Source organism: Motacilla alba, chromosome 5 (assembly GCF_015832195.1).
Source record: "Motacilla alba alba isolate MOTALB_02 chromosome 5, Motacilla_alba_V1.0_pri, whole genome shotgun sequence".
In the NCBI taxonomy this organism is placed as follows: domain Eukaryota; kingdom Metazoa; phylum Chordata; class Aves; order Passeriformes; family Motacillidae; genus Motacilla; species Motacilla alba.
In genome coordinates this window covers 10,785,612-10,928,913 of record NC_052020.1, presented here as the reverse complement: position 1 = coordinate 10,928,913, position 143,302 = coordinate 10,785,612, and the positions used below count along the sequence as shown (strand labels likewise).

General features: G+C 44.1%; 4 protein-coding genes across 14 annotated transcripts in view; all 4 read right to left on the bottom strand.

Annotated features, from left to right (window-relative positions):
* Positions 1 to 10,392, bottom strand: part of NRIP3 (nuclear receptor interacting protein 3) — a 16,048-nt gene extending 5,656 nt beyond the window's left edge. Inside the window, exons 1-4 of one of the 2 annotated variants that reach the window (XM_038139426.1) lie at positions 10,031 to 10,392; positions 3,503 to 3,679; positions 2,803 to 2,885; positions 135 to 274 (exon numbers count right to left, since the gene is read on the bottom strand). In XM_038139426.1, the coding sequence (XP_037995354.1) occupies positions 135 to 274; positions 2,803 to 2,885; positions 3,503 to 3,679; positions 10,031 to 10,357 (727 nt within the window). In that variant the 5' untranslated portion in view covers positions 10,358 to 10,392. The remainder of the gene's footprint in view (positions 1 to 134; positions 275 to 2,802; positions 2,886 to 3,502; positions 3,680 to 10,030) is intronic. The other variant, XM_038139425.1, reaches the window with a different exon arrangement.
* Positions 10,393 to 24,919: 14,527 nt separating this feature from the next.
* Positions 24,920 to 60,695, bottom strand: SCUBE2 (signal peptide, CUB domain and EGF like domain containing 2). Of its 3 annotated transcripts, none has more exons than XM_038139220.1 (22): positions 60,473 to 60,695; positions 58,010 to 58,132; positions 57,473 to 57,598; positions 54,554 to 54,688; positions 49,034 to 49,159; positions 48,536 to 48,652; positions 47,588 to 47,677; positions 46,332 to 46,448; positions 45,214 to 45,336; positions 43,572 to 43,688; positions 41,160 to 41,282; positions 40,573 to 40,689; positions 39,905 to 39,991; positions 39,074 to 39,178; positions 37,975 to 38,130; positions 37,450 to 37,653; positions 29,839 to 30,006; positions 28,478 to 28,639; positions 27,581 to 27,778; positions 26,845 to 26,997; positions 25,750 to 25,829; positions 24,920 to 25,107 (listed from the first exon to the last, which is right to left on the bottom strand). In XM_038139220.1, the coding sequence occupies exons 1-22, from the start codon at positions 60,573 to 60,575 to the stop codon at positions 24,955 to 24,957; spliced, it is 2,883 nt and encodes a 960-aa protein (XP_037995148.1). In that variant the 5' UTR covers positions 60,576 to 60,695; the 3' UTR covers positions 24,920 to 24,954. The 3 variants fall into 3 exon arrangements, with proteins under 3 accessions (XP_037995148.1, XP_037995149.1, XP_037995150.1); XM_038139221.1 differs by lacking the exon at positions 60,473 to 60,695 and adding an exon at positions 58,628 to 58,989; XM_038139222.1 differs by lacking the exons at positions 37,975 to 38,130; positions 39,074 to 39,178; positions 39,905 to 39,991; positions 40,573 to 40,689 and having other exon boundaries at positions 60,473 to 60,691.
* A 3,845-nt stretch (positions 60,696 to 64,540) lies between these two features.
* On the bottom strand, positions 64,541 to 130,484 carry DENND5A (DENN domain containing 5A). 7 transcript variants are annotated; one of them, XM_038137373.1, is made up of 26 exons: positions 130,278 to 130,316; positions 112,377 to 112,454; positions 111,246 to 111,317; positions 110,537 to 110,646; positions 109,383 to 110,043; positions 102,714 to 102,901; positions 93,470 to 93,787; positions 91,939 to 92,154; positions 90,802 to 91,036; positions 90,209 to 90,359; positions 89,471 to 89,564; positions 87,404 to 87,511; positions 86,358 to 86,489; positions 84,683 to 84,835; positions 83,746 to 83,850; positions 81,441 to 81,525; positions 80,008 to 80,092; positions 78,900 to 79,028; positions 76,538 to 76,659; positions 74,542 to 74,687; positions 73,389 to 73,507; positions 72,046 to 72,227; positions 71,184 to 71,266; positions 69,859 to 69,982; positions 68,870 to 69,038; positions 64,541 to 68,647 (listed from the first exon to the last, which is right to left on the bottom strand). In XM_038137373.1, exons 4-26 carry the CDS (start codon positions 110,537 to 110,539, stop codon positions 68,464 to 68,466), a joined length of 3,792 nt encoding a protein of 1,263 aa, XP_037993301.1. In that variant the 5' UTR covers positions 110,540 to 110,646; positions 111,246 to 111,317; positions 112,377 to 112,454; positions 130,278 to 130,316; the 3' UTR covers positions 64,541 to 68,463. The 7 variants fall into 7 exon arrangements, with proteins under 7 accessions (XP_037993301.1, XP_037993295.1, XP_037993297.1 ...); XM_038137367.1 differs by lacking the exon at positions 112,377 to 112,454 and having other exon boundaries at positions 130,278 to 130,484; XM_038137369.1 differs by lacking the exons at positions 83,746 to 83,850; positions 112,377 to 112,454 and having other exon boundaries at positions 130,278 to 130,484.
* A 5,843-nt stretch (positions 130,485 to 136,327) lies between these two features.
* The window catches only part of TMEM41B (transmembrane protein 41B), an 11,143-nt gene continuing 4,168 nt past the window's right edge, over positions 136,328 to 143,302 (bottom strand). For both annotated transcript variants that reach the window (XM_038138917.1, XM_038138918.1), the window contains 4 exons: positions 142,443 to 142,536; positions 141,508 to 141,612; positions 139,603 to 139,741; positions 136,328 to 139,139 (listed from right to left, as the gene is read on the bottom strand). In XM_038138917.1, coding sequence (XP_037994845.1) covers positions 138,970 to 139,139; positions 139,603 to 139,741; positions 141,508 to 141,612; positions 142,443 to 142,536 — 508 coding nt within the window. In that variant the 3' untranslated portion in view covers positions 136,328 to 138,969. The remainder of the gene's footprint in view (positions 139,140 to 139,602; positions 139,742 to 141,507; positions 141,613 to 142,442; positions 142,537 to 143,302) is intronic.

Sequence of the window (143,302 nt, the reverse complement as noted above, 5' to 3'; positions counted from 1 at the left end):
CCTTCCCTCCAGGGGCCAAACAAGAACTTACTCTATTTGAATTTTAAAATCTTCCTAAAGCTCTGTTTTTCCTGATGGGGTAAGAGGAAGCAGAGCCCAGCCAAGGGTGGAGGAGCAGAGGGTTGTGCACTCACCCACGACGAGGACAGCGCACTCCACGGGGACCGCTCCCACCGTGAGGGACAGACGCTCGATCTGCCCGATGGCTTTCACCTTGTTTGGCAAGGAAACCATCTCCTCTTCATCAGGGAGTGCTTTGAGGTGCTCCTTTAACCTGTGGGCATTGAAAACACTCCAAACATCAAATGGCCGTGGCTTGGCTGTTCCAGCAAGGAGCTCACAGTGTTTGGAGGGTGCTTACGCCTGAAGTGCTCTTAGCTTGCCCATTTGCCACGCTGTTGTTGGAGAGCTGCTTCCCTGGCAGGTTCTGTGTGGGTGCTCTGCAGGCAGCCAGCAGACCTCAGCATGACCCACAGTGCTGCCCAAGCACAGCTCTGTGCTGCATTTTGGGTTTTACCAGAGGAATCTTTTTCCCACGTTTTCCCGAGGCTTGGGGAATACAGAATTGCTTCTGATGCAGTGTGGGTGTAAGGAAGGGTCAGTTCACTCCAGCTTCCACGAGTGGAGCTGGCACTGTATCCCCATGGCATCATTGAAAGGCTGAGGTTGGAACAGACCTCTAGGGTCATCGAGTCCAGCTGTGTCCCCAGATGCCACCCCCGCACATATTTTGAACACTTTGAGGAGTGGTGATGCCACCACTTCACTGAGCAGCTTGTTCCGAGGCCTGACCACCCTTGCAAGGAAGAAATTTTTCCTCATACCCAAACTAAGCCTCACATGGCACAACCTGAAACCATTTCCTCTGGTCCTGTCACTCGTTACCTCGCTGAAGCCTCCTTCTGGGTAGCTGTGGAGAGTAATAAGGTACCCCCTGAGCCCCCTTTTCTCCATGCTAAACATGGGTGGCCCAATCCATGTTTGTTAGTTTGTTAGGTGCTGCTGCTGCTGGCTTTGTTCTGAGGAAATGGGGACAGATCAATCACATTCAGACCAAAGAAAAGAAAAAAGGATGGCAGAGATACCTCAGGTATAGTTTCTATCTACACCCTTTGAAGCACTCTGACAATACTAATTAAATATTTAGCTTCAGTTTCTCTTTTAAACTGAACTGGAATCTAATGGAAAGGCTGTTTGAGGTGCTGATCTCTCCCTCAGATAAAAGCCAGATCGTATTTCAGCTATTTGAGGAACCCTTCTGCTGAGCCGCATTGCAGCAGTGTGTGTGTGTCTGTCTGTCTGTCCATCCGTCCTGGGGGCCAGCCCCCTCAGAGGCTCCAGGACTGAGGTGGGCAGTGCCCACACCATTTAACACAGCTGCAAGGGCTGGGAGGGGTAGCAGGGAAAAGGAGCTGGTTCCTCTCTGCTGCTTTCTTGGAGTCTGGCCTTAAAAATCAGTGGGAACACATCAATCAGAAGTTCACGAGCTCCTTGGCTGCCTCCTGCACCTCCTACAGCTCCACAGGGGATTTCTCCTACTGGCAAGCTGTGAGCCTACTCCACTGCTTTCCTCAGGGTGAGGGGGAGAGAGTGACTGGCATCATGGCAAGACGCAAAATAAAATTGAAAAAGAAAGGAGGAATTGAGCCTGAGCATCAGAGACACAAGAGCTGCTTTGAGGCACCGGCTGCCCTGAGACCTGGGCAGCAGAAACAGGCTCTGACCACTCTTGAGTGCTCTTTGAAGGGCTGCTGCAGCAGAGCAGTGCTGCAAGAACTGCACTGGACACGTGTGACAAACACAGGGAGCAGGGGCACTGTCCCAGAGCATGGAATCCCTCCAAATGCCATCGTGTGGCCATCCTAAGCTTGCCTGAGCTGCTCCACAGCTGGTGACAAGGTTGTAGTAAGCACAGCCACCTTCCAGTCACTAAGCACTGTGCTGTGCAAAGTAATTAATGTTAGGAGAGAACAGGCACCATTCAATCAGGGCTGTGCAGTAGTGCTCAGTGAGCAGGGGTAATTTTCTTTTTTTTCATAATTATTGCAAGCTAGCCGCAGAAAGCAATGATCCATGGGAATAAAGCGCCAAAACCTCCTTGATATCCTGTGAGCTGATGCCTGGTCCTGTTCCTCAGAGATGACAGAGAGTTTTGTTGCAAATGGTTGTCATCCTGTGAGCTGATGCCTGGTCCTGTTCCTCAGAGATGACAGAGAGTTTTGCTGCAAATGGCTGTCAGTCACCTCTAATAATCCATAAATACTTTCCTTTTCCTTTAACCAGGAGAAATGTGTAACTGGGAGCAGCCTCAGACACCCAGTTCCGAAAGCATGCATGCACACAGCTCCTTTACATTGGAAAATGTAAATCCATTCCTGGGCCAGCAGGCTGGGGGCATGTCCAGCAGCCTGGTCCCTGCCCTGCCACGGGAGCCTGCAGAGCTGGGCTGGGCTCTGGGCTCTGGGCTCTGTGTCCCTGGGGACCCAGAAGGCTGGGGAAGGTTCAGCTGTTTCGTGAGGCACTGAGTGACAACCAGGCAGTGAAAAAACACTAATGCATCCACCCCGTGAAGGGATTCCCTCAGAGGTGGATAGGGTGGCACCCGATTCTATTCCACCTCCCTGCCATTTAAGACTGGGACGGGATTTGGTTGTAACAGGAGGGTCAGGGGCTTGCCCAGCCCTTCTAGAATGACTTCCACTGACACAGGCAGAGCCTCAGGACACTGGCAGAGCCTCAGGACACTGCCTGTGCTGCCGGGTGCCCTGTTCCTGCAGAACAGAAATGCAGCTGGATATTTACCCTAGCCTGTCCAGGCAGGCAGACGACATGAGGTTGTGCTGCGAGCCGGTGTCCACCACGGCCTTCAGCTCCTTCCCTGCACACTGCAAGAGCAAGAAGAGATGGGAAACGATGTGTGGGATGCAGGATGAGCACCAGAGTGTCCAGGAGCTCTGGTGCCCATGAACTCTCCTCATGCCAGCTCATGCCTGCTCCCCTGCACTCTTAGATGCACAGAGGGTCCTTCCTGGCTCATTTGCCCCTGCAGAGAGTAGATGGGGCAGCCCAGGCAGGAGGGAATGCTGTAGAGAGTGGGAAATACAAATGAGCATGGGGGGAAGGAGGAGAAATGTGAAATTGCCCCTGAGCAAAGGAAATAGTGATGGCAGTTGAGGAAAACAAGCAGGCTGTGAGCACGAGGGTTTCCCATGGATAATTATGGCCCAGCATTTCAGCATGCTTTCAGCCCCAGCTTAGCCATCCCCTCTGCCCTGATGTGTAAGGGAAGACACCCATCACACCACTTTTCTCTGTGATTCCCGGGTGGGCATCTCTGCCACAGCAGCCTGGAGCTGCAGAGGGATTGTATCCCCAGAGCTGTGACAGTCCTGTGGGAGCACAAGCCTGACTGGGAAACATGCAGAACAAGAGTACAGCCTGAGAGTGTGGGAAATCAAATCTGCAGCAAAAACCCCACAAAAGGCTGTGGAGGGACTATTACCTGGCAGCTCACCACTATGAGCTCTTCATCCTCAGTTTTCCCCGAGCTGCCCAGTTTGGTTTGGTTCAGCTTGTTGGTCTGTGATGAGAGATCCTTTGGAGCCCAGCTGCCTCGGCTGCCTCGGAACTTGGATAAATTTGTCTCCATCAGGCGCTTCTGCAGGATGTTATGTGGTTGCTTTAAGGGAGAACACACACAGAAGAGCAGGGTGAAGTCAGAGGAAAGCCACACAGTGGCCTGAGCTACCAAATTGCCTGTGGTGCCCATGGGCCAGCACTGCTGTCATGGGAAGTAGGTCCTTAATTCTCACTCTCCCTAATTCCCAGACTACAGCTGTTCTTCCTAGCTAGTTCTGGCTTACCTGTCTTTGACTAAAAAGAACTTTGTTTTGCAAAGGGAATAATACTTTCGAACTATTAACCTTTGAGACCTTGGAGGGATGCCTTTCTTTTACCAAACTCAAATTCAAGGTTTGATTGCATATAGGAATCCAAACAAGTCCTTTTCAATCTGGTGCTTTGACCACAACTGCCTTCATCTCTTGATGAAGGGAATTCTGTAGTGATGTGAAAAGTTAAGATGTAACAAATCACCTTTCCAATGATATTCACCACCTTAGTATGAAGAATGTCTAAAATTGCCCTCTGTGCCTCTTTCCCCTGTACTTTTATTGAGCTGCTAAGGGTGGCTAAATGGGACCAATCCCGAGTGCCATACCACAAGAAGAAAGGGAGAGGAAGGAAAGAGGTAAGCTCATCTGAGGCAGGTAGGTATTCTCCCAGAATTCCCAACACTTCTCTGTTTCTCTGTTATTTCCATTTGCTCTGGGAGAAGCATGTTGCCTCTCAAGATCTCCTCCAACCTCTTTCCCAAAAGCCTTTTGATGTTTAATGTTCATCGCAGATGGATGCACACACTCTGCTGGAGGTGAAATGACTCTGCCTGATTATCTGCTCATTTCTCTGCCTGGCTAATCTGCCCTCCCCATTAATGCCTTTCCTTCTGATTTTAATTTCTCCATGGTGAGACATTTTTACTGGCTTATCCCTGAATTTTTGCATTCATGTTAAACATGCCTGTGTGCCTGCAGAGACATCTGAACCGGCAAACCTCCTCATCCCAAGGGAATATCAGAGTCAGGATAACTTTGAAAACCTCAGAATACGGCTCCCCAAGTTGGCCAGTGCCCACCCGTGTGCGCAGCATGTTAAATAACACCACTTCCAGAAGCCTGATGCAACCTGGCATCATCCTAAAATAACTGCAGCCACGCTGGCGCTTCAGATCGCGCTGTGGGCAAGCAAGGGCAGCAGAGCTGGACCAGACTGATGGGCTGGGGCAGCTGCAGCAGCACCAGCGGTCACTGGGACATGTCAGCTCCTTGTATCCCCACTTTCCACCCTCCTGCTTGAAATAAAATCCCATGGCCATTTGGGGTTGCAGGTGCTGTGTCTGACCAACCCGCCACGGAGCACGTCCTGAGTCTAAGCAGTAACTCCTGATGGGGAGGAATCAGATCTGACATTGTGCTGCCTTCTCAGAGAGGCCAAACAGAAGAAAGCAGCATTGCTGAACTGCACTGAGGGCAGGCAGGCTGGCTGCACTGCTGCTGGGTCCTGTGTGGAGGGACAAGCAGATCAGTTTGGAAGCGAGGGCTCCCTGGTGTGAGGCAGAAGCTGGAGGTGCACAGTGAGCACTGTGATCACCTGCAGCCCCGTGATCACCTCCAGTGCTCCTCACCAGAGCAAAAATGCAGGCCAGGCCAGGGTTTTCTGAGAGTGGATGGGATGTCCTTTTCATTCTTTATGTTCGGCTGCAGCTCAGGAACACAGGTGGAACATTAATTCTTCACATCATTTGAAAACAACAAAAGGAAGGATAGGGGAGTGTAGAGGTAAATGATGAGGTTCACCCAGCTGGCCAGAAGACAGCCTGTCACACAGTGGTCACCTGGTGCCCAGCCCCACTCAGGCAGCACCAAGAGAAATTTCTGAATTCCATCATCCAGGACAGCCTGGGTGCTCTTCTGATCTGCCTGGCCTCAATCTCCAACACACTCCTCACTGCTATTTTAACTGTCATCTACCATTGAATTCAACCTATTTACTTTTTACTGCCAGTTCTCCTATGGAACGTTAATCAGTAGCATATATGGGCTTTCTCAAGCCCTGGTTTTTATGAGTCTCACATGGAATCCATCACCGAAAGGAAAAAATCCATCACAAGTTACCAGCACAAAAGGGATTGTCTTTTGTTGACACTTGCCCTTCTGGAAACCACAGCAAATCCTGCCTCTGGGGGGACAAATATTCCTTCTGTTGTGCTCCAATACAGCAATAATCTGGCAGGAGGGGGCTGAAAAGGTTCCCTGCAGCACCATCCTGTCTCAGGCTATTAATTAGTTTGCTTTAACTTGGATTTCCCTTGACTCTTGTGTGCACCAGAGTGAGGGATGTTAGTCACAGGGATGACTCAAGTGATGGATACGTACTTGGTAAATGGATAATGTGCCAGGGGACGTTTGCAAATGCACATTTTGCTGGCAAACTGCAAGCAGACCGTGTCTGGGAGGGAGGGAGAGGAGGAAAACCTCCTCCTCACAGCAGTGGGGAAGGCAGCTGTGCTCTCCCTCCAGTGTGGGCCTGGCAGTGTTTGAAGAAACCCAGATCACCTGGTACAATATTCCTTCATATTGCAAAAAACTGTTGAAAGTTTTATAAAAGTATAGAATGTCACATTTCATTGTGTCAGCAAGAAAAAAAAAGTGTTTCTCGTATCATTCAGCACTATATAAATACAAATCTGGATTTTTTTCATAAATGGGTCCTTTTCCAAGCCCAAGAATTGCAAAAAGCTATGATTCCCTAAAAATGTCACAGTGAAAACCAAAAGAAGCGAGTGGAGACACCATCTATTGCTGACCTTATTTACCATTGTCTGTCAAAAGCACAAATAATTCTGCCCAGCTTTGTTCCTCTGTGATTTGTAAGCCAGTGCACTGCTGCAGCTTGCAGTATTCATTCCTCTGGCAGGATTCCCTCTTTTGGCTTCTAGACCTGGGGATAACAAGATCCATCGACAATTTCACTGAGGTGGAGGTGAAAGTCAGGGAAGACAGCAGCTCCCCTCCTCCACAAACCCATCTCAGGAGATTTGCCCTTTCTTCTGTAGCTAGACTGTAGAGGGGGAGCGAAAAAAAGAGTTTTAATGCATCGACAGAGCTAATCCCAAGAAATAATCAATTTCTCTCTCTTCTTCCCTCCCTTCACCCAAACTCACATGTCCCTGACAGCATCCTGTGCTGTCAGCCCCTCTCTTAGGGTGATGAGGGGGGACAGAGCTACCCCCTGCCCCCCCTGTGTGCCCAGGCAGCAGCCAGCTCTCTGGGCAAGGCAGAGCACACGGCGTCAGAGCTTTCTGCATTTCAGGCAAGGCACTCCAGACTCTGGGCATGCACAGCAGGGCAGTGGGGACACCTGGATGTGCTGCAGATCAGCCAGTGCTGCCCCAGATATGGGAAGCTGGGGCTGGGGCCACGGGGCTCCCAGGGTTGTGCTGAGGGTGCCCAGGGGATGTCTGAGGGTATGATGGAAATGGGAAATGCCTTTGTTGCTATTGCTGCTTTTGTTACTATTTATAACTCTGCTTCCCAGGTTGTCAAATGATGCGGGACTGTTCCAGACAAAGCTGCTCCATACTGGTCTGATGGCTCTGGGGGCAAGGGACGAGTGTCAGGGCACCAGGACGAGCTGCAAGAGCCAGCACGCCCTGTCCAGGCTGGGAAGGGGGCCATGGTTACCCTGTCAGGAAGCCCCCATCCCAGCCAAAGACCATCTTATCCCAGTTTTTTGGGCTTCAGGAAAGAGGCTAATAGAAGGAAAAGGCATCAAAACAAAGGCATTTCTGTTCTCTACATCCAGCATAACATTTGATTAATTCAGTGTATGCTTTGCTATTGCTTGGTCTCATACTGAACAGAGGGGAATACACAGAGGAGCTGGAGTTCTGTCTGAGCCAGAGTAACTCACTGGGAATGATGACAGCATTGAAATGGATGATCACAAGAGGTATTTCTCAAACCTGCCCGTGCACAGCATCACCAGGAGAGCTGAGAGATGGCACACAGGCAGGGCATGCCAGCACACCCACCCTGGTGACCTGCTGCAGCTTCGCTGTGCTCAGTCCCCCCGCACCAGGAAGGGGATTTCTCCCCAGAACTGCAGTGCTTGCTGCCAGCCAGCTGCCACAGTGACAGACAGATCTGTTCTCACCACCTGTCGCCATCTCTGAGGAGCTGTTCCCTCGTCTCTGCTCCTGCCAAGGCTGTTGGAAAAGCCCCAGGGGAAACCCTGCATTAATAACGCTGGGCACGTCAGGAGCCCCTCCAGCACATCGCCACGGCTGCCACGCAGCTCCAGGCACAGGAACCTGCTGCTGGGTGGGGACATGAACCATTGTCCTCGAGGAAGCCATGCAAACACCTTGGGCCAAGGGCTCTGGTGCCCTGTGCCTCCTGATCCTGCAGCTCAGTCCCTCTGGGCACGGGCCTCTCAATTTGGGGCCATGCCAAAGGGAAGTCCCATATTCTGGAGGGTCTCAGCCTCACAGAAGCACAATCTCCCACTCCTCCTGGGGACAGCCCTTGTGACAGCCGGGCAGCCACGGCAGTGGGGACACACAGTGTGTCCTCTCAGCAGTGCCCTTTCCCAGCCTGGCCGTGTGAGGGGTGAGTGTGGCAGCGTCACTTCACTGCAACATGCCCCAGGGACACGTCTCTGAAATCACGGGCTCCTCTCTGTGGCTGTGGGAACAGTCCAGTGCCAGTGCTCTCACTCTGGGCACTCCCTGCACACCCCATGGGGCAGGAGGCTGTGGCCAAGGGCGCCCTGGCCGCATGTGCCATCACCCCCACTGTGGCGTGGGGACAAGGGGCATTTTGACGTGGGGTGGCCCAGACCAGCTGTGTTCTCACCCCAGCCCCAGCAGCCAGATGGGCATCTCACCTCTGCCTCATTGCACCTTCTTTATGTTCTTGGAGGGGACCGGGAGCTGTGGCCCTTCCCAGCGCTTTGGCACATCCCTGGAGAGAGCTCCCCATGCAGATCCTCCTTGCAGGGACTGTGGGTGCAGCAGGGATGGTGCTGCAGCCATGGCACAGGAGCAGGGAGGACACCTCAAGTGACATTTCTGTGTCCAAGGTGGTGTCAAGGAGCCCCTGCTCCGCCCCTGGTGCTGGTACAAAACCTGGTCCTCACTTGGCAGGGCAAGGGACTTCAGTGCTCAGTGCCCCTGGCTCCTGCTACCTGTTGATTCTCACCTGGGCAGAGCAGAACCCACGTCAGGGTCTCAGTCCTGCTCCCTGGGGGTCACAGAGTCACAAAATGTCACCTGACTGCTGAAAACATTAATAAAGCCATCTCTCCCTGAAAAGCATTTTAACTCCCTGCTGGAGAGCTGCAATTCAGTGGTGACCAGGAAAGCTCATTTTGAGGCTTTCCCTGGTCAGGAACTTCACTTCCTACAATAACAAAACCCTTGGGATATTAAAAAAAATCACCTCCACGTGCACTGCAGAGAAGAGCCAACTCACTCCACTTGTGTCAGGCAGGCAGAGCCAAGCCTAACCCAGCTGAGCAGGAAGGCTCTGACAAAACAAAACACTACAAATAAAAAGATTGACTTTGGTTTTGAATAAAGCCCATATCAAGCATTGGAAAAAAAAGCAAATATTGTTTTACAAGGTGCAAGATCTTTTTGACACTTGGGCAAAAAAAAGCTAAAGGAGCTTTCCCTGGTAGATATTTTTTTCTAAATTTTACTCCTTATGTCACAACTTTCGATGTTACATTGAAGTATCCTTTCCCAGCAGAGAAAGCTGAAACATTTGCACAGTGTTTAGAAATGCTCTCCAGCCCCCAGACATGTGAATAACACCGAGCACAGGATCACATAGATCACTGCATATGTAATATTTTAAACCTAAAACTATGTCTCTTAGGTTTAAGAAACCCCATATATGCATTAGCCTTTATTGGAGCATGATCTTGAGAGCTTTATATTTTGAAATACCAGTGACTATACTTCACTAAATCTTTATGATTTTGTGTTGTGTGTATCTGTAGATCACAGGCCACCATGTGTGTGTACATATGCATTGTATTAAGCCATTTTGACTTATTCTGACCCAGAAAGGAATTTTGTACTGCAAACAGAATGCCATTTTAATGCAAAAGTTTAAAAAATAATTTAAAAAAAAATTAAATGCTATTAAGTCTGGATGCCAGACATCTATTAACTAGAAGAAAACAGCCGTGTTTATAACTACCATCATATTTCTACTCCCTTCCATTTACATACTATAACTACCATCGTATTTCTACCCCCTTCCTTTTACATACTAGAAGTCCCATTTTTTACAATCAGTTCCCACACACAACCAACTTCTCCTAACAGAAAAACAGCGTGAAGAAAGACATAGGCACTGCCCTGCCAGCTCCTTAAGTCCCCATAAACACAACAGAGCCTTACGGTATCCTTCGACGTCCCCAGCTTCTTCAGCCCGTCCAGCGGGAGGAGATCTGCAGAATCCTTGTGGATGAACTGAACCGCCTGCTTCATCCTCCTCTGCTGGCGGAGAGACGCCGCTTCCCTTATCTCCACTTCTTTCCTGCTGGGCTCTGTCAGGATGCCCGAGTAGAACATCTCCGCAGCCGTGCGCGGAGCAGCGCGGGGGATGCGCGGCCGCCGCCGCTTTATAGCCCGGGCCCGGTGACGCGGGGAGCGCCAGGTACCGCGCCCGGGGGGCTGCGGGGGGAGCTGCGCCGCTCCGAGGGGACAGCACACGCGATAACACATCCCCGCCCTTCCCCGCCGCCGCCTCTCCGGCGGCAGGGCTGGTCGCGGCTCTCGCAGCCCTCGGGGACGGCAGAGAGCAGCGGAGCTGCCCGCAGGCACAGCGGCGCTGCCCTGCGTGCGGAGCTGCTGTCGCCGCAGGTGACCCTGACCGGCACCGTGTGCTCCTGGGGCCTGCCCTCTCCCCCGGGCTGGGGTGATGCGGCCCCACTGGCCATGGGGGGGTTGGTGCCTTGTGCCCGCGGTGCCCCTGGTCTCATCTCAGCATGGCCAGCAGCAGGCTGCATCATCGCTGTCCGCTCGAGTGCCCCAGAAAACTGTCACAAAAGTTGTCCCAGCCAAACTGGGGCACCTTAAATGTGGTTTTACGCAGGGTTTCTGCACCCATCAAATGTCCAGGTACAGCACAATCGCCAACACCCACACAACTGGTTGTTAATCAGAGCAAAACTTGGCAAAGCAGCTATGGCTTCACAGCTTTAGTGCTGCTTGCCTAATGACCCAGCTGTTGCTGTAGTTACCTCTGATCCCAGACAAAGCTGGGAGATGTGTTAGAGGATGCTGGCACTATCTTGGCTGTCTAGAGGTGTCCTTTATTCTTCATGGGCAGCTCTAGGCTTCTAAGGAGTAAAGTCCTTTTTTTTCTGGGGCCAGGCTGTCCTTTTACTTGTTTTACTTAAGCACGAACAAAGTCTCCAGTAAAATTCCTATACCGCTTTCCATTGCAGTGTACAACATGAACTAATACACATTAACAAAGACAGAGTTTCATGCTATGGAGACTGATTAAGGTAGTAGTTAGAGAAGGTAATTTTCTTATCAGGATTCATAGCACACTTGGGTTTCATTCACTGCAACAGCAAATGAGGGCAGCAGGTGCTTCCCTGAACTTTCTGCTTTCCAAGTAATTTGTTGCATGGAATAGGTGAAGAAAAAACGCAGCTCTGCCTCAGAGAGACAGTACAGATCTGTAAACACTCCACATGGGTTTGGTTCTTGTTAAACTGAGAGAGACCTTTGATGTGCTAGGCAAAGCACAAGAAAAGCAGAGCTTAGCCCAGGATTTATGCCAAGCCAGACTTCTAGGACACTTCCAGAGCTGGGACACTGATTCTCCTTTGCTCTCCCCCACCAACAGAGCCTGGGCTCACACTTTCTGCTCACCAAGGCACCACTGGCACCCTGCAGCTCCTGCTCCTGCCTGGGGAGTGGGGCTGGCACAGAGCAGGGTTGATGCCAGAACAGCAACCCCATGTGACTAAACTTACACATCTGAGTTCTGCAGCCAGGCCAGACCATGTATGTTCAGCCTTTTCTCATGTGACCTGGGAGAGAGGAGGGGGAAAAAAATCAGCTGATGAGTCAGAATGCCATAAAACCCAAGCACATTATTTCACAACCTCACATAAAGGCCACGACACATGAGCCAGCCCAGCTCAGTGAATGTGTCAGCCTGCAGAAGGATAACAGGGCTGACAGTCTGAAGGGGGACATAATTTTTATTCCCTATGCTGACTCAGCTCATTGCACGACAGGACCATTGTTCCACTCCAGCACACAGGGCCAGGAGGATAAAAGCACCTTATTTTTCACCTTGGGAGCTATTTGGCACTTTTCCAGCTGATTAAAGAAAGATATACGACTGCATCCACGCTCTCCTGAAGGCAAGGAGGAAGCAAAAGGGCTGACACTGAAAACAGGAGGCAATTTTTAGTATAAAAGCTCAGTGGAGTAGCAACACTCTGCCCAATGTATTAACAAATGCCCAGTCAGCTCTGGCTTGTTACAAAGAGTAAAGCTGCAAGCACAGGTGGAGCATGAGAAGCCCCCTCTCACTGCAGCTCCGAGGCTGCAGCCTCCGTTTCCATTCAGCACACGAGCATCTCGTCTGAGCCTTGCAATTTCACTTCTGCTGTATGTTACAAATGCACTTGGTGCCAACAGCTCTGAGGAAAATCTGCTCAATGCTCAAGAGTAACAAACGAGATAAAAGCCTAATTCCTCTCTTGGTTTTTAATCCTGAGAAAGAGAAAAGGGGAAGAAGCAGTAAATCATCGGCTCAAATGGTGCAGGATCCACACTGAAGGAGGGGCTCAGTTTGGACAGCTCAAACCCTGGGGTTAAGCTGGTTAAGTGGTTAAATCATTTGTTTGCCCAGATTAGCCGGTGGTATTTCTCTCCCTTCCCATACAATGTATCTAAATAGGGGCACATTTCAGAAGAATTCCCATCCTCTCACCGGAGACATGACCACTGTCCCTTTCTCAAGAAAAGCTGCAAGGGATAAACCCACTTCTCTTGCTCTTTGCTGCCTCCAGAGCAGCACGGAATGTTCTCCCTCACACCATATAAAATCAATTCCAGCATCAAAAAGAAGCTTCCCAGGGCTGTGCTGGAGAAAACCCCTCTAGCCTGGGTCTGGCCCTGCCCTGCAGGGCGGGCTGGCTGTGCAGAAAGCCGAGGTGCCAGGGCAGGGACAGGCACGGGCTGCAGGACAGCAGAGCCTGCTGGCTCTGCCAGCTGCCAGCAGAGCTGCAGGTGCGCGATGGGCTCTGTCCTGCGCCTGGGCATCCTCTCCAGAGCTTTTCTGCTGGCCCAGCGAAGCCCTCGGTGGCCAAACAGAGGGACACGGGGGCTTTTCCAGCGGCCCTTTGGGCAGCCGGGGACAGGGAAGGCAGCGCGGGTGCCCTCGGATGGAGGGGAGAGGAGAGGATGCACGACTTGGATTCACAGCCCCATCCCACCGCCCCTCCCGGTGCAGAGGAAAGCAGCAAAGCAGCAGCAGCAGGAAGTGGGTCGGCCCTTTTTTTCTTTTTTTTTTTTTTCCTTTTCTTTGATTTCACATCTTTTCCCTAAAAAGAAGTGATTTGTTAGTAGTTGCCATATCCTGAAGAAATGCAGAGATGCCCCAGAAAACTCTGAAGAAAGGATGGAGTGGTGTAATGTAATAGAAACAGAAGCAGGCAGTAGGTCTGAAAGGAATCATTTACTCAGCACAAAGAGAAAATTTTAGAGACTCCATTTCCAGAGAAAAGACCGTGAAAAGCTTAAGAAAATGAAACCACAATAATTGGTGTATTAAAATAAGCTCTCTGTCCATCAGTGCATTAGTAAGGGTCAGTTCTAGTATAATCAGGAAAATAACTGGAATAATTTGGAGACTACAAACCAGTCCTTTCTAAAAACGTTGGATACAAAAATCCAGAAATATTTACTGAGCTACTTAATTATCATTTGTAGCTAGGCAAAGACTATGGATAGAGCAGGGGAAATCCTCTAACATACAGAGATAGAGTCAGGTTGAGGTTCCTGAGCAATGTAGCCCATTTTGCCCAGTAGCTCCACACTCACCCTCTGTGTTTCCAGTGCTGACCAAGGGAAAGGACCCCCTGGTCTGGGATCTGGGCCCCATCACAGGCATTCCATGGACACAGCTATTCCCAGGGCATCTCTCTGTGTTTATCCTGGGTGCAATTCCAGCCTCCTTCCCCCCTGTGTGTGTTCTGTGCAGGGCCTGAGCTGGTGGCATCAAGCACGCAGCAGAGGCACAGATGACACTGGGAGAGGAATCAGACCTTGCACAGCTTCCCCCAGGAGACTGAAGTGAATTTATCTGTCTGGTTCTCTTCATACACAGAGGCAGCAGGTGAATGAGAGTTTCAGCAACACAAAAGCTGCACATGTCGAAACAAGAGATTAAAATGCCAAGTCTTGCAAGAGCTCCCTTACCTTCGTTTTCCCTTCTTTAAAGAGGCTGAAACGTGAGAAGGGCTGGTTCTCTTCAAAACAGGAGGAAATGGTGTGCATAGAGGGCAGGTGATTTTCTCCCCAGTATGTACCCACACCAGCCTCTGTTTATCATGTGCAACAGCAAAATTATTTCAGTGTAAAATTTTCAAAATTATTAATTTGAAGAAACATTAATACATGCTAGTTCTCACCCTCCCAGATGTATGCTAGAGTTGAACTGCAAATATTTATTTTGAAGTGGTCTACACATATATTCAAGGTGCCAACCATAACTACATCACTCAGACTTCCCAAACCTCAGGGGATTTCACTTCTCCTGCCCTGCAAAAGGCAGCTTGTGTGCTGGAGGCTTCCTCTGCTGCTGGGGCATTCCAAGCCATAAATTTTACATTCAGGTCATTAAATATATAGGAGGGATCTTGTTAAGGCTAAACCAGGGCGAGTCACTTCACACTACACAAACACAGTTCTCTCGCTCCTCTCTAAGTTTCCAGAAGCCTGACATCTGGAGAGCGAGGAGGAGCAAGGCAGGACACGCAGGAATGCCTCTGCTGCTCGGGATTCCTGAGCTCTGAAAGCCAGGGGGAAGAGGGCGCTGCTCTTCTTCCCAGCAGCTTCCATGGCAGTCCAGCAGGAGCTGCTAAGAAATAACCGGGAGCCTCTGGAGCAGCAGGGGCTGCTGGGCTGGGATCCTGGCTCTGAGGGGTAGGAGAGGGCAGGGAGACACAGCGGACACAGGCTCACCGCTGGCTTCTGCGGTGAAAGAGATCACAGTGGGAATCAGGCAATGGGGCTGGGGTTTCCTGGCTCATCCTAGAGCCACGAAGGCTGTTGTGGGATTGCTGCAGTCAGTGTCTCTCCCCAGACCCGGCTCAGAGCACCTGGACTAAGCAGAGCTTGAAAATGAGCTCTAAAAGCCAGAGGTGGGACCCAAGCATCCGAACAGCAACCACCCCACGGGCAGAATCTTGCTGAGCCTGCTCCTGTTTCCTTCTTGAAATAGTTCCCAGCTGTCCCTAACAGAGGGATTATGGGCTCCCCCCATCAGGGGAGCAGCAGGATGCTCTCAGTGTCGTTGCCACTGGACTGATGCCACCTAACGAGAGACGTGCAGAAACAGCCACTGCAGGAGCAGGAAGAACACCCAGCTTTCTCCAACAGAGAAGTTCCATTGTTTTCACCCATATTTTCCTTGTCCCATTAGTCATTTTTGCCCTTTCTTCTGCCTAAGGGACAAAGGCTGTGCGCAGCACTCAGGACAAAGCCCAGCCCAGTCAGTGATTGCTGGATACAAAGGAGTCCAGCCTTGGTCTAAATGCTCCAACACAACAATCCATTTCTATTCACCGACTCACTTAAGCACCTGCTTAAATGCTCTTGTGAATATGAAAATTTGTCCTTCCTTACAAAATTTCTCCCTCCCAGCATGGTGAAAAGTCACTCCTTAGTACATAAAATGTCAGTATGCACACCAAGTCATGTGCAGTAGGTATACATTTCCCTTGGATACTTGGGACATCTGTGCTTGCTTTTACATTGGTGTGGCTAATCAATCATAAGGCTGCTGGCCAAATTTTTCCTTGAGTCAACACTTTGAGCATTAGTGGAGATGCAGTGAGGATGCATGGTGCCCTCAGTGACAGCCCTGCCTAGCTGCAGACACAGAAGTCGTTCCCTAACCCAGTCCTGACTTGGCAGCAAGAAGTTTTAAACAATTACCCTTTGATTGTTGCAAGCGTGGAACACTGGTTGTCATTTTCACCCTTTTACTTTCTCCTCAAACCAACAAATTATCCCCAAAAACAACCGGTGCCATGAGCAGATGCCCACAATGGACCAGGAGAAGAACACACCTCAGTGATTTTCCTCTGGGATCCTGTTCGCCCAGGCGCTCGTATCCAAGGTTTTCTCTTCCATAACCCCATGTCTTCATCAGTGTGAAGTGCACACTGGCTCTGGGATAAAAGATGGGAGCTGTGGAGTGTGTGAGGCCACAGACTCAGTGCTCTGCCCCTCTCCACACATGGACTGAAGCAACTGCTGAAACCTGACTTGGGAATGAGAGCAAGCCAAGGAAACAGCAGGAGCAAGATCAGGGAAGTCCGGCAGCTTATACAGCAGAAAGGGTCTTGTGCATCTCCTGTCTCTGGGTGACAAGTTTAGGGCTGGCACAGGTATCTGAAAGCTCCCAGCCACAGGGGGGAACTCTTAGTCCTGAAAGGAGTTATGCAAACTCTTTAAAAGCCTTCTGCTTTTTCTAGCCAGAGAACTTCCCTCTGGCCAAGTATAAATCTGCTGCAGAGGCATTTCTGGTTCCAGATGCTTTGGAGTGGTCTGATTCCTAAACAGCAGTACTTGGGGAGAGGGAGGGGGAACTCCTCAAGCAAACTCTGTGGAATTTACCTCATGGAGAACACAAATCTCAGAACATAATTTAAAACCTTGTAAAAATAAGATCACTCTGTCTCTGGAACAGGATGAATTCAGGTCAACTCTGAAACAGAGCTGCCTTTTGAAGGGTTCCTCTGTGGCTTACCCAGTTTACCAGGTGATTGTGACAAAAATAACAAATTCCAGTGATGCAGTAAGCAAGTGAGCCGAACAAAACTGGAATTTCCCAGCGCTTTTGCAAAAGCCCCAAGAACAGGTGCTTATTTCAACTCATGCCAATGTGGGATTCACCAAGGAACAACATTCTTACTATGCTCTTTAAAAGACTGACTGTGAACCTTTCCTGCCACTACCAGTTAAAGGAGTATTCATAGAAGGATTTCATTTGACAAATATTTCCACCTTCTTGTGGAGCTTGGATCTAGGACAGCTTTGCACCTTTCCTGCAGAGGAGAGGAGAAAGGGGTAACTTGTTTTGTATATCCAGTCTGAAATTGATCTGCTTTCACAACAGATTAATACTCAATGAACTCAGGGTTTGAATGCTGTAAGTTAAAGATACGTAAATTTTGGAATTTTAAATATTCAAATCCTTAGTTCATCGAAAGCATCAAAATGCCTTTCTTTTGGAACTTTGAAATAAATCCAAATCTGAACCCAAGATATTTACAGCACCCATTTAAGATAAAAATATTATTTACACCAGCATTAGAGGGAGGGTCACCGCAGTGTTAGTCAAACACAGGATCTCTCACCTCTGTGGAGCCCTTATGTTTATTTTCTGAAGTCAGGACTCCAGGGCTCTCAAGTATAAGTGAGCTCCAGTTGTACCCTCCTGCCACAGCCCATGCAGGGCTGCAGCAGCTCCTGCCAGGTAAGAGTCAGTCAGAAATGTTACTGGATACTCAGGGCTAATATTTGCTCACCTACAAAATCATCAACAGGGCTTCAATGTGGCTCTCCTAACACAGAGGTTGTGTTTGCCATGTTGTGATTTGGTTAAATGCCTCCACCTTTCAGTCTAGGCAACTGAGGGACACTGGAGCTCACACTGTGCCCCAAAAGGAAGGCAGCTGCCCCAGGAGAGCAGGAGCACGAGCACTGTGGGCAGGAAGATGAGGCACACAGCACTTGGAGGTGTTTCTGCCCTGCCTTGGGTATCATTTACTGCAGGATCATCTGTCCAGCCACCCACAGAAGCCAAACTGTGACCAAGCTGAGCAACCGAACCACGTAGGGAATCAGTAGCTGGCTACTACACACACGATTTCATTTGCAAAGACAAACGTTCAAAGTCCATTATTGACACCTGTAAGGACTGAGTCACCAGAGTGATGGGGCCAGGCAGAGAGCCAGAATGGCTCACTGTTCTCAAAGCAAATAGCAGCCACTGAAGTTACACATTCATGGCCCATTTCCTCCAGCTTCCTCTGAGGTTTATTCTGCCTGGAAATCAACAGCTTCCAACCCACACGTTTCCTCACCAGTGATTTGGAAGAGGCCAGGGAGCAGGTTTGACCAGTGGTCAGAACTCAGTTCAGAAGGTCTCCTCTCACCCCGACCTGAAGTGGCAGCAATACCTGCAGGCCCAGCAGCGCGGGTCCTTCTAGGTCCCATATTTGCATCTTGTAAAAACAGGTTAACTCAAAATACAGGGTCATTCATGAATCACTCTGATCAGAGGCAGCGGTGGGGCCCAAGAGCTGCCGAGGCACCACAGCCCCAGTTTCAGCCGATCCTCTGCATTAGGGCTCCTGCGGCAGAAACCCCACGAATCCCTGCTGTTTGCCAGCAGGGATTGTGCAGGATGTGCCTTTGCTGGGCCACTTGCTGCCCTCTCGTGGGAATCCCTGTGGATGGTACCCGGGCACAGCCTGGGCACAGATCTGCAGGCAGCACTACAGACCAGCACAGCCTCCCTGCCTCAGCTCCCAAACCCTCAAAAAGCTCCTTCTCTGAGCCCCTCCCCGACATCCCAGGCAAGGAGAGACCCCGAGAGGTGTCTGAGGGAGGGACGAGCCTCCAGCATCTCACACGAAGTCGTGCCAGAGCATCCCTAAGCCAGACCGTCTTCTTCATCGGGTTTGACTCCTCCAGTCCTGCAGGAGGGAACACCCTGCTGGGGTAGATGGTCGTCTTTTATCCGCTCCACGGGCAAATTGTCACGTTGGACTTGTGTCCCACGGAGCTGGGACGGGCATTTGTGATGTGTTTATTCCAGCACTGCTGCGTCCCTCTCACACCACGGGCACTGGCTGCAGGGCTCTCTGCACGGCCAGCAATGCCTGCAGTGTTGAGCACTCAGTTCCTAGAGCTAAGCTTCCTTCTCCCACTGAATGAGGTTGCTGTTCTCAGCGTGGATGAGCCTTTTCAGGGTTTTATTTTTGTAAGTTTGCTGAGAGAATTAGCACCTACGGGAGCCAGGGCACAATAGCTGTGCTATGTAAGCCAGACAGGCCCCCTGAGCACTTTTCTGTCCTCCTGTTTTTAATAACTGGTCTCAGCTTTTCCACACAGCCCCTCACACCACCAGCACTACACCAGGAACAGCCAACTGGGGCCACCCAAAAATCCATGAGCAGTGCTGTGTCACATACAGGCTTGTGCACTGGACACAGAGATGCTGAACTCCCACTTTCCTGGAATGCTTCCTCAATTTCCACTTTAAACCTCACCAAAATCACCATCCCCTCCTTTTGCCCTAAGCTGCTTTCTGGGGCTGGGTTTTACTCTGGACAGCACCTCCAGGAGCCAGGTGAGCTGGCATTTTGCAACAGGTGACAGCTGCCACTCTTACATTTGACAGAAGCACAGAGGATGAGGCTTCCTCCTGTCAGGCACGAACTTGTCCAGCACAGAAGTGTTTCGTGGCTATTTGCAGTGCGCATAACAGGCAACACCTGAACTAAGATCTACTAAACAACAAATTGCACCTCAAGTGACTACTTCAGAATATTCCAGCTTCCAAAGTAACTTTTTCTCTCCTTAAAGCTATGATCCCTTGATTTCCTGATCCCCAGAATCACCAGAAAATGGAGACCTCGTGGCATTTGATTTGTAAGTCTACATTGCCTATTGAATAAATTTCCCAGTGGAAAAAAAAGAGGGCTTGGGTTGCATCAGATCAAGTTTAGCAGCTAGACAGTGTGAGGGAGTTTCCTTTATGAATTCTGTATTTATACACATCTCCAATAAGAAAAAAAAAAGATCTGAAGGTCATCTTTTCTGACCTACTTTTTTTCTCACTGTGTACTAAACAGGCTTTGCTTCTTGGGATTCAAAAAGCTTACCCTTCCAAATGTGCTTAATCAGAGAGAAAGCTGCAGTACCACACATGTTTAAACAAAGAAGGATACTTCTTTTTTTTTTTCTTTTTTAACACCTCAAGTGGTTTAATAAGAGCAGCACAGGAATGTCATACATGATTTGCTCTGACTTGGAGAAAAATAAGATGAACTCACCTGCTGAGTGAAATGTGTCCCTCGAGCTCTGTGGCTCCTGTTGTCCCCACAGGTGCTCCATTTGCATCGCTGCTCCTGGCTGTTCCCTGTGCAAAGCAGACTTCCACAAGGGAGAGTGAAAATCTGCCTGCGAGCAAAAGATTTGTTCAAGATAAATGGGCAGCAGCAAGAGGTGTTGTGGGACAGGTTTGCTCCAGGGATCCCCAGAAACAAACCCACGTTTGGTTTAAGTTCCTTGAGAAGAACTTGTTGTGACAGGCTTTGCAGTCCACATCCATTGCATTTACAGGATGCCATCTATATGCATGAGAGGAAAAGCATTTGCATTTAAGCTTGTTTAATTCAGGAATATTTGTGGACCATTATCCTTGCAGCATTCTGCTACAAAGGATTCTCATAATGCTGTTCTTTCCTGCTTACCCACACCAGACCTCCTCTGGTTCCTTGGATTTAAATAAGCTTCAAGTCTTGCTCTCCAAACTCCCCTATTAATTATTTCTGTTCTGTGAACACCACGAGGTCCCAGCCAGAATTTCAGGAGTTCCCAGGACAGTTCATACTGACATTCCCTGTCCCAGGGGGTCTCAGCATGTCCATCACTGCAATCCAGCACTGGCAGCATTCACAGAACCAGGGAGAATATTTGGGTAACAGAGTTTTCTGCTGTGATCAGCCCGTAGCCACCATACTCTTCCAGGACCTCCATACTCCTGTATGTCATTTACTCTTTGCCACATAAACCAGCATCACCTTTCCACAGCAAACAGCTGAATGACACAGTTGTGTCTTCCAAAACCACACCAAACGAGCCTGGGTGGACACCTCCAGTGAAATACAAATCAGTTCCTGTCACTGTGATCAAAGGAAGCTAAGGGTCAAACAGGCAGTTGAATAAATTCAGGAGAAGATACAGGGATTACCTTTATAAAATTTTGATAGACTGACTAAACCTAATAATCTTAATATTAAAAAAAAAGAAAAACAGTATTAAAAATTATTATAGATTGACTTATTTTCAATTTCCTATGACCTAATTCTACTTTTCAATTCTAAGAAATTAAGCCAGTGAATTTATTGACACTGTGGTATAATCTTAAAAGCATTCTGGGAACTTGTGTCTTAACACAGGCTTTCACCTTGTTTTCCTTGGTTTGGGGGTTTTTTTAATTATTTTTCATTTTAAACCACGCAGTTTGGGTTTGGTTGTTTTGGGTTTTTTTGTATGGGTTTTTTGGTTTTGTTTTTTAGGAAAAATAATCAGATGAATCTGCAAAGTAATAAAACACTTTGGAGTTACTTTAAGTTGTTTATCCTGTCTTCATGGAGCTTGTTACAACAGACTGACTCCAGCTCATCATATAGGAGACATTTTTAGAATTAATACCAGGATAATTCTGGTATTTTACTTGCCAGAATTATGTGCACCATTAACTATGTGAAGAATTGTATCTTTATGTGTATAGATGCAGGCTAGCAATGTATTACATGAAACACAATGCCGTGGTAAGCAGATGTTCCCAGGATAAAGTGTATCTGATGTGCAATAACTTGTTAAACAACCATTAAATTTGTCAAAACTAATATCTAGCACAGAAAAATAACAAAAAATATTACCCAAGAACTTAATGCAGCTAAAAGTTCACTGGTTTATTTCTCTTATCAAGAGTAACAGTCTGAAACATTTTACATTAATTTACAATCATCAGAAAGATCCTTGTGCTTATCTCACATTGGTGACGTTGAGTCACCCAGTTAGAGCTAATCATTATTCCAAAAATTCAATCTTGTTTTAGAAGGTTAAACGCTTTTGAGTCATTTGTTGCCAAAACACATTGTCAGTCTACAACCACACCGAAAGTAGAAACCGAAATTTCTACAGGGCCACTACCACCACTATGAAGATACAAAGCCAAGTGTTTACAACATTCTGCAAGTTCTCACTCCTCCGAGCACTCAAGGCAGCAAAAATTCCCTCTTCACTTTTTGCTGCACACACAGGAATTACAGGAAAAGGGGAAATTTTGATCCATGATGTCAGATCAAGGGTAACAGAAGTGCTTCCGAGTTATTTGCTATTTAAGTAGGAAACGAACAGGGCTGTGGAACAGTGAGGATTCTTCTCTGAGAAAGGCAGGTTTCCTCCCCAGCCTCACACCAGGCACACTGCTCTCCTCCCAGCAGTGAAAATGGCCTATGCTGCTGGGGCAGGAGAAGCAAAGCTGAGATCCCTGAGGGTCCCAGGCAGCCGTGCAGAGCTGTGCAGAGCTGTGCAGAGCTGTGCAGAGCTGGCACAGCAGGACTAGGAGAGGAGGTGCCGTGTGATAAACCCAGAGCACGGAGCAGCAACTCCTGCGCAGAGCAGCACAGCCCAGGGTCACCCATCAGAAACACTGAGATGTTTCACAGCTTTGGCTTCCTCGAGCCCTGGTTGAAGCCAATCACTGATGTGTGTCCCTCAGCACCACAGAGCAGAGCTGTTCAGCCTCCCTGGGAGGGAGCACTCCAAGAACTGCCCTGTTTTCCCCTGGCACCCAGCCCACAGCAAAGCCCTTCTGCTGGGCTTGGCCCAGAAGCTGGCACACCGTGGTCTCTGCCCACAGTGCCCACCACAGAGCAGGACTGCAGCACCTTGGCCACTCCAGAATGCTCCAGTGCCACACGGAGGTGGCTGGTGGCTCACTGGCACACTGCTTCTGGCATGGGAAGCCTCCGACAGCACGGGGCTAGGGGCTGTGCAGCCAAAGGGAAACCCTCTGGAAACGCCTTCCTGGGCTCTCTGCACAACTGCACACTCCAGCACGGATGCAGCAAAGCCTCTCACCACCCCTGCTCCTGTTCTGGCATTCCTCAGCCATTCCCCTCCCCAGCCACACTGCTTTGTGCCCTCTGCCAGGTGTTCCTGTCCTCTCCCCCACAGAGGCAGCAGCAGGGACCCTGTTTGGGAGGAAGCACGGCAGCAGGGACCCTGTTTGGGAGGAAGCACAGCAGCAGGGACCCTGTTTGGGAGGAAGCACAGCAGCAGGGACCCTGTTTGGGAGGAAGCTCAGCTGCCAGGAGCACACAGGAGCGGTGTTCCTTCCCCTCTGCTGTGCCAGCTCTCCTTGTGCCTCGCTGCTCCTGCAGCAGCCCTGTTCCTGGGGTGGGCACTCACTGCCCTGCCACAGCCATCCCCCAGGGCAGCAGGGAGACACAGCTCTCTGTCCTGGCAGCAGCACAAACCATTTCCCATCTCTGGCCAGGCTGAGGCAACTCCTCCCCAGCAGCAAGAGGGGCACAGCACCCCACAGCCCGATCCAGAGGGGCTCTGCTCCCCAGCTGTGGCCAAAGCCACTGTCCCTCCCTGTCACACCATGGCCAGGATGTGTCCTTGTCCCACAGGCAGCGTGGCACAGCAGCTCAGCAAGGCTGAGTCAGGAGCACCCACTTGCTCAGAGCCCAGCTCCTGGGGAGGGTCTGTGCTGTCACACTGTGGATGTGGTGTTCACACACAGCAGGTAAATGCCACGTGCCAATGCAGTGAAAGCCAGCAGGTCTGACTCCACACCCTGGCAAAGGGAGCACTGCTCCTGGCTACCCTGTGAAATGTAAGTACTGCTCCTAAGGTGGCACAGAGAGGGAGTTTGGTGCCCACTGCACCCCCTGGCATGGCCAGTGACCAAAGGACAGAAGTCCCAAGTCCATTTCCAAATGGATGGGACTGTGGCTATCTCCCTTAAGGCAGAAGGTCCTCAAGGTACATTACTCTGAGAGAATGGATTGTGTAGCCAGGGGAGATGTAGGTGTGGACAGAAGAGCACTGAGACAACAATTTGACCAACACAGATTTCCCTACAGGCCCTCTCAGAATAGCCTTGTCTCCAATAGCAAACACAGCCTGGGGAGAAGGGCACAGAGCCTGGGAATCCTGAGGAACGATTTGCCATAGACAGCTTGTGTGGCCACAGTGTGGCTGAATCACTGCACCTCTCCTCTCCAGCCAGACAGGGAAAGCAGCTCTCCTCTGCTCCACAAGGCCATTGCAAGGTGCTCAGAAAAGGTAGAGAATATGACAACTGAGGCTCACGCAAGAACCTTATTCAGCTTTAAGCAGCGTTGTACCAAGAGCATCATCTATGCAAAGCCTGCATTTAAAATGGGGCTTCTGTGTTCACCTGCAGGTGCTCAGAGGGCAGAATTTTACACAGCTTGGAAAATGCCTTTTGCTGTCCCATGTCTATGCATGGGGACAACACTGGGATTTAGGAAATCATCTGATCTGCTCTACCAGCTGCAGACAGCCCAAAATGGAAATGTCCAGTGGGTCAGGGCCTGTTTTCCACTGCTGTGGTGCCCACAGTTTATTCTGGTATCACTCCATGTAAGCCAGTAGGTCTCTAGCATGGACACTGTGTGAGCCAGACCCTGAACATTCAAGCTGATATTCAACCCTTTGCTTCATGCCACATGTAGTTCAGAGAAAAAACTGCACCTTGTGCAGTTCTTGGCCTCACTGGTTTGAATTAAAACTGTGTCAACCTTAGCTCTGAATTTCCTGCGTAGCAAATGTTGAGAGAGTCATCAATCCTGTTCTCACTTTCAGCGATACACGAGCCCAGCTTTGTTGAGGTAACGTGCATCCATGCAGCCCAGGGTCCATCCCAAACCACACTACTTAGCCTGTCTGTCCTCATTAGCTTTTAGAGGCGCTGATGAAGCAACGGGGCAGAGCTCTACAAACTTCTGCTTGGCGCCCTTCAGTTATAGAAATCATGGGCAGTCTCCAATTCAGGGACCTGTGAGGTATCCTTTGGTACCCAAAAGGTATTATCTGGAAAGGAATCAAAATTCTGTTCACCAAAATATTTATATTAGCTGAGAAAGCCAAACTCTGCCAAGAACGGAGCTGGCGAGCTTCCCTGGAGTGTCTCTGCCAGTGTGTAAAACACAGAGAGCAGCCCCACCTACCACAGCCCCTCTGTGCATGCCCAGGGCTGGTTCAGCTTTTAAGTTCAGTGCCAACTATTTGTAAGGCCTCAAAAATCTGGAAACTTTGGAGCGCAGCAGCCGAATGAAGGATCTTGGGAACATCTCTCTGGACTCCTGGGCTGTGTACTTGAAGTAGTTCTGCGGGTGTGCCAGCACGTCAAACAAGGCTTTTATCAGCTTCTTGTCCTGGGAAAAGGGAAGCAGATTTTGTAGTAGCTCCACAGAGGTGTTATGGTCATTATTACCAAATTTTAATGCCTGTCTAAGTCAAAAAACATTATGGGGCATTTTACTTTTCGAGTGTTTCAGGGGCTTGGAAGCGGAGCAGAGCAAGGCTGACTTTCAGGCTCCTGGAAAGTCACTGGTGTTCTACATTAGCAGCTCCAGAATTTCTTCCCTCCTCATACATCCAAGAACAGCAAAGAAACCACAAAATGAACACACACTTGAGCTAATATCCAGCAAAACAAAGGCGTGCACTCAACTCGCCTGTGGAAGTCCCCTAACCAAGGTTGGAGAAATCCACAAAGAGATTTTTTTTTTTTTTGCACAGGAAGAAAAGTCCTTTGGTAATCTACAGGCTACAAGGAGCAGCACCAAGGGTTTCCCAATAAATCGGTTTCCCTGGTAGCTCTGATCCACCTTCAGTCCCCCTGAGCAAAGGGTCCCCTACCCACTGCTCTGCACAACCAGGATCTGCTGATTCACCCCATTTCCCTGAAGCAGCTCATGCCTGGTGCACCAAGGAACAGACTCAGAAGCAAACTCACTTGTACCAAATAATACGATTTCCAATCAAAACCAACATGTTTGGTGAAAGGAACGTACCTTAAGTATTTCTTGATGATTTTCAGATGCATAAAGTCTGCCATCCCGAACAATGTCTTCTATTAGCTCTTGGTAATCCTCTGGGGGGAATGCACAAGAGAGCAATTTGCAGCTTCCCTTCACTTACATACTCAATGCCTCCCGTGGTTACACATGGAAGCCCTGCCTCAGAAGAACCAGTAGTACTTGGCTCTCATATTAGCAGTAAGAAAATATTCTTAACACTTTTTATTATGAGAACAGTGTACTCTGCCGAGCTGCTCGGCATCAATCTGTCAAAAGCAAAGGAAATCATAAAGCACCCAAGACTGGAGTGCATGTGGTAACCAAGTAACCTGCTTCAAACCAGCTGAGCTGCAGGAACCCATCTGTGCACACCCACAACCCGTTATTGACTTCTTTCTACAGGAAGAAGGAATAAAAAGATTATGTAAAAGAATGCTTTCTTAAAAGCAACCCCCCTGGTCAATCATAACCTGAAATTCTTCAAAAGGAGAGGTTCTCCCCTGAAAAATTACTTTTCCACCACTAGTGAAATTCTGCAGACCACAGCAGGGATGACTTCCTCACAATTAACCCAGTGTGAGCAGAACATACAGTATCACCTCACTCATGCTGAAGTGCAAATCCTCAGCTCCTGTTTCACACCTCGTGATTCTGACAAGGGTGAGGTGAAAACCTTTCCCCTCGAGCTTCTTTTCAATACATATATTTTGCCATCTGATTCTAGGCCACAAATGGTAGCAGGAACACCATAAAACACAGGTGCTTGGGCTCCACCTAATTCCTAAATGGGGCCTCCCAAAGAAGATGGAAAGGTACAGAAGTGCATAAAACTTAGATTCTGTGTCTGAGCTCTGTGATTTGCAGGCCAGAGCCCAGAACTCCAGCTTTTTGTTTGGAAGACATGGTGGCACTTAAAAGACTGCAGTGCACTGCAGAATTCCTTAGATTAGGTTTAAGTGAAAGAGCTCCTGGAAGCAGCTCCTAGTGATACTGCTGGAGCACTGGGCTGCCCTGCTGCTTAGGGAGGGGAACGCTGCACTGCTGCAGCTGCACTGGCCCACATCAGCCCAGCTGCTCACTCCCACTTACCATCATAGGTTACATAAGGGACTTGGAATCCTTTGGCACTGTTCCCTTCATTGGACTTGAACTGGATCCACAGTTTCTTGGACCTGGAGGTGAAGGCTATGGGGCGCTCGTAGGTCTGGCAGGTCTCGTACGTGGTCACCGAGTTGGAAGAAGCTTTCAAAGCAAACACACAAAAGGCAGTCGTGTGACAATGCTTCCTGCTAAAGAGCTGGTAGAGCTGTTTGCTCTGTTACCACGAGAAAAATGCTTGCTGGTGTCAAGAAAACTCCTCAAAATGTGGCAGGCCATCAGTGAATGGCAGGGCATCAATGAGGGACTTCTTGGTGAGGGAATATTTTCCTTTTTCCTAAAATAACAGTCTACTGTTTGAAGGACGTGCCTACACTAGAAACTGAGGTTGTTTATCCACACATCAGGCACCTGTAAGGATTAGCAAGCATTTCCTCTTTCCTAACCCAGGCTAGAACTTCTTAGCATAATGGTTAGCTTGAGCCATCTACCCCTTCTTAACAATATTTCTCTCAGCTCACTGACACATCATGGCCTTGTACCCTCTGAATTTCACTGGAAACTACGGGGCAGCATTGCCAAACAGGACTTCTTCATTTGCCATGAAAGAAATTTCTGCTCTTAAGTAGAGGCCAGGCAGGCTACATTCAGTTTCTGCAAACAGCAATGCCTGTGAGAGCCCTGTGCTTCCCCCTGAGCTGTGCCCCAGTGGGTGGTTCAGACTCACAGCTTTTTCTCATCACCAGGTAGTCTCCACACTCGTCCTCGATGGGCAGGAATATTTCTGGGACCACGATCAGGATGCGGCGCTTGGGCGGTGGGTTGATGTTCCAAGTGCACTCGGTGTTTGCAGGGTAGTCCCCGGGATAGTTGGGCGATTCAATATATCCAGTGTAATCTCCCAGCTCCCCTCCACACTGCCTGTCTGCAAAAGGAGCGAGCTCAGCAGGACATGGCAAAGAGAGGTCACCCTGCAGCCCTCCTGCAGTCACATCAGCTGCGCGGGTGAGACACACATTTTCCTTTTTGCATCTGCTGCAGGTACAGCTCTCTTTGCCAGCCTCTCACATTCCTGTGTTGTTTGCATGTGTCTGTGTGCATGTAGGCTCTCCAGAGGTGGTTCTGAGCAGTCACCTCTCTGCCCTCCACTCTCCCTCTTGAATTTACCTCAGCTACCATAAATCCAGAACAGTGGCTCCCTTTGTAATGGACTCTTTCAAAGGTTGTTATTAGCAAGAAATGATTACTGGAGCTGTTAACTTTTGTGAGCCAGCTTCCATTCCTCTTAATAGGAGGGAACAAATCAAGGTGTTGAGGACACAAACTCTGCTGTATGAGGAGAGAACAGATTTAATAACAAGACCCCGAGCAACCCAGAACCAACTGGCAAAACACAGTCATCCCTTACCTTGACAAGGCTGATGGAACCAGTCTGCAGAAATGGTCTCTCACAGACCTCAGTGAGCCATGCGGGGTGAGATGCAGGCAGGAAAAGAGGAGAAGCTCTGCCTTCTCTCCAGCTCCCTGGAGCAAAACTGAGTTTTGCCCTGAGGGCCACTCTGAACATTAATGGCCCGGTCTTTTTATTTGTAAGAGAGCATCAAAACCATCTTGCCGTACTTACTTTTGCACTGTGTTACGTTTGTTGACCCATCAAAATCAGTCGTGGTGTTTCCAGGGCAGGAAATGCAGTAATTTTGTCCAAACTCAGGCTGGTATGTCCCAATTGCACAGCGAATACATCGGTGAGTTGTGGTGTTGTAGAAATGGCCAGGAGAGCACTGAACTGGACAGTAATTAAAGAATCATGGTTTAGAAGTGCAGTAGCATACTAGAATATGCTTTTATACCTTTGTGCAAGACCTAGTGTCATCTCAGAAAATGAAATGTCCTATTAGGAAAACGTGGGGGTAACAAAAAAGAGGTAATTAAGCAAATTTTAGTTCATCAGGTCATTCTGTGCAAGTTCCAAATTCCCAAATGCAACACTGTAGAGTGGTTCTGTGTGGAAGCAGCAATAAAACCATATTAACATACTATGAGGGTAACAAAACTATTTCAGTTTTTCAGGTTATTTTGTACCAGTTGAGAAGATCTACTATCAAATGTCATTTTCTGTGCTGCTCTGTCCCTTTTTTTCCCTATTCATTTTAAGCTCTGCTTACTCCCAAATAATTCTTGCTGAGTTTTGGAAGCTAACTCAGCCAGGAGTCCTTCCCCACATGCTGCCCCAATCCAAATGCTTCAGATAAGCTCCAAATAGTTCTTGCATCTGTGATTCCACGTCTCATGTGGCCTCTTCCACATGCAAATTCCTAAGCTCTTCATTCCAGTTAATAGAAAGAATTCCTTTAATCTCCACTCCAATTTGAAAACTGAACCTCATTTATAGGCTTGGTTTTGTTTATGTAAAATAAAACTGAAATCAGCTCCTCTTATCTTGATCCAGAGTTTTAAGATCATTTTTTAGTACTTCAGTTTCACAAAATTAAGTATGAAAAAGCAGTCTTTGTGGCTTCAGTGATTCTACACTGAAGAAAACTATTAGATATCACAGTACTACCAGTAATATTAATTCTTCAATGATACTGCTAAATTCTTACAATATGTTGTAATTCTCAGTAAACATATCTTAACTGAAACGAGAGAGAGCTCTTCATCCAAACCACTGCCAAATGTTTGCATCAGGACCTTATTTCTACCCCTTATTCCTGCTCTGCAGCAGTAGATTTTCTGTTAAAGACTTTGTCCTCTACTGATTTATATAACTAATTTTCTTTTACCCATGCTTTTGGTAATTGGTTTTAGAAAGAATTGAGGATTTACTGAATCTCCTCACAGCCAGGCCAGGTCATCCTGCTGTGGGACTCGTGGAAGGAGTGACCCTCAGCAGGAGAAAGAGCCTTCTCTGAATGCCCCACCTGAGCAGCAGCATCTCCTTTTGCCTCGGATCAACGCAGTTCACCAGACAAATCCTGGCCTCACCTTTGGTCTCACAGTCCTGAAACAAGGATGCCCCGCTGTGCCTCGTTGTTAGAGCTCCTCCACAGGGAAAGCAGGACACTCTGCCAGCCTCAGGCTGGTATGTTCCAAGGGGACATGGCAGACAGGGCTTGAAGCCATCAGGAGAATATTCACCAGGGGAGCACTGATCTAGGAGAGGGAGAGCACACATTAGAGAAGATGAAGGAATGTCAGTGAGCCTGCACAGCACCCACAGCCCCACAGGGAAACTGCTCTGCTTTGCTGGGGCAGCTGGAGCAGGGCTCCAGAAATGAACGCTGCCAACAGCTGGAGCTTTATACCTCCAAAGTGCACTGTGCAGCAGACACTGACAGCCTTCAGGGCTAGGGAGCTCTTCTGGGAGCTGGAATGGATTTCACACCTTGTTGCAAGGCCACACTGGACACTCAGCCTGTCCAGTGCTCTCTGCTCCTCTGTGCAGTGCAATTGTGTAGGGATTATCTCCTCATTCTAGCTAGAGAGCTCTTGAATGCCTTCCAAATAAAAGAATTTAGTATGGAACCTAAGATGCCAAAAACATACTTCCAGGTTTCTGTTCCATCTTATTACTGAACATTCATATCTCATGACCATTAGTATCACCAATTGTGTGAAAACCTCAAGTGCAACAAGGAGTTGTGCAAATTCAGTAAACCAAACATTATGCCTCAAAGACTTTTAAAGCAGAAATACTCTTGCCATTCCTCTGATAATCTTGGGTAATGACTATCTGTGCACTGGGCTGCTGCATTCTGGATGGTGCACAGACAGCACTAACCCAATCTGACTGATTTTCCTTCATCACACACCTCAGTATTATCTAGCAAGCCCAGCAATATTCATGAGTATCTTGGAGAAGTTCTGGTTTTCAAGCTCTTCACAAAAGAACTGGCTTCAGTGCCAGCTTTTAATAATTAGCCTGCTCTGGAAAGCCACAAAACACTGTTGCAGTTGTTCAGCTGTGCTGAAAAATTCTGTCCTTTTAAGACCTGTTACGATAATAAACTGTTAGTTTTAGTTTATAGCTCCAATAAATCACTCAGTGAATAGCTGTTTTGTTAGGAAGTTAAATTGGCCTTGGCTTCATTTCAGGGTGTATGACTAACAACAAGCAGGGCATTAACCACCGGTCATGATCAATGATGAAGAGTTTTGTTTGTGGCTGATACACCAGGAGGAATCGTCGAGTGCTCCTCCTCGGCTTAAAAATAAAATGCAGCAGGTTAAGCAATGCTCTGTGGCTTATCAATGAAAGCTTGTGAGGAAGTCTGAGCTCCTGGTTCTGAGTTTTTCCACCACACATCACTTCTGCCCTCATAAGGACGCACATTCATTTGCTCCCACACTTTTCAAGCCTTTCTCCATTTTATAAACATTCCTACAGAACACTCATCTCTGTACAATTTGGGCACTTCCACAAACATGAATGAATTCAGGCTTTCATTGCAGCACTCCTAATAAGGTAAGGAAAGAGCACTATTTACAATTCCATGACAAGGAAAGACAATTCAGGGTTAGGAAAGGTGATCCTGAGAAGTGCCTAGTGACTTCAGAAACCTGGAAGAAATGGAAAGACCTGAGCAAATCTCCTTCCCTCGTACAACTCCATGGCTCTATGGGAAATTAATGCTCTGAGTGGCCTGGCTAGAAAATACCTGCTCTCTGCTCTCTCCCCTTAGCTTGTCTCTTTCCATTCATTTTAATCTCATGTCAAGTTTGGGATGTTTTTGGAGTTTTTTAGGTTGGTTTTTGTTTGTTTTAGGGTTTTTTTTTTTTGCATTTGGGAGAAGGTGTGTCTCTGTTCTGTGTTTCGAATAGAAATACTGACCCTACAAATTCAGTCTTAAAGCTGTCCTTCAGGTTTCCTAAACTTGCTGAGAGTCCAGCAGAACAGTAGGACATCTATCAGAGCTCAAAGGAGACCTGCCCCGGGCAGGAATCAAACCCACAACTTATGTGCAATTGTTGCATTTGAGAACTTATCCCTTCAGGTCTCTCTTGACAACTTTACTGTCTGCATCTTACTTGTCTTGAAACCACATGTTGTGAAAATTGTGGAGCTCCCTGAGGAATATAACTGAGTTAATCTAAATCTTCTTGGGTTGTTTAGCAAAGTGCCTAATTTTTGAAAATTTGCACTGTGGAAGTAAGCTTAAAAAAACCTCCTCAGGCATCACTGAGATCCTCAATCTGGGCCAAAGGAGAACTTTTCCATTAAATCTGAACTGAGTCAAGTATTCCCTTCTGATTTTCCTCAGAGGTGGCAACATCAGAAAGAAAAAAGTATATCTAGCTGCCACCACTGCACCACTGTAAGAGGGTGTTCAAAGCCAGCTGAAAAAAGCTCTGACTTCTGAGACACACCAAACACTTCAGGCTTTGATTGATCCTCCTCTGTGCATTTAAGAAAAGAGGTCAGTACACCCACATACAGATTTTGCTATTTACAATCTAACAGCTACTCAATATTCAACGCAAATATTAGAATTTCTCCATGCCATGTCCAAGTTTGAATGCCTCAAACTCACAAATATATCGGTTTCTTCACATGACTACATCAAATCAAGCTTTTCACTGCAAAGACCGTTCAATCCATAAACACATTCCCAGTAAACTGGTCCCAATTCCTCCTCATCTTCCACCTGGAAATATTTCACCCACCCAGCCCCCCCGGAGCGCAGAGCTGGGGTAGTGAGGAAAGCCTGTTTAGAAGCTCACAGCATTCACAGGGGCCCAATTTAGCATAACAAATAGACTTCGTGCTAGATTCAATTATAGTAATATTAATAATAGAGGCATTATTTCAACCAGAAATCATCCCACTGAACCCCATAGGACAGTGCATAAAATTAGGATGAGCACTCTCTTAAAAAGAAGCCCAACAAAATGAACAAAAACAAAAAATCCAGAAGAAACACCTCTACAAAGTTGAACTCCTCCAGTTATTTGCTTAAAGAAAACAAGTACAGAAGTTTATGAGCTTCATTTCTCAGAATTAGAAGCTGCATGTTCCCACCTGACATGTGGGAAATACTCAGTCAAAGCCAGATCTGAAGATGTGCAAATAATGACATTAAATCACAATTCCACTGGCTGGCTTTGCTCTTTTTTTTTTTTTTTCCAGAAACTTGATTGTTTTTTTCTCCAAATGAACAAAAGAACCAATTGCCTCTAGTAGACTTCATTTCTGCAGCCACTGTCTTTGTTTATCTTCAATGCCCATTAAAAACCTGGTCTTGAGTCTCATGCAGCTGTTTTAAAGGGGAAAAAAAAAAAAGTGAAAGCTTTTCTGATGCAAAAACAAGAAGAAAAGGGGGGTGGGGGGGAAGAGAGGGGCCCACAGGGAACCAGGATTAACAGTTACAAAGACATTTAAAGGCTCTTCCCCTCTTTTCAACACATTAGCCTTTGAGCATTTGCTCCTATAGACAAACACCGTAGTATCTCAGGGGCTGAGAAGGTGAACCTCATAAAGGAGGTCATGATCCACCAATTCACCATTTTCTTAAGAATGATGCCTTGACTTTATAAGGAAAATCACCAACAAGTGATGCAAATTGATTCTGAAGCGGCATCCTTTAAGTTATTGTGTTTGAGCAGGTCACACATTTAGGTCACATGAGATGGTTTCGCATTCGAAGGATTTATGTCTTGAGTCTATGATTTTCAGGGCAAGTAGGTTAGCAGGAAAAATAGCCCCATTTTCCCCCCATTTGATAAATTAATTTCTTCTTCTTGGATTTTCACAAAATTGTAAAAAAAAAACAAACCAAAACAACAACAGCTGTGCAACACAGCTATGAATTATAACGACTGCAAAGGCAGGCAGCACTTTGCTTTGCTTTTAAATACCTCTCTCATACTTTTATAATGCAAATATCATACCACATACCAACCTTTGAGACGTGGTTCATCATTTTGGATGAAATGTTATTGTCTTATTTGCATCCTCTCAGCTGAGGGGACAAAGCTGCTGAATGCTGAGCAGTGAATTGCACTGACACCTCCCACACAAGATGAAGCTGCTCATCATTTCCATCCTGTGCTGTTCTCTGAGGTGACAGCCTTTTGGGGAAACCCACTTTCAATTACTGTGGAGCAAGGATGTGCTGTCATATCCTTTTTTGCATCCATTTCAGGAAATGGTAATTCTCCTGTCACCTCTGAAAGTATTGCTGCGACCAACACAAAAAAAAAAATAAAAAAGGCACACCACCAAAAAAATCCCAAAAAACACAAAACAAAAAAAAATAGATCAGGCAAGGTGTGCTTTTGATGCCATGGGATGCGATCAAGGTATGACAGAGTTTTAAGCAGTGGAAGAGCAGCTAAATCGCTTGTTGTTTGAACTTATTTTCTTTCAATACAGAGGTTTCTGGTAAATCACTTTCTGAAAAGGAACTGGTAGTATTTAAACAGTTGGTCTTTGGCTGTTAAATCTCTCTGAAGTCAAGCTCATACTGGAGAAGGAGCACTTGTAGCCAGGCTAGTGAGTGAGACTGCATTCTCCCCAAGACAAATGTCCTCTCAAGGCAGCATGTAGCATTTCCAGCATGCTCAGAGGGTTCACACACAGACTTGATTCAGTGACATTCCAAAATGGATCTTTGTTACCTTAAGATCTACTTCAATGCAGAAAAGTCATACTTCTGCTAAGAGAATCCAGTTCTCTGGGAAGGCTGATGGAAGATGCCTTTTGCCATATGCATTTCATGGGATATCCATGGTTATGGACCTATCACTGCCTGCTCCTTGGAAGCCACACTCAGGACTTCATGGGATTAACCAACATGAGCCAGTGCTGAATGGGCTCATCATAGATACAGAACTCACACACAACAAGGTAGAAAAATGCAACATTTGAGCCTCTAAAGCATTAGAATATCCCAAACAGAACCGTAGAATAAACAGCAAAGCTGAAATAAACCACACTATCCCTTGGAATGAGCTGTGAATTCCCTTTTACCAGCAATAACTGTTTAAAGAACAGCAGGCACACAAGTGCAAGCATCCAGCATATTAACAATGATAAAATACCCTGGAAACCACATGCAATTTGTTCCTGGTGTCTTCCTAAAGCTTTTCTTCTGCACTGTGCCCCACTCAAGAACATAGGAGTTAAGACAGGAAAATCAGGGATAGAACTACCTCTCCAGAAGTGTGAAACCAAATGAAATTTATCTTGCTGCTGCAATTGCAGGCCAGTTACCCAGCACAAAAGTTGTCAGAGCAGGAACTGGACTTTCCCTCTGACACTGCTGAAATATAAATAATGTTTCAGACAGTGCTGTGCCAGGGGAATTCTACAAGGGGACCAAAACTGTATCTAACCTGGCCATACTCCAAGTATTTGAAAACAATGAACTAACACCTGCATTTTACTCAGTAACTGCATCAAAGACTTGTAAGTGCCTTTGACTTGCTTTGTTCTCTCACTGCTTCCTATTCCTCTGGCCAGACTGAGCAAAATCCCTCTGCCAAAATCCTTTGCTGTCCAGAGGCCACATCCACCACCTCCCTGATCCATCTCCTGCTGTGGAGCCACCTTCTCCCCAGACCCACCAGCACGTCTAGGTAAGCAGACCCCAATCCCATCCAGAAGCAGCTCTGCAAAACAGTCAGATCAAAACAAAGGAACAAAAACCAAAAGTCCCTCTCCCACACATATCCCTGAACTAGCTTCTTGCCTTTCTTCCCTCTATTCTCCTCTCCCCAGCCTGTTTCTTAGCTCCTTGTGCCTGGCAGCCCAAGCAGCAGCAGCCCCCCAGTCCCACCTTAGCCATTCACCCTGGGACAATCAGCTTTTTCCAGGGAAATGAGGCGTTGGTAACAAAGCTGTACTTTTATGTCCTCTCAGCAACTGGGAGCTGTCTGCCCAGCTCCCAGCAGCCTGACAAGTGGTGTAGGGAGGTGTCACAGATGCTAATTTTCTGTACATTTAATGAAAATAAACAGGGAACGAGTGCAAGGAGAGAGCCCTTAACATGGGTGTAAGGGAAAGGCTGTGGTGAGGGCTTCACCTCCTGTTTGATCCCAGGGAATCTCCACAGGAATATGATCTGAGTGACTCAGCTGAAGAAAGGAAGGTTCATTTAGTGATTGCACCTTGTTAGGCATGAGCAAATTGAACCATAAGGCATGAGACACACAGGATCATTCCACTGCTCCCAGCAGCACCTCTTAGGGTGTCCAGAACAAACTGAGCCACCAATTCAGCAACAGAAGAGGCCTGACTCCCACAAATTGTTCTTCAAAACCTTTGTCTTCATATGCTCAGTGGCTCTGTTTTAACCATGGGCAGGCTGATTGTGCTCACCCCACCAAAGAGCTTTCTGGGCATTGTCCAAAATTCCCTTTTCTCTCTGAACTAGCACAGAAACGCCACGTATGCTTCTCATTTAGGCTGTGAAATTAAACTGATTCTACAGCTATCTAAAAAAAAGTGCTTCTTTTCTGTTCCAATTTCTAGTTGTGATTCACATTGCCTTCTCCATCTGCAACATTTTTAGCTTACTCATTGCTGTTTTCTCCATGAAGTCACAAATATCTTCAGAGTCATATTGTGCTCTGTACAATTGGAATGACAGATTTTTTTCAAAGCCTTCCTCTAGCATCCAACAAAATAGCTTGAAAATATCCTTGTAAACTCATCTCAGTGAACTTTCCAAAATTTTTCAGATTTATTGCAATGTTCCAAGAAAAAAAAAAAAAAGAACTCTTAGAGCTTTTTCTGAGATTTCCTGAGTAATTCCCTGCTTGCTTGCACAGATGTTTCAAACGATTTGTCTGTTCTACGAATCCAAGTTTTTCTAGAGTTAGCAAAACTGGATTGGAAAATCTATTCTTAGGCCAAATGCTGCTGCTGGCAGACATACTAATTCACTGTGACAAGCATTTTAAAGGCTTGCTGATTCACAACCCACCTACACGCTGCCTACCCCGTGCAGCCTGAATTAGCTGTCATGGTTGTTAGGCCTCTGTTAAGATGTAACATCTGACCCCTCTCCTTAACTTTTGTGCTTTGGAAGCCCTTATTATGGGCTGCATTATGGTGGTGCCCTCCAGTGCCACGATAATTAAGACTTTTCTCACTGATGGCCTATAAAATCTCCATGAATTTATAACTCTGTCATGAAGATTCTCTGGGACTCTGAGCTTAATCAGCAAAGGGAGTGTGACTGTATCAAATTCTTGGGACGAGGGAGAGGTGAGCTGTGCACAAGCGCAGGAACTCAGCACTACTAAATTATTACTAAATTACTAAAGTATACTAAATGTAGTCCTAAAAGTAACATTGGTGATGTCAAGGCCATTGGTGCCTGATGTTGTTCCCAGGATTTCTGCCTTCAAGCTTTTTGCAGGCTGTGCATCAGCTGTAGTGCAGTGCAGTGAGCCCTGGCTCTACTCTGTAACACTTCGATGGCCAACGATAAATTCAGAGGGAGAATTCCAGCAGCACTAACAGCACCCCCACTTCTGCACACCCAGCCCTGCTCTCTCCTGGACAAGTGAGCCCCGACCCCTCCGAGCTCCAGGCCTGAGCAAAGCAGTGGAACGCACAAGGTGCTCCGTCCCCACTCCCTCCTAACTCACCACATCTGGCCCCCGGGTGCAGCTGTCCCGCGCCACAGGACTGCTGTGGCTCTGAGGGCCTGAGAGCCTTCCTGGCCACCTCGTGGTCCGTGCCCGAGAGGCGGATGCGGAACTGGTCCCTGCTGACCGTCTTGCGCAGGGTGCGGATGGTTTTCCGGAACCGCTTCTCCGTCTTCTTGCGGGCGCAGCGCACGTCGCACGTGTCTGGAAAGCATCGGGGGGAAAGCTGCCCTAAGTGACCTTGCACAAAATCCCACCCGGTTCCCATCACCAACCAACTCAAATCGCTGGGAAAGTGACTTCTGGGAACAAGTGTGAAATCCTCAAGGACAAATACACTGGGCAGCTCTTTGATCTTTGGAGTTATCCCCGTGCCTCACTCTTTCTGAAGCAGTAAAATTAACGTTCAAAACAGGAGATACTTTTTATCATCATTTTGCATACAGACAGAAGTGAAGAATACAGAAATTAAGGAACAAACAGCAAGAAGCTTCAAAGCGCACCTGGAATTATTTTCCAACCAACCTGTCACCTCCTTCCAGCTCGTTTCAAGCTCAAAGTCCGCAGTGATAAAAATCTCTCTAGTCGCTGCCAGTCTACTGAGGGCTCCATGACCTTTCTTGCCAGAGCTGCATGTTAGGTTTACATAGTGGAAGCTCTCCATTACTGAATTTTGTCTCTCTGCGTGAACAAAATCAAAGGAAGCAAAAGCTTGGCCAGGTCTGTTATTGAACGTTCGCCGGTGCTCAGCACGTGGGTCACCACGAAGAGTCAAGGAGGAGCAAACCATCACCTCCACGGGCCAGTGAGGGAACAGTTTGGCCAGTCGCTCACCTGGTGCACCCTCACACAGAGTCATGACTATTCTCATGGCTTCAATGAGGAAATAAGGTTTAGGTAAAGGAAACACCCAGAATAAGTAAAGGAAACACCCAGAGTAAGCTCTGGTTGTGGAGTACATAACTTGTCACTGAGCATTCAGCGCAGTTCCTCACTGTTACTCTGCTGAGGACAAACAATCAGACACACTGATTCATCATATTGTTTAATGACTCCTTTCCCCATTTTTTCTTTTTTTTTTAAAGCACTCCTCCTCATTTTCTGCTGACTTTGTAAATTCCCAGCCTATTCTTTCTGCTTTGGAACAGATGGAAGAGCTGACCTCACTGCATCCATCTGGGACTGCTGAAGTATGAAAGGAAGACAAGAGAAAAGAGGAATAACCCTACGACAATAGAGTCAGCATAAAGGTCAGGAGATTTTTCAACGAGGCACCAGACAGTAAGGAGCAGGTGAGAAAGGAAAGAAGAGAAATATAAAAACAGGAAGAAAAGGAAGGAATCAAATTAACAAAAGGAATGGTTGATTTTACTGAGAATTTATCAGCAGTATTACAAACAAAAAAAAAAATGATAAGGGTTTTCCTAGCAAGACTGTGAGGATGCCACAAGGAAATCCTGGGATCTGAAATAACTGTTGCAAGAGTCATGGCCAAGAAGGAAGAAGTGAAGAACAGAAAGCCTTCAGTCCCTTATACTCAGCTTGTGGTGTACTTCCTATCTGGAAAGCACTTAACCCCTGAGCTACGGCTCTTACCTGCTTACCTGCATTTTTATATTCATACCTGGCATCATCTGCTCCAGACCTTCTTGAAACATCTCAGTCTTTTTCAAACTACATTTTCCTTCATTTAATTTAAAGGTTACGCTTATCTTGATGGCTGAAGCATCTTCAGGAAGAAACAATGAAACACATTACTTTTAAAAATGGAGGAGAAGATTGAGATAGCCCTAATGTCACACCACAACGATGACAATAAAAAATACGCTGATATGAAGTGATCATCACAGAAAACCTAATGAGATGTTAGGTTGTGAAGCTGGTGAAGCTGGTTCACAGCTCCTGCTGTGAAGCTGGTTCACAACTGGAATTAGAATGAAGTGTAGTACATTTTTTTCCGGGGGGAGGGGGGAGGGAGGGGGCAGGAAAGAGAGGGAGACCCAGAAAGGAGATCAAGCAGATCTCCTCAGATCTACTATTGGGTGAATTAAATAAGGGCGAGCTGAAATCAAAGGAGATACTCCAAATTATTTCAGAAAGTAGTTTATGTCTATGGCTGTAATGCCTTCTAAATTTTACAGTCTAACAGCTCAACCTAAAGACATCGGGTGTTGCCAACACTGTCCAAGTTTGGATGACTAAAAGGAGACATAACTCCTGGTTAAAAGTGTTTATTTCACTACTGATCTTTTTCTTTAAGTCTCAGTTTGAATCATGCTGACGAAGCAGTATAGGGGCAGTTTTCTGCAGCAATCATGAACTACAATCACGAGGAAGAGGAAGAAAAAAAGCTATAGATTATAAGGGGGGGGGAAGTCAAAAGAAATACCTTTGTTTCACAGTTATCAAAGAAAATAAATCAGTCAAACTACATAACAGTAAATGTAGTGATTACCCAGCCAGCTGGAAGCATTTGCATTTTGCTGCTTTTTCTTAAGCTGAGAGGACCTGCCGCAGGTGAGGGTGTAGGCATCTTGTGTTCCTAACAGACAGACAGACAGTAAAGACACAGGCACAGTGCACACACTGAGGACTCCTGTAGCATAAAACACATTTTAAATTTGTTGACTGGCGTCAACACACAATGTTGTTGATAAAATAGTCCACATCAGAGCTTGTCTCTTCCTAAGCCATTCAAAGGATTCAGGAAGAGAAAGAGCATCAGTGCCATAAGCAGCAGCTGAGTCCTGTGGGATGGAGGGGCTGTGTGGGTAAAATCCCAGACCCCACGCAGGGCTGGAATGCCTTTGCCCCATTCACCAGTGCCTCTCAGGGCCAATTAAGGAATGGCCCAGGGAGCACAGAGAATTCTTCCCTGTCCTCCCCAGCTTCAAAAAGAAACTTGTTGTGAGAAGGGAATCTGAGGGTGGAGTGGTTATAAAAGACAAGGAAAGAGGGGCTTTCCTGGACACCGCCAGGGATATAGCCCTTTATTATCTGCAGTGAAAGAGGAAAGATCTCTGTTTACTGACTGCTTCTTGGGGCTTTCTTGACAGTGAGGAGGCTGGCCACCCTTATCCTCTGTACAGAATCATGCGCTCAGTTCTGTGAGCTCTGACTTACCAGAGAATACCTGGACATCTGGAGAGCAGCTCAAAAAGCATCTGTCACTCCCACCACTCTTAATGCAGTGCAGCAACACCTTGGGTGACACATTATCAGACAAGGGATCTTTTGTCTCTAAATAGGATAAAACAAACGCTCACAGAATTAAAACATCTACCTTTACCCTACCAATAAATCAGCATGCAGCTGCTTTTGTAGCCAGCTCCTGAGAGCACCCATGCAATTAATATGCTGTTTAGACAGAAAATTCCAGCTAAATAAAATCACTGGAAGATCACACCACAAAAGTAACTTCCTTTATCATGAGCAAGCCTTCTCATGCAGAGGAACAAAAGGAAATAGAAGAATGAGCTAGATAAAAGCACAGGAAAGAAAGCATCAAAATCCCTCAAAGTATCTCCTGTTTTTGGGGTTGATTTGCAGTTTGTTTTTATGAGTTTCAACATCATTACCATCATGCCTTGCTAAAAATTAAAGCAGAATACCAGGAACAATGACTCATACCACTTAACATCAAATTTGACTGTAACCATATGGCCCAGCAGACACATCAGGAGTAGAACTGCATTTATTAGACACCTTACCAACACAGTCCTTTTTATTCCAGTGTAGCTTGTAGTTAGACTGACACAGGCATTCATAATCTCCCAGTGTGTTCACACACAGCTGCTGGCAACCCCCATTGTTGATGCTGCATTCATTAATATCTGCAGAGGAAAGGTAAAGGTGCTTTTCAAAAGTTGCTCTTCCCAAAGTTACGCACTCCAACTCCACTGGGTAAACATGGACACAAATACTGCTCAGAAGGGTCTTGGCAAGACTTCAGGAATGCTACCTGGACACCCACCTTGAAACAGTTTGTCTTCATGGAAATCCCTTGACAAATGTCAAAGCAGACCAAATACTTGGTGGCTCATAATTAAACAATATCCAGCCTCAGCAATATGATAACAAATCAACTCTAAGAAAAGCAGATCAAGTCAAATCTGTGTTGCACTGTGTCTGGTTAATTAATATTTCTAATTTTAAAGAAAAACAGAGAACAGGGCAGGATTCACACTGACCAATGCTCCAAAGTGCTCTGATAGATGCAACTACTGTGGAACACTTGGGCTCTGTGGGCAATCACCACCTTTGTGTCCCCCTTGTCTCTTTTGGACAATTATTAAATTTTGGAGCCTTGTCCTGCCCAGTAAATGCCAACAGGAGGAGAAATTACTGACAACAGAGCCCATGCTGCCTCTGGTGCACACTTGCACGCTGATGCAGGATGCACCACTCAGCGGTGCTGCATCCAGGGTCAGCACTGGGGCCAATACCATTTATCCTCCTCATTAAACCCACGTGGTGGGACAAGAGTTCACCCACAGCAAGGTCACAGATGAGACAAAACTGGGAGGAGTGGCTGATGCACCAGATGGTTGTGCCACTATTCAGAGGGACCTTGACTGCCTGGAGAAATGGGTCAATGGGGATCTCATGAATTTCAACAAAGGGAAATGCAAAGGTCTCTGCTGCTCAGATCCACCCCAAGGAGGGCTTCACTTCTCTCCCAGAGCTTTATGGCAATTGTGCTCAAACCCAGAAAGCTGCCATCAGGAAACCTGTTGAAAGTCCCATCAAGTTTGTGCATCTGAGGATACCTACGTCCACACACACTTATCTCAATGCTAGTAAGTTCTTGTTACTGCTGCCCCCAGACTAGACACCTTCTAAGTAACACTATGTTAGAAAACACTGTGAAACACATTACAAAACCAGTCTGATTTGGGGGGAATGTGCTTTTAACAGAACTGAGACAGCAGGGGTAGGAATGAGCAGCAGAGAAATAATGGAGAAAGAAGGCAACACCTCAAACTGGTACTGCTGCCTAAAATGCCACAAATCTTTGGTTCTCATTGACCTTTTCTTAGGATTCCAGCCTCTAATCTCCAGCACTTAACTGACTTCTCCCACAGAGGTCAGAAGATGTATTCTCAGTGTCCTATCAGCTCTGACCAACCTGTCATTGCCAGTCAATGAGGGACTTACTGTGGTATGAGGATTAATTAACATCTTCTGCAGAGGGGTATGACAAGAAAAGGCCAATTAGCAGCCAGCAGCAAAATTACAGCTCCTTTTCCTCACTGGTAGCCAAAACAAATTGAATTAATGCAGAGGAATTAACCAGAAGTAGAGCATATCACAGTGTTATTCCTTATCCAGATAAGTTCCCATGTTCATCAGGATAAAACACAGTGCTGTTGTAGCTCTGTAATCTTATTTGCAGAATTTCTAGAGGCAGAGGGTAGAACAGACAGGCACACAGGGATTTCTGAATTGTTATCTCCAACTGTGCTCATTCTGCCTCAGAAATAAATATGTCTTGCTCAGAATTAAGTCAACTTCGGCCTCAGTAAGGTCTTGCCTAAAGCTTATAAAAAACAAGCTTGATTCCATGTAGTGTCCCAGTTATTCATGTTTCCTCATGTTAATTCTGGGAATTTGTCAAACGTCGAGCTTCTATGAACAACTCTCTCTTTCCTTGTAGGAAAGACATAAAAATTTAAGAGTATTAATCTTGGCCAGCGCAAAGTGGCCCTACATCAGCTAAATTCCAACCTACAGCACATGAGGATCTGACACGTGCACCTGCAGAACTGCAGTTTTCAGAGTCATTCAGAGTTTCCTGCTCGAGCCCTACTCCACTGACTTTTCACTCAAGTCAATGACTCTTCTGCATGTGGAAATTGTATTGAATTATGGACTTCAGATCCAAGCACAAAACCCTTCAGTTCATCCTAACAGTTACAGGTCCCTTTTGCATGCGTGGTGTAAAGGCAAAATCACTTGAGCAAAGACAGGAATAAGCGGGGCTATGTCTCATTATCACACAAGGGGTAACATTTACTCCGTAGGCTGCCTGCATCTGCATCAGTTTGTGTCCTGCAGGGACTCTGAGCAGGCCGGTGGGAGCCCGCCCCTGTCCCAGGGGCTGTGGTGTGTCTGTAACTCACCTCCACAGTGGGTGAAGCCATACAGGGCGTATCCCTTGTTGCAGGTGCACTCGAAGGTGCCGGGGTGGTTGATGCACGTGTGGTCGCACGCCCGCTCGAAGGAGCACTCGTCAATGTCTGCAAGGTTAAAAGGAGGCATCAGCACCTCTCAGGCTGGCCAGGGAGCCCTGAGGAGCCTAAAGCTGCAGGGATGTGCAGATTTATGTGAGCTAAGCAGATCCTTTCGAAGCACATCATGTAACATAATGAAATGGCAGTTTCTAGAGGAATGCTCGGTTTGCCAAACAAGCTTTTCCTTGGCAAGCGCGAAAACTGCTGTTACATTTTTACAATTACGTTTAAATCAAATTATTTCTCTTCTATGGGAAAAGAAAACTGCTGACAAAACTCTTACATAGAAATTAAGTCTATGAAGGAAAGTATGGCCTTTGTTATTTCCTCCCTAAATGAGCTCTGTATGAACACACAGAGCCTGATTTAGGACTGCTGAAAATCACAGGGCTCTCTGAGAATGAACATTCATTATGCCATCAAAAGTACCTAAAATTTCTCTGCTAGTACATTTTGCATGCCAGGTAAGAATGTTGCAAGACACAAAAAAGTTCACATCGACTTCCCTAGCACTTTTCCATCAGTCTTTTTTCTTGGGCTTTGGCATGGAGCATGATGTCACTTTTGAAACAGTCTAGGGAAAGCAACAGAAGTGATGGGGCAAAAGGGAGATGCAAGTCTTTGAGATGCATTCATAAACAGATTTCATTTAAATAAAACCCCAAACTATCTCGAAAATCAGATGTTTTACAGTAAGTTTTTTCCATATAAATAGTTGTCCTTCTTTGCCTGTTTATAAAGGCTAAGAATGCACCAAAAAAACCCACGTGAAAATTACTTTCTCTTGGTCAGTTCAGTTTTCTGAAATTCATCTTGAATGTCAGCTAGTTGCCTAGGAAATTTCATAATTCACCATTTGGCTGACTGAATTGACATTGTTTCATCCTGTTGCTTTTCCACAACCACAGACCATTTTGATCTTCACATTTTTTGTGCATTTAAGCAGCTTAAATAGAATTGCTAAATCTATATGTACAAACCACTATAGAGCAAAGCAAATATGATTTGTAGGTCTCACAGAAGAAATCCATGTCATCCTCAAAAGCAAATGTTCCGTGATGTTTTAGGGAACAGAGATTCCACTCTGTCTACAGACCGATAATTTCATAGATCACATTATATCTTTTTCCTTTAATAATGAGCTCGTGGCAACTAAATATCCTATTAAGAAATAATAGTTCCACTGCAATGGTAAATCAGTCAGAAAGATGGAGAGAGAGACATTGCCTAATTTTCCCTGTAAATTATTTTAAGATCATCAAGGCGGGAGGAAGCATTAACCTCATAGAGACCTTTTTAATATGATGCTGTCTCTGTCCCTTCCAGATAATAGCTCACTGTGCCATTAAACTTATCTCCTATAATAGCATCAAGCCAACTGTATTAACTCAACAGCTGTTTCAGAAGAAAAAAATCCAAACTGAGGATTGGAAATGATTCTGGAGTCCATTATCACTTCATCATTGTAGTAGATGTCCAAGCCACGCTGATTTGTCCTACTTTTGTTGTACCATTGTCTCTCTGCACATACCTTGACAGGACTTCTCATCTGTTAATAATTTAAATCCTTTCCTGCAGCTGCAATCAAAACTGCCAACAGTGTTTTTACAGAAATGATCACAGCCTCCATTATTGGACTGGCATTCATCAATATCTGTAACAAAAGAAAATAAAAAGGCTTCAGCAAATTAACACAGAGCTTCAGCACTCAACCTACTCCCACTGCCAGATTCTGAAAAGAGTCACGTCCAGTCAGCTGGAGGAGCCCAGAAACAAAATCTAGTGAGATTACCACAAATTAAGGAAGGAAGGAAGGAAGATCAATCCAACTCTTAAGAATGATCCAGCCCATTCAGCCCCAGGACAGTACTATTTGCTCTCATTTTATGTGTTCCTGTCAGTTGCATTTGGGTAATGCATTCATAAAAGACCATTCCCTAAGTTCTGTTTGGAAACACTTTGGCTCCAAGGCTCTCTGAGAGGTTTTAGTATTTTAAACATTCTGTCCGCTTCCTTTCTGTAAGCCCTGCAGAAATCTCAGACAGAGACTTCCTGAACTACCCCGTCCTTTTCATGGCAACATTAGAATGAGGCCTTTATCTAATATTAATTGACTCAGGCCTGGGGATTTCATCATTTTTACTTAGCAGAACAGCCCTAACATCTAATTACTGGAAAAGCAATATAATATACAACCTAACCGTGCCTTTGCTCCTTGCCAGAGCTCTCATTAGAGCTGCTTGGAGCAGTGTATATTTATAAAACACATCCCTGTTTACACACTGCTATTTACTCACCAACCCTCCTGATGCCCAGCCAGGCTGTTGGGCTGGGTCCCTGTGAGCCCCACACACCTGCCAGCCCTGCCTCTGCTTGCCAGCAGAGCTGCTTGAGCTCTCCCAAACCTGACCTCTGGAAAACGAGGCACAGGAGGTGGAAGGGGAGAGCGGGAGGGCAGAGAAGAAGGGATTCTCTGCACGGGATACGCCCGACACGAAGGAAACCACAGCCTCTACCCCAGCGCAATCCTTCCCGCGGTCAGACTGCACACAGCGGCTTTCCTCGGGACGCTGGGCTGCCTCTGCTCGGAGACTTGTATCTTACAGGACCTGATAGCACCTGGCAGGTGTCCAGGAGCACAAAGCCCACCTTTGCACGTCTTGCCATCGAACTGGAGCGTGAATCCCACGGGGCAGCTGCAGTGCACGCCGGTGGAGGTGTCCTTACAGGTGCGGTCGCAGCCGCCGTTGTTCACCGCGCACGTTTCTGGCAACGAGACAGAGCTCAGGCTTCCCCAGGGAAATTACAACCAAGAAACATCATGGGATACAAGGCACAGTCCCAAGCACACTGCTATTCAAACATTCAGCCTAGAACACACGAGCAACTGCTAAATACATGTGTTGGCAAAATCCCTGCCTCAGCTAATTCCAGGCTTTTTGTGGGAGCTCTACAAACCAAAATGCTGTCTTCTGGGTATTCCACTTGTGTCTGAAACACAAGTCCCCGCTCCTTGGTGATGAATCTGTTACTGCCAGTCAGTTTCCTTATGCCCACAGTGGATCCTGGCTGATCCCCTGACACTTCCCACCAGTGAGACACCTGGTTACGCTCAGCACTACTAAATGAGCTTTCTTAAATCCCTCCCAACTCTTCTTCCCTACTACCCGTGCTCCCAGTCATGGTGGGTAACACCCTCACTGAGCATTCCTCCAGCCTGGGAGCCCAGGTGCCATTCCAACCAAAGCTTGTTCCTCTAACTTACTAACTATCCTTAACAAACTCCCTGCTATGCAAACTATGCCTAAATCTCACCTAACCTTGCTAGTGAGCACTCCTAAAACACAGTCCTTCACATCCAACCAAACAGAAATAATTCACTCTTTGGCATTTATCTTCCTGTCATCAGTCTAACCACCTCAGTCAGTCTAACTGGCTGGGAAAATGCAATTTTGCATGGCATGTATTGATTGAGAGAGCTGCAAAGAACACTTTTTTTATGTTTGCTTTTTGCAACCTACTCTCTAGCTCTGATTCCCCATTTTCTGCAGCATCAAGCATATGCTACTACTTGTCAAGTTTTGAGAGCTGTACTGGTTTATTCCCTTCCAGTCTCTCATCTCACATGCAGTATTGGCAGGCTGTGTCCAACCTCCAAGGGAAGACGGAGTGCATCTTCTTTCTTCCTCTTCCTCTGTCATTCTTTTTGAAAATAAGGCTATTTATTTAGATGTCTAATAATATTATTAGGGAATAATATTATTTCCTTAAGAGAGTGGATCATCTCAGGCAGAATTCAGCCCGGAGCTGAGGGTTACCATAAAAAACCAAAAAAGCCCCACACTAATTCTTCAATCTAAAAGGTTTCAACAAGCAGCAGAATTATTTTGCATCAGCACTTTTACCCATAAGCAGGCGTCGCTTCACTCTCTTGTCCACATCAGCTGCTGCTGTGGTGTTTGCCTCAGAAACTTCAACAGCAGCTTCTTCCCTCTCTGTAAGGAACATGAAAAAAGCAAGTGAGTAAAGGTGCCCTGAGCAGAACCCCCATCTGACATCCAACACACACGAAGAGCTGCATCACACACTGAATCGGGGACAGTCAGAACTGACCAGGCAGAAATAAGTTATTTTTAAAAAGCAAGTAGTAATAAAAATCATGAAGACCCTTCAGTCAAAACCATGAGAATGTTTTGCTTTTGTGGCTTCCTTGCAAGTCGTGTTTGCTTCAGTACCCTTAAGAAAACAAAGGATGTGCTACAGATGTAGTAAAGAGCAGCAAGATGAAAGAGCCAACTGATCTGTCCTGTTAGGAGTGCACTGTCATCACCCACCGTGGGCTAATTACCACGACCAGCCAGTCATGCCTCAGCATTTGATTTCAATCAACAGACAACAAACTCTTCCAGAAACTGCAAGAGTTTATAAATTTTTAGTGCTTTCTTTAATGGATAACTGCCTTGCCAAAACTATACATTAATTGATTTCAGAGTCCCAGTTTTCACAGATGCACTCCTTGCTTACACTCTCTGGTTCACACTGCTGAAGAAACTGAACCTAAAATATCCCAGAGGGAAGGAAGCCTGCTTTGCTTAGTGACAGTCCTCCTGTTTCAGGGGGACCAGTGATAATTACAGGTTGCAACAGTATTAGGTAGCTGCTTAAATAGGGAAGCATAACTTGCCTGGGCCCAACCAACTCACCCATGCACTACCAGGTTCCTTAATTTTGAACTCCTTGACATCTGCTAGCCGTACCTTTATGAGGAGCATTAATCATGCCTACAGAGCACCACCACACCCCCCTGGAGCTGGCCACGCACAGAAAACTACTTCCCTGCAGTGCATACTGACCCAGGCAGGTTTTGCCATCCACGTGCATGACGTACTTGGGGTGACATCCACAGACAGGCCCGTGGTCAGCATCGTCACACGTGTGCTGGCAGCCCCCGTTCCCGTGGTTACACGTCACTAGGGAGAAAACACTTGTCACTCTCACAAGTACTTCCAGCACCTCTGAAGGACAGCGTGCAATCCCACTGGCATCTGAGCGTCCAATGCACCTCCCCAACGTGCCCCTGTCCTGAAGGGCTCTGTGGGAATATTGCACAGCTCTTTGTGGAGCTGAACTTCAGTTGTTCTGAATGATGCCACAACTCCCAAACTACAGACGCTGCAGCAACCAATAGACCTGTTGACAGCATCCAGAAAAGATAGCAATTCTGGTTTAGCTCAAACACACACAGTCCAGGTGTGTCATGTTAGCTAAGACACACCAAGTGCCATCTCACAGCAAACAGAACACTATTTGTTCACTTGGGAAACCATAAGCACATGCAGAATGTTGCCTACAAATGCAGCTCCTCTGGTTCTTGGAGAGCTCAAATCCCGGCCGGCATTCACAGGCAACTCCTCCTTTGGGTGTTTCTCTGCAGATGTGGGCACAGCCGTGATCTTTGTTCATGCAACTCATGCCTTCTGTAAAACAGGAAAGGTACAAGAGCATCAGCATCCTCAGCAGCCCCGTGTGCAGGCAACAAGGTCAGTTCAACACACACAGACTAAGCCTCTGACTCTGGGAAGACTCTGCAGGGTTGGGACAAGAAGTTTGAGCTTACAGAGAGAAAAGGCAGCGAGGCCAGTCCTGCAAAGTCAATGGTCCCAGGGTTTCTCCTTCTGTGATCTTTTCTGTGCCCGTGTTCTCGGATTGCAAAATCAAAGAGCAACATCCGCAGATTTGTACAGCACCTGCATTCTCATCCAACCCTCTCACTTTATACTTCTGGGTGTTCATAAAACCTCCTCGTTTCTTTTATAAAAGTGGCAATGTCCTGGCAAGGTCCAAGTCTAAAGTGAAGTTCTTATTTCTCTGCTTATAAGAGCAGCCAGCAGACACAGGAATGTTTAGAGCAGCAATCACAAGGGTCATCCCAATTTCAACTCCTGGCTTCCAAAGCAGGTTCCCAGGTTCATAACCTATCTCAGTAGTGACCAAGTGCTGAGTCCTATCTCAGAGCAGGCCAACATGCAGATTGCACACATGCTGTACATTTATTCTCTTTATCGTTAACCATTTTGTTTTCAATTTTTGTCCTGATTTCAGTACACACCACCCAAGATACTGGGTAGTATCACAGTGTTCTGTATTTCTACACACATTCCCAGTTAGACAGAATTTCATGCCAGTGTCTGCTTTAAGCAAATGAAGAACCAGTGTGACACTAATGACTGGATTGCTTTTGCTACACCTCCTAAAGCATTCCGTCGTTTTTATCTCTGCCAGCTCATGTACAGCACTCAATTGCCAGAGTGTTTTTCCTAGCCTCTGCAAAAAATATAAAGTCAATTAAACAGGGAGGAATAGTTTCTAAAATTATTGCAAAAGCTTCTTTCCCCTTGCTCCATGGTTCAGCGCAATCAGTGTCTTTGCCATTTGCAAGAAGGTGGTACAGCCTGTACACACACAACACAAACACACCCAGCAGCTGGCTGAGTTACCCAATGGCATCAACAGACCAAATTAAGCAAATAGGCTTTCTTTTAACAAAACACCACAGGTTTTTTGATGAAGTCCTCTACAGTGCTATAAAACCGTGAAAGAGAAGTCATCTGAATGCTCTCCTTGGGTGTACAGAGAGCACATCTTGACCATCGACTTCTCTGCCTGGGCACATCTGGCTTCAAAAGGACAAGTTACACCAAAATGCTCTTTCCTCCCAGTGAGAACATTCCGTCTATGAAGACCAAGTGGAACATACTTTGGCTGCAAGGGCTCATCCCCCAGCACCCCAGTGAACTTCTCTGGAGCTGAGCAAATGCACAATCAGGAGCAGAAGAGCAAGGGTGACCACGCTGCAGAAAAGGGACTGTCAGTTCCACACCCTACACATTTTTTAAACTTACACAGCCCTTTTTTTCAGCCTTATTACTAAGCGAAACAAACCCACTGCATTGTGAGGCAGAGGCTGGCTCGTCACCATTATTCCACTCCACTTCAATTAGGTCCTTTTTCCACACTGCTATTCTCACCCCCTGGAGCACCAGCCACAGGACCCTTTCTCTATTAAGACAGCTTTAAGCAACAAAAGAATGGACACTGCAGAGCCCAGATTATTCTGCTCTACTGGCTTTTTGATTCCTTTCCCACAGTGAGGGCTCTCCAGAAGTCCAGCAGGACAATGAGACTTCAAATCCTGCAGCACACAGGCACAGCCCAAGGAGCCCACAGGAAAGCTGTCACCCATTATTGTGTCAGTCAAGGAAGGAGACAACCTCTGAGGCCACAAATTAGCCTCATTAGCTCTGGTGGCTTTGTGAAAGTTCTGGTCTTAAGCATGCAGTATGGTTTGGTCTGTTAGCTCAGAGGGGTTGGTTGGAGAGCATTAAGAGAATTATCAGCTTAGTTTCTGTCAACAAAGTTATTCTTTTGTCTCTATTGAGCTACCAAAGGGGAAATTGTTCAAACAGATACTTTGGTAAAGTTCACTGGCACCAAACAAATGGTTTATATGCTCCATTTGGGATTGCTCCATTCTGAGTGAGCAGACTTCAATCAGGTCTCCTCAGAAAGCTAAAGCTGTGCTTTCCAGACCAGGATGCATTTTAATAACAAAGTATCCGCTGTGGAACAAGGTACTCCACCAAACCCTGCAAAATCTAGCTGACCCAAGAGGCAGCTTCATGGAAGATAGCCACATCCACACATTCCAGCATTTACTTTGGGACTGCTGCTTGTTTCCAAAGCTGGTGGATCTCTCTCAGCCACGTTTTACAAGGTTGTATTAAAGAGATGTCTGTAAGGCCATAAATGCTGTGTGGCTGCAAACTCCTTGGTGGACACAAAGTCTCCTAGGTCACATTGTTCCAGCACTGTTGCAATGCAGACTGTGGTCCAGAAACAAACCCCAGGCAAATTTTGATCAATTCTCCCCACACACTTCCCAGACACACAATTTCTCCTGTAGGAGACCCTGCCCTACTGACTCACAAATATCTCGGGATGGATGGCTCTGGATTGTCCCACTCAGCCAAAAGAGGTGAATCCAGTGCCTACATGCTTGAGCAGACCCTGAGCCAGGTGAGACCCTTCTGATGACTGGACCTTCTTGAAGTTACCCAGCAAACCTGAGATCTGAGCACTCCTACCACTGGCAAAATGCAGGCAAAAAAAAAGCCAGCAGTATTTCCCTATCAGAACACACTAAATTAATCTCTTACATGTATGATCTGGGTTTAAATATTTATAATTTTTTTGCACAGAAGGTGTCAGGACAACATTCCCAACCTGCTAAGAGCATTAAGGCTCCATTTAGGGCAGGTTCAAGCAGGCATGCTGCAGGACAGAGAGAGAGGATGCAACGGTATAAAGAGCTACCAGACATTCCGAGAGAATACAGAAATGGTGAGGAGCACCAGCCCAGTCAGCAGAGCAGGACATCCCAGGAATGCTGTAGTCTTTCATCATGCTGTCTACATCCTTGTGTTAAGGCAACTTTTCCCCAAAATCTCTCCAGCTACCCCTGTTCTCTGCAGCCAAGGCTCCCAGAGCGACAGCTGGGGTGGTGCCCTGTGTGTGAGTTCACACAGGATTCAAACGTGGCTTTCATCCCACTGATCCCCCTCATTCCCACCAATTCAGCCCAACAAGCAGAGCTATGACTGTGAGGTACCACAAGGGAGAGCAGCAAGATTTGCCATCCAGAGCAACAGCAGCCACAAGGATGCACCGTGCATTTACTCACAAAAAAAAAATCTGTTTTCCCTCAAGTTTTTGTATTCCCTAATATGGAGCAAGTGGAAGCCAGAAACAAGGTGCACACGCATGGCTACCCTGCCAGCTACTTTAACAGCCTCCCAAGGTAATTCCTTCTCCCACACAGATGAAGAGCAGCTCATTCCAGCAGGCAAACAAGGAAAAAAAATAGGACTGTGCACAACTTCCCGGGACACGTTCAGTTCCTGTGGTTTAAACTCCAGGTCCCTCTGCTTCTGTGTATTTAAAGGCCAATATTGCAGCCCACAGGGAAGGTCTCTCAGATATAAGATTAAGAATCTTAATGGGGCTGGGAGACAGGGAAGGAAATATTCCCTCATTTTACAGATAAGAAGCAAAACTGAATAGATGGTCTAGGCAGGAGGAGCCAAAATCTGCTTTGATCAATGCTGTGAGGTCTCAGAACCAGCAGAGTACAAACACTGAGCAATGCATCCACAAGGCAGAGAACAGAAGTCCCAGAAATTAGCAGAAAAGCAGAGAACAAAGTGAGGGGAAAGATAAAGAAGTGAGATTTGGCTTACGACAGACATGCCCACCCAAGAGAAAAAAAAAAAAGGTTAAAAAAAAGGTGGGGAATCCTGAGCAGCACTTTACAGTAATGAAGGGGGGAAGGGGCAAGGTAGAAGGGAAAGAGTCACAGCATGAAACCTGAAAAAATGTCTTTAAAGAAAGCAAAACAAGCACCTCAATGTTTTACTAAGAAGAAAAAAAAACATATCAGGCAAAACAGTGAGCTGAGGTTTTTTCTTAAGATTGGTTTTGATAAAGAGGTATTTTATTAGATAGATTTTATGGGAAAAAAATCCATCTTTTTTGTCCTCTTTGTTTTCCTTTTCAAATGAAAATAGCTATCTTTAGTGTATGTTTGGTATTGTGGAAAAAGGATGTTTTAGGGAAAAACGTTGAGAGAAATTAAATGCGTCTTTAAGAAAAGAAACAGAATTCCAAAGGTACAAATAAGGCAGCAAATATTAGTGACAGGGAATGCTGCTGCTGTCAGTTCAAGAGAGTAGAAGGTACTCAAGTAGCAGCAACTACAAAAAAAAGAGTTGGAAGTTTTTCCTCTCTTGTCATCAGACAAGACAAGGAGTTCAAGCAACCCATTTCTGTCCTTAGAGAGCTCCTCCGTGGGTGCACACAAACTCACAGCCCTGCTGTGCCCTGTCCCACCACTGCTGCCCTCCTGCCTGTCCCCCAGGTTCAGGCAACCTGAGCCATGGCCTGAGGAGCCACCCTGCCCCTGTGAGACCAAGGCCAGGGCCAGAGGAGCTGAGGACACAAATTCTTAATCCAAACAGAAGATCCATTCAGCTCTGTCAGATGACAGCCACCTCAGCACCCTCGTCTGTGGATGGCCATATATGTCTATAAATGTTGATCTCTTCACTTTGGGGATTTTTAGACTGAGATTTGTTTATTCATGCTCAGATTCCTCTTATAGTTATGCCAACAATAAGCCATAGATTAAAGAAAGCCTTGCAGCTTTAAGCACTTCTTACCAAGATTTTCACTGTGCAGTTCAATGGACAACTCCCTGATCTGAGCAACCACTTTAAAGCATTCCCTAAGGGCATCCAAAATAATTTTGTTCCATCTGATGTCTAATTAGATATCCAAGACTCTGATCTCTCAAAGGTCGCTTCACAAAGGTTTCACTCAAAACAAAGCACGAGATTTGAATACCTTTGGGGCTGACAAACAATAAATCTCTCCGCTGAAACCTAAACATTGTACAGGGAATCTAGAAGGTATCTGAGGGTAGTACAGCTATTGCCCTGTAACTAAAGCCGCTGAAAATGCCCAGAGCTTGCATTTGTCACCATTCCCTGGGTTGGGACAGCGTTGTGCTGCCCAGCGGAGCAGCAGGGACCCGGGGAGTGCAGCAGCACAGCCTTGAACAAGCACAGCACCGCAGACACACAGCGGCATCAAAGAGGAGGAAGGGATGCAGCCTCTTCAAAGCCACTTAGAAGATCCTGACACACGGCTCCTTTCAAAAGCACTGGGGACTTCAAGACCCTCCACAGCTTTGAAAACATCAACCTGGGAATACTTTTGAAGCTGCTTTGGAGCTTTTGCCCGCGGCGGGGCGGTACCTTCGGAGCGGTGGATGCAGGTGTGCTGGTTGTCGCTGAGGAAGAAGCCCTCCTTGCAGCGGCACTCGTAGCTCCCCACGGTGTTGACACAAACGTGCTGGCAGCCGCCGTTGTTGAACATGCACTCGTCTGTGTCTGAGAGAGAGGGAAAGACGGAGATGAGCTTCGTGCCCTCACCAGCGCACGGCACAGACAGAATCAGCTGTGGCACAGCCCGGCCGCCCTGCGGGTGCTGCTGCGCTGCCAGCCTTGGCAAAGGGCGTTTCTGCTGCTGCTCTTCCCGGGTGTGCAGCCTGCCCGAGGGCCACAGGGCTCCCAGCCAGCGCTGGCCAGCCCAGCCGAGCAGAGCTGATGGCTAGAGCCTTGGCAGAGCCAGCCCAGGACCCCCAGCACCCCTGGGAACATTCCCTGTCCTCAGGGCAGCTGTACCCCCAGCCCGGGCACATCCAGCTCAGCAATGGCATGTGGCTCTGGCTGCCTCAGTGGGACAGGCACCCTTGGGCTCCAAACCCACCCAAGCTTTAAAGGTTGTAGTGGTTTTGGTTCGCTAATCTTTCTTTTTCCCAGGAAGATCCACGTCCTCAAGCAAAGGTGGAACAAGAAAAATACAAGCCTCAAAATAAATTCAGCTAAAAACCTATCCCCTGCTCCTTACTTTCCCCCTAGCTAGAATTCACACACCACCTCTCTAATGGTGCTTGGTTTGTCATCCTCCTCCCTCAAGCCTAGCACATCATCACTCATCATCAGGGCTGCTGCTGTGCTGACTGACTGCAGTCAAGGACAAGAGCAGAAGTTCTGGAAGCAGTTTTAATCTTGATTTTGCAACATTCAGAGTCTCAACAACACCAGAGAACACAGAAGGGCTCTGCTTGCAAGATAACCAAGAGAACCAAAGAGTAGAAAAACTTCAGCTAAGCCTCCAAACAACAGGATGCCCATCCCAACCTCCAATTCTTTGGAATTTTACCCCTTAATAAGCACAGGTTTTTTGCAACCATGACTGCCAAATACTTCTCCTAGCTTAATTTTCAGAAATTTTAGCAGGAACTAAAAAACACTCAGCCCCTTGAAAACAGAACAGAACCTTGCTGACGCAAAGCACTGGCCTCATTTGCAAATTCATCTGTAGCACCATGTTTGCTCCCTGTTCTGTTCATTGTTCCTGGCTGATAGTACAACGCTTTTAATTTAACATTGTAGCATTTCTGGCAGAAAACAGCTGTCTTTAAAAAAAAAAAAAAAAAGGATAAAGAGAGGCTTTTAGTAAGAAGCATAACATAATATTACAACAGATTTAATGTCCACTGAAGGCAGTGAGTAAGCCAATTGGATGCTAAAGAATGTGACCTGCTGGGGAAAAAGAGCGGCTGACATATCTCCATCACAAAGAAGCTGAGTATTTCAGAGTTCTGCAGTGATGTGAATGTGCAAACAATCATGAATAAACAGCCACCACGAGTCTTTAGTGCTACAGATTTGAACTCCAGCAGATGTTTCTGTCTTACAGACCTTGGAAAGCTTTCAAAAAAATCATCTCTTTCCAACAAGTAATTGTCTATTTGGCTTAAACCCAGGCACACAGCAGAGATCTTCAAAATAAGGGTGAGAGGAGGGCAACCCTGGCGTGAACAAAGTAAATAAACAGATTAAGAGAAGATGTGATCCAATTTGCTACATGCCAAAATATTTATTTAACGTTTACATCACAACTCAAAATTGGCACATCGGTGGTAAAAACCTCACTGTATGTCAATGACATTTTGTTTTATTTCATTTTATGGCTCTGCCATGCAATGCTGAGCAGCTTCCCAGCGACATAGCAGGTGGTAGATTTTGGTCTGAGTTATGTCAGTGGCCACAAGCAGCTCAGCTGAAGAGTGCCCTGGGTACAGAGAGAATACACTCATGCCTTTTGGTGCCATTGTTGGAGGCAGCGTGCTCCTCCACATCCAGCCCTTCAGGGTAACCTCAGCTGAACTCCACTCTGTGTTTACACAAACGCAAAAATGAGATGGATGTTCTGTTATTTTAAAGCATCCGCAGATATTTTGTTTCCCTCTCTACTTTGTTGAAACATTTGGTACCTGGGGAGTTCACCCTCTCCCCCACCTACACTGTAGAAAGCTGGGCAGGCAACAGGGTCCCAGCAGGTAAAACCCAACACAATCCCACTGAATACTCCAGAGTTTTCTGATTTGTCCCAGCAGAAGATGCAGCCTGGGGATGGTCTGACCCCCACCTGATGTGCCACACACCAGTGGGAACAGCCAGACAAATTAACTGCGGTTTTGTGGGGAGGGCAAGGTTCCCTCTGCCTGCCATGGGTGTGGAGGTGTGTCCAGGCACATCCACACGGAGTGCAGCACTAGAGGAAAACTGAGCCATCTCTGAAAAAGCAAACGGCACAGGTAGCACAGGGTGAGCCACGCAGCCTGCCCAGCTGGGGTCCAGGAAGCAGGACAGCTTCACCAGCTCGAGGCTTAGTCCCTCTGCTCTTCAGTGGCCTCCAGCATCCACAGCTACTGCACACTCCCGATCATCCTCTCCTTTTAGGAATACTCGGAGTGAGAAGCCCCCACATTACAGATAGATTTGAGAGAGAAGATCCCTAAGCCTGGAAACACACTTGACAACTGATCCTAAGCTAACCGTGGGACAGAGAGGACAATGATAGCACGTGTTCCTTTATATAAACTCATTTAGCGTAATAATAGATGGCATTTGGCACACTTAAACCCAAAGCACTCCACAGAAATGTAGCACAGTTATCCTCATTACAGAGAGGGGAAAGAGCCACACTGGGATGGTACCTCAGTACCTGAAACTCCTTAGACTCACAAGCAATGCTCTCTCTCTCTGAACTGAGTGAGCCCGAGAGATTGCCAGGTGTTCCCTGCTCATGAGCACACTCCTTACCCAGGCAGTTGTGGCCATCGTGAGCCAGCATGAAGCCGTCGTAGCAAGTGCAGCGGTAATTCCCTGGAATGTTGAAACACTCGTGGACACAGCCCCCATTGAAGTCATTGTCGCATTCGTCAATGTCTAAGGAATAAAGCAAAAGCCAATATGATGGATGCTCGCCTGAGTGTTACAGACAGGGATGTGACTGCCTAAATGCGAGCAGCAACTGCTGTCCAAAATGGTCATTGTCTCACAAACACACTATATTTAATGCATTTCTTGCTGAATGACTGAGAAAACACCCTGAAACCCCCTGGCAGCTTTACCTTATACTTTTTAAGGCCATAAACAACAAATTCATTATCAGGCTGAGTGAAATGAACAGGTGAAAGTCTATGCAAAGTTTGCCTTTGATTTTGTAAACAAGAAATTAACCGGGTGACAAAACAACCACTATTTTGATTTAAAAATCATCCTTTGTTATTTCCAGTGGTTCTATTTTCTTAGAAATGCTCCATGCTGACACAGAACACTGTGCTCTGGCCCCTTTACCTTCACATTTCCTCCCTTCGCCGGTGTAACCCATTTTGCACATGCACTTGTACAGCTTCGGGGTGTTTTGACAAATAGCATCTGGGTGGCAGTCATCCAGCCCCAGGGCACACTCATCCACATCTGTGAAAAGACAGCAGGCTCAGGAGGGATGACAGCAGCAGGAGAGCAGGGCATGTCTCCTGAACACATCCCTGAGGGGATGACAGGGCTGAGCACCTCTCTGTGGTGCCCACAAGAATATTGTGTGGTTTTGTGTGTCGGGACAGAAACAGGCAGAGGCAGCATCTGCACTTCAATTTCTGTCACATTCTACCTGCATACAGATGTATTTGTATGCAATTCAGAGAAGCCCATGGTAAGCTTTTGTGCACGTTTGTAAATGCATCCAAAACAATCTCGTAAGGGTTAGATGCTCCGTGAAATTCAGCTGATGGGTTCACAGAGATTCATCAGAGATTGTCCATCTTTCTGATTAACAAAAAACAGTCACTGAAAGAGTTCCTGATCACATCCATGCATCACCTGCAGGAAGCCCAAGGATTTTTAAAATAACAAGGGGAGAGGATTGAAATGTACTTTCAAAGTCACCACCCACAAGTTAAAAGACTGACTTACCATTAAACAGATGTATAATCGTAAAATATTTTTTTTAATACAAGAATAGTATCTGGGGAGCAGCATTGCCAAATCACCTGGCCAGCCATCTCAAAGCACAGCAAACTGAAGCAAAATATCCAGGTGGAAACTTCAGAGAAGAGGAAATGAAGAGAAAGGGAAACACCAACAGGAAGAAGTCCTGGAGATGAAGAAGTGTAGACAGAAGAGGAAGAAAAGTTACAGGCAGCAGAAGACATCAGCACAAGCTTTTCACACAGCAGAAGAAAACTGAAGCATGGAAACAGGAAGATTTCCAGCAACTGGCTAAAAGGGAGAGTTGTGGGAGGAACACCCCATGCAGGTACAAAAAGTGCCTCCTAAAACAAGAAGTAGTGCATGAGTATCAGCAGAAAGCGACTACTTCAATAGCCAGCCACTTTTATGGTGGGGATCACTTTCCAAATGGAAATTTCAGCCAGCACTTCTCCCATTTACAATTATAGCATTCATCCTGCTCTTTTTTTTCCTTTCCCCCAATCACAAAATACGCCTGTAGGTACTGCAGCAGCTGCCAACTGCAGAAAGTGTTCGCTTGGTTTTAACTCCTAATGGGGTTTGGCAGTGGGGAAACAAGGCAGAGAGCCAGTGTTAGAGCAGCAGTGCCTTCCTGCCTCTCAGGTGCACACAGCTCCAGCAGCAGCAGTGGGGTCCCCAGATACTGCCACCAGCAAGGAAAGAGAAGGTGGCAAACAGTGGGAAGCAGCTGGGAAGAGCAGCAGAATCACCTTTCTCTCAAAGCAGAGAAGTCAAGCCATTAAAAAATATAGGGGGCAGTGAATTGAAGGAGTAAGTCGTGCAAGGAAGGGTGCAGGCAATAGCTGAGGGGTCTCCAGCTAGTGGGACTCCGGTAGGTGGAGCAGACATTAAGGATGGGCAGGGAAGGACAGACTGCGGGCATAAAGGGGCACCAGCCACACGGGCTGAGTGTGAGCCCTCAGCACCGTCAGCTGTGCCCTGCCGGAGCCAGAGGCACAGACCTGCCCCGGCAAGAGGGGTCCCAGAAAACACACGGCAAGGAGGGAGCTTCCCTCTAAGGCAGGACACACAGACATCAAGCAGATCCCGTGGCAGCGGCAGGACGGCATCTCGGCTGGGCTCTGTGATCTGCAGCGTGCGGCAAGAACCGCAACCATAAGCCCCATCACTAATGCATGCAAAGGCGTGGAAAAGAGGGCTAGGAAAAATCCGTAGGCACAGAGAGCGAAATTTCCCCTTGCAATGACAGTATCCCGAGCACAAGAGAGACCCTGGAGGAACGAGACTGTGAGCAAACATCGCAGCCTTCAACTTGGCAGGAGGCGGCGGCGGGAGAATCCCTGGGCTGGTTCCGAAGGCAGCCTCAGCCGCAGCACACGCCGTCCACACCCCGCTCCCCAGGTGTCCCATCCCGGGCTCTCCCCGCTCCCAGGGCAGCGGGAAAGCGGCGCTGGCAGCACCCGCGGAGCCCGAGCGCCCGGCGAGCAGCGCTGGGCACGGCCCCGCCACGGCCGCTCCTCACACCGGCACCGGCCCCGGCCCCTTCCCTCGGCCTGGAGAGGAGAACCGGGACCGCGCGGTGCCTGCGGGGAGAGCCGCTGTGCGGGGCGGGGGCGAGAGGGGGCACTCACCGGGCAGGGGCAGGGAGCGGGGGCACTCACCGGGCAGGGAGCGGGGCACTCATCGGGCAGGGGAAGGAACCGGGAGCAGTCACCGGGCAGGGAGCGGGGCACTCATCGGGCAGGGGAAGGAACCGGGGGCTCACACCGGGCAGGGACAGGGAGCGGGGGCACTCACCGGGCAGGGGCAGGGAGCGGGGGCACTCACCGGGCAGGGGCAGCGCGGCGGGGCCGCCCGGCGCGGGCAGCAGCAGGAGCAGCAGCGGCAGCGCCCGCGCCCCCGTCGCGCCGCGGCGGCCGCCGGACCCCATGGATGGCGCTGCTGCCGCTGCCGCCGCCGGGCGGGAGGAGGCGGCGGCCGAGGGAGTGTCCGGGGCGCCCGGCCCGCCTCGCACTGACAGCGGGCGCGGGGCGGCGAGGGCTGGGCGGGCCTCCCCCGGCCCTGCCCGGCCCTGCCCCGGGCGCTGCCGGCGCTCGAACCGCCCCGGCCCCGCCCGCGGAAGCCCCGGCGCTCGCACACCTGCGGCGCCGCAAACACAGGTGTCCCGCGGAGCCGCTGGCACCCGAGCGGCGGGAATAGCTCAGCCGCAGGCTGCGGGGCTCCCCGCGGCCCGGGAAGCGTCGCCCGGCGCGGACAAGCCCGAGCAGGGAGCCTGTCGCGGCCCGAACACACGCGACGCGCTCCGGCCTCGACTGCGGTGGTTCGAGAAGACAATATTGAGATTGTTAGCGGGTAATTACAGCCCGCTGCAGAGCGTGAATCCCCGGCCGAAGGCCATGCCAAAACCCACGCATCACCCCAGCCCCAAGCCAGCCCCATCCCACCTCCATTCCCAGCCAGGGATTCCTCACAGCTGTCGCTCCTTTGGCAGGTAAAATTGGCTCATACATTATTCATTGAAATTATCATTTCCTAAATAATGTCTGACCTTTCAGGCTGCGAGCAAAAGCGGGCAGTATTCTTTTCCACCCCTCCCTCCCATCCCCATTTCACTGCCCTTTCTCTTTTGTTTTGTTCTGTGAGAAATACCGAGCTGTTTCTAGTTGCAAGGGCGGTTTATACACATTAGTAAATCTTCAGAATGAAACTTTCCCTCAGTCTTTGTCTTCGTTTCCTTAATGGCAGCTATAAATTACCACTCTCCTTTCTCACTGGAGCATCAGGCTTCATTGCTTTTGAAATGATCAAAGTTATTCTCTTCTTGAATCCAATGAGAAGCAACCTTTTGTGTCCCCTGGACGGTTTCAGTCTTAGGCAGTCTCATCTATAAATACATAAAGCTGCTCATTAAACGCTCCAGGATTCTCCAGCCCTAAGCAGTAAATGAATGAAGGGTTTCTCGACAGTTTCCATGATCTCCTGAATAAACCATCATACTTGGGGTGGGAATTGGCACACCTGCACATCTCTCCTCCAGGGATATCACTCAGGGTGTCTCCATAAACAGCTCTCCCAAATGGACAGAGAAGCCATCTCCCATCCAGGCACACGGCTTCAAGCCGCCTTACAGAAAAGCTGGTACTCATTTCAGGCACTGCCCAGTCAAGTTCCCTCAATTAACTCTACCAGTATTAATTTAATTAACTTTCGTCACAAGATTTGCAAAAGACAAAGTAAGAACACATTTGAAGAGTGTAGCAGAAAAAAACCAGCACGGGACACTGAAGAGTCGTGTAACCAAAATATCCAAAGCTTTCTGAGGCACCCTAAAAGCAAAGCATCTTTCTTACTTCTGTAAACTAAAATATAAAGTGAGACATAAATATTTGGGAATGCCTGAGTTAGATCAAAAGATCTCACTGCAGCTTGGAAAACAAACAGAACAATATCAAATTTATCTTAGCTAATGAAGCCATTTTTTATACATAAATCTCAAAGTGTTTTGTGAAGGATCCTGGCTATTATTTCACATATAACACACATTTGTTTATGATGAAGAATTGCCATTAAAATATCTCTTTAAAGACAGAAACCAGACAAGCTCAGACCTCAACTCAGATGCCTTTCTGCAGCCTTTTTAACTATTTCTGTTCAACCACAGAAACACAGTGATAGATGACTGCTCTGGGCACGAAGACCTTTACTGGGAGAAAGAAGCTACAAAAATTCTTAAGATTCAACTTCAGCACTAAGTTAAGTATGAGGAAAGGAAAACAATCACAGCAGGGCAGTTGGACAGGAAGACAACCCAAATAGGAGTGTTTGGGGACTTTTTCCAGCAATTTAAAATAAAATCACGCAACAAAGTCTCAGGGAGGAAAATAGATCCTGGAAAATAGCTGCTTCCACAGAGGTGAGACCCCCAATTCCCCTCTGCTCTCCATTTCCACTGTCACGTGCAGTTGCCTCACATTGAGACATGGAGACTGAGCTGCCACAGAGCAGCTGATGTAAAATCTGCTTCGGAAACTGTACACCTGATGTCCTGAGTAGAGATGAATACTTTTGCCTGCAAATTTGGGTTTAAAACTGCTTTATGCTTCATAATCCTTGTTAAATTTCATTATTTAATGACCACCAAACAATATCTGAAGACATGCAGATTGCCATTTCATCTGCACTTTAATGAGAAGTAGCAACTCTGCTGGCCTGCGTCATATTGACCCAAAATTTAGCATGACTGAGCAAGCACGATGAGTGCTTGTGACAGCAGCTGAAAACAACTGGGAGGGCTGGGAGATGCCAGAATGGTAAAAGCAAAGTAGGATGCTGACAAGTGAGGAAATATTTTCAAATATTTAATTCTTCCAAAGCACACACAAAATGTCTCCGAGCTGTAGTTTCAAGCCTTGCTCATCTCCAGGTGTACACCGAGTTTTAAGTAATTGTTTTTCTTTGAAATGTATCACTCAAATTTTTGCACTTCCCATCTTAGTGTCCCAGGGCTGCTAAATTCTGTGTCAAAATAAGACATCTTTAGTAATCACCAGGACCTGCACAGGACTCATAAGAGACAGAGGAAATTTGTGGATTCTCTGGTCACAAGGGGCATTGAAAACCCTCCCATGTAATCTATATGCCTTGTCTAAGTCTTTTTATGCCATTTGTAGAAAAACATTCCCCAAACAAACATCAGATCCACCAGTGACATGTTAAATTTTGTAGGATCTGCATCTTAACATGCCACAGTCACTGAAATGAAGAACAGTTCCTGTTTATTGCAGAACTGAACACGGCACGGCCTATTAATACACACACATTTCTGAGTTAATAGGGGAAAAAAGGAGACACTTTGTCATGTGAAGTAACTTTTGGACATTTGTATTTCCTTGTGAGAACTTTCCAAGTCGTTGCTACAACAAATTTTGGAGCGGAGCAGTCAGCGAACAGCCCCTGCCTGTGCACCCAGCAGCTGCACAACACACTTTGCCCACCAAGGCTCTGCTCTTGGTGCTCCTTTTCCTTGGAGCAAATCTGAAAAACCCGAGGCCACCAGCTGTGATGAGATGAATGAAGCTGCACTTACCTCAGCTCCGTGCGGGCCTGCCCCACGTCCATCCCTGCAGGGGGGGCAGGAGCAGCAGGTCCATCCCAGCCCAGCGAGCAGAGCTCTGGTGTCTCTCAGGGGCTCAGCACACCCACAGCAGGTACCGAGTCCATAACTGCACCCCCAAACCTGTCCAAGGATGAGGCCAGAGCATGGCTCAGGCCAAGCTCACCCTCTGGCATCCCCAGGGTGACACCAGCAGCTGCAGGCCAAGCTCACCCTCTGGCATCCCCAGGGTGACACCAGCAGCTGCTGGCAGTGCAGGATCACCCCCAGCTCAGGCAGATCAGTGCAGAGGGACATTGACACTCAGGCTTACAAAAAGCCTCCACCACAGACCAGGGGGGTGTGAGAGGTGAAGCAACAGAGATACCTCCAGATTAATGACCCAACTCCTTCCTTCCGTCTCCCCTGGTGGAGTAGAGCATTCAGGGATGACCTCACCCACTTTCAAACAGAGGGAATGGCAGCTCATCTGAGGGTGTGTGTGCTCACAGACCCTTCCAAGGTCTGTGCTGGTCCCTTTGCCTTCCCCTTGGCCCCATTCCCTGACTCCTGAGCAGGCATCTCCTCCACTGCTGGCAGTGTGACTGACAGGGATGGCCTGGGGGAAGGCTGCCTTGGAGCTGGGAGGGAGCACTCGTAGCTGAACAGATCAGACACAAAACTGCACAACAAACATCTCCTGAAATGAGCCACTAAAATGTCCCACAGACCTGCAGCCAGGCAACGAGCCAGATGATCAGCCAAATTATACCAGGCTTTTTGAAAATAGCACATTAATGCTATTTTTTTCATGTTAGAAGACAAATTTTATTGCAATTCAGCAAATGAGCTACACCTGTAAAACCTCTTTGTATATCCAATTCACATTTAATGTCCAATGGATTGAAATGTCACAGGAAAAATAAAAAAAGGAAAAACAGTACCTGGTTTTGTCATTATAATGTAAACTTCAACACGGCCCTTAAAAATAACAAGCCAGTGATTTCCCCATGTAGTAAAATATATAGTTTATAAGGTATTGATGCTTTATCTTAGTTTAACAGCCAATCTCTAGATATAAAATAAAGAGCTACAAAGATGTGAAGTACGTGTACAATTTCTTCAAGTATTTTCAAGTATCCTATAGTCTCTTCACTACGGACAAAATTCATTTGACAATATACAGAAAATGTTAAATCTGAATAGTTTCACTGCAGAAATCTTAACATATTCATGAATTTAAAACACGTAAAAAGTATGGGTCATCCAGCTAGTAAGTCCCATTTGAACAGTTTGAAAAATACTCTTTGTAATGGAAAAAGTTGTGGAATAGCCTCCAGTTCATGAATATGTTTTCAGCTACAGAATATCAGGTGATTAAAGTTTATGGCAGGTAAAGGCTTTTTTTTTCTTTTGTATAAACTTATCATTACAGTATTTAATTACATTGAAACCAAACTTTATTAATTTGCATTTTCTTTTTGTATAACGTATAATTCTAGCATTAACCAAAGAAGGCTAAATAACTGATAGATGATAGCCTAATTTTTCCTCTCAAATCAGGTATGAGCCTGTAAACATGTTTGGCCAGTTTAGCACTATGTATTTACTGCATGATGAACTGCTAATTTTTTTTATCATTGCATTTCTCTCTCCAGAATGAATGTGTGTTGTTAAAAAGATTCTCTTTTCTCATAACTGTTAGCAAAAAAATCCCCACTGAACAACAGAACAGCACAGCCACACTAACTGTACCTACCAAACCCGCCCCCTTATTTTGGAAAAGCAACAAGAAAAAAAAGTTAAAACTGCGTTGCTCTGAACAAAGGGAGAAGGATTTTACAAAGCTCTGGATAAAAAGGTGCTGACTGCACTGTTTGTAGCTGTAGAATGGCATGGCAGCAGCAAATGCTGGATCCTAACCTTATCCTGCAGGGCTGCTGCTAGGAACAGCCAGGAGAGCAGTGGGTGGGTTTGAGGTGAACACTGCAGAGTGGTGGGAATGTGGCTGCTCCTACAGACTGGGCTGCTCTTACACATGCAATCTCTTCCCAAAATCCTGGCACAGGCTGTATTTAATATCTTGCTCTTCCTTGGTTGCCTTTGGAGCTAACAAAACCAGCTTTAGTTCTGCTGCATCTCAGAACCTTCTGCTGCTCCATCAGTGGAGCAAATCCCTGCAGGCTTGGAAGACCACAGCAGAAAGTGCTTTGAACCCCAACAGGATCAGGCTCCCTGTGAGAGGAGGAGGAAGGTCTATCTCAAACTGGTTTTTGCTGTGAGAATAAAATAACCTAGGAGGTGGAAGAGGATCTCTGTCTCTTCCTTTTGCACTGCACAGCCAGCACTCAGGGTGCTCTCACTGATGGGCAGCACCATCCCCACGGGCCAGCCAAGGAGCCCACCCTGGGCAACCCCCAAACCCCAGCCTCTGCCCATCCCAGGTACCTCAAACTGTCCTAAAGAGGGCAAAAGCATCCACACCAAAGCAGCCATTAGGCCAATGGCATCATGTCTCACTAGGTAAACTTGTGTGAGGAAGGGGGAAAAAGAAGATAAAAAAAAGAATCTTAGTTCAGGGTAATTACCTCATGCAAGATAAAATTAATCCACCCTTAGTGCTATGAGATACATGCTTTTAACAGGATCAACTCATCTGTCAAGGTCAAACCATGGAACCTTCCTTTCTATCTTAATATTCCCTGTGAAATACACAGGCAAACTAAGGTCATTTTCAAGACAGCTGAAACAAAAACAACAGCAACAAAAGAAAACAAATGAACAAAAAAACCCCAAAATAAGCCATTTTTTGTTGTTGTTGCTATTGTTAATGCATAAACAATTTAGGGCAGGTGTAAAAAGACAATCCTAACAAATTAAGTTGAATATATGAAATTATGAGAATGCAGTAAAACTGGGGTGGTTTGTTTTTTTTTTGCCTTTCAAAGCAGGAAGAAAAATTTAAAAAGACACCAACAAAACCAACCCTGCACACACAGAGAATCCTCCTGTGAAATGCTCCTGTAAGCTGTGAAAGAATTCTCATCCACCCCATGTGAGGAGGGGCTCAGACATCGCCCTCACATCTTCCTAATGCTACTGTGAAATCAAAGAAGAATCTTGCTCTGATAAGTAGTGACAAAGGAACTTCTCAGTTTAATAATGAAATAAATAGGACAAAAGTAAAAATAGTCAAAAATTTAATACATGTGCTAGACTCATAAATTATGGAAATAAGACTATCACAAGATGTGACTAAGCTGTAGATAAAGTAAAAGTGCTACAACATTGTATGAACCAAAAAACTTGGACTCTGCTTCTCCAAAGAGAGACAATACTGAGATAAGTTTATACAGTGGAGACCTCTTAAATACACAGCCCTGAACTTCTGTACAGTAATCTGTGATGCTGATAAATCAGCCTGTTCTTAAGTCACATATTCATTTCAAAGAGATTTTTATCAGAGGATTCAAATGAGCAGAGACGCCTTTAGGCCTTTGCCAAGTTCCAGATCTCCAATAAATTAAGCTTTCAAAATGTTTGTGTTTCATAGCAGAAATGGGCTAAACTTTCTTTGCTAAAAACAAAAGCATCCCAAATGAAGCAGACTGTGACAACGGGATCCAAGACATATGCACTCAAAAGGAAAAGAAAAAACCTTAATACCACTGTCTTTTCAGAAACATTAAGAAATCCTTATTACTTGTTAGTAAGGTATACTGTTATTACTTCAGATGGGGCATAAAGATTTTTATTTAGTCATCTGGCATCTGGGGAACTCATGTCCCTCTTTATTAGCAGTTAAGAGAATTACCAGCAGCACCCATATAGCAAGCTTCAAAAGGCTGGTTGAAGTGGAAACCTTCTTGTGTTATGAACAATTATTCCAGGTTTTTCATTTAAGTGGGCTACACTGTAAATTCTGAATTGCAACATAATATTGCCAGTTGTATCATAGAAGATTTTTTTAAAAGACAAACTTACAAAACACAACGGTAGGTTAAATAAATAAAAACATCAGTTAAAAAACAGACTTAATTTCCTCTTCTGTGCAATTACGTACCAATATGAAAAATATTACTTTGATCTCTGGACATTTCACGGTTCAGTCTCCTGGATTTCACTAAAAATAATACTGACAACAAAAATAAAGGAAAAAAATAATTGTTGACAAATCAGTGCTTTGGAGCTATTAAAAGCACAGATCAGATCTGTAGTTCCCTTGCAGCAGAACATGACCCAACACCTTAAAAACCAAACATCGGTAATAATGTTAATATATAAAATATTAGTTTAAAAACTATAGAATGACCTTCTCAGCAGAAATGGAGTGTATACACTGGGGTCTATGACATACAGCATATCTGAAGGCAAGTTCACAGAATGCTGAAAGGCTCACTGCACATTTTCTATGGCAAGGAAATACTGCAGCTTTAAAATAAGCTGCACAATACTCATCTCTATCTCTTTCACATGAAAGTGTGTAAAAAGCAAATCAGCAAATAAACTCTAAAATAGATTTATACCAAAATCCTCTTTTTTACATTGAGTTTACAGCTTCTATCCATTTGCCTGTACTATTTCTGGAGTTTCCTTCTGGGCCATGAACAAGTTCACGATACAATGTACTGGCAAGACAGAACTTTTGCATACTAACGAGATTCACTCCTTGTTGCTTTTTTTTTGTGTGTGTTTGTAAAGACAGTTTTTCCTGTGGGACAGGAGGTCAGATGTCGATTCCTTTGACAAGAGATGCCTCCAGGGTGATGTTGAACTCCTGCAAGGTCTGCAGCACCCGAATCAAAGAATTCACCAGCGTGTGATCCTTGATCAGGGCTATGTCCTCATACATCTGGGCTGTAATGGGGCAGTCTGCAAGCAGGGCGATCCAGTGGTGCAAAAGGTGGTCTCTGACAAGGGGCCAGTGGGCAGTTTGGGAATAAAAATAAAGCCAAGTTAATTTCATATCTGCACAGATATCACTTTTATTCTTTGCTTTTAAGCAGACCTACCGTGCTCTCCACTTCTCTTTATGAGACAGGGAATGGGGAGTAACTGCCCCACGTGCCACATCTTTTTCATTTCATTCAAACATCAGTAACAACAACAATTATAAAGAAGCTTTTTTATACCTGGCTCCAAGACACACCAGCATCTGAAACTTGCCATCCTTCCCGATGTTCCTAGGGGTGTTGTTGATAGCAGTGATAAAGCGACAGAAATTCCTGGCCCTTGTCTGCCAGTTCTCTTCTGGGACCATCTCGTTCTGCTCAAGGGTCTCATAGTATGTTTGTGCTTTTTCTTAAAAGAATGGCAGGAGATAATGAAGTTTCATCAGTGCTTTTAGGAGGGAATTAAAACTGAAAGGTCTAGGATCAAAGCTCATCCATGAATTTCCTGAACCATTACTTTTAGGCACTGTTTTTTTTCTGTTTGATTCAGTCCTGTGTTCCCCCTGTATAAAACTGGGATTCCACTTCCTCCCCTCTGAACAACGCTAAAGAGGTTCACTTATCTACTGAATTTGAGTGCAGTAAAATGATCATATAAGGGGAACAGCAATGTTAAAGTAGCTACTCAAAATACAGAAACATTATTAAAAATAATTCCTTTTTAAAAATGTGTTTGTGAACTCAGTGGATTTATTTAGCTTTGTGTCAAGGGATATAGACCATTGTGTGAAAAATGGGCTTACAACCCCTTTACTACAATGTTCAGCACATACAGCAGCACTAGATCCATCTGCTGTGCTCTGAAAGGCAACTCAACCTCTTCCAAGTGTGATTTCTTGCTTTCTCTGTGCTCAATTAAGAACAAGGTTACCCCATGTCAATTCACCATCCCGTCTGGAAACCACCACCCTTAGAAAGTTTGTTTTACACCATAACTGCTAGAAGGACAAAGCCCAGGTGCTGCATTAAGTACAGTCAGCTTTGGCAGAAGACAGAGGCTCTCTCTCACGACAGCACGAGCAGGTCAGAGCTCTCCTGGCCATTCAGCTGAGATGCCTCCAAGAAGCCTGCTCTTCACACCAGCTGAGACACAACAGCAGTGATAAGGAACACAGCTGGATGTGTTTCAAAGGCACAAACAAGCTCTGGGGTGTCATCCTCCCACTCACCTAAAAAATCCCAAATGAAGACGTTCTTGAAGAGTCTCGGCGATTTAAATCCGTGCTGGAACACTTGCTCCAGAGCTGAAACAAGTCCACTTTCTCCACACAGCAGCAGGGTCAGGCTGCCTCTCTGCCAGCACACACAGAAAGCACACACACTCATCACCTCACCTTGGGACTCTGGGACACCAGTGTCCCATTAAGTTTTTAAATAAACAGATGCCTAAAGTTCCAATCTGCTGTCAAACAGTGACCCCAAACAGGATGGCCCAGTTCTTACAAGCCCCGAGCATTCAAAAATGGATTGACTTCTCTAAGAATGAGGCTGAGAAAAGCATTGTCAGGGCCTCATCATCATCATCATCATCAAACAAAGCCTCAAACAGGCCAAGATGAGCAGGTTTTACCTATAATAATCATCACTACAGAAAATTAGGAAAATATTTTCCTCTTTTTTTAAGTAACAGATCACAGACCCAGTGTAGCATGTGCCTCTGATTGCTTATCAACAAAAACATTCAATGCTCAGTAAAAAATAAAGTCCTGCTTCAGCACATGATGGCAAATTCTATTCTGCAAAACCAGTGCATGACCACTTGAGATTACTATCAATGTGATCACTGACTTGAATTACACTGGATATGAGTCTGTCGTGCCATAATGAATTTAGAAGTCAGGTGTCACAGGAATATAAAAAAATCCTGACTGTCAAGAGCCATCCATCCAGATCCAGCACTGCTCTACACCTCTCTGGCTCTCGAGGGCTGGACAGGAGCATGCTACTTAGGCTTGTTTCAGAAAATCACTGCTGTGTCAGCTGGTCACATGTGTATATTGCAAAAGAGTCTTGAAGGGCACTTCTGCTTCACTTTCTTGGGGGATGTGGGTGTTTTCAGGGTGCCCTTTGTTTCTTTCCCTTTTTTAAAGTGGCACATGAGTCTTCATGTTTTAAGTAGCAGGGATAATGCAAAACAGACATTAACAACCTACTTAGAGCACAATGCAGATGTAAAAAGTCAGTTAATTCAGAACAAAATAAACAGTAGGCAGTGTTCTTCAGAGTGTATGGGTAGAATACTTGGTAGAATTTGACTAATCCACAATTTTCAATACCAGAATGTTACCATTTAATTTAACAGAATGCTCCAGTTAGCAGCAAAACACAGGCATTTGAGCCTGTAATATCTCAGTATCTCATTTTTGCTGCACTTCAGGAATTCTCAAGCACATGGCTGTCCATTCAGTTTAGTTACTTCTGCTACATATTCTCTCATGTTTACTAATCAGGGTTTTAGGACAGCAGTGCCATTACACAGACAACAACCCCTCACCTCCTTCTCTGGCTTGTGGAAATGCTTGACAATACCATTAACAGCTTCACCAATAGCTTCTTGTATCTGACCAGTATTTAACTCTGCAAAACACAAAAATATATCCAGTTACAGCTTCAGAAATTGTACCTTGTGTGTGAGGGTTATGGCACAAAGCACAGCAAAGGAACATGAACCAATGCAACTCATTCTGTAAAGGAAACAGTGCTGGGCTGTGGGAAATGGAAACCCAATTCTACTTTTATTTATTGTTGAGGAGGTAGGAATGGAGATGGTTTGGTTTTATATTGAAGTTAACACAGAGGTGTTTCAAAATCCCAACAGTGGAAATGGTTTTTACACATGATGTGAATGGTCAGACCAGGACTCAAAGCTAAGAAAAGGAGCAGTGCTTTGCTCAGGACTGACAAATCTGGGCATCCTGGAAATACTTCCTGTGGTAGTTTTGCTGCAAACCCAAGTATGGTTGGGAACAAAGTAACCACCTGATTTATCAGGAATAAGACAACCACAGAACACTGACTTCAAGAGCAAACAAAGAGAAGCCCGTGAATAGAAACCATAGCAAGATTCTTCATCCACGAAGGGCAGACAGAGAAAAGGCAGCAAATTTCTACCTTCCTCCATAGCATTCATTCCACAGGTGAAGGACATTACAAAAAACACCTCTGGACCAGGAGCACAGACTTCAAAAGTTAAGGAGACAGAACAGGATGCCCAGGATTGTAATTTGGAAGTTAGCTGGAGTTCAAGCAGGACACTGGGCTGAGTTTCACAGGTCCTCTCCCAACTCCTGTTGTGTTTGCAAGCCCTCAGGTGATGATGCAGAACAGGACAAGACAGGACAAGCCCCAGCACTCACTTGGCTTATTGTTTGGTGAGATAGTGACAAATCTCCTGATCATGCTTGGTGACTGCTGCAGGGGAGGGGTTCGGCACTGCCGCTCATCAGCCTCCGTGTGGGAAGTCAGCAGCTCTCCCACCAGGATCCTCTCTAAGCTGCCATCATCCATTCCCTTCCCCAGCCACCTTCCACAGGGAAACCTAACACCAAGGAGATAAATGGATCAATCCACATTCAATTCCATGCCAAAGACTTTCAACTGCAGTTGCCTAAAGCCCAAATCCTGCTAGCATAGTTATCAGAAAGACTTCCTTCATCCAGCACCAAGTAATAAAGTCTTGGCTTTGGCTCCTGCCAGCACAGGCAGCAAAAGTAAAACAGCTCTTCAGTTCCAAGTTTGTGCTGAGTGTTGCAACAGATGATCCATCCACAAAGCAGATTTTGCGTGAGTCCCACAGGCAGCATGATTTGAGGAAAAATGGGTAAAAGGAGAAATCCTGCTACATCCCATAGATGGGTGAAGAAATACACAGAATATGCTACATGGCAAGCCAGCTGTAAAAAAACCTCACAGCCCAAACATATGCTTAAATGCCAGAACACCAGTACTTCTACTGAATTGGGGTATTAAATCAGACACTAGAAAGCACACATGCTCATTTGCTCATTATCACTTTTGCTGGACCAATGTTGATGGCAGTTTAATCAACTTAATTGGAAAACTGAACAGCATCCAAAAATACAATCTTTCCTCTTCATTTAATTACAAATGAACTGGCATGGAGAGCTGAATGGACTTACCCACCAATTTGACATCAACATGAGCCTGACAGTTTCTCTAAATAAAGGACAGGGCATCAAACTATGCTGCATCTAACACAAATAAATTTAAATCTCACTGTAAGTTTTGTTCCTTTACCCTCCCATGTAAACACAGGTTTCTAACATTCCCAAGGTCTTGTGTTCCAGCTTGTGTCCAAAGGTGTCTCTGTAACACCTGGAGTACCCAGTCCTAATATAAAATACCACCTATATTTGGTAAGCAGCAAGCTCTGACTCGCTGTTTCTCCCTCAGGCTCAAGGCAGATTATTTCTAAGCTGCACAACAGCCAACTCATCCTCTCCACCAACAGTCTGATATGAGACACGAACATCTGCAAACTGCAAACCCTGTTTGAATCCACAAGAACCAGGATTTGTTTAATGCCAGAAGCCAAAGGATCTTTCTGTACCTTCAGGTGGAGGCAACTGTAGCCACAGAGTCCCAGGAGATCAGACCTTTCTAATCAAACAAGCCCTGCTGCGCCAGCTCCCTGCAGGAATTCTACTTACCCCACATGAAATGTCAGGATGATACTTACTTGTAAGTATGCCCTGTTATTTCATTTCTGACCATAACATATTCCACAAGCCACTTGGCATACAGCCCTGAATTATCATGTCCTATTTGCACTGTGGTCAGTTTTCCCAGGTTCTGGCACTGCAAATTGAACAAAGAGTTTGTCAGAGGAAACTGAAAGAAAGCAGCGTGTTGGGGGAGTAAACTATTAGGGAATGTGCTCAGACAGAAACTCAGAAATGTGGTTCCTGTTTCTGACTGCATGGTTGGTTCTGGGCTTTTTAGTTGTAGGCTGCTTTACTTGTTTTTGTTTGCTTGTTTTGTTAAATACTATCTTGATCTGCACAGAGCACATCAGTGTAGTTATGATATTCTATGAAAATCCCTTTGCTAGGATTTTCTTCTCCTGAGAAGCTGAAGGGCCTCAGCTTCAAGTGTAAACAATTTGTTATCTGCTGCTGTGGAATGCAGCAGGTGCTTCCTCGATTGGTCAGTGTGGGATGTTTCTACTTGGTGGCCAGTCCAGGAGGCAGCAGCTCTCGCACTCTCTGGGAGTCACAGAACTTGGTTATTCATTCCTTTCTATTCCTGTCTGGCCTTCTGATGAATCTTTCTCTCTGTTCTTTGTAGTATAGCTATAGTGTGCTCTTTTTTAATGTAATATATATCATAATATAATAAACCAGCCTTCTGAAATGGAGTCCAGATCTCTCCTTCACTTCACCAAGCCCTGACTGCCCTGAAAACCACCGCATCACATCAGCTGAACTAGATTTTTCAATTCAATTTTACCCAATGAACACAACACACATGCAGAAATCAGAGCAGAATCACTTCTTTGTTTTGCAGCAGAAGAGGATATGACACCTCCCACAGTTGTAACATAAAGACAGTCTTGTCTATCCCTTGCACTATGGAATTGTCAGTCATTTTACTCTGCGTGTTATTAAATATAGGTTAAATGTGCTATGCACAGGCACAAACTATCTGTGACAAACCACAAAGATATTCCACACTCATTCCACAGGTGAAGGACCAATACAAAAACCACCCCTGGACCAGGAGCACAGACACATCTGCCACCCTTTCAGATTTCAAGGTGGTACAGCAAGGGGAGAACCTAAAACTGAACAAACAGAACCCCCAAATTGGGTTTTGTATCAAGTAACACAAACCTCAAAAGTCATTTCTAATATGTTCCTGGGAATCTGCAGGACTCCTGTTTCACCCAGTTCTCCCGAAATACAGATCCAAGGATTGGCTGTGAACATTGAGCCACCGAGTTTCTTGCTGGGAACAATCAAGATATGGTATGGTATCACTGCCAACACAAAAGAAAGAAAGAACACTTCAAAAATGAAGAATAATTATGTAACCTCTCTAGTCAAGAGAGGAGCAAACTGTAAGTTCATAAATCAGCACTGCAGTACCACGAAATGTTAAAAGAACATCAGAGATCCCATTTAATCACACTGACACTGGCACACTAAGCACTGACTGACAATGGGGAAGTGTACACACACAGAGCAGCAGAAGAAGCAGAGCTGACAGCAGAACAGTGTCAAGTGAAGAAAGAAATTTGGATGGAATAATGCCTTCTTATAAGTGTAATCCCTTTTTATTTACCAACCTCACAAAATGGCACAGAGATGGTTACTCATCCTCAGCTTAGTGACAAGGAAAGAAAGACATGATATTCCAGGATCCAGGACTGCACTGTAGCTCAGCACACTGTACAACTGCCCCAGGTCCCACTCAGGTAGCAACTGCAGCCTTTCTTCACAGGCACGGATGGCAGCAGCATTCACTGCCATGGCTGAACAAACCCAGTGAAAATACAGCAGAATGCTGCAAATTGCTCTCTGCCATGTCACTCGTAGTCATGCTAACTTTAGGACTTTTCCATCTCTCAAAAGAACAAGCAATTATTTTCCCTTCTAAACAGCACCACACATATGCTCAAATGCTTTCTGGTCCCCTGCTTTACCTGTGAGTAATTCCATGCAGGATCACCTGAGCTGCAGTCCTTCCTCTGACTCTCAAGGCATATGCTCTTCCATCCCCCAGCACCTCCGGCCCAGCCCTCTGTTAACCAACCTTTTATAATAAAATCCAATTCTCTGAATGGTCACTGTGTTTCCTGGCTCTCTGCCCTTCTTTCATAGTGCATAAGCAGATTACACTCAGGGCTTTTCAGCTGAGGCATTTAATGCATTTCTCCCTCAGCATCTCCTCAGCTGTCAGTGCCCTCGAGAAAGCATTTGGTGGTTGGATTTTCTTAAAAGCCCAGTGCTCATAGCATTTAAGAATGAATTAAAATGTTTCCCTTTTTATTTTCTGTGCTGATAATCCTAAAGTAAGTGACAATTTAACTGCATCCAGCAGACCAGATTTTCACATTATCCAGAACTTGTCTGCAAGACCAAAAGCCGTTTTGCTTGGATGTCTGTTTGCTTTGTCTTTCCTACACCCAAGTGTGAATCACAACACACCACCAAGGGTAGCCCCTTCACATATCCCACCCCCAATTTCATAAACCTTGCTAAAGTTTTTCCTTATTTTGCCTTGCCAGTGAGGTCCTGTGGCAGCAGGCACACAGATCTTTGAGAATCCTGGGGCACAGTTAAATGTTACAATTATCAACAATAGCCTAAAAGTTTCTCTAGGGTATCTTTTTAACAACTGGAAGAAAAAAAAATACGTTGAGGAGTTCTGATGCAACCCTCAACAGGCATTTCATTGTTACCCCAAACCCAGAGACAGGCATGCAGCAAAGTATCCTGAACACAAAACAGGGAGGGTTTGTTTTCTTTTAATTCCCAGCAAGCATTAATATTCCTACCTTGATAGTGAACAACTCATACTGTGCTTTTTTAGTATCATGCAAACAAGTCCATCACAAAAATTTCAGCTGAGAACTCACCTCCGACTAAAATTGCTAGAGCTATGTATTTTACTAAGTTAGAAATAAAAGTGACAGAGACAGAAACTCCTGCCCACCAGAGAAGATCAGAAGATCATGGAAACAGCAATGCAGGACACACAGATGGATCCCAGGGGAAAAAAAGGACAACAATTACATTGGGGCATGTTGCTCAGAGCTATTTAGAATTTTGGACAAGGACTCAACCAAATCTAGAAATCAGAGTTGCAGGGAAAGCAAATACTTACAGATTGTTGTAAAAACATTGGTAAAGCAGAAGTAATCCACAGCATTGAATGACAGGAGATGATAGAGGAATTGCTCCTTCTCATCATCGCAGCGAAGGAACGCGTAACGCTTGTAGAGTTTTCTGACAAAGCAAAACACATAATCTGTCACACTAACAAGATGCTCCCAGTGAAATGTTTTCTACTGTGCACATTTATTAGGTACACTATGAATAATGGGCAAGCATTTACGAATGAGAAGCGATACTGGGAGAATCAAGAGTTGTCAGTGTGCCAAGATACACTGAGTCTCTGCAAGGCTGGTATCTCCAAAGTGAAGCAGTCCAGTTCTCACTATCTTCCACCCCTCAAATGTAACATTTGGTTTAAGGGTCTTCTCCCATCCAAAACACCCCAAGATGGATAAAGGAATTTTGCACTTTCTTGGAAAATACTCTGACTTCTTTTGACCATGTAAAATGACAGAATTGAAGAGTGTTTTCCTAAGTTACTTCTGAGCAGAGAGTGCCATGGGAGAGTTCTCCAGCACATGATGTATGACAGAAGAATGTTCTCAAAGGACATCAGGCAAAAACTGGGGCTATCTGCTTGTATTTGGCTAAAGGTGATCACCCAGGGCCTACAACAACCTGCACACTGATCCAGGGAATAGTTCAGTGTTGATGGCATACAGCTCCTGACATAACCAACATGATAGGCATCAAAGGTGGCAACCAATAAATAATACAAGTGTTGGGCATAATCATAAAAGAAGAGCATGCCAAAATAGATCAAAATCCAACTGATGCTGCAGGAATATCTAAACCCTCCAGAATGCAGGAATTAGGTATTAGAAATGCTGACCCAGCTGTAGACAGGTTGCTCCTGCCAGGAGGGCATCCTGACAACTCTCCTCAATTTCAGCTATCAATTTACAAAAAAGTCAGCAGGTCACAAGACAGAAACTTGCAAAACAAATCAATGATAGTCAACAAACAGGCATGTTCTCACTCACATAACCAACCTGACACTAGAGACTGACAGGAAATGTTCAATGAAAATAAAGATACTGAGCCTTAAATTAACCTAACCTGCCTGTAGCCACAAGAGTGACAAAGCCACACAAGTCTCACAGGCGGCCATGTCTGTGTTGCCTTTACACAATCTGAATCACATGTTTGACAGCCTGTCAGGGTATGTGCTGTCCTGTCTCTTCACAGGATAAGGTTTCTCTGTTTCCCTGGGCACACAAACATCTCAGGACATGTGAATTCTCCCCGTTCCCTTTGCAGACTAGAAAAAACCAAACATGTAACATTTTCCTTATATTTATTAACAAATGTCAAGTAAAGAGAATGGGATAAATAAAATACCTAACAGCTGCTTCAAAAGCAACAGCACACAATCTTGTTAACTCTAAAATGGCAGAAGTTGCACCGTTACTTTTAGTACCTCACTGAACTCAGCACTGCTTCCTTTAAAAACAAGTGGGGCACACTTTCAAACCACACTGCCTACAACAGCTCTCTAAGTATAATATCTAAATATGCAGCACAAAGCACACAAGATTACAGAGAACTGATGTCATCCTGTACAAGTTGCTCCTTTGTTTGTCATTTTCATGTTAAACATACTTTTGCTGCAGTCTCCCTCTGTTCCAGAGAATCAGAATCTGCCTGATAGATGAAGAGAACACTGGCCAGTGTTAAAATAGGTTTTTTCCTTCTCTTTTGTGGGGGTACATGGAGTGTGGTGGTGTGTGGAAAGTCCTCTCTCAGCACGTGCTCTGCATGGGACAAGCACTGCTAAATTTAACCTGATCCGAACTGTTGATTTCACTGGAGAGGCTTAACCTTAATTTGGACATACAGGCAGATTTATCAGCTGTCCTCTCTCCATCCTTCAGCTTTTCCTTATTCACAGCTTCATCAGAATGCCCAACATAATACAAGACAAGGCAAATCTCAAATAATCAGCTGTTGGGGTTCAGAGGGATTGGGGAAGAAATTCCTTGGAAGATGGTGAGTGGAAGGAGAGGAAAGGAAGAGCAGACAGCACAGGTTAAGCTGTGTCCAAAAAGAAGTCTTCAATTAAAGTTAATGACAATTACTATGGCTTTAATTTGCCACACTGTATGGCACTATCATGAAAGCAAATCACCTTATGTTGCTGAGCAGGCTATAAATATAAAAACACATGTCTAGAACCCCAGCAGTGAACCCTAATTCCCAAACAGCTCACACACTTGGAAGGCCAGTTTGTTCCACGCCTTCTGCACACTGCTAAGCAGATGCAAAAAAAGGCACACCTGGATTTTTGAATCCAAACAATTATACAGGTTTTAATTTTTTTTTAAAGCTTTGCCCAAGATAACCCATCTTACTTTGTGAGCTCATGATCTGAAAGCAACTGTTTCAGATGCCTAGAGAGCAACTTCTTCTCCATAGAGAGGCGAACCCAGGCTCTGGCCTTGCCAACATCTGTTTTGATCTCACTTATGTTCTGGATATGCCTGGGAAAAAAAAAGAAAAAGACATGCTTGGTATTGTCAAAGCATGACAGCTCTACTGAACTTTAAGCTCAGCTGAAGTTTTCCAAAGAACACAAAATATCAGGTAAATTATAGGAAAAAGAAACATAATCACCTTAATATTCAGCACAATAAAAACATCCCTGCAATATAGCTCAAAGAGAATAAGAGCCTGAAAAGGAAATATCTGCAATGCAGTGCCCTATTTACAAAATTCTAAACCAGGACCATTGTCTCACATGATTTAGGACTCATTCTAGACCTTATCTCTGCAATATTTATGGCTGAATGCTTTGGAAAATTAAACACTGTCTTTGCATGCTCAGTAGAAGCTTTTCTTGCACACAAGGCACAAATGGTATATTTTAATAAGGCAGCCAAATCCTCAGTTCACTCTTCCCTACTGAAAAAATGGATGCTGTAAGGAAAAAGAAGGAAAAGACAATTCCTGTCAAGGTTGTTTCACAAGTTCTGCATATTGCTTTTTCAATGTACTGAAAAGAAGGCATTGGGCAGAAGTTGTAGTTTTATTCACATTACAGTATTTTATGTTGGATAAAGCCATTCTTTAGATCAAACCAGTTCTTTAAACTGCATTCTTCCCTGAGAAGGAAAAGTGGTCTCAGAACTACGCAACCAACTCAGCAATGACTGGGAAAACACAAACACTACACCCACACCTCTGTGGAAATAAACCAATACACAAAATGTTGAAAATATGAGAACCCTGTCATGGTATTTCCCTAAGTTAATAGCTCTGGCAATATAAAAGCTCCTCAGTATGAAACCTGTTTCTGTAAAGGTCAATGAAAACGCTGAACTATCTTCTTTAAAACAGTTCAACAGGTTCCTTCCCCACGGCCCCCCCTGCTGCATGAAACACAGGATGGTGCACAGCAGACACAGAAACAAGTGTGCAAATCTCAGGGGGTTTCTGGGTTGTTTAACACTTCAAACTCACCTCATATCCTGGATGAGAGAGATTCTGAGAGGTGACATGGCTGGACTTGTATCAGACTTTCGTCTTTCTGAGTCAAGAAGTATTCCTAGATTCAGAAGAAAACAATTTCTTGTTAGCAGAAATCCCTCTAGAGATTCTACAATCAATATAAAAAAGAAGGTGAATTAATACCAATTTGCACTCTTGTACTACAGGTGGCTCTGTGAAGGTGCTGTGGTGTATTTCCACTCCAAATGACATGAAAATCTAATATGCTACACAAATGGTTCAACAGATCAGCACAGACTGAGCACCAAGCCATCACTGAGCTTAGATTCAGCTGAAATTGCTATGACATCAAATGGTTTAAGACACACAGTAATCAAGCATTATTTTTAAAGACTGCCCTGTTTTCTTCCTGTGCAGTAACCCTGAGTGGCACTACTGCCACCACAGAACAGTGTTAAATATGTGGTGCTCAGCACATGCTGTGCTTCCTGAGCTGTTACTTTGCACACTCCTGTAGCACCACTACTTTTTAAATATCACATTTTGGGGTTTTCAAGCAATATTATTACTCTTATCTTTCAAATGACACTCCAGAAGGAAGTTCTATGTTGAATACAGTCCCTGCCCTCAAACCCAAGTTAGAAAGCATGGAACTGACTGTGACTTATTCTGATACAGAAAACCACTATGAACTAAGGGACATTCAGGAGACCTTAAAATTCCCAAATCCATAGTTTTGATTGCTTACAGGATCTTGTGCACATTACTAATGCTCAAATGTTTGCTTACAGCAGCTTTAAATAAAAAATAAAAAGGCACCCACTGCCTCCCTCAAACCTATTGCTCTCTCCAAATTTATATCCTATACCCCCACCTGACACAAGAAGTAATGTTTAAAAATTACATTTATAATCCTAAAAACATCTTATCAGTGGATCTTATGGGCAATACTGCTTCTATTACAACAGTTGACCCGACAAAAATAAAAATATGTTTCTTCAGTTGAAGTTTTTAACAGTAAGTCTCCTGTTCAGTTGTTTTTCAAGCCATCATGTAAAACTTCAGGGTGTTCAGCACAATTTTCTGTGCTTATAGTTGTTTTCCACCCCCACCCATAAGATCATTTGCTCTGCCAGTCATGCAGGGCCTGTGTGTGTCTCATGGAGGATGATGTACCAGAGCAACCCTTCTCAAAGCCTATCTCTGAAGCATCAGCTATTTCTGGGTTTCTGACTAACATGGTAGTCAGATCCCAGCCCCAAACAAGTGGGCACAACACAAACCAGTTTATTTTCCATAAAACATACTGAGACAACATACCAGGCCCATATTAAACCTGTAGTAAGCATAACACTTGATTCAGTTATATTGAGTGAAGGGTATTTCCAGGGGAAAACAACTGCTTGGATAACTTTTAATCATCTTCCAGCAGATGCCAATCTTACCTGAGGTACTGAAGCTGCCTGATGTGGTTCTTCTTTGTCTGTTTTCTAAATAATGCAACAGATGTGACCACAAAGCAGACTTGCCCTAAAATTAAAAAATATTAGTTAAAGAAATCACTATCAGCTGAATTTTAAAAAAAAAGTCTGAAACATCATTGAAAGTATCAGCCACAACAAAAACTTGCTTTAAAGACGTTTCTCACTACAAACTCAATGGTAAAAACCAAAAATAAGAGAAAAGAGGGAGGAGCTTGGGAGCTGTAAAGAGGCTGAGAAGGAAAAGCAAGAGTCAGACTACTGGGATGTAATGATTCTGATAACAGGAAAAAGTTATTGGAACTTCTTCCCTCTTAGTTCATTACCATGACAAGAGAACATTCAAAGGCTTGTAAAACGCTGGGGAGTTGCAAACCTGAGGCTGTGACCTGTCCTGTGGGTCTCTCCCTGCCTCTCCAGCAGCAAATGACAAGGGACACAGAGCCAGCCTGAGCAAGACCCACCCAGACCAAGTCCTGCTCCCCTCAGGGTAATTCAGGGCTAAGGATAAATGCTGCCCATTTTTAGAATCTCAAAAGATTCCCCTCAATGTGGTCAGGCAAAGCACCTGCATAGTCACAAATACAATAAGACATCCCAAAATACAAACAGGACAGTGAAAGCTCATCAGCAAAAATATCCCAGTTCTACATTGTAAAAGTAACTTAAAAGTCAGAATTTGGGATGCAATATTTAGGCCAAGATAAATCCATCATATGATGTTAAAAGGTGCACCTTGCTCATTATGTTGCTTTCTTAAACCCTTGGTGGCTTAAAGCAGAGAGTGAGAAAATCTTTCACTGGGAAACTATAAAGATTCTTGGATTCATCATAAAATATTTCACATAATAAATCATAAGCTGGCAAATCTGCAGAAAGGCAGCAGTCAGCAAACAGAGGCTCTCCGGCACGTCGATTGGAATTACTTACAGATAATTAGTATTACTTATCTTCCTAAAGTACTGTATTAACCTGAAACCCCAGTGAAGATGTAGCAATCCTGCATTTCAGAAAAGCTATCATATTATGAGGCCATATTTTATTTACAGCTTTGTGCAGAAAGAAGCCATGACTGTAAAGCAATAGTTGTCAATTCCACACTATCAATTTCATCTAAAATTATCTAAGTGCCTTCCCAGAAGTGCAGTAATGATAGCTCATCTTTAATTTTTTCCTTTTTTTAACTATATTTAAAAATCTCAAAGCATTTCCATCCTATAGCTCCCTGCAGTTGACATAATGAACTATTGACCAGAAGGGATTATTCCAGAAGTGGCACACACCCCTGGAATAGGAAGAATAAATTCTAGAGTGTCTGTAACATCTGTGATGACAAATCTATACAAAAATATGCATTCAGTGGTGAGGAAATGAAAAAATCCATTGTGTCTTGTGTGTACCTGACAGATCCAACACGGAAAGCCAAAACTGCAAGTCTTATTATAAACAGATTAAAAAGAGCATGAAAACATCACCCAGCAAAGAGTTACATCCAAAACTGTGTTTTCTCCCAATAAACACACACATGCACACACAGTCTAGTGTTCAGCAACCAGCTGCCATGGCAAGGAGAACTGCAACAGATCACAGAAAGCAGCAACAAAGGGTCCTGCAGCAAACTGATGCCAACAACCATGATGGATGTGAGGACTCATGCAGTGTCTGCCCGCTCCTTCAGCACCGTGGACCTCTCCTTTAACTTCACCACATAGCAATGATGAGGCAAGCTGCATCTATAAGGGGAAGGAAGACAGCCTAAGGAAAGTAGTGGGATAGAGAATGGGCAAGGGAATAACCAAGGCCTTCTGGAAGTTCAGACTGCTTCAGTCATTAGATCCTACAACAGAACTCCCCTGCATCGCTCGGGACAACGGAAGGCATGGATTCCCTCTGCATGTGGAAAAATCAGTAGGCAGCTAATGTAGGACTACTGGGGATCATCAGCAGGGAAGAGGTAAAAGCAGGGATTGGTGGAAGGAAAGCCATCCTCATTACTATGGTCAGTTGAGAAAGAAGAGTCTTCCTTGGCTCATTATTGAAAAATAAAATTGATGTATGAAACAGCAGGCTTTTGCATATTTCATAAAGGCCAGAGCACACAGAGAACTGATGGTGCTTTTTTACTTTTCTTTTTTTTTTTTTCAACTCTGGATGATGCTGTGAGATACACTGCACTTCCTGCATCAGGCCTCTCTTCTATTCCACCACTCTATCTATTCCACCATTCAGCACTGCTTGCCAACATCTGCAATCAATCCAAAGCATTAACCTTATGAAGGGTTGGCCGTCTGGTGCTCTGAAAGGCCCAAATCTGGGTTGGAGCAGAGTAAACTGATGCTCTGTCTTCTAAGACGAAAGCAGTACAGCTTCTATCCTAAGTGATATACAAGAGGGAAGGGAGAGAATCACATGATAAATCTTCACATAGAAAAATGTTGTATAGCTTGACGGAGAGCAGAGTTAAACACTGGTGTTTGGCTGCTGGGAACACAGATACTGGGTTATAGTTGTCTGGATTATGAACATTAATTCTTAAAAAAAAAAAAAAGAAGTTATAATCTTCTCCACCCTTGCTACTCCTTTGTACAAGGGAGGAGTAAAGTTGGTAAAGGCCCTCTAAACTCCATCTTGTCCCACAAGTGACTCCAAACAGAAGAAAAAAACAATTATTAATTTCACACAAAACCCCAATACCTCTAGCTAGTGATCTTGTAATCATAATTTAAGTACCCCTACAGCACCCAGGAAGAACAAAAACAGCAAGACTGTTACTTTAAAGTACTAAATTATCCTTCAGGAAAACAATTCCCCCATCCCACTGACAGCAACTTTAGGATAGGCTGCCTTGAAGCCTATGCAACTTCATCAATAAAACTATTAAGAACACAGCAATAGTTGGGGTTTTTGTACCATCTTATTAAAGAAAACTTCCAAAACCCACAAAAGCAAATGAAAACCTCGGGTTAAATGGAGAATCTTCCAAGAAGTCATCTGTGGAACACATCTACAGGTGCACTTGCACATATCCCACAACATGGAGACACACAGGGGGTGGGAACTGACATAAAAAAAGACTGCAGGACACAAGAGTATTTTAACACATCTACATACACACTAAAGGGGTCCTCTGAAAGCAGAGAGAGGAACAGCACAACACAACTTCAGGAAAGTGTGCTCTGCAATGTACAGGAATATTTATTCCTCACCTGTTTGACTTGCAGACCGTGGCTCCATATTCTTTCCAAGAGGTCACACAGACTGGCTATCAGGGTGTTCTCTTCCACTCCTGTGATATTCACTTCACCATGACCAAGCTCCACAGCTTCTCGACCCATTTTCTCAACCAACATCCTCTTAGTCTCAAAAAGACAAGGCAAAAGAGAGGTAAATCTCTCCCAGAAATTTCCAAGATCACTTACACTTTTAAAATGACCAATAAGGAAGCACATGATAACGAAGTTTTGGCAGAAAAACTGGCTGTATATTATGTATTTCTGGCATTAGTGCAGACCTGCCCTTCTTCCATCCCTGGTTTTCAAGCCAGAACAGCAGCAGTGCTCATCTTCTGTTTTCCTAAGAAAGGGTTTGCAAACAGGCACATCATCCTCCACACAGTGACCCCAACATAGGGAACAGCAGGTCACACATTAACAAGCTGGATGCTCAGCAGCAAGGCCACAAAACACAGACCTTGGGCACTTTGACTACTGGATGCACTCCCCAAGAGCAGGACACTTTGTCCACGTCCTCCCAGGGGAGGTGAATGCACCCAAGTGTTTCCAAGCAGCACAGGTATGCCATTCCTGGGAGATGCTGCTCTGCCAGAAGGGCATTTGGATTCAACCAAACCCATTCTGGAGTGCACCACCTGACCTTCCCCACGAGCCACGTTCTCCTAAACTGTGCACAATTTCATACTGGCCAACAAAGCCTTCACCAGCTCCTGAAGTACAGCCTTCCAGTCACAATGTATTCATCATACAGCCAACTGGAGGAAAAAATGGTGAGGGAATCAGTTCCACTTGTCTCTTCCTCATGTTTTCATCTTTGTTCCTATTCTAGACTCGCTTTCAAATCAAGAATACTCCCATAAGAACCTCTGCACAGTCTTGCTGGAGATTAACAAGTCCCAGTTAGCCCCTAGCTGCTTCTCCTCCTCACTCCCTCTGGCAATTTCTCACTGCCACAGAGACAAGTCTACCTCAAAAACTTTCACCATCTATTGTGGCTCTATTGAGGGATGGGGATTATTTGGACAGTTCCATAAAGTGAGATCAGAAGTAGATGCACACATTAAATAGAGTTTTATGAAAAGTTGTATATAATTACTGTAGTACCTCCACTGACTTTAGGCAATAACATGTCTATTTCATAATTAATCTCTTTGCTGTATTTTTATAAACATTAATATTTGCTTCAGATTTTGTTGTCAAATATATACTGGTGACGCATGTGTACAAATTAATGTCAAATTTCTTTGCTAAGTGCTTAAAAATGTACTCCTCAGAAATGTAGGTATGAGAAAAGCTGCTGTATTTTCCCCACAAGCCTCTCTTTTGGACTATTCACTCTCATTGAAATAGTACTGTCTCATTAGTTATAACTGAAATGTGCTATAATAGACTTGGGCAGCAGGACGGTAAAGACCCTTCAGAATATTCAATCTCTATCATAAATCTGCTTGATAAAGTCTCTGCTCCTTGCAGAATTTCTGAATACATTACCTCTTCATTAATTTCTCACCACCATGCAAAAATCCTTCTAGGGATAAAGCAGAAACAGATGGCAGAAAAGTGGGGGGGGTTCAAACATCCTGGATACAAAACGGTCCAGAAAGGATGGATATGAGGTGCAGGAGAGCAGGATTATTCTTTGTATTACCTTATTTCTGCATTCCTTCAACAAGCCTTCTACAAACTTCCAGTTTGTTTGTGCAATCACTGATGGAGAGAGGTTAGAGAGCTTGGGCTGCCGGATGGTGCTGCCCAGGTTCCTGGCTTCTTGGATGTACTTCTGGATTGGGGCAGAAAATGGACACAGACAAAAGTGCAAGTGAGACTACGTGGCTGAGAGAAAAAGGTAAACTTATCTTTATAACCCACACCTCTGGAGTGAGGAGGAAAGGATCTCCTCTTTCAGAAAAGGCCCATTTTTTATCCAGCATTTTTTAGGGCTGAGACACCTAAACTGCTATTTCACCAGAGGTCAAATTCCCATTTATACTGTCTACCTAGTATTAGAATGCATGTTGCTGAATTACAAAAACACAATACAGACTGCCAAGGATATTCAGATGCATAGAGATTCAACTACGCCCTGTACCACTGCCAATTGTCCTTTTATTTCTTTCATTTCAATGAAAATTTGCAAAAACAACCCAGACCAAGAGCATTCAAGTGGCAGACTGGTCTACATGGGGACTGCAAAAAAACTTTGCTCTTTCAGGAAGCAGCTGCAAAATGCAAATGATAGCAACATCTCTCAGCTGTGAACCAGCTGCACTTTGAGGAAAATGATTTCCTGAACTCACTCTAGTCAAAAGCTCTTCTGCTCCTGTACCTGCCTATAACGAGTTGCCATAGTTTTTACCCCAGGGACAAAGAGTGATATAACAAATATTTTGGATATTGTGATCACAGGTTGGTTGGGGCACAGCTAACTGAGAATTGGTGATAGAAAGAAAGCCCTGTGCAGGCACTGATGGAATACTCGGGATTAGTACATATATCAAATTAACAGGAAACCTCTCTAGCTTACATTGAAATAATGACCAACTGAAACGTCAGTAAATAAACCTGTCAAACACAACAAAGAGGAAAAACCCCACCTTCTCCACTGGCCTTGCACTAAAGAGCTATGATATATACATTTAATTATGCATCTTTATCCAGAATTATGATTACAGTCATATTGTGCATTGGACATACCAGATAATGCTCTGACACAGATTTTATAGAGGGCATGAAGGGCCAATCATGCTGGTCCCAGTCTAAACATAACTGCAACTGAAGCTCTGACATGGAAAAGTCCAGGTGCTGGCAGGATAAGTTGGTAGCAAAAAGCCAAGCAGATGTAAAGTGAAAGTGGTAAGACATATGAAGTAATAAAAGCAAGCATGCAAAACAGAAAAGGAGAAGAGTGAAGACATAATACAATGCAGAACTCCCAAGCATTCAACATAAACAGAAATTCGTAAGTAATGAATCTGAAAGGAAAAAAGAAAAGATGGTGTTAAATCAGTGAATTGGTGTAAACTCTGCCCTCCACTGGGCACAAATGTTTGCAAGTAAAAAGTCTCCATTGCATAGATTTTTGTTGGCTGCCACAAAGCTTCAATTTGTTTCAAACTCCCAGCACTGCAGTTTGACACCTCCTGCTCAGCCTGACCCTCAGTGTTCATCTCAGAGGAGCTCCCTCCCCACTCTCAGATTTACCGTGGAAGTCTGAGGTTCACCCAGAGGAGGGGCCAATGTTCAATCACCATTATGTCATCAAAGAGGCACAGCATAAACCCTAAACCAACAGCACCATTACCACTGGCACTTGGTACCCCCAGCTGAGCCTGTACTTCAAAATATTTATTCCTCAGATATTTTTTGCCTTTTGCAAGAGAATAACCCCTATAGGAAATGAACTTGTGAGGAATCAGTTAAAAAAACAAAACAAACAAAACACCCCAGAGACCAGAGGTAGATTTTTGCCTTTGTAATCAGCTCAGAAGTTTACATGCTTTAACAATTGTGCTGTTTAGCACAGTAATGAGGTTAGAAATCAACTACTATTCATTTCTGTTACATCTAAGTAAAAAGCACTTTAGAGTTAGCTGAGCATATGGAACATGTCAAAGCCAGAAACTACTCGTAGAGGTTTTTTATTATGCAGACATTTTTCTCTTACAGGGTTATGGATGACAGAGATGACACTATAATTCAACAAAATTTTAACAAACCAGTAAGTAAATTCCAGAACTGAGTACACTAGGAAGACAATTAAATCCATCACTACCATAAAAGGATGAACTGAACAAACACACTTGAGTTTCAAAACACTATCCTAACAGACACAAGACTACCAAAATTGAAAATTAAGATTTTCTAAGGATATTTAACAAGGTAAGAGAATATTGTTTTCAATGAACAACACACAAACAAAAGCAAAACTCTGGGGTTAGTAAACAAACACAAAACCTCTAATATTTTGAGCCAGTCTATTCTTGGAATTACCCATAAATCAACACCTGGTGTAACAGTTTGCAGTCTGTACCATACGAATCAGAAACTGTGCTGTAATTAGTTCACTTCACCCAGATCTTTCAAAACCACTTCACCACAAAGAAAAACTGTGTCAGCTGTAGGAGCAGTGGTGAGAGATATTTATCAGTTCAGAAGGTGGGTAAATCAGCATCAGACTGCACTGTGCAAAAACAGCCAGCCACAAATGTGACAGTATGGGTGGGCTTCCCACTCTCACCTTAGCAATGAGGTTGTCTCTCACTCTGTCACATTCAGACTTTTATTATGGTCTACAGAAGACACTTAGGCCAAAAGGCCATGCTCCTGATTTTAGGATGAACTTAATCCCTCTCTAAAGGTGGTTATCTTTCCTCCATCAAACACACAAAAGAAACACAGGGTCACTAAGTTATTCAGAGATGGGAAATAGACAGCTGAAAACTAGTAATTTCCCTTTTCCCACTTATCCCCTTTAAAAGAAAAAAACAGAAAAAAATTGAAATAATGTGATTACTTTTTCAGAGAACTCTCCTATATGTGGGATGAAATAATTTTGTCCTGAGAAGGGGCAAAAATGACATAACTTTTATAATAAGAAAATCAAGTATTTTTGGTGTGCTACTTCATTTGTATTAAATACACTTAAGAGAGAGCAGACACGAGCTGCAAGTAACTGTCTAGACATTTCATAAAGGTTGCAGAGCATTTCTCAGGCCATTAGGAAAGAAAAAAATCAGATCTCTAGAGCTGAGCAATTTTCACCTCTCTCTGGTCATTGTCCAGACGCAGGTGCTCCGTGTGCTGCTTCTGTCTGTCCTTGCGCCTCCACTGAGCAGGAGCGTTCCTTTTTGTCCACCTACACGTGGGGAAGAACATCAGCCAAGTGTCAGGAGGCAGAGGAAGGGCAGAGGCAATCAGAGGTTTCCACTTTATTCTATACATTCTGCACATTCTGAACATGCTGACATCAGTTACATCAGCCGAAGCGCAGCTGCAAACACACACAGAGAATCTCTGGAATATTGGGCAACCAAAATGTTTTAGAATATTAGATCACATACATTTGCTCTGTATTTTTCCTTTTTTTTTTTTTTTTTTCTGGTCACAATTCCAAGGAAAATTTAAGCATTGCCCCTCCTCCTTCAAGGTTTTTATAAGAAAATATCCTAAAATATTTGGTAGTTCCTACATAAGATCAAATAAGGAGATCTGTTTTTATATTGACATAATTGCAAGTAACTCTAAGTACACAAACTATCATTTCAAACATAAGAGAGCTTTCTTCAATAAATTTGCTTCAAGAAGTCTGTATTTAAAAAAGAAAAAAAAAAACAAACAAAAACCAAACCAGACATAGCAGAAACCCCACCCCACATCATCTGACCTGCTCCCACTTGAAAAAAACAACCCCAAAACTGACTTTGCTTCCTAAGATCTCTGCTTTAGTGCTGTTCTATAGATCTTGCCAAGATTCAGCACCTGTTGCCTTAGCTTACTCACTTGTTGCTTGCTGGGCCAGTGGATAAAACATCTGACTGAAGCTTAGGAAAAAATCCAAGCTCGTATTTCCCTTGTCCAATTTTCATGTCCAGCAAGTGAGGGTGAACTGCAGTGTGATCTATTTTTGCCAGCCTTAATTCAATAGATTTCTCTGAAATAGTAAGAAGGTTAAATTTTTAAGGTGTTTTAATCAGACATGTATCTATAAGCACATATCTCCAATTAAAAGTAGATGTCAATTTAAGAAAGAGGTGGAAGTTGCTTACTGATTTCAACAGGAGCATTAATACAAGAGTGTTTCTGACATCAAAGAATGCCACCAAAAGGAGACAAATGTTTATCTTCTTAAGCTCAGGCATCTTTCACACACAAAGCATGCAGGAAAACATCTGAGTTCTACTTCACATTAATTTCATCTCACATCTCAACATCACAGAAAATGTTTAGTCCCCTGTTTAAGCTCTACATCTCTGCCATTTTGGTCTGGTTTTTTTTGAGGTTTCAAAGCATGAATCATTACTTAATCTAATGTCTACAACAAACAGCAGTGGCCAGATGCACTAATTGTCAAGCAAGCGCCTCGTGGCCCTTACCAGCCTCATCAATGGTTGTGCACTTTTGATACATAGATGTGCGCAGAGTCGGTGTCCTGACGTTGAGCAGCCTGATTTTATCCACCCTGGAATCAAAAACTCTCAAAACGGGGTCTTTGTCATCTTCATCGTGGCACATAATCTTATTGTCAATGAAGGATGCAAACATTTGGGTCTCCAGGAATCTCGAGAGGAAAGGCAAGTAAGGTTCAGGCTGGTCAGACAAGAAAGAAGCCTAAGAGACAGGAAGAGAGAAAAGTGTTTGGGAGTCTGCAAAGAGAGAGAAACATCCACCAGAAGCACCAATTTTTCTGATCAAGTATGTATTTTGGTGCCATTTAAAGACTGGTTTTATTATACACATCAATTCTATCCCCAGAACAAGCAGTCTGTATGAACTTTTCAGCATCAGGACAATCACCTACTGTACAGCACAATAACTGGTACACTGTGATTTTAGCATTTCCTTCATCTCCTAAAAATTTCAACAGGATGCCATCAAACCACACCATCAGTACTGCAGGTGTGCAGATTTGGTACTTCTGGCTGGGCTCACAGCTTGTGAGATCCATGGGGATCTTTTCATGCAACTTGGTGGGAACCACGTGAGTGCTTTAGCAGGCAGTGCTGCAACAATCTCCACCCATGTGAGCTCTCCTGCTGACAAGTATCTCCAGCAAAGAAGACAGAGCAAAAATTTGAAGAACTGGGTCTTATGTTTCTCTAAAAGAGTTAGCAATACATTTGGTACACATGTATATAGGTATTATTTGGGTCATTACTTAATTCATTAACGTATTTGGCAATTCCTCTGGTTAAAAATCAAACAGTTTCCACTTGTAATATTTAACCTTAATGTGGAGGTTAGCCCTAAAGTCAGCCTTTCTAAGCTATTTTTCTAGGGCAAGCTGCATTTTTCTACAGTATCCTTAAAAGAGTATCTTCAGCTCTTTAGGTCTGCATTTGTATATACTTTTCCACATACCTAAGATGTGACTTTTTTGGGAACACTGAAATTCAAAGAAGAAATTACCATTTTGAAAGCACAGTTTTCCATTTGATGACCCAACACACAAAGCTTTAAGTTTGAACACTGTTTTACCTCTCATATCAGTGTACCTTTTTATTACAACTTACTTTATCAAAGTTTTGCATCTGTTCTCTGTTTGTAAACCAGGATTCCTTGTCCTGACTGGGCTGAATGACAAACACTTCATAATCTGCAAACATTTGTGTGAAGCGGTTGGCAAAAACTTCCCGAATCTGAATGTTCAGCTGGTAAATCTTGAATTCTTCTTCATCACACTGAATTTTAAGATCCTTTTTGCTACTGGTCTCTTCTCGTACCTCCAGCTGAAAAAGAAAGGGAAAACACAAATCATTTGTATTGATGCTTTGTCGGGTATTCCAGGTATAGAAGATTTTCATCTGCCATTCAGTTGCTACTCTTCAAGCCAACATTTCAAGAAAGAAAAATACTTAAAGAGCAAAATCAAAAATAATGCAGACAGAAACCTTTGCCTAGAAAATTTCTCATAATAAACCAAAACTTACTTCAGAACTGTTTGCACTGGATATGTTTTGGATTTAAAAAGGGTAAACAACAACCATATGCATGCCCATGTATGCCACAGACTTCAATTACTTTCTCTTACCCTTCAATCACCTGCATAGGCTTTTCAGAGGTTCTCACAACCCCTAAAAATCTGCATATTAGGCAAATCTATACCTGGTGTGAAACAGCTCCAGGTTTAGAACTGTTAAACACATACCAGCTTTCAAATGAAGTCAGAAATGCACAGTAACAAGAGGCTGTGCATGGCTAGTAGCCAACTCCCTGTAGCCTAAGCCCTTAGCAGTGTAAATCACAATTCCCCACTATACAGCTCAAAGTAATCTTTAAGAAAAGAAAAGGCATTTCCAGTTATCGTGTGGGCTAAAATTTATGAAAAAAGCAATAAAATTAAGATATTCAATTCACAGGGGGAAAAAAATCACCAACAGTGAAAGTCTTCATTCCACAAAAGCTCAAAAAACTCCCAGGTCTTTCAGGTAGTATATTTTATGCACAAAGGGCTGCCATTTGTTTGTTGTTTCACAACTCTAATGACTCAAAAAATCCAATCAGGATCACCAAGTGCATGTCCATTTGCTGGGAATCAGACACTCATGAACTCTACAGCATTACCCAGAAAAAGCATCACAGTAACCCCATTGTAAATATATGTAATACATATATATATGTATTACATATAAGCAAAATTATATATATTCTACACAGAATGAAAAAGATATTTATAGAAACCAAGACTAGATGCAAACTTCAGCATTATCTAGATGTCAATTTTAGCCACTTAATTCATTAAAAAGTGCTGCCAATTTAGAATAAATCTTAAAGAATAAAAAAGGCAAAGTGCTATTTTTAAACACATTATCTCAGTAAAGAAACACTTGGTGGATAGCAAAGGTTTTCCCAGATGCTGCAGGGTTAAATCCCATTCACTCTCTCCCCTAAGCTTGTCCTTGTCTCTACAGGTGCTCACAAGGTTTGAGAACATGTTGACAGAGAGTTCCTTCTAGTGAAGACAGACATACAGCATCTTTGGACCATGACTCCAGACCATCTGCCACTGCAGGACCAGAGAGTGCAGCTCATTTCATGTCTTACCTTTTCCAGACTCACACCTGTTCTTTTAACAAGTGCTTGGAGTCTTGCAATAGTCTCATTTTCCTTTAGCAGCTCATAGGAATTCAGAGGTGATCCTGCTATGTTCCCATTTCTTTTATCAGAAACCAGGTCACATGCTCTGAGGCTCTTCATCTTAGAGGCACTTTCACTGCAGTGCAGGTTTCCCTCAGGTGGAATTCCAAAAGCCATCAGAATCTCTGAAATTTCCTGAATGAACTCAAGTTTATTTGGAAACTGGGGTAGATCTTCTGGCAGCTCGATGAAATGGTTGTCTACATCCACAAAGCACAGGTTAGCCTGGGATTTAATTTAGAACAGGACACCATTACAGCATCACTAAGCACATTACTCAACTTTGGGATTTGTGCTTATTTAAAGATTCAAATACATTTGCATTTGTTCGGTTATTTTGTAAAACAGAGTTGCCCTAACCATAATTGAACTGGTTGGTTGGCTCTGAAGAATGTAACACAACACTTACATTTCCAGGTCTTTTGAGGAGGTAACTGAGAAAGAAGACTAATTTTACAGACATTTACTATGTACAAAATAGATTATAACATAAATTAGGTACAGGTGTGTGCTTTTTTCATACATGTACAGGTAAATTTTAACTACAGGATATATGCAATTCTATTTTACACATGTTTGTATGTAAGCAGGTGACTGCCTGTTGTTCAGATTATCAGTACATTTCTCTAAAAGATTTAGCAAATTTCAATCTAAAAGGCGTGCTGATACTGCAGAAGTGCAATGAAGTTATCTTCTTTTTTCACAAGCAACAAAAGGGAATTGCCTGACAGCTAAGCAATTCTTTGAATGAGAAAGTTTGTTTCCAAGGGGAAAAATTAAACCAGCTAGTTTCCATTCTGTTTTTCTGTTCCCATCTCCAACTCATTTACCACCAAAAAAGACCAAGGTGAGAAAAAAAAAATAAATAAAAACCACCTATGTGGCTTCTACAGCAAGATCAAAAGAAGCTCTGCATCTTTCAAGGTTTACCTCACTCTTTATTTGGCAAGCAGGAAGGTTCCCCTTTTGGCTTCTGCATTGCAAAATCAAATGGATTCAAGACATTACATAACTACACACATCACAGCAAGAACCCCAGTCATGTGTGAAACCTGCCTGGAAAGTTAAGAACAGAGAAGTAACTTTGCTCTTCTGTAGAAGCATTTCAGTTTCTCTTCACTGCAGAATCAACATGGACTGTCACTGTTCTGTTTAACCTTCACTATACAAACCATTTCACCCAGATTGTGGGGTACTTCCAACCTAACTGCATTGCATCATCCTAGGAGCCATACCTGAATTCAGGCCTCACTACAGCTTGGAAGGAAAGACACTTTTCAGGTCTATGAGAACTGACATATCCAGTTAGTTCCTGTGATTCAGATGGAAGCACCACCACCACAATTGAATTGGAAAGAAATAATTAGAAGATATCAACCTCACATGGAATGAATGGTGAATGATCCCAGAAACCAGAGCTACAAGGAGTTCTGGTAGGAATTTCTGTGGGACTGGCCACAGGTAGACTAGAATAAGCTGTGCCTGATGAGACCTGTTGCTTTAAGTAACCTTATGAAAATATACATTTAGTATTTGTGTCAGGTGTCTACAGAACAGAGGGTGTCAACTCTCCTTAAAACACAAATATCTTATTGAGCTTCAGCTTTTAAACTGAAAAAGGAATTCTTAAAGCAGAACTCCAGTGGACATATTGCACCATAGCTTGCACAGGGCTAGTCCAGTTCATGCCCTGCTACAATACTACCCGTAGCTACAAAGGAAAGCATAAGTCCAGTTCTCTATTTCCTAATGTTCTAACATTTCAATGTGGAGATTGATTTCTTCTGCTCAAAGGAAAGCACACAAAACAGTTTAATACCTCTTGTACAGATCCTTTACTGGAAATTAAATCACAAATTGAATTAGGTGTTGCAAAAGAATCCAAGGTCGATCAAGAGAATTGACACACTGATTCTCCAACAGTTTCTAGTGCACCTTAGAAAAAGTTTTTCTTTTTATGCAGGGCAGGTGTGATGGCTGAAATTCCCCTAATATCAGCACTGCTCCAAGGCAGCATCTGCAGCAAGCACCTGAACTGAGGAGCTTCAAGGCTCCCACTGTACCCATGGTTCTGTGACAATCAGAAGTCAAGTCAGCTGGCGTTTGTCAGAAACACTGTAAGCACTTCAAGACAGGAGAGAAAGAAAGCTTTGAAACCAGGCACAATGCCTACCAATCAGTGCTGAGGGAGAAACAAAAAGCATTGAATTTGCCTCAAGCAGTCTGCAAAATGGCAAGACAGACTCAATAAGAAACTCTTCAAACAGTTTAATTGTATTACTTCCTTTTACAACTTTCTTTAATTGATGCCATTCAACTTTCCTTCCTTTTTGGATCAGATTCTGCAGAAAACATCACTCTTGCTTAGTAAGTTTGGTTGTAACCACAAAGCACTTGGCCTAAAAGAAATCAAACATTAACCTTACCAATGCAGAAATCCTAATCCTCACCCAGAAATTCAACTCCTTTCTAATGGAAGAAAAAGCCAAATTCAATGCTTGCTAAAATTGCTTATAAATATCTGGGCTAACACCTGGTTAATTCTTCCAATATGTGATTTTCCCTTCTGCAGGTCTCCTCTCTAAGAGCAATACACACAGTTTAAACACTCTGAGCTCCTAATAATGACTGCTTATCATGCAACTTGTAATTACATTTTCCAGACACTGGCCTATATGGAAGCGTTTTTTAAAAAGTCAGTGTGCAGCAACACTCTAAATAGAGTGTAAAGAATATTTTCAGGGACACTCTGCAGTTATTCAGTGCCTGGTTAATAGCACATAAGATAGAGGACTATCCATAAGCAAAGATTCCCTGGGTGACTTTAGCCTCTCTGAACTCAGGGAAGCTGAGGTCCTCCTCAAGAATTGCATACAAACTTCTGAAAAGGTCATGCTCCTCAGGGAACAGAAATGGCAAAAACATCTCCATGCACAAGCCCTTCAAGAGGTACCAAAGCAGTATTTTTCTGTGAAAATGAAATCTGAAGTACATCAGTGACAGACGCCAGAGCAGTCAATCTCACTCTGCTGCTCCACTGTACATCCAACAGAATGGAATACAGTAAGGATAGAGGGCTCCCCTCCTTAAAAACTAAGAAAAATCACAAGGCACTTATTATTTATGAAATTATGGTCATCCAAAGCATTTTGGATGCTAGGAACTGGGCAAGTACACAAAGCAGAAAAATAGAGGAGTTCTCTGGCCACAAGGGCTTAGTTATTTTGCCTCTGGAGGCAGCACAGCTGAGTGGGCTGTGAATAGCTGACAGCTCCCTACGTGGATACACTGTTCATTATTTTACTCACACAAAACTAAATGATATAAAGACAAGATACTTGGCAACATGCCTAAGCAGAGATATAACTGAAAGAGCATCCTTAAGCTAGTTACTTGGTATTTCAGGTCTCTAGACCAGTCATATTCTTTTATTTGTTGCTTACGTATCAGTTTTCTTATCAAAAGAAACCCCAAACAGTTATACACCACTTCACTTCAGCAGCAGCTTGTCACAGGAGAGGACACATTACATCACCTACAATAAAAGGTTCTCCTGAGACATTACACTAAGGAACAAGGATGTCACACCCTAACTTAAAAACCTGTCCTTCCCATAAACTTTTAGCATTCCAAGTAACAGGGTGTCCAGGTGAAAGCCTTAGAAACCCTAGAAATGTGAATCTAAGCAAATCAGTGCCAGTGCCTGGCTCCCCGAGGCCAACAGCACCACCTTCCATGGCCTTAGTGGGGTCTGGAGCACACCCATCCATTCCAAAAGCAAAAGACAATTGCAATTCTTTAGTCTGACCTCAGGTACAATAAGGGCCAAAGCCCCACACAGATCTAGCAGGGCCTGCATCAAGCTCACATCCTTCCTTTCAGCTCTGCTCAACAGCACAGAGAAGGAAATGATTTAGCTTCTGCTTGAATACAGCACTGAAAGACTGAAGCCCACTCATCTCCAGCCTGCATCACCTTTGAGCACTTGGCCCCAACCTTGCAAACAACCACCCAGGACACAGAGCACACAGAGAACGTGGACGTGCAGCTCTGTACACACGTGGCTGACTTGTGGCAAGTGTCTACAGAGGGCCTGGGTTCTGCAGGATGCTCCTGTGTCACTCCTGTAAGCAAATGGGGACCTGCAATAATTGTCAGCACTGCTGTACTTCGTGCCAGGCCAGAATTTGGGAGTGAAGCAGCTTACAGCTCAAATCCATCGCAGCCTCCAGAAACTCCTCAGGTGGCTGCTCACACTGCAGCACAAGAAAATATAAAACTGAGGTTTGTCAATAAGTTTGCAGTATTATCAAGGATCAAAGCAGCAGCAGATAGCCTGAGAATGCACTCAAAGCAGTGATGATCTTTCAACAATTATCTTGGTCTAATATGTTCGCATCAGAAGAAAAAAGGCTTTTCAGGAGACCTTTATCTCGTGAAACAACATACAAAACTAAAAATCACAGAATTTCTTCAGGTTTAGCACTGAATCATCCTTTTAATGGCTGAAATAAAAACACTGAGAATATACATAATCTGTCTTATACTAGCAGAAAAAATGCATTTTAGGTTTTAAAGTCTTTCAACTTTTCTAACAGGAAAAGCTATTGCCCAAGACCCTTGGGATCACTTCATTAAAAACAGGCTTTTTAATGAGATACTACTCTGTTTGATTTCACCAGTGCTGGAAAGTCAGCATGGCTTATTTCCACTGAAAATAATTTCAATTTCTACCATTCTCCTAAATTACAGCGGTGAGACATAGACACAAACCCTGCTGCATGAAATGGTTTAACTTGCTTGTTAAAAATGTATTTCTGTAGCACTGCAGAAGTTTCTTTAGAAGGAAATGCAAACACACATCAAAAAACCCTATCTTACTCCAGTACTTGCTAGGTTTGTGATCTGGGAGGAAGCTGCTAAAACCACTTCTATTGATCAGTTTCACTGATAAACAAAGCACACTTTTTGCCAGCAACACCTGAAACAGCTACAGGTTCTTCCCTTCCCCTTTGACATCTGCAGCACCCCATCCTAGCACAGCTTTTGCCATGCCCTCCCCTTCCCTTCTGGGCTCCTCGCACGGCCCTGATGCAGCTGCCAGGGAAACCACAAGGATGCTCATGCACACACTGAGCCCTCAGAAAAGCAGCAGCACCCGTGAGAACGAGCACTCTGCTGCTGGCATGCACAAGAAACTCAACTCCACACCAAACCCCAGCATTTCCTGGCTCCACTGGGCTACAGAGTCAGCTCTGCAGGTCATTGGTGGTCTTCAGTGAATTCTCCATCAGGGACTTTCTGATCTACCCAAATGTCCTAGGGTGACGTTATGATGCTTGTATCCCCGTTTGTGTGTTCTGTTTATGCTGGATATTATGTTCTGTGCCTTCAAGCCTGGCTCTGAAGAGTGAATGTTTTGTTTTGGGTTTTGTTATCAGCTTGCTCCCCCACGGCTGGCGGGACACAGAGACAGGGAGTACATAGGGCAGCTTTTGCTTTTTGCTGGGCTTTTTGCTTTGCTCTTGCTCTGGCTTCTGCTTGCTCCTGCTTCGCTCTTGCTTTTGCTTCTGCTCATTAGTTAGTTTAGCTAAGCAGTCCGAATCTTTTTCTCTGGACTGTTTTTTTTTTTTTTTTTCCCCTTTTTGGAACTACTCGAACCTGCTCTGGACTGGGACCTGGAAACACTAAGAACTTGCACCTCGTGGCTTGCAGCAGCCATCCCCAGCACCAGAGGGACTGACAACAGAGCAACCACCCCCCAAGAGAGACTTTCTGAATTTGTCATTCTTTTCAGAGTGGTGAAGGAGTGTTATCATCCAGTATTGTTCATTCTGTGTGCTGGGGGGTGCTGTGCCTGTTAAATAAACAGGTTCTTTCCACTTCTCTCCGAGGAATCCTTCCTGAACCGGTTGGGGGGAAGGGGTCGTGCGGGTTTGCTTTCTGGAGGGGCCTCCTTTTGCAGGTTTTCTCCCAAATTTGCCCTAAACTAGGACACCAAAGAACAGCCTAAAATTCAATTTTGTACTAACACAACTTTTTTGTTGGAGATTTTAATCCTCGTCTGCTGCAAGCATTAACTTCTAGAATACAGCTGGATTCCATGCTCACATGGCAAAGCATCCCCTGGAAACACCACTTGTGACCCAAATATAGGAGGCTGCCACCAAAACAAGCCTTAGGGCACATGTGTGCAAGACTTACACCAAACCAAACCTAACTGAGTTGGGACAGACAGTATTCTCACATTATTAGCCTAAAAATATTAGGCTTAAACACTTTGATCAAGACAAATTAGTCCTTTTAAATTATAAAACCACAATGAAGAAGTCTACAGCGACACTGAGGTCTCCATGCTGTGCTAGACAGCAATATTATTTTCTTCCACAATGCCCTTCAACTGAGAAGCACTAACTAGATTTTCTCTCAAAGCTCACCTCTTTGGTCCCTGCTTAAATCTGATATTGCTTTCTTTTACAGCAGCTGTCCCACACATCCACATAAACAGATTAGGAACAGAGAGATGCAGCTTAGGCAGTTTCAAGACAAAGAAAAAAATTTTTTTGCAGAACTCAGAATAAATTACAACACAGAACAGCTCTTTGTACACCCTTTGTGACAAGTGAGGAAAAATCTGATATCAGGAGCCCAGAGGAGCTCCTCATATAACCCTGATGAGTTCATAAAGGTTGATATACATTGCAAACTTCAGAGATAAACAATGTTAAATTTATTAACAGCCCCTCTGATAGTGATGATAAATTTGTCTCTATTGAAGTACAAATAATGGAATCCATAAGCCCTCTTCCACTGTTCTACAACAACACATTATTCACGTTCCTTGGCAGTTTTTGTTTGCTGTTCTATGGGGGTTTGTTTGGGTTTCTTTCTTGGTTAGCTGGGCTTCTTTAAGCAAACTCCCTACAATGAAAACCTCAATAATAGTGAGTTCCTGTTCTTCCCAGTCTACTTAACCCCTTGAATCAACAAATCTATTGGTACAGGATAACTTTTTAGTATTTCCTAAGAGAATGGAGTCTCCAGTCCATTTCTATGCCACAGTTACATCTCCAGCCTGCAATGCAAAGGGTTCAACAGCTCACAAGAAACCTTACCCAGCAGTGACTACCAAGGGGATTTCTCAGACTAGCTCAAACTCATTGGGCACAAAGTTTTAAGAGCTCAGTCTTCAAATAAGAAAGAGAAAAGCTGAAACTTCAGAAGGACAAGGAAGTCTCACAGCAAATTCCACCACATGGGCATGTTGCTGCTGCTTTCTGCCTTGCCTGTCCTCCCCTCCCAGACAATTCTCATCTCTGTAAGATACCATCAAAAATCTACTCCTCCAGCTTCACATAAAAGGCTACCTGTAAAACAAAATGTAAATTGAGGTGTCAGAGCACTTTTTAATAGTACTTGGATTTCATTTCAAACATCTAAAAATAGATCAACTGCCTAATTTTAACCTCCAAAACAACCTGATAAATCTCTTCCAAAACCTATTTACTTTTTAAATAACTGAAATGTCTATTTGAAATTAAAATATGTTTATTTAGTTGAAAGTATTACAGTGATTTTTAAATGAGGAAGTTCTTTACAAAAGGAGGACAGTCTTTTAGAAGCTTGTGGTAACAGTGAAAACATCCATGGTGCATATTAACATGCATATCCACACATGCATTTTATTTCATCAGCTATTCTCTCTAAAAAGTGTACTAACCATATTAATTAGGCCTGTCAGTACAGCCAAAATTCTGGAAAAATAGTAAACCAAAGCAATAGACTGTTGTTTTCATGGCAAGAACATACAATACTCTGTTATTAATTACGCCAGTGGAAAATAAAAAAAAATTTAAAAAAAAGAGAGTGAGACAATAAAGAAATCAAGAGATTAAACACTTCAGTCTTCATAGAAAAAAATACAGTTTGAAAAAAAAAAGTTTTACTTTGAACTTGCCAGGAAAAACAAATGAAAACTACCAGCATATGGATTTGAGAAAAAGAGCAATGTTGGCATGGAGACCAGACTGGAGGTTCACAAAAATATCTTGTCTTTAATTTCACGCAGCTTTTTTAAAAAGGAAGGGGTTTTTTTGTGTCAAGCTATGCTGCAGCACTGCCTGATAATGAAAACAAAAACCAGCACCACCACAAAACCCAGGGCCTGCCACACTTCTGCTTTCCCAGAAATGCAAATGGTAACAGAAGAAAACCCAGAGTCAGAGAAAAAAGCAGAGAATCCTACCAGGGCCTGTAAGCAGGGTGTTTCCCATGATTTACACAGTTCCTCCCCTGAAAAGTTACACCTACAAGTAAGCAGGGGTCAGACATTTCCTCTGCTGCCCTGGATAGTGCCTTGATCCTCCCCAACTTTAATCCACCCCTTAAACTCTTTTGGCACATCCCTACAAGGACTGCTCGTGAAGTGAACAGGAGGATCAAATAAATCAGGACAACCTCTAAGCAGGCTGAAGGCAGTCCCAGCCCCAGGGATGAGCTGCAGAACCTGCACAGAGCATTTCCTTGTCCCTGACACGGGGCTGCTCCCAGGGCTCCTCAGCACCAGCCCAACAAGCAGCAGAGGCTCAGGTACACGCTGGCATTTTGCTGCACACTGAAGCTGGCATTCCAGCAGAAAAACTGAAATGTTTTGTGCACACGCCTGGCAGGCTGGGTCCATGCAAGCCAAACCCCAAGAGAGAAGTCCAGGGCGGGGAAACCCAGGCTAAATCCACAGAGCAGGAACCAGACCAGGGCTGATGCCAGAGCAGGAACCAGCCCAGGGCTGATGCCAGTCCAGCTCTTCTCATTCACCACCACAACCTTTTGGCCACGGCTGGAGAGTTCACACTGCACTTCCTAGCATTACAAGGCTAATTTTTAGAGCACAAAAATGTTCTTTCTGTAACCCCAGTACCTGTAAAATTACAATTAAAGTTGAATTCTATCAGAGCATACAATTTCAAAAGCAGGGCTTTATCTATTTCACCAAATTTTTGTCAGCATCTTCAAGAAAAAAAGACCTATCCCAAATCAGAACCAGCAAGAACTTGACAATGGCTGGTACAGTTAGCACTTGTGTTTTGGATCATTTCTCACTCCCCTCATAGTCATGAACAGTATTTAATCAATCAAGACAAGCTCCTCTCACCTCTTGAGGAAGTTCCAGCTTAGACCTATCATCCAGTCCATTAGAGTGCAAGCCCATGAGGTAAGGGACAGGAGCATCTAGAAAATGAAGGAGGGATGCTGGAAGGATAGGAACATACACATGCTGCCACTGAAATGGAAACATTAGTGCTGTGATGGTCTCTGCCACTGTCATCAGCCTCTGATAATCTGAAAAAGATCAAGAAAATTAAATTTTTTTTTCACAAATACTTTTAAGTAAATGAATTTAAATTAAAGAAATGTGAAGTTGCTTGAAAACAGAAACCACAAAACCCAGTGCTAGCTGAGTGGCATCATAATGAAAACCCAGACCTGCACACCCAGCACATTTTGCTGAAACAACAAAGAGAGCTCAACCCAAAGTAGGTCATTCTACAAGTCATATGGAAATGAGCAAACTAACCCTTAATGCATGCTAAGTCACTTTCTGCTACCTATACCAGGGTCACCAGGAGCACCAGTTTGAATACAAAAGCAATATTGTAATCAGCTAAAAAACACATCAGAAATTATTTCTTTTCTCTGTGCTCAGGGCTTTCTATGGAAGCCTTGGATGAAACCCAAGGCATCTGGTATCTCTCAGATAAACATTTTTTCAAAGAGTGTTTAAATGTCTATAAAGCATGCTGTATAGCAGCCAACACAACAGTGTGACTGAAATAACTATGCAGAAAATGAAAAGGATCAGCTTTGTTTAGCCTTTGCAATGCACGACCAAAGCCTCAGTTCAATGTAAAAACAACTCATGTCTTCCTGGAACTTAGAGGCAGTGTTAAATCTACCTGTGCAACACACTAAGAGATCTTTTTCTGTAGCACTGGTGGCTAGAGCAGTTCACACTGCTGGGCAAACGCTGCACCCTCCTCATCTGTAACTACAGAGTCATCTCCAAGGGTTTTTGAAATCCCATGAAGGGGGAGGCAGCACCAGATGTGTGTTCCAATACAGCTGCTGTGAAACACCCCAACTGCCTTCCAGCTGCCAGGCTCTGAAGGGTATAAAACACCCACACAACTAGGGCAATTCCTACCTTCTGTCAGGCTACAAATACAGCACAAACTGGAGACACAGGATGCCTTTTCATGATACTGCAACAACATCCAATTCCAGCCAGGAATGGGGAGGGAATACAAGGAAAAGGAAAAAGTCAGTAACCTTCACCTGTGACTATTAAGGTGTGGGGGATGCACGTCTTCTCCTTCCACAGAACTACAGACACTGTGAAACTGAAAAAGACACCTGGATGGGCAGGCTCAGGTGCTGAGGTTTCAGAAGCTGTTGCAGACTGTCACAGAGGGCAGATGAAAACTGCAAGAGTAACATTTGTTCTAAACACTCTGGAGAAAAATTAAGCTTAACTGTGCATTTCCCAAGTTGATGGCTTTGATTCTATCTTTTAGCCAGCCTGCACTCAAGACTTTAGACAGCAGGAAAAAAAAAAAAGCCAAGAAATTCAGTTCCTGGCATTCATGATTAATTTTGTCTCGGAAAAAAGTTGCAGAGTTTGGGGTCTGCAAAGAGCCCCACAACCTAAGAGGAACTCAGCACAGGTTTTGCTAACATCACCCATATTTCTGCAACTTAGGCTTTTCATTTTTAATCTTCATATCAAGCAGTGCTGGTGGAAAAGGTTATTGATGGAACTACTTGCCATCTACTGCCTCACAGGAGACCTGCCATGAAGGACCTTTCAACCAGAGCAGGTGAGAACAGCTTAAACAGGTTAAAGTTTTTGCCAAAAGCTTGTTTGGACTGAAATACCAATGAACATCACAGTAACACTCCCCTGCTCTGCCTGGACACCAGCTTTTGCCTGCACACCTACGTATGGGTTTGCATCTTTAATCACAGCCTGACTGCAAAGAAGTGATGAATTAATGATAAGCTTTGGGAAGAAGAAGATTCTATTCCATACCCTATTTTCTTCAGTTTTTAAAGGACCTTTAAATGTAGCCATAGATACACAAACATTGCAGCTGGTTTGTATTCAGCTAGTTTATCTGGAAGCACAAGTCTTAAAATAGAAACAGTGTTTTCCTATGACACAAAACCCCCTGTCTGATCCTGCAGGATAATTTAAATACAACTTTTCCCTCTGTCATTAAGCTAACTTTAGTATCAGCCTTCCAAATTAATTACCAAGTAACATCAATAGGTCAGAATATCTATCCAGTGGGCAGCCACCTCCTGCCAGGGAGCTCTCTGCAAAAGCAGCTCTCTGATCCTGGATATCCATGTGGCTTAAGCCATTCCCAAAGATTTGGCCTGCCCAGCTGCAGCCTGCAAGTGACAGTGACTGCATTCTGCTACTGCCAAAAAGCAAGGACAAAGGCAAGAAGCATGAAAATGTAAACCAAAATAACCCCTATGTTTCCATAAGTTATACCTACTCAGAGAGGGTATGGAGGGAGTTTTGGGTTTAAAGAAGCAAGCAGCACAGTTCTCATACTAAAGAATTACAGAAGATTTAAAAATAACAGCAAAAAGATTAAAAGAGTGAAGACGTGTTTCAGCAGTGCTGTTGCTCTTGCTCCTGAAATCAGAATGTGCTTTTTCTGGTGTCAATGACCTGATCTTGTGCCTAGTATTGTACACAAGCACTGGTAGGGAAATAATGACATATGACTAGGGCACTGTTAGATGGGAAAGTGCTTAACTGATCACTGTGCAAGGAAAAGAAAATCCACTACTTTTTTATTATGGCCACTTAAGAACACAGAAAAGGCAGGATTTGTTATTCTAACCAACTGCTGTAAATAAAATACATTATCTTATTAAGTGTGTAGGAGAAGTTACACAATAATATTTATCTGTAGAAGATTTTAAAAAAATATAAATTGAGAGGTCCTGTGCCTGGGAAAAGAGGAACAGGATGGCAAGAAGCTGGCAGCTGTAAAACCATAATTCCACCTCCCCATTTTCACATTCTACCAGAGAGAAGTCTGTCAAGTGCCCACAGAAATCCTCCAACTCAGCCAAATTTAAAACAATTATACCATCACATTTTGGAACGTTTTTTTCCTTTTAATCTTCCTACTTCATGGATCACAATGAAATACTGTTGTATTTGCCAAGTAACTCACAAGTCACTTTAAAAAAGCCCTGTAGCTGCAGTAAGAACCAGCTGTGGCAAGGTTCCTAAATCCCTGGAGGCATAACCAGAGAGTCCTATGTAAGGGATCAGAGCTAGGCAGCACAGAGGAATACTGCAAAGACAATAAACTAATACTTCAAATCTCCAGGATGAACATACTTTTAAACAATGAAACAAAGATGGGGCGGAGTGATTCAAAGACAGAGCAGAAAAAAAACCCTCATTTGTGCTGTAAAATGGCAGCAGACAGCTGCCACCCAGAAAATAAAACTGTCCTAGAGCACAGTCTGTGGCAGCAGTGTATTACATTTCTCCTCTTTTTGTTTCTAGCTGTTTAGAAAAATTAACCTCCAAGCAGATTTCACAGCTGCCTTAACTCAGTACACACTTCTCAGAAGAGCTCTAGGTGCTCTCTGAGATAAGGAATAAGTCCATTTCACAGCTACAAGAGCAACGTAAATGGCAGGAATGCAAACCAGCTCGCACAGAATATCTGGCAAGGGCACTTCCCACAGGCCTCCAGCACCACTGACTCTTTCCAGAGTTCCTCAGCACTGGCTCAGCACTAGCAGCATCCTCAAATTCCTCCCTCTCTTCCAGGCCTCTGGCACTTTTCCAAATGGTAGACAGGTCTCTCAACAGGACAATCCAATTGAGGCATTCATTCCCTCCACTTGGCTTACAGCAATCCAAAATACACAAGGCTGTGCCAGCGTAGTGGGACAAAAGAAGAATTTCCAGAAGCATCAAGTCAGAAACATGTCAAAGAAATCTTAAACCAAAACACTTCCACTGCCAAGAGAAGTTACTCCTACTCCAAGGACTGACTGAAACTTAAAACACTAAAATAATTTGTTTCCAAAAGGATTGCACTTGGCAACAAATTCATAGAGACATAAAACCCTGAAAAGATTTGGGTTGGAAGGGACCTCAAGATCATCCAGTTTCACCAGACCTCCAAGAGGTTTTATTCTGGTGGTCTTTCATCATTTTGTGCGTGTTTGGTTTTGGGGTATTTTTCCAAGTAAATCTTACAAATCTGCTGATCCTGACATGTACTGTTCTAAATCTAAATCCACCCAATGAGTATCATAATCTCACCTGACCTAGGAGAACAAGAAATCATCTCAGCCACCTCAGCTGTCATGGGTCTGAGCACCAGGAGATTGAACAAACTCATTTAAAAACTCAGTATTTACATTCTGAAGGACAACCTAGACCTCACACAGGTGTGCATGCAAGAACATGAAAAAGCCTTTCCAAAAGTAAAGCAATTCCTGATTCCACTCAGAACTGAGTGCACAATCACCTGTATCTCCATTCAATATTTCCTGCTTTACAAACAGCAAAAAACAGATGTTACTCAACCATGCTGAAGAAAGAGCAGAATATATTAGGGGCATAATCCAGCTGAAAAGAAAAACAGAGGCAAACAAAACCAAAACAAAATTTAAAAAAAAAAATCAGAGGGATTAAATCCCTCAGAAAGTCCTTAAGAGAAACCACATTTCAAAAAAGAAAAATTGGCTACTATTACTGAGAAGGCACTGCTGCAGCCAGTTCACCAAACCTGAGGGTCAGAAGACACCAAACAATTAACTAGAATTATTTTTCTACTGAAAGAAGACTTTTCAGCCAAAAACTAAGATGAGGACTTGACAGAGAGACAAGACACCTCCATAAAATGTACAACGCAGCCCAACTCAGCCCAAGCTTGGGGTGAGGCAGGGAAACAGTGGACAGAAACTGTCCTAACTGATCCCTCATCCCTCTGAACTCCAAATGTCTGAGCCTGCAAACAAGAAACTCAAGTGTTCCAGAGCTATTTTAAGCTTCTTTAATTAGCCACTGATCAGAACCTGGAAAGGGCCCAAGACAGAAAGCTGAACCTATTAAAAGGGCTTGGAAAGAGAAGCCAGAATACAGCAGGCTAGCCCAAGAGCGAGCTGAGCTCCAGCCTGGAACAACAGAGCACTCACAAGGGGATGGCCTGGAAGGAGCTCCAGGAGCACTGCTCCCACATGGTGATGATGCACATGTGGAGCCTCCAAGCCACCACAGGAACCCCAGACACCTCCAGAGGCCACCCCACCACACCCTTCTTCATGAAAGGTGCTGATGTTTGAATCCTCCACCGGTGGGACACAGGAATCCACAGAAACTCTCCTTACATCTCAAACATATCAATGCCTAATCCATTTCAGGGGAAACCACAAAAGAAGCTTGACTGCTGGACAAGTATTTCTAGATTTGCTATGAACAATAAGCAGAGCTATTTGGTTTTTAAATCCAAGAGAGTAACCACTACAGAGATCAGTAAGTTTTTTGACTGCATGTGAATTACTGTGCAGTTTTTCTCTTGCAGTTCACAGGGTCTATTACAATGACACAACTGTAATTTAATATCCTGCTGGCATTACAGACTTTTAATCTCCCTGATTGTACACACAAATCCATCCTTGGCTTTAGTCTATGCACAGATCTTAACACACTTTACACAAAATCTGTATTTCATGCTTAGAGAAGGTTGCTGATAAATGTAGGTAATATTTTGTAAATACTTACTATTTGTGTTCTACCTATTTCAGTTACAGCTCGAGGGAAGTAAACACTGAAAACAAATTTCAATAACACCATAGACTAGCTCTGAATTTGTCTTGGGGTCTTTTAGGCTTCCTAACCATTACTATAAATTAGTGTTCAAAATACAGACTGTCTGCTTAAACCACACCATTCTGAACGGGTGAGTCTGGACTAATGTTAGTCAGCTTGGGACAAAAAAAAAAAAAGTACAGAAATTATCTTTTGGCACAATTCCACATAGTCTGTGTTACAGCAACAGGATGTGGAGTAAGAGGGCCAGTATCTACAAATTTCAACACAGAAAATAGATACCACTCCCACACTACTCACTAATTGATAAACATGCTATTTCAGCTCAGTTGCTGCCCATCCTCTTCAAAGCAAGCTCTAACTATGTGCCTTCAGAGCTATAACTGTTTAAAGGCCTTTATGGAGATTTGGGATTTGAGTTCAGTCAAAACTTTTTTCAGGTACTTATCTCTCAAAGTAACAACTGAAATGTGACTTCGGGTACTCCAAGAGAAAACTGTATTTGCATGATTAACTCTTCTTCGGAACCAGGTGCATACATAATTAATGGTGTATCTTCTGAAAATGCATGGCTAGTTCAGCAGAGATAGCAGGGAATTCAGCTGAGCAGCTAGACAGGAACATGGAAAAGGCAAACTGCTCTATCCAGTAGCACAGCCCCAGAGCCAGCAATAAAGGGGTCAGCCAAACCATGAATAGAGGAGATTATGTGAAAAGCCAGTGTTAATTTAGGTGTCTAACAGCAGGAGCCAATGCATCACTCTCCTTACAGTGCTTTTCTTTACCTGAAGACCTGCACACAGATCAGCCAGACTGCAAGAGCATGCTCATACCACTTTAATGCAGCTGTTCTGCTGTTTGTGGGGCTTTTAGCATTCAAGACACAGTAAGACCTTGTGCCAGCACAACTACAAGATAAGAAAACAAAACCCAAGTACTCACGCTGTGAATAAAGCAGTATCTGAAACTCCAAAAGGGCACAGGTAAAGAGTTGAACCACATTTTCTACTCCAAGCAATTCAAAAACTTCTTTAACAGGAAAGTCAAACAATGGTAGTTCATTGGTGCTTGGCCTCTGGCAGATAATTGGTCCATAAACACCTGAAAATTTCAATGACCTTCCTGCTGGAGGAAGAGGAACCTCGTACAGAATATTGTAGATGTAGCTTTCTAAAGGTAGCGGTGGTGGCTGAGGTGAAGTCACTGCTTGGTGAAGTTGTTCTAGAACTTTCTTACAAGCTTTCATGAAAGACATTGGAGTAATCAGGCAAATGCACTTGGAGACATAGAGGGTGTCTCTGCTGATGTCATAGGAGTTAAACCGCTGTAGCTTTGAGACAGAGGTGCCATTGCAGTCCCCAGTGCTGCTGCAGCTCTCCTTGTCATTGGTGGGGGCAGTATGAAGAATGTCATATTCAGCATTGTGCATATGATACAAGGTCTGCATTGCACTGCAGATCTGTTTGCTAGTGACTTCCTCAAAAAACGTGAGAGAAAATCCGAATGTCCGCGAGCCATCTTCACGAGTAATAATGAAAGAGTGGAATTGAGGTTCTCTGCAATCTGCTTGTGTCTTGAAAGCAAGCCCTTTAGGCATACACAGCTACAAAAAAGGGGAAGGGGAGACAATATCCATTAAAAAATGCTTTTCTCTCCCCCAGCCTGCAGAAGCATTGGTGAAAATGGGATTTAAAATCCACAGACTGCCATCACATTTCATTTAAAATTCTTATAAGTGTTACATTTCTGCACAATACAGTGATGTGGGTCTAAATCAGAAAAACAAAAGGAATGTATCAAAAGGGCTGCATGCAATTTCTATTTATTACTATTTTGTTACCAGCCTCATATTTTTATGAATAAAGTAATAAAATTCAAACCCACATAAAGAAAAGTATTTTTCTGGTCACCAAGACCAGAAACCTGAGAGAGAAAACTGCTACATTTTATCTAAACTAAGACACACCACATTCTATTAAATGGAAAAATCACGCACCAAAAAAGATTCATTAATTGCAGACTAATTTATTTCTCTACTAATTCTCTAGAATGTAACAAAAAAAAACCAAGAACAAAAGCCATGAAGTGATACTGACCATTCCCACTGCATCCTGATCAAAAGGGTTCCATTCAACATTCTCAGGATAGCGAGCAAGAACTTTGGATTTAAATGTGCGTCTTAACGGAGTCTGTTCAAAGTTTTCCCCTGCAGATGAAAGAAAAAGACACAAGTAAATATTTCATTCCCTTTTTAAGCACAAACAAGGCCAAAAAGCAGGACATCAGCAGGCAGACTGGAGGGTAAGTGAATTAAGGACACATTCCTTTCAAGAGAAACAGAAAATGCAGACAGTTCGTTAGCATATAGTCAGACTGCAGATATTAGCAAGGATTAGCTCTGTAACATTTCTGTGTCGCTCAGTATCTGTGCTTTTCCTTAAGTGTGGCAATCTTGAGATTGTGGTTATGGCAGCAATTCTCTAAGCCACCCTTCAGATATTTCAGATTCTTGTTAAAACACAGCGAAAGCTTCAGTTTCAGCGCAATGTTGTTACTGAAGAAAAGCACAAATAGACAAAATGCTAAGATGATGCTACTTTTAGATAGACATACAAGTGACATCATGAGATCTCTTAATCTCATTTTCGAGAGTGGGAAAAAAGATAACCACTATCTATTGCAAGAAGTTAGCTGTGAAGGAAGAGTCTAGAAGGTTAGAAGGTCAAGAATCACATAAACGTCCATGAAGATAGAGTATCAGATGAACAAAGTGCTTTTTTTTTTGCCCCACACTTTTTCCTTTACCTTCTGTTGCACTTGAAATGAAACGGCTGCCACCATCTCGGGTTTTAGAGGCCTGTATATACTGGCATAAAGCTATATAACAAATAAAAACAACACTGCATTATACATTTCATACTGTTGACTGCGATCACGTCGCTAACACATACCAGTAAGAACACACTAACATCCAGAATCAGCATGCAGGACAGTCTACTTCCCTAATATGCTTTTCTACATATACAACTTATACAAATTTGTCATTTTACCTACGTATTTCTAGAAGGAGACGATCAGTATGTAAGAGGAGCTCACTGTTCCTGTACACACAACCAGAACACTGATGCAGTAGGAACAAGCTGCTCGTGAAATTGAAGTTTCACTTGATAACTACAAAATATTCCCAAAGAGCAGATGATGAAACTGACCCCAAGGACAGGACCATTCCAAGGCCTTTAGAAGTGTGTGAATTTAAGTGGCATGGTCCAACTTTCCACGGGTGCTATCCATACACTAGATTGGCTGAAAGCCTGGTGTAGAAGCTCTTAAATTTCCTCTAGAGCAACGACAGCTCATTGTGATAACACAGAACTTTCTGCAGTAAATATTCTGGGTGTGAGCAGTTGCTTTAAAAAAACAAAAACGTACAACTGTGTATCTTAAAATAAGCTTAGCTATATTACTAGAATGCAATTAGCTAAATGAGCAGGCAGCTGTTGACAGCTGCACTAACAATCAGGCACAATTGCATGAAATCATATGCTTTAAATAAATGGAACTATTTCAGCAACACCTGCAAAAGAGAAAACACACTCCCAACTCCTCTCTTGTTTTCTTACACGCAGCAATTACATGGCAATAGAAATTGATTTCAGAATTGGTTGGGTTTGTTTTGTACGTCTAGAGTAATATTTAAAGTTCCATTTCAAAGCCAAGTTAGAATCTTTATTTGGCACAACGCTTACTTGCGCTAAGTAGCCACAGACAGAGATCCTGCAGCACTGTCTGCACAATACAGAACCCAACAAACACATTGCACCACACCAAACAGAATTTCCAGTGAATGCTTAACAAGCCCTTTGACAGCTCAGAAGCCTGCTAACTGGGGATTTTCTTTAACTAAGTCTTAAATATTATCTCAGCCAGGGAACTTACCCTGAATCAGGACCTAGGACAGGTCTCGCAACACCCAAAATATTCACATCTATTTTGCTAATTCTCTGAGTTTTAGCACTGAAAGGGAAGGAGGCATTGCTTTTATTATTTGTCTGAAAAATCAACAGCTCAGCTAATTTTTATACAAAACTACACAGCTACGTTATTTATTAATCTGTTCAACTATATAATTCAATAATATCATTGTTCAGAAAGGAAAAAAATGCATATTTGGGAAAATCTGAAACATATAAAGAGCGGAATAGTTAGGAATAACCAGGACACAACTTCACCGAAATACAACCATCTTGTTAAAGAGTAGAGCCAAAGACAGAAAAGATAACAGCATTTCCACAGCTAAAATAACCATAAAAGATGAAAACAAGCATTTAAAGAAACTTTTCATCTCCCAGAAAGAAAAATGGACATAATGCCACATCTCTACTGACACAAACATCCACTCAAGTGAAGTCAGTCCTCTGTAAAAAGCTTTTAAAAGTATGTCAGGAGATTTAACACACCTACTGTTTTCTATATTTACATCTGTGCAGATGATGTCATGTCAACTTTTAGATAATTGAGGAAAAAACTCAGACATGTACTAAGCTGTTTTGTTCCTTGGCTGTTTTTTTTTAACTTCCACATACGTAGAGGAGAGAAAATACATGAAGGCCAAATTTTCTCCTGAACTTGGAAACCACCCAGCACAATCACTGAGTTCACCTTTGTGCAAGGCTATACATTTTGAAATTAAAAAGAAAAATCTATGACTTGAAGACCTTTTCATTAAGTGTATTAACACTGCAAAATACATTATGCTGCTGGTTCCTTATGATTATAAAAACCCCCAAACCCTAAACACTGAATGGTTGTTTACCTATTTAAAGAAGCCTTGCACCATCTCCTCCCAAGAGACATTCTCACCAACACACTCTTAAATTTTTTAGAGCTGGAGTCTGTCTGTAATTTAACGAAAGGACTAAAATTGATTTCTGGAAACCACTGAGGCCTGATTCAGACAGAAACATAAGGCAACCCTGACAGCCTTGCTGCCATCCATCAAGGCACTCAGCTGTTGCACAGACACTGCTGCTGCCAGAGCGCCCCAGCAGCACCCTGCTCTTCTCTGCTCCCGTCTCCATGCTGCGCTGCTGGAATGCTGCTGCCAGCTCTGCAGGATGCTCCTTTGCCCTTCCACAGCAGCACAGTCTCCCATCCCCAGCCAGCTCCTTGGGGACAGCCTCCATGCTTGGAATACCACAAACTACTGGACCACGCTGGCTTCCAAAGACACTGATTCAAACGTGCAGGGAACATCAAGGGACAGCTCAGCAACATTGGAAAGTTCAGCCCAGGTGATTTGTGCAGCTCCAGGACACTGGACACTCTTGTTTTCTTGCCATTACAAGAAAAGGGAACCTGAGCACCACTATTTCCTTTGCCTGGGCTCCCCCTTCTTTCCTCTCTAGTGATTGTCACTAGACAGCCATCAGCAGTGGGGAGGGGGAAAATCCACAAAAAATATTTATATGGTTGTGAAAATCCCTTTGCTAGGGATTTTCTTCTCCTGAGAAGCTGAGAGGGCCTCAGCTTCAAGTGTAAACAATTTGTTATCTGCTGCTGTGGGATGCAGCAGGTGCTTCCTCGATTGGTCAGTGTGGGATGTTTCTGCTTGGTGGCCAATCCAGGAGGCAGCAGCTCTCGGACTCTCTGGGAGTCACAGAACTTGGTTATTCATTCCTTTCTATTCCTGTCTCGCTTTCTGATAAATCTTTCTCTCTGTTCTTTGTAGCATAGTTATAGTGTGGTCTTTTTTAATGTAATATATATCATAATATAATAAACCAGCCTTCTGAAATGGAGTCAAGATCTCTCCTTCGCTTCACCAAGTCCTAACTGCCCTGAAGACCCGCATTAATATGTTTACTTACATCCAGAGACAAAAAGCAATTAAACCTAAATTTCTAAATTTACAATCAGCCTCAAACAGAGACACTCTGCTACAGCAAAGCACCAACTGCAGCACATCTCCAGCAGCAAAAATAACCCAAGGTTTCAAGATCTGTCATTACAGAGTCACAGAATTAAAAGGATATTCTGAGCTGGAAGGGACCCACAAGGATCATTGAGTCCAACTCTTAAGTAACAGGGATCAAGCCACAACCTTCATGTTATTAGCACCATGCTCTAACCAACTGAGCTAATCATGGTTTTCTTCACTTAGTTGATTGATTCAGGAATAATTGAAATGGTTTTGATAAAAAGAGTGAAGAGCAATTTTAGTAAATGCAAGAGACCAACCCACCAGCAGAAATGGACAGTTGTATTCCACAAGTAATATGCAGGCATAAGAGGAAATGAAGGCATAAGAGGAAGGCATAAGAGGAAATAAACTGATAAAAAATATGATGCATCCCACAACTTGAGATAGAGAGCAAGTCCCCACACTTCACAACTATCAAAGGACTGCTATCCTCAGATCATGTTTTTCACATGGTTTCTCTCCCTTAGCAGAAGCAATGGCTAGAAAGTACTTTCCTTATCCAAGTTACAGTAAAGAGGTCCTTAGAAATTATTTATCTATAAATAATTTCTTTCTTTTACACACATTCCATGCAAAAGGAAAACTTTGGGGGTTTTTAATGGAACACAGTATTGCCTGCTGAAGACTAAAGAGGTCTTTCAAACACCATTGATGTTCTTCACATACACATTTACCACTCAGGTGTTTGTTATATCAGAGGACAAGCTCTACAAAAACCAAGATGCAAACTGTCCCACAGACTGCAAAGTTGCAACTACCTTGGACTTAAATCAGAATCAATGATCAAACAGCCACAACTATAAGATTATTCGTCAAGAAATGTCAAACAACATATGAAATCCATAAACATCCAACAATACTTCAGGAAGTTTCAGGCCAACATAAAACCTTCAAAACAGTAAGAATCCCACTGCATTTGTCAATGTAAACAATATCATGAAAGCATAGAGAAATATAATTTAACCAGGCACAGAATGAATCCACAAGCACCAGTTTAGTGCAGCCCTGGCACTGCATCCAACAGGGGAATGACAGTGAAGCAGAGCATCTCAGAACTTCTTTGTCATTGGAAAAAAAAAACACACCCCCTGTCATCCCACTCAAAATAGGATCAGTGAAACAACATGGATTTAAAATAAACAAATAGAGAATAAAGAAAGGGTTAACAAAGATTAACATTTCACTAATCCAGTTCAGTCACACGAACAGCTTAATTAGCTCATGGTGATTCCCCAAAACAGGAGGGAAGCAGAAAGTAAACCACAGACACAGAGGCTGTGAAACTGGTGAGCTGAAGAAAACATGGACTAGAGTTCTAATCCTGCTAGCTCCTGAAGCCAGCCCTCCTCCTGAGGCCCAGCTCGCTACCTGCTGGCTCCTGCCATGCCAGGTAATAGATTTTTCAACACCAGCAACCATCACCCAGCACTGGTAATGCTCTTGGCTTCCTCTCCCATTTTCCATGCTCTATCAACCCTCCCCATTAAACATGATAGATCCCTGCTGTCCCAGAGATGGCTGAGCACCTGCCTGCCCAGGGGTGGTGGTGAATAATTCCTCTTTTGCTTTGCTTTACCTATTAAGCTGTTTTTATCCTGACCTGAGAGTTTTCCCCACTTTCTTACACTTCTCATTCTCTCGCCCATTCCACAGGAGGGTAGTGAGAGGCTGTGTGGGGCTGGCTTAAACCACACCACCGTGAAATTAAAGAAGACATGCATGAAAGACTTAAGTTATTAGAGTCAGCTTGCTTATCAAAAGGGAAGTCACCAGCTAGACACAACCTCTGATGAAATCTCCTCGGCTGAGGGATGTCCAAGACTGCAGGCTTGGCCTGGCTCTTCCTGGGCAGGCAGAGCTCAGCTGAGAGCAGGCTCAGACTGTAGTGGGGAACACTCGGCACCAACAGGATTAAATCCCACACCAGAGGCAGGTAATTCTCCAACAGCTCCCTCTCACACCTTTTCAGTAAACTGAACCTGATGGACTGAGTTGTGTGCGTAAAGCATACTACAAACCTGCTGAGGAGGACCAGAGAGTCGAAACAAGTTACGTTTCTTTGGAAGATCCAGCTCAAACCAGCCCCATGGCAGCTCACACCGCTGCTCTAGCAGCCACCTAATGCTGTTTGCAATGTATGGAACCATGATGGGCTTTCAGTTCTAACTCCATTTACACCATCTGAAATCATGCTGGCCTACATATCTGTAATTTGGACTTGGTAATTACCAGCACATTAGAGCAGCTAATGCATGCACTGCAAGTATCCTACGCTGAACTAACAAGTACACCTAATTTTATCAGTCCCTTCCTGAGTCACCTAGCTCTGAACATGAGCCACATCACCACAGATTTGGAGGGTATGCTGGAAACCTCCCTCGCTCTCAGTTTTATGCTGCTCCCCCTTGTTACCTGTGTTACTTCTCTTGCTGCTCCACCTGTGAGCAGTGGACAGCAGGGTCCGCGTCTTGCTCTGATGAGAATTAGGATGTACAAACTCATGGAGTTTCCAACCTAGGCAGGACAGCATTGCTTTGGAAGTCCCATGCATCAATCTGCATGAAGCTATCCAGATCAATAGATATGACTTTTTTTTGTAAAATGATAACAAGGAAAAAAAAACAGTTCCATAAACTAAAATTAAAACATTCCAATCAAAACCTGCAAACGCCATCTACCAAGCTTTCCTCAGCTTTGAGCGGGAATAAAAAGAATGAACTCTCAGGGTCTAATTTTAGCTCTTTCCTGATTTACCCAGAGAAAAATATGATTCACTGCCTTCTGTATTCCTCTTCAGGAGAAGAAAGGGGGGGGAAAAGGGTCTTCCCAATACAGTAATTAAAAAATGGTTAGGTTACACAACTTGCAGATTCACCTACTTATGACCTTGCACAGATGTAACATGTTTCCACAGGCATTGCTTGCAAATTTCCAATGCAAATTTCCAAGTACAACGGTACATGATTCTAACAATTCAAATTTCCCTGCTGACTAGTTTGCTTCTTTGTAAGAATGTTTTTAACCCTGGATTTTTTGTCTTCAGTATTTCAGTCGTTCTTCTCTGTAAATCCTGCACTGCCGTGAAAAGTTTTCATTTACATAATAGAACAGTGGCTTAAGTTGTCCTTAATGAGAAAGGGAAAACTTGTTCAAAAAAAAAGTCAAGGATACTTTGCAAACAAAGCCTTTTTTAAACTGAGTCATGGCCTTTTGAACATGCTGTCAATTTACTATTTGGCTTTAATATTTAGAAAGTGATTGCAGTGTTGCAACTCTAAAAATTACGCAAGACCAAGAAGTGTACAGGAACATCTCCCTGCATCTCAGCTAAGAAAAACATCTTTGAGCAGCTATCTCAGATGTAGACCAGCTCAATTTTCCCTCTGTGACAACAGAGAGCAAGTCAGAAGAGGTTACCCTAGTTACCAGAAAAAGTGCCCCAAAAACAAATTAAATGGTAGTGGCAAGACTGATTTGAAGGCATCATTAATAATGCCATCTTTGTTTATTCACTGAGTCCACTCATCTGCTCAAAATAATTACAGAACAAAGATCCAGAAAGCTCGACTGGTTCTGATTAAGTGGTTTGCTGCTTCCACCCAGCCAGGCAGCTTCTTTCTTTAAATTCCTGTGATACAGCCTGTTATTAACTCAATTCATTCTGTCTCGGTGTACATTTATTGTATACATGACATCTTCAAATAAAAAATTCTTAGATAGCATGCAATTAAAACATTAACTTTATATTTTCCACATAAAGACACTTACTGGAATCTTTTAGCACGCAGAGACTCTATCAATTTCTGCTGTCACTAAAATGAATGTCTTGAACTAAATATAAAACAGCTTCAACATGAAACAGTCATATTGCTGTAATTAACAAATGAATAAGAACAATGAGAATTTGTACCAGCAACAGAAACTATGAGCCATACACTTAGGGCAGCTTTCCTGTACTATTCAGCACAGAGAATCCAGAGAAAATGGATTTAGCTTTGAGAAGACCCTACAGACCCTACAACCACAGCCTCTAGCTCTGCACTTTCTGCACCACAGCTCAAAGAATCTCAGCTCCTGCAGGGTGGGGGACTGGAGACCACGTCTGTCTGACCAGGACAGACAAAGAGCAGAGGTTTTCACACCTGAGGGCTGCAAGGCAAAAGTCAGACAAAAAAGGGGATTTGAACAGCACCTGAACTACAAACACCATTCACAGAACAGCCTAATTCTACCCTGCTTCAAATTAAAAATGCTATAAAGCACAAAGCCATACTTCAGTGAAAAGGCCATCACAGATTATTTTCAAAATGTCCTTTCTCATTCTTGGGTTTCGGGTGAGAACTTTTAAGAGCAAAACCATACCTGTCAAAGTGCCTAATACAAAGAAAAAAAAAAGGTTTCCAAAGATACAATTTGCCTTAGTTCCAAAGATAAAAGTAACACTTGGAATGAGGTGAATCCAAAACCAGCAGCATAAACAGCAACAGGATTCCCAGTGCAGCCAGCAAACATCCTCAGTACACAAAATAAGGCTACAGATACTACAGTAAATAATTATGTTTATTGAACATAAAACTGCTTCAGCTCCAAAATTCATGGTCCAAGTCAAAATAAAAATAGTTGACTGGCAAAACAGATAGTGTGCACACACTTCTGGAACCCACACTCTAGGAAAGATGAAAGTATAGAGTAAATAAAGGCAATTTAGGGAGAGGGAGGCACTGGGGGAAAGAGACGGTACACACACTGAGAGATCTGAGGACTTCTTGATTACTCAGACTGACACATGACCAGAGCTGGCCTGGGTACACTGTGAAAGCAAATACAGGTGCTTAAGATGCATGAAGGGATGCAAAGACAGTCAAGCCAAGAATCAGTCTCTTAAAATTAAAGGCAGAAGTGTTTGGTTAAAAATAAGACTTGCCCTATATTAACTTGCCAACAAAAATGGTGAATTATTCTATTTTCAAGTCTTAAGAGAAAACTGGGATAATCAAACAAGTAATTAAATTACATGGCCTGAACCATAACAGATGTGAAATGAGATGGAAATCTGTTGATTCAATCTAGCCTTTCAAAAACATACAAGAAATTAAAAAAAAAGAAAAAAAGAAAAAAAAAACCCACAAAAACACACCAAATACAACACCCTAGGCCAAGCCTTCTGCAGAACACCACCATTCTGATTTTTCAAGACACCCTATTATAATACTAAAGAAAAATCCTTTCAATACATACACAGAGAGCTATTAATGCAGTAAGAATTAGCCAAGGTTTACTTTTAAAACAGAAAAATTCCCTGATTCCTTCTTCAACAAATATTAAACCGTATGTAACTAGAGAAAAAACAGCACCTTTCTAAAATGCAGGAAATAGACATTCAAAGTCTGGCAGACTAAGGTAAGAAATTCATTATACAAGAATTCTTGGAATAAAAACCATGATTCAAGAAAAGCTGCAGCTGCCAAGTCTGTAAGCAAAGAGCCACTCCATCAATAGACAAATGCTTTCAGATTATGACTTGCTTCCTTCCTTCCAGTTCCTCCTCCTTAAACAGAGCTGCACGTATTTCTCATTAGAGAGGACTCCCTTCTCCAGCAAACCTCTTGCTCGGATATACACAAAGAAGAATTCTTCCCTTTTATCCTGAAACACATAAACCCTCTGTCCCACACTCCCTATCCCCCTGCCCCCCTTGGCAAGACCACCTGGCAAAGCACAAGCTGAATTAGACCACTTAATTTGGTACTGGGATTGGGACTGGAACACTTGTTAAAGCTGGTTGTATTATCCATGAGAAAAACCTTCAGGGTCACTTTCACTTCACTGCAGCACTGCTGTTGAAGCAACTGGAATCAGGTGTTTCAGCCACTGTCTGCAGGAGCCTCCATCCCACTGGATTTGTAACACATCAACCACAGCTGATTTTCACAGCTGGGACTTCCTCTAAAACCTGCATTATAAAAGTTACTGTTCCACTTTCCCTGACAGAAAACCTTGAAGGCAAAGCAACTTTGCTGCCTGCCTTTCTGAAACAAAGGTGAGAATATGAGCTACAAACACCCAGGCATGGATCCCAGGGGCAAGTGAAATGCATGTGGATGGAGAGCCACCCTTCCTCTGGGAAAGCTGAAGGACTTGCTTTAGAGGGAGTAGGGAAAAGACAAAGAAAATAACCAGTCATAAAAGACTCTGATTTTTTTTCCTGTTTGTCATCTAGGGAACCCACACTTGTTTGTAACAATCCCTTATCCCAACCCAAGGAGAACATACTCCTTTGAACATTCAACTGACAATAAAATTCCTCCTACCGCAGACTTTAAAAAGGTGAGAGACAAAAAAAGAGAGTTAACCCTGATCTGTTGACTGTTAAAGGTCCTGTTGTTTTCCCTTTTAGTTTTGCTTTCCAAAATTCAGGAAAAGTAATGTTTCAAAAATCGTAACACAAAGAAACTCACTGTGAAATGAAATAAATAAAAAAAAAGGAGGTCATTCTGCTAACTGGAAATTCAGTGTAAACTCTGCCTGATACAAATAATCTTTTATTCCTTTGATAGGTAAATTCTTCCAAGCCCTTCATGGCAAATGAAAATCTAGGAGTTAATAGATACCCATTCATCATTTAAGTCCCAGCATTCATCTTGTTGATAACAAAACATGTTGCCACACACACCCGGGAATCGTTTCAAATGCTGCAACAATGAATTAAGCACCACAGAAAAACAGCTGAGGCCATCTGCATTCTGTGATTGTAAGGTCAGGAAAGCAAAAGCTTTTGTTTTTCTGGTTCTGCTGCTGCGGCAGGGAAGGCGGGAAGAGGTGGGACAGGGAAGTGGCAGGACAGGGTAGTGGCAGAAGAAACCACCAAGAACCTAAAGCAGCTTTTAAAATAGTCTTCAGCTTGCATCTTTAAAAGCATCCTAAAGATCTTTTTTTTTTTTCTATAGCTTTTCTTTTTGTACTCTTTTGTATGTAACACAGGAAGGCAGATGGACAACATAAAATACAATGTATTTTAATCAAGACTGTCTAGCAGAAATTTTCAATGGAATGGTCTTAAAACCAGAATTGTTTTACTAAACCACTTCTCTGTTCCAGCCCAAGCAAAAAGACTTACAGAAAGATATTTAGCTCTGTTTCCAACTAAACAACAGAGGCAGGCCTGGGAATTTCAATGAAAGGCGTGTTCACAGCCACGGGGGTCAGGAGGGACACACTATTTCCATTACACAATAGATCTGCAATATGTGCAACAGAAGACACTGAGAAAGGAAAAGGGTGGCTTCAGAATAGAACCAAATTCTTTCACATATACTAAAAATATGTAACAGAAGTGGAGACAAGCATATTTTAAGCATATTTAATATAGAAACCAGCTGTTCTCCTGCCCCCCTAAGACTGGCAGATCCAGTGGGACTCTTCAGGAAAGCCTGAGCACAGATTATTCCAAACAACTCTTCCCAACAATCATGGTCTCCTTTCACAGAGACACATCCCATCCAGTTAAATGTCCCTACTTTTTGTGCTCCCACAGCCCTCTGGCTCTGAGGACTGATGGAAACACATCTGTGTAAAAAAATAAGGATCAAATCTTACTGAAGCACTTTTCCAGTCCTTCGACCAAGTATTTCCAGGATATCATTGAGGTTTTGCATTAAAAAGAAAAAAAAACCATATTTTAAAGAACACATGAAGTCTTTCAGCAGGTTTCAAAAACATACAGAGGTCAGAAAAAAACAGAAAGATCAGCTATGCAGTCCTTTCAGTATACCAGTCCTGGCCAGCGTGCTTCACTTGACTATCTAACCTTTGAAAACAGTGCTTTGCAGTAACCTGCCCTAATAAGGACTGCCCCCCTTCTGAATAAAACAAAATGTGTCCCGTAACAAAGTCAAGTTGCTTGATAGGAGTGATTTCTAATCACAGAAAATTAATCAGATGTGCTGACAGTTTGGTCAATGGATATGACAAACCCCAAAGCTTATCTGGCTGGATCCTTCCTCATCATCTCTCCACCCATGCCTCCTAAGCTCTCTCCCTGTTACACACAAGCTTATCAAGCTCACCTTTCTTGTCCACAAGGCAAAATTCATGTTTGGTTAAAAAAAAAACCCTCATGTTTTCAACACAAAAATCTGTTTAGAACAAGAAGAACCTGAAAACAGAAGCCTCAGGTGGAAGTTAATCACTTACAACTGTGTATCACCACTGTGGTCCAGATAAATATATATAAATAAATAAATAAATAAATAAATTAATTAAGACCTCAGTAAGGACAGGAAAGAGAGACCACACCACCTTGCACTTGGATTGGTCTGCACTGCCATAAAATCTCTGCCAAAAGAATTCTGAGAAATGACCAAGATTGGTAAACAGAAATTTTACCAATCTTCAGGAAAACTTTTAAAGGAGTTACTTCACATTTCAATTTTAAAAGGAGCTTACTTGACATTTCCCAGAACCCACACATAAGAGAGACAGAAAGGACATGACAGGCTTATGCTGGCACCAACCTTGTTGACTTAAGGGACTTCTCTTTTCCCCAACGTAACTCTAATGGCAGCTCAGTAGGACATTGCTGGGCTTGGGGGCCAAAATTAGGAAACAACAATTGGCAAGAGAGCTTGCTGAAAGCAGCAAGTTCAGGAGGAATAACAAGCAAGAAAAGCTCCTAAAAGTTTATGCTTGTACTGCAAAAAAGAAACTTTTCCAAACTCACCTGAAGCTATGTGAAAGAGTATCTGTCCCTGTAAAACCAACCTGTTTTCCTCACTCAGATACTGAAATGTTGCTTTCTCTGAACAGGTTCCTTTGCCTGCCATGGTATTTGTCTCTAGATGGCTTACCTATGAAATGGGATAAGGTTTCTTTCTCAAAATGCTTCAGTATCCATATTTAAATGACTCAGTACAGGTGTACACATTGTACCTAACTGTGGCTGATAAAACAGCCAGTAAAAAAACAAAAAAAAACCCAAAAAACTAAATAAAAAACTCAATATTCTACACTTCTACAGCAAAGTTTGAAACCAATGGGCTCCTGCCCATCAAACCATAAGTGGAGTAGCATTTTCTTGGAAAGACTGAGAAACATGCCTTGAGCAGAAACACTCCAAGCAAATTCTACATCATTCACCAGTTTGTGCTGGAACGCTTGATAATTTCTCTGTGCAATAATGTTTTAAGCCTCACAGGGATAGCATTCCAGTTCGCTGCAAACTTGACTGCAAACCACAAATCTGAATTGGTTGTCAAGAAATTGAGAGAGTAATTACTGCACAGCGTGCATCAGTAAATAATTGCTTCTGACACTGTCACTTCATGGGCATCATTTCTGCTACATGAGCCCCGCAGGTTAGTGGGAATTCAAAAGATAACTATGAGAAGCCATTACCAAGAACACCCAAGTGGGACTTCCCTATGTCAAAAGGTAGATAAAAAACAGTTGTGGTGTTTTGTAACCTCAGAATCAGAAATTTGAAGAATTGGGAAAAAAGTTACTATTTGCAAAATGGCAGTGTTTCCCATCCAATTCACTCAAGAGGTCTTGGTGTAGCCTCTCTCTTGCAAAATAAACTGCAGAAGTCCCCAAATACAACAGGGAAAAACCCTAATGGACAGAAGGCCAAATGAACCATCTTTGTATGCCCTGCCTTAGTAAGTAGAAATTCCCGTCTCTTTTTTAAAAGCCATAGGAATTAGGACTTAAAAACTACAGTTGTAAACCTTGGTTCTCTAGACGCTGTTTCAGCACCTTAAATTTATTCTCAAATCAAGAACTTGTAACCTTTCTCCTCCCCCACACATCACCAAAGAGCCTTCCAAGTAAACCAAATTTATAACTGAATACAGAAGAGTTGAAGACTAAAGAGTTTCGTGGGTTTTGAGGAGATTATTCCATAAAGGACCCAGCTTAATTGACCTAAAATACAAATATGATAGCGACAAGATTGGCATTACAGAAACATCACCAATAGACTGCAGCTTCAAATGTAGTTCAGCAGAGTACAGCTGCTTCCCCCTTACATCAGCTCTGCCATTCTTTATTCCACATATCAGCTACCCTAGCACGTCTGCCTCAGTTCCCAAAGAGACAAAAGACCTTTTTGGCACTCAAACATGGCAAACAGCTCCAGCTTCTTGGGAAAAGATAGAGGGGGTAGGGAAGAGTGGAATAAGCTATTATCCGGATTAAAACATTTCACATGTGCCCGTGTAAGCCCAGCCAAAAGCTGTTGCTATCTGCTGCCTGTCCACAGTGACCTGAGTGAAAGCAGGTGTGCTGTGAGCCTTGGGGCCACTGCAGGGGCCTCCCACAGGGTGAACACCTTGTCAGCAATCCCAGAGAAGCACAGGAACTGCAAACCTCCCCTTCAGCCTCAGAATGGATCCCCAAGGGACGAGGCACCGGTGGGAACTGTGGGAAGCTTGCGTGGATACCATCCACATGCACAAAGAGAGGAAGAGGGGAGGAAAAAAATCTACCAAAAACAAAACCCCACAATTACAGAACAATTGAGCCTTTGGTAAAATGAAGCAATAGTTCCCACCAATGGAATTCCCTTCTGCAGCAAGTGTTGGTGCTACCAACCACCACAGCAAAGATAGAGGAATTTACTCACATGTTATTTACCCAAGGAAAAAACAGTACTGCAGAAGGGCTCCACTGCAAAAACCACAGCTGGCTCCAACCCCAAATGTCTTAGTCCTGAGATTAAAATTCCTAACAGAAGAAGCTACAAAACAGTCAAATGTCAATCAGAAAATTATATCGGCCAATTTAAATTAAGTTTGCATTTCTTCTCCCTCCTCTTTCCCTTTAGCCACCCCTCACAAATACCAGCAGCAAAATAAAAGCCTGGAAGTATTTAAGTGTGTTGAACTTGGAAATGAACACAGGTGCTGATAACAGCCTTACTTCATGGACTTCCAGAATGCAACTACTACACTAATTCCACTAAGCAATTTATTGGCTTACATATGTGGCCAATGCCTTCAATCATGTCAGCACACACTTTTTTCAAGTTTACAGCAATACCGAATTCCATTAAAACAACCCTAACAATGCATGAAGATAAGATGTCGTTTTACATTTGAGGCCAACAAATTAGAAAAATAATGACACTTCAATTACAGACAGAGAAATGAGGTGAGACAACATTTCTGTTTTCCTGGAGGAGAAACACTTTCCCTGAGATTGTCAGAATAATTTTGAGTGGAGCTAGGTGAATACTGTACACCAGGTATCATCTTCCTTTTACAAACCAGCAGCAAATAAACGGCTCATGTGGCAACACAGAGATGCCTCACCCATAACCAGTCATGTTATGCTGCTTAATCTACATGCAGAGATCTTGCTTCAACACCATTAAAAAGAAAATGCAAAAAAACCCCGACATGACAGAGGAAGAACCATTAAAATTGTATCAGATCATCATATGAGAGAGTGAAAGCAGACCTAATATGAACTCTGAAAAGGCTCATGAAGGGTCTCTACAGGAAAGATATTTCCTGGACAAATGGGCTTCACCTAACTCTGGTTTTATTCTCCTGTAAGAATGAAACTCATGATCAGGTGGAAAAACTCAAAGCACCATGATAAGGACTTGAGCAAAGGAACACAAGTCAACCTACTGAATAAAGTAATTTTTGGACCGAATCTTAAAAAAAACATTCCAAACTGGGAAGAAAGGCAGGAAAAAAGTACAGGTGGCAGAGTAGTCATTGGTTTCACTCTTCTTTTTTTTTTTTTTAATTAAATCATCAATCTTTTCTTCACAGACCATAGGCCTTTTTTTTTCTTTGCACTATTTCTCCTTTGTAACTTTGCTATTTCTGAAATAACTGTTATCATTTTCATACAACATTCAAGACTACCAAGGAACATTCAACAGAAGTTTTTAATTAGAATATGGGTTCCAAATATTTAGATCTGAGTTCTGTATTTTGTAAAAGCAACCCCAAGACCACAATTTCACATAAATGTAAGGCAATGGCAAGTTAATGCTTTGCTTTGCCACTCCATAATAAACAAACTCAGTTGACAAGTGAATGCTAAAAACAACACATCACAGAAGAGGAAAAGAAAACAAAACCCTTTTGTTCCATGCTCTTTTCCACTAAAATTCCAACAGCTCCATATAGTTCAAGGTTTCCTACCATCATTCAGATCACATCTGATTAACTCAACAGACAAAAGACTTTGGCTGAAAGATGAGCCTCAACTCCATTCTCATTACCTTTCCTGGGCATGGTCATACAATCTAAATGAAGAAATCCCATCATAATGTTGCAGCATTACAATGCGTTGTATTACATACAGTAGATTTTTGGTGATGTATTTCATCATTTCCAGATGACCAAGAGCCAGCAATGTGCCCTTGCTCCAAAGAAGGCCAATGGTACCCCGAGGTGCATTAGTCAAAAACACTGCCAGCAGGCTGAGGGGGCTGATCCTGCCCTGGGGGGGCCACAGCTGGAGCCCTGTGCCCAGTTCTGTGCTCCTTAGCACAGGGCAGACGTGGACGTGGTGCGGAGAGTGCAGCAAGGGGCCACAAACATGAGTAAGGGACAGGAGCAAAGGCTGAGAGAGCTGGGAATGTTTAGCCTGCAGAACAGCAAAGCTCAGGGCACAATCTTGGCAATGTACATAAATATCTGTATACAGATAAGTGCAAAGGTGATGGAGACAGGCTGTAACCCGTGCCAGGGCCAGAGGTAATGGGCACAAACCAAAATCCAGAGGTTCCATCCAAACATCAGGACACAGCTTTTCACTGTGAGGGTACTGAGCCCTGACACAGGCTGCACAGGGAATTTGTGGAGTCTCCATTTCTGGTGACACCCAAAATCACCTGAACATTGTCCTGGGCAACCGGCCCTAGATCTGACAACTGCCAAAGGTACCTTCCAACCTCAACTCTTCTGTGGTTTGCTATGAAGGAAATTCACCTGTGACAGACCTCAGCAGTGTAATGAAAAATTTCTGTCCTCACTTCTGGCATATCAACACCATCTGGAAACACGGAAACGCACCGCAGTTCCTCTCTCACCCAGCTTAGCAGCTGACACTGGAGCTTAAGCTTCATCCAGTGTTGGGGGTTTTGGTTTGTTTTATTACCACCTAGCAAATATTTCCCGTGTCCTTTAAGAGGTCACCCGGTGGGAACACAATTATCAAAATAAGAAAGGACGCCCAGAATTGAATTTAGGGATAAAAAAGCCCTAGCAATAGAGACTCTTTAACCCGTGCTAACTACAAGTCCTAAATACAGGATTTTTCACTGCATTAAAGGAAAACAAATGTATATATACATATCCTGTGCCTCTTCCACCAGCCAGCCAACTTTTTCAGGGAAAAGCATTACAGCCGTGCTGTTCAGTACGCTTCCAATATACAAAGCGAAAACGCCATCAGAGGTGTCCCTCCAAACAAAGTAACTCGACCGAGCACCAATTCCTGAGCCCCTGCCTCATTTCCACGCCTGCAGCAAACGCTGTAGCACCCATGTCAAGGTGGAACACCTCAAGTGCGCTGCTCGGCGAGGCTGCCGAGAACAAAGTGCGCGGGCAGCACCCCCGGGAGCCGCGGCAGCGACCCCCGGGAGCCGCGGCAGCGACCCCCGGGAGCCGCGGCAGCGAACCCCGGGAGCCGCGGCAGCGAACCCCGGGAGCCGCGGCAGCGACCCCCGGGAGCCGCGGCAGCGACCCCCGGGAGCCGCGGCAGCTCCCCCGGAGCCGCGGCAGCGCGGCGGGCGGGCTGCCTGCGGCGAGGGCAGGATGACATCATGCGGGGCCGGCTCCGGCAGCCCTGGCGCAGAGAGCCCCGCAGGGACCCGCCGTGCCCGGCCCCGCGCCCAACAATGGGCGCTCACGGAGCCAATTGTCTCAACAGGACGAGGATTCAGAGGCTGTTTGCGGCGCTGGAATCAGAGCGGGGGTGGGTGGGGGGGGAAAGCAGCGCACAATGAGCCTTTCATTCAAACGAGAAAGGCTCGCAGGAAGTACAAAGTGTTTCCAAGCCTGTCCAAAAACCGCTGAAATAACAGAGGCCTCTCCATTTTTATTAGCGGACACTGGAGGAGGCTATAGCCCAAGACACAGTTTGAAAGCACTATCAGTCACACTATCATGAATTATTAATAACACAACAAACTCAAGAAAACGCACCCGAATTCCACCTAGCCCGAACGCTGTGACATGATCTGAAATCTCCCCCCACCTTCTTTTAAAATCTTTTCTCAAATACACTTTAAAAATCTGTCTCCCCCATAAATACTAAAACCTCTTCTCCCCCCAGCCCCACACCTTGTCACAGGTAACAGCATTGCAGAACGATGGTGGAGCAGCAGAGACCAGGATACATCACCCACTACAGCTCTACATGGCATAGGTGCAGTCCTTGACCAGGAAAGCAAATACAGCATACTCCAGCTTTCAGACCTGCACACTCTGACAGAGTATTTTTAAGAAGGCACTCATATCTTCCAGTTTACTATTAGACAGCTAGCCTAAAGTAATGCACCGCCGGTTTTAAATTGAATTATATGCAGAGAATTATTCATGGGCCTATCAAGAACAGGGAGCATTACTGAGAGTGCCTCGCACCACATTACACAAATAGATTTATAGTAAATTAATCACAAAATTATCATCTTTCTAATCGATCTATAAACTTCGTTCATTCTCCAATTAATTAAAAGAAACCCTCCCATATCTCGCAATGAAATTGCATTGCATTTTGCTCTCTTAGATTTCCTAAATCAAAGGATACTGTAATTACTGATACTGTAATTCGCAGTGCCATTGCAGAGCAGAGGGACAGGTGAGAAATTTTGTTTGAAGTCATTAAACAAAAAAAAGAGTTTCCATAATAGCCAAAGTTTAGAAGAGCGCACTCAACGCAAGAAGTCAGTTCTAATAACACGAATTCCGCTCTACGAGGAACAAGCATTTATTTAGTGAGGGACAGCTTAAATGCATCAATGTAAAAAAAAACCCATGACACCTTATAAAGGCAAACTATAATAATAAAAAAATCCGAGGCTGGGGGTGAGAGCATGTATTACCAGTCAAGTTCAGAGCCCAGATATACAAAATCAGTGCTGACATTAGGTCAGGTTTTCACCACCACATTCCTTCACCTTTCTGAACAGTCAGAGATGCTAAGCTACACTCTGATTTAACTGAGGCCAGTACAATGAGACTAAAGCTGAAGCGAGGTGCTGCTAAAACACGGAACTGACTTTTAACCTCAAAAGCACTGCTTTGACACAGTGGTGTGGTCGAGGTTGATACGGTTTAACTGCGTATTCGGTGTGAACATTCTCACCTAACAGCAGAGTAATCACTTCCTAATCCGATTTCTTTTCGGATACTTCTGCAAGAGAATTCTTATCCCATGCTACAAAAAAAAATAAAAGATAACACTCAACACGCAAATGGTTTTCGCTTTCTCTCCCAGACCCGACTCTTGAGAGTGCCCGTGTGTTTCAGACGCCGGGCTGAAGTTGATGCGCGCAGCCGGCTCCGAGGAGAGCGCAGGACACCGCCGCTGAGCCTCGGACCGCCTAAAGCGACAGCCCGGCACACGGCGCGCTCTGCCCAGCCGCTCTCACGGCGCTGCTCGGCCGGCTTTCGGGGAGCTCGGCCACTCGGACCGACCCCGGTCCGTGCCCGGCCGGGCGCTCCCGCATGCCCGGGGAGCCGCAGCGCCCGGGGCTCCCGGCGGGGCACGGGCTGCCACGGCAGCGCCCGGGGCGGCGGTGCGGGCAGGCAGCGGTGCGGGGAGGCAGCGGCGCGGGCAGGCAGCGCGGCCGGACCCCGCCGCCCCCGCGCCCGGCGCCGCCGGCCACTCACCGGAGAGCTCGTCCGGCTCCAGCCCGGTCTCGGTGTCCAGCCCGCAGATGACGAAGTAGTCGGCGAAGCGGCCGGGTGCCGAGGAGCCGCCGCCGCCGCCGCTCATGCTGCAGGGCGAGGGGCGCGCGGGGCTCAGCGGGAGCGGGGCCGGGCGGCGGGGCCGGGATCTCCGGCTGCGCCCGCCGCCTCCATGGCGGCGCGGGGCGGGCGGCGCCGCGCGGCATTCTGGGAACGGCCCCCGCCGCTCCCGGGGGGGGGGGGGGGGGGGGCGGCCCGGCCTCGCGCCGCAACGCCGCGCCTGCGCTCTGCGCGCGGGGGGGGTGACGTCATGCTGCTGCTGGCGGCGCTGGCGCTCGCGCCGGGGCTGCCTGAGGGGGCGGCCGTGGCGGGCCGTGCCCCCGTGCCCCCGGGCTCCGCTCCCTCCGCAGGAACAGGATCGGGGGATGGGGCAGGCTGGAAGGGACCGCAGCCGCTCGTCTGGTCCGAGCTGCCTGCTCGAGCAGGGTCACATGGCACAGGGGTCTGTCCTGAGCGTTCTGGAGTATCTCCGGTGACGGAGACCCGCACGCTCTCTGGGCAGCCCGTTCAGTGCTCGGTCGCTGCGCAGTACAGAGGTTCTTCCTCACATTCGGGTGGAACTTGCTGTTTCTTCCCGTTGCCTCTTGTCGCTTTGCTTGGCACCACCGAGCAGAGCCTGATCCATCCTCTGTCACCTCCACTTTAGATATTTACACACATTGATGAGGTACCTTCCCAGGCCTTTCTTCTCGAGGCTGAACAGAATCACAGAATCAATTAGGTTGGAAAACACCTCTGAGGTCGAGTCCAGCCTGTTGTGTCCGGGCCCAGTTCCCTCAGCTTCTCACAGGAAAGATGCTCCAGCCCTTTGATGGATTCTGTAGCCTCTGGACTCCCCGCAGGTGCTCCCTGTCCCCGGTACTGAGGAGCCCAGAACCGGACGCAGTCAGAGCCAGGAAGGCGCTGCCAGGGCTGCTGGCCCAGGACACGGATCAGTGGTGCTGCTCTGGAAGCGCCTCTGGGCTCCTGTCCTCCTGTCACCTCCATCTTCCCGTCCCCCCAGCCCCCGTGGCCGTCCTGACTCCACAGCTTTGGGAAGCAGCTGCCTGTGCAGGGCGTTTGCTTTAGGGATTGTTTGGCTCTAAGGTTGCTAACATCTCTGTTAGCAGCTGGGCTTGCACAGAGTAAAATCCACTCTCCCCTCTGGCTCAGCGTGGAAAGGAGAACAAGCCCTGGGGAGGGAAGGCCTGAACAGAGCTGCAGAGGGACAAGTGACAGGAACTCATGCTCTGCCTTGAGAGCGCTCTTTTCCTCTGGGGTGGCCTTGCCAGCCTAAAATTAGGCCTAGAAGCAGTTCCCCTTCCTCTCCTCTCTTAGTTCTCTATTTGTGGCATTTACATCAGAATCCTTCCATATCTTGTAGGGCTTAGAAGGGGAGAAATTAAAACTTTGCAGTCTTTAATGATTATTATCCAGGACTAACCGAGTAGTTACTGTTGCATCCATAATGCTGAATCGATCAGACACCAGGCGAACTTAAAACACTGCCAAGCATAGGAAACCTCACCTATTTGAGTTTCCATTACCAAGACAGACCAGGTTGTGTGTAGGGAGTAGAAGGAGCAGCACATGTAAAAAGACTTCACCGCCAATGGTTTACAGCCTTTTGCAGTACAACAACTAAACTCTTAGGCCGTTGTGCCCAGTGAGTTGTGGACAGCTGGACATCCTTCTGAGAACCAGGAAAAACTGTTAGGATAGCACTGGTGCTATCAGTGTTCACTTGATTAAGACTGTCTGGCCAGAGCGTGGGTTACCAGTGAAGGAAAACATTGCTTAGGTTTGACTGAGAGGTCAGTTTCAAAGCCCTATTTAACTTGAGGGAAAGATTTCAACAGAGGTGGCAGGGTAGGAGCAATATTAAGAGTGAAGGGCTTGAGTTTACTCTACAAAAAGCACAGTTAGGTTGTGTTGAGCCTGCCTGGTGGTGTGTGGAAGGCACAACAGAGAACGGAAATAGCTAAATCTGGTTGCTCTTACTTTGCTGTGCTCTCTAGCCATTTTTTTTTTTTTTTGCACATTTGTCTTCTCAATCTGCTTTCAGTGTGGCAAAGGACAATGCATTCAGCACGTGGTGAACCTCTTTTAAGTAAGCCTGAAGAGTAGTTTAACCCTTAAGAAAAAAGCCGTGGCCTGAGGGTCTCTTCTGACACTTGCAGGAAATTCTGAGGAAACAGCACAGATATTGGAAGAGGCTTTTTGTCAAATAAAGAGTAAAATGGGGAAATAAAAAGTTGTTCTTGCACCTCAAGTGTTCCAGAAATAACCATGAATTCTGTAAATAATCAGTAAATAAAGTTAGGTGGGCAAGTAAGTAAACGGAAGTATACCAGAGATACTGTTGAGCTGCAGAATTTAAATGCACACATGCCTTGCTGTGCAACAGGGTAAGGAACAGGAAATATCTTTTTAAAGGAGAGTCTCAGACTAAGAAACTCACATTTGTTTTGGATTGCTACGAGAAAGGGGCAAGATGGGTGGAACTGCATGAACCAGAGCCAACAAAATGTTAACCCAAATTTTTGCTGTGGAAAGCTCTTTCCTACCTTGTCAGATAAATTCTCTGCATTCCAGGACAATTAGCAGCATAGTCCCTCTCAAATCTGTGCCTCCAGCAGATGGACCTAAAAAGTTAGAGCTTTCTCCTCCCATTTTGTCAATGATTCTCTTTTCCATTGTATCGTTTTCCTCTCCAATTATTTAATTTCTGAAATACTCTTGCCTAGTCACCACAAAGAACATCTGTGACATCTGCTTCAAAGGCCAGTAGCTTTAATCTGTCAGTCATCTTGACCAAGGCTCCCGTCACAGGAAACTCCCAAAATATGGCAATTCTGTCAGGAAACTTGGCAAATGGCTTAGATGTCCTTCAGTAAAACAATAACACTCTAGATGACATTATGAATTCTTGAAAGTATTCTTTATGATGTTGAGAAAATCTGTGGAATTGTGAATTCTGTGGAAACTAGGATTCTTTAGCCAGAGAATCATAAAGACATATTAGTAAATAGGAAGAGATTTAAAAGATTCATTGTCTTTGGCAAGACCATCAACGTTGATTCAGCTGATGTTTTCTATGGCAGAGACTTGTATTTTCAAGCTCAAACCTTAAGTCAAAGAGAATGAAGTCTTTAAAATAGTGAAAAACAGAACTTGATGCACAGATATCTTGAGTATTCCTCATGCTACCTAATTCAGATTTACTTTGCCAACAATCCAAGTCACAATTTTTGGAAGAATTTATTTACTAAGCAATAGGAAAACACAACAGCAAATTACAGTTCCGTTCAACATTGCTCCGAGAATTGAAGAAGTCTGAAATGGGGTGTTTCTCTTTTTTCTGGGCAGCTGTTTCCCAAGATGAGCTAAGCTTTGAAAAGTTACAGAGCTCAAGGCACAAACAAATTGCTCCGGTTGTCAGGGTGCTGATTGTATGTGGTGTCTTCTGGTGACTCTGATTGAGATATTTACCCTGGATTCTTTAAGAAAACAAAAATCCAATCAGTGACTCTTATGATTAAAGCAATCCTCTCCAGTCTGCAAAACCAGACACTTGAATCTGGCTGCACCTTATTGACCATGTGTTTGGTGTGACATCTACACGACAGACTTGTGGAATAGAGCCTGCCCACGGGATTACCTAACACACAGATCCTCACACATCAGGACAGAGCTGGCACTTCAGGGAGTAAAACATTTCCTAAATCCCATACAGCACTGTCCCTCTTGTCCCCAGCTCCAGGAGCCCACACTATGGGCTGAAGCTCAATTTACCGACAACTGCAACCCCCAGCTCCCGTTCCGTGGCGCTGCTCTCCAGCGTCTCGTTCCCCAGTCTGTCCATGTATCCAGGGCTGCTCCATACGGAGGTGCAGAACCCAGCACTTGTCTTTATTGAACTTCACATGGCTGGTGATTGCCCAGCCCTTGCCATGGTCTCTGCAGGGAATCTACAGCTCCTCCCCTTGTAGTATAGTCAGCAGAGTTACTTGGTGCCCCTTCCAGTCCTTGCTTAGCATTCCTTCCAGTCCTGCATCCAGGTCATTACTGAAGATGTTGAAGAGAGTGCTGAAGCAGCGAATCCCACAGCTGCACAAGAGCAGGATGAAGATGTTGAGGAGGATGGGGCCGAGACAGAACCCTGCAGAACCCCATTAGTGGCAGGGCCCACAGGTGATGCCACCCCATTCACTACGACCCTCGGTGCCAGACCCGTGAGCCAGTCACTCACCCGTGATGTGTTTACCCAGCTGAGTGCTGGGCATTTTCTCCAGAGGGATACTGTGAGAGATGGCATCAAAAGCTTTACTGAATCTTCTCCATGATTTTATTGGGCCTTGAAGTGAGACTGACAGGCCTGTGGTTTGCATGGTCATCCTTCTTGCCCTTCTTGAAAACTGGGACAATATTTGCCACCTTCCAGTAGACTGGGACCTCTCCAGATTGCCAAGATTCCAAAATCATTCATTGAGAGAGGTCTTGTGATGACACCATCCAGCTCTCTGAGTACTCTTGGATGAATCCCATCAGGCCCTATAGACTTCAAGAGATCCAGCTGAAGACAAGTTCAGGGTTGACTGGGAGTTTATCTTTCTCACAGGCATGAGAAATCAGTTTAACACAGAACAAAGAGTCAAACATAGAATGATTTAGTGATCTGCTCAGAATACTTTTCCATGACATGGAATTCTTCCAAGTACAGTAAACACTGCAAATTCCAGGTTTTAGATACAACTCCTCAGAGCTAGGTTGTAAAAGAAAAATCAGGAGTTATGAGTGTAACATTAGATCTCAATTCTGAGGCAGAATTTTAAAAGCTATTTCCCACTGAAGCATTCCCAGCCCCCTTGAGGACCTACCAGGGCCTAGGAACCTTTTAAGGCTATGAGGAGACCCCTGAAGCCACACAGCTGCACAGGAGCAGAATCCTCTGTGTTTGGAAGGCTATTTACAGAAAGGAGCTTTTATGAGCCTCTCACATATACACCAGTCACTAACTGGGCTCTCGTAATCCAGACCCAGATTCTTCCTTGTGTACTATAAAACAACGAAACGGGAATTTTCACACTAGGTGGAGCATTTTTAAGAACTGGAAGGGGAGTTATGGTATGTTAGTGGATGTGTTATGCCATTATTTATATTAATTGCCAGTACTAAAAGGCCGTAACTTCTTTCAGTCTGGGTGACCTGGAGCTATAAAGCCACCAGCTGAGTTATAAATGTCTGTCATTGCAAGACATCAATTGGTCATAAAATAGTCAGAGTATTTACTTCTCTTGGATGGAAATTTGAAAAAGTTCCTCTGGATCCTGCTTTCCCATCAAAACCCTTTTTAATTTCCCTCTTAGCATTGCCATAGTAAACTATAGGGTTCCCAAACTCCACATGATGAAAACTCTCAGAAACACACAGAAATCTTCAGCTGTCTGAAAACAAAAGACATGTTTTGACTTTGCATAACAGCATCATTCACCAACAAAAGCTTCTTACTTTTGACTTTTCCTTCTTCTGTCTTACCCTTCCAGCATGTTTTCTACACAAGGAAGAAAAAGCATTCTTAAACTGGCCTTGACAGAATATTAAGGGAGGGTGAATGAAGCTGCAATAACTTTGGCACAGGGGTTTTCCACAAGGGATTAAAGAAAAAAAGGCACTTTGTGCAAATAGATGTATTTGAAGAGACAAAAGTTAGACCCAGTTGCCTTCCAGTGCAAACCAGAAAAACCCTTCAAAATTACTGCTGTATGTGAGAAATTAATTTCAGAGATAAAAGGAAATCAAATTTACCTATTTATTTTAAAATAAAGGTAGAAACAGAATTAATCTCATCTACAGATGTAATCAGCTCAATTTAATTTTTAATCAATCATTAAAAATACCGTTTAAGAAGGACTCAGCCCTTTAAAATACTTAATAAAAAATTCAGCTTGGTGGGAAGTTCAGAATGCTTCATTATACTCAAAAAATACAGATTTCAGATTTTATATAACAGCTTTATTATCAAATGGCAAGAGACACTTAGTAATGAGGTCATGCAGGTATCACAAAAAAGCTTCCAAAAGATAAACAGGTCACCTCACAGCTCCAAAATCCCTTGCAATTAAAAAACAAAGCTACATCTTTCTGATGTCCTGGTTTGTTTCATGGTAGCCACTGTTTTTCTGTCAAAATGTTATGGCTGTCTCTTGGATCACTTGCTGGATTCCCTAAAGGAAAGAGTAGGCTAGTGCAGTACCCCACAGCACAGTGCTTGGTTTGCTTTCCACAAGGCCTGCCTCACTCTGCACAACGCTCAGAAGTCCCCATGGGATAGGGAAGCACCTCAGGCTGCTGGCAGCTGAAGATAAACACAGAAGGGATGGGTTAAAAATGCAAAGGTTTTGAAAAGTAAAGAACCCTATTCTGAACCTTTTTAAGGTCTTAAGGCTTTTAGTTATTGTGACGGGAGGCCAGTCTTGTGGCTGAAATACAACAGTAACAGAGTCCTCAGGAACAAAGCCTGATCCCATCTCCATCGTGAAACAGAACCCCGTGAAATGTCAAGCGATAGCACAGGTCACATTAGACTGAAAGAGAGTTCAGCTCCTTCTTTAGCGACAAGGTTCCACCACAACACTGGCATGGGAGGGATGTTACAGCAGCTTCTGTAACTCACCAGGAATTGAGACAGATTTTGAGAAAAGCCACCGTAAAATAAGTGGAAGGTAATTTATTCTGAGAGCTCATCTGCATGAGAAGTTAACTCTGCAGAAAAGTAGGCTGTAAATCCACAGCAGCTCCACACTCAGTAGTCCAGGGGACACTTGCTCACATGGCTCAATTCACATGCGGGTTTACTATGGAATAAATCCCCTGGGTAGAGGACTCTGGAGATTAGAATGGCAGCAATAAAAGTAATCATTGTTCAGTTTTAAATGCCAAAGTACACTTTTAGAGTAAATTCTAAATAACAAAAGAATTGCTGGAGCTGAATGATCTTACAATAAACTTGCAAACAGAACTGATATAAATTCCTTTATATACTTATGTAAAAAATAGCATTTACTGTGCAGCCTGGATTTAAATAAAAGAAAAATGGTGTATCAATAATATTTACTATATATTTACAAGTAATACTGTGATGAAACAAAGCAGTCAATTAACATTATGTTACAAAAATGAATAAACCCTTTAAAGGTACCAGTCAGTACCTTCTACATTATCACATTCATGAACTGTTCTCTTACATCTCAAAGATCTATGATATGATCACAAGTTAACAGAGGACACAGACAAATAAACCCTGGAACTGGAGCTGATGTGCTGAGTCCCTCTCCAGCAAGACACTGCAGGGGCATCAGCTTAAACCACGTGAGCAGCACTGGTTTCAGCTGGATAAAGCACCCACGTGCTCCCCAGCTCCTCACTGCCCAGGGCCTTGTTTGATGGGGTTCCACTGACAACACAGCAGACAACCACAGCTGGAAGCACAGGGGAAGGCACCTTGTACCTTACTGAGGGAATGCACAGACTGCTACTGAAGGTGAGCCATGGCTGCTCACTGCCTTGGCAGGCAATGGAACCCCCGTTTTTATATACACCCACACAAGAGCCTGCTGTTCCATGGTGCTCTGAACATGATTTGGGATCAGCTCTTTGATGGGAACTGCACCAGTTTGTGTACCTGACATTTCTTTTAGCTAATCAAGCTGCAATGAGAAATTTTACACTCTTTACATATTGCTTGAGAAATGGTAATATTACACTGCCTAAGCGTTTTTAAATCACTTGAAAACTGCAAGTTTATATAAATCATACCATCACTTTCTTAAGTTGGCGGGATAAATATATGCAAGTGAAATATTGGCAAAATAATCAACATTAAAAAATGAAAATTAGAACTTAAAAATCATCAGCTAGCCAATATAAGAATTCTAAGCTGCTCCCTCCCTTCCTGTATCTGCTCCCAGAATAAAACTTTACAGGGACCAAAAGGGAATGAAGTGACACTTTGCCTTTGTTAATCCAGTAAGTAAAGCAGATGTAGGTAGGTTCAAGTATTTAATTCCATACAGCACTAATAAATAGAAGTAAACAATCAGGATGAGAATAATATTGTAGTTAAAGTACTGCAAAGAACCTTGTTTCTGAGTGAGCACCGTTACATTATTTTGAAACTCCCCAAGGCAAAAGAGAAGGGAAATCTTGTTAGTAAGAAATGCTCTCAGACCAGATGACATGCAAGCCTACAGAGGATGTTACCAAGTTGGGCTGAATTGTTCAGGGGGTTTTCCTGCAAGTGCTAGAGAGCATCACCTGTAGTTTGTGTCTACGTCACAGTTTTTGCTCTGCGTGTAACTAGAGCAAAATGTTACGTCTATGTTCTCACTTCCCTCATCCTGAGGGCCACGCACACCATCCCAAAGTAAAACACTGGTGTTTGATTACAAAACTATATGCAGTACATTTCTGAACACATTTCCTTCAGTTCAAGGCCATGTGTTCAGTTAAAGACATTCTTATCAATCACAAGCCTCCCCTATAATTGCTTAAGATCCAATAGAAAAGCAATATACAAATATCAGAAGTGCTGATCCTGAGATGAAGTATGGGAAATTCTGGTCCAGTTTGAGCTTTATTCAAACTTCTGTTTCAGCTTCTTCTGGAAGAGAGCTGGTAGGATGGAGAGGATGGCTAGAATCATGAGGACAAAAACAGAGTTCCAGGAAACAGCTTCCCCTGCTGTTGTAAGCTGGTACAGCGTTGTTCCTGCCTTAATGGCTACAAAAGATGGTGGTGCTACACCTGGAGCAAGGAAAGGACGAAAAAACAGCTTGTTAGGTAATTAGTCACCCCAGTTTTAACACCAAAATGTTGAGATTTTGTTGTCTTGTACTTTTTTTATTAAAAGAGGGCTGTAAATACAGAATTCAAAGATAAAAAACCTTTATCCAAAAAAAGGCTTTTAAGCCATTCTCAATATTTTTAATACAAACTCAAACACAGGAGACTAAGCAAATTATCTCTGCTCTTTAGACCCTCCAGATTTCAAGTTATCTCTTTACAAACTGACTTTTCATAAAGGAAAAATAATGAACTCTTTCATGAAGTTCATAAAGGAAAAATACTGGATTGTTTCCTGATCAGATTAAAAAGCATGTGCAAAAATGTGCCGAAAAGCACATTAAAATTAAAAATTAAAATAGATATAGTGTATACCTCTTCTTCTGGCCACCCCAAACTGTGGCTCACTAGCCACAATTCTTACCTAGGAAAGTGCCAATGAAAAACACTTTCAATGGCACGTTGATTACAGGAGATGTGATATTGATAAACCAGTTGGGGAGGAAAGGTGTTATTCTCAAAAATATTATGTAGTTAATAAGATGTTCTCTATGTCGTTCAACCTGCCAAAACAAAACCAAACAAACAAAACTTTGGTTAAAAAATCCCTGCCTTGAAAATACACAACCATAGAGGTTTCAAGAGTTTTTCCCCTATATTTTGTAGACATTTACATGTTGCAAACATAAAAATCAGTTAAAAATGTGTGATGTGGGGAAGAGCGCCCAGTGAGTCACCTGCTAAATACACAGCCTGGAAATAGCTGTGTGTGGCAGAGCAGTGGTGATGTGTCTGACTGACTCAGCCAACTCCAGCAGCAGAGGCACAGGCAGAGCCACAGCCCAGCCACCACAGCCAGCCTGTCACCCCACTCCTCAACCTTTTGCAGGAACTAGCAATGAAGTTTGTTCCTCAAGCCATTCCATCCTAACTTGTGATCAAGCTTGAAACACAGCTACATTCCTCACCGGGAAACTCAGCCAGGTCACTGCTCTGAACTTCCTGAGGTGGCTGCTCCCAGCACAGCTCCAAAGCCTGTCTCCCCAGAGGTCACAGTGCCCAGCACTAACCCAGGAGCAGCAACAGCTCCAACTTCATTTACAGCCTTAATTGTGTGCTCAGGTCTCGCCCAGCTCCTCACACCAATGCTACAACAAAGCTCCTTCTCCTTCCAGCCTGCCTCTAGCACATCAGCCTTGGAGACAGCAAGCACAGCCTCGAGCCAAGCTGCAAGGATAGCTGAGCAGCCACAGTTCTGGCCTGGCCTGGCAGACCTGCACTAAGCTTAAGCCTCAAACAGTTGAAAACAAACCTGAAATCTCACATGGCAGCTCACCCCAGTCACAACCTTGTTTTTCAGCTCTAGCCAAATTTAGATTTTTCTGTAACATTAAAATCAGGAGCACCGTGGGTTTATTAAACCTTAATGAAGGACAATACTTAAATATTGATTAATGCTGTATATAAAATGCCTTAACCTCAATATGCAAGCATGATAAGCATGATACAGTCCAACTAACCTGGAAACAGTGAGATATGAGCTGCACATGCAATGTCAAATCACATATTCAGTTCTACTAATGGCAGTAGTAACCTACTCAGAACAGCCTCAAGGTTATACTGCAATATTAAGATTTACTTGGGTCAAGAGTCAAAGTGGTACTGTAAAATCTAACTAGGTCAATTGTGCCAGACACACCTCCATATCTAATTTAATGAGGAACAGAATTAAACCATTTTTATGTGATTCAAAAATTTCTATAATTTCTTGAAAATTTCTTGAAGAGTACATGTTCTTCATACTTGCAAAAATAAAAATTTGTTTGAATGTTTCAGAGCATCAATTAAAGACACATAAAGTGAAGTACAACTCACACTGTATTTCTGTACTGCAAAACCTTTAGGTTCACCTCACAATCAAGACCTGCTGAAACTAATGTTACCAGATACTATTAGAAAAAGTTTCTAAATGCTCCAACTACAACAACATGTTCAAGTTAAGGTTTTTCAATCAGACATCCAGCTACAGGTTCCTCCAACACGAAAATACAAACCCAGCTTTCATTAGTGCTAATGCTTAGAGAGCAATTACCTGAAATTACCTGAAACTGGAGAGGTTTCCTATTGACACTAAATAAACCAGGGGGGTGATCAGTTGCAAACACTTCCTAGGTAAGAACAACTTTCTCATGGGAAATACCATAAAATCAGGAATGCTTCCAGAATCCCTTCTGTGTAACTGGATACATGAGCACAAGACCTCCTAGTTTTCCACTCTATTCCATGACACATTTTGTACAGTAAGTTCCAGCATCCCTAGAAACCTTACCTGTTCTGACCATTTGACTGCTTTTTCTGTTAAATATCTGTACACAACGGGACGTCCCACTAGGTATGACAGCATATAGCAGAATGAAGCTCCAAGTCCTGAGCACTGAAAAAAAAAAACAGACAACAAATGAGCAGAAACTCTACCTAATGTCAGCCTTGTGTCTGTGTTAACTACACTGCCTGGCTAGAGCAGGTTTCCATGCAGCCCTCCGTGAGGGCTCTCCTCCAGCAGGATGGACACACTCCCTAAGAACGTTGTTGATCCAAGACAGTTTATTTCCAAGGCATTTCGATCAATCTCAACACTCAAAGCAGACTACATTGATTACTAATCACTTAATATTGAGTGCTTCTGCAGTTTTAAGACTTTGAACAGGGAAAGCTTTTCAAATAAGATGCACAATGCCATTAAAGAAATTCAAACATAAAAACTGAATAGGGTCCTCCCTACCTTCTCAATACTAAGGCTCATTATCATTGCATCCTTTGCCCATGACATATTTTAAAGCTTGTTGATAACATACATTTCAAATCTTTAAGCTTCTTGCATATTTAAGCCAGTTAAAAAACAGATGTATTTTGCATGGTGATAATAAAAGCACAGTAATTGTGCAGTGAAATCACAACTGGGTTCTGGCAGATGCTAAACAAATTTAGAGTATGGGAAGCTGCCTGATTCACACTCCAATGCCTTCGTTATTAAGAAAACCTGGGGGAACAGCTGAGTGTTTTGGATCATCACCCAGTGCTACAGTGAATTTTGTGGGTAGTGCCATTCTTGCAGCAGAGCTGAGCAAGAACTCAATAGTTATCAGAAACTGAAGTGTATGCCAGTTTCAGACTGATCATTTCCAACAGGAAGCTGCTCAGATGCTTGGTTGCATTCCAAATGGATAGAAATACATGCCCTCACAAACTACTTTCCATACTTACCAAACAAACAAGAAATAAGGCCAGTGGAAAGGGATAAAGAAACCCTGACAGGATACTGAGGAATATAGACCCAGGAATAGCAAATGTTTGCAAGCTGGATGCATCTTCATTAAGGAAAAACACATTTCTAAAAAGCTACTTAGCTGATATATAATAAGCAGTCAGGATACATTTTACAATTAGAAAAAGCATAAACAGGCAGGGCCTCTCAAGATCCTTAATTCAAAAAACCTTTTGTGGAGTTGCCCAAGAAGCTCAAGCACAGAGCAACAAGATGCAGATCTGTCACTACACATACAGAAATAAGTCAAAGTAATGAAAGCTGACTACATTTTCCTCTTTATCTGTGCTACAACTGCCACAGAGGATTTATTCTGACTTCCAGGAAACACATCCTTCTGATTTTACCCTGTTGACTCGAGATGAGCAGTTTCAGACATTCTCTCTGGAAAGTCCACAGGCCTGTCTGAGCCCATAAGCACAAGTTTCATGGAAGACTGAAATGTATGAAGGCAGCTATTACTTCCTTACAAACAGGCTTAGTGTAGTCACTAACTACAATAGCTGATCACTAATTTCAGTCAGAAATTTTTTAAAAGGCAAAAATTAGGTTTCTGCAGCATAAGCAAGCAGGTTGTTGGACTTAAGGCTTGCTAGGCATACTTGAGACTATGATGCATTGCCCACTTTGGACAGAAAAGTTATAAAGCAAAAAAACCCTGTACACTACTTTACTCAAGTTGAACTGACTGAAATATCAAAAGCCCAATAATTTTCCTGAGTGCAGTACAGCTTTTGCTAAGCCATGTCAAGGTTCAGGGGTAATTGTACCCTGCCTGGAAACTGACCACAGTCTGCTG

Bases quoted from the DNA above. Each gene is read 5' to 3' on its own strand.
- SCUBE2 (XM_038139220.1), bottom strand. From the start codon at position 60,575: ATGGGGTCCGGCGGCCGCCGCGGCGCGACGGGGGCGCGGGCGCTGCCG. The intron at 47,678-48,535 runs GTCAGTATGCAC...TGTTCCTTACAG, and splicing joins GGATGGCAAAACCTGCCTGG to AGAGGGAAGAAGCTGCTGTT. The intron at 41,283-43,571 runs GTGAGTTACAGA...TTTCCTCTGCAG, and splicing joins TGGCTTCACCCACTGTGGAG to ATATTAATGAATGCAGCATC.
- DENND5A (XM_038137367.1), bottom strand. From the start codon at position 130,383: ATGAGCGGCGGCGGCGGCGGCTCCTCGGCACCCGGCCGCTTCGCCGAC. The intron at 110,044-110,536 runs GTCAGTATCACT...CCTTTTTTGTAG, and splicing joins ATCAGGATGCAGTGGGAATG to CTGTGTATGCCTAAAGGGCT. The intron at 102,902-109,382 runs GTGAGTACTTGG...GATCTTTTTCAG, and splicing joins GATACTGCTTTATTCACAGC to ATTATCAGAGGCTGATGACA.